At 41.6% G+C, this 144179-nt stretch overlaps 2 protein-coding genes across 3 annotated transcripts; one reads left to right on the top strand and one right to left on the bottom strand.

Annotated features, from left to right (window-relative positions):
- Positions 1-21913: 21913 nt before the first annotated feature.
- On the bottom strand, positions 21914-61978 carry LOC126236104 (pre-mRNA-splicing regulator WTAP). Of its 2 annotated transcripts, XM_049945172.1 has the most exons (6): positions 61796-61978; positions 61466-61659; positions 46443-46567; positions 35645-35823; positions 33149-33303; positions 21914-23102 (listed from the first exon to the last, which is right to left on the bottom strand). In XM_049945172.1, the coding sequence occupies exons 2-6, from the start codon at positions 61647-61649 to the stop codon at positions 22120-22122; spliced, it is 1626 nt and encodes a 541-aa protein (XP_049801129.1). In that variant the 5' UTR covers positions 61650-61659; positions 61796-61978; the 3' UTR covers positions 21914-22119. The 2 variants fall into 2 exon arrangements, with proteins under 2 accessions (XP_049801129.1, XP_049801130.1); XM_049945173.1 differs by lacking the exons at positions 61466-61659; positions 61796-61978 and adding an exon at positions 47921-49279.
- Positions 61979-62215: 237 nt separating this feature from the next.
- Positions 62216-119296, top strand: LOC126236105 (superoxide dismutase [Mn], mitochondrial). The gene is made up of 5 exons (XM_049945174.1): positions 62216-62414; positions 105486-105676; positions 105756-105869; positions 118381-118560; positions 118876-119296. The coding sequence occupies exons 1-5, from the start codon at positions 62377-62379 to the stop codon at positions 119022-119024; spliced, it is 672 nt and encodes a 223-aa protein (XP_049801131.1). The 5' UTR covers positions 62216-62376; the 3' UTR covers positions 119025-119296.
- The last annotated feature ends 24883 nt before the right edge of the window (positions 119297-144179 follow it).

Below are 144179 nucleotides of genomic sequence, written 5' to 3' on the forward strand. Positions count from 1 at the left end.
AAGACAGGGTTGTAGCCTCTCCCCGATGTTATTCAATCTGTATATTGAGCAAGCAGTAAAGGAAACAAAGGAAAGCAGCACCCATAGCTTATACAATTTCATATATGCTGTCATTCCCATTCATTTGAAAGGCTTGTGAAACATAGATCACTAGACTGCCTTTATTTGAGTAAACAACCACTGGTGCTATAAACGTACTTCATACGAGAAAAAAAGAAAATAAATAAATAGGTAAGGGGAAACATTGTTGACGCCATAATTCTATTGAACTGAAGAGAGTTGTGCTAACGAAAAAATCCCACACCACAATACTAAATTGCTGTTGGCACAATGTTAATGTTGTTTTAAAGTTGCACCACTGTTTTTCTTTTGGTTTGTGTTAACTACCGCTTTTTGGATGCCTTCCCCCCACTCCCCTCTTTCTTCTTTTTAAACCCCGTGTGCATTATTATCACCAATATTAAGGTTCCTTTCATGCATCAGACAAAATACACTACAAGAGTGGAATGTACCACCATCACTCTGCTTGTCATATCCTCCAAAATTTGATTGCAATGAATTTCACATGAGCATCTGCAACTGCTTGGAGTATGATTGAATATTGTCCCAAATGTTTCTGGACATTTTAGACAAATATGTTTCTATCAACAGCATCGACTGCATTTCAGAACTTCCATACATTATAGAAATCATTTGTAGTCTTTAGAAATTCCTAATCAGGAGGAAGTCTCTTGTGGAGGGATTGGAGCAGTGACTGTAAATTCTAATTTGAATGTCAGAGCCATGTCTCGATAATTTCTCCAGTTGTTAGGAGTCTGAAAGAATGTACTATTAATTTTAAATGATAATATTGAGTAGTGGTAATAATCTAAGTTTGTTATCATAACCTTCAATATTAATAATTAATTTTGTTTGAGTAAATATCTACAAATATGGCAAAAATTTTGTAGAAATAAAAAATAAATAAATAAATAAAACGACAGAGGTACAAGTGTCAGAGAACAACAGATAAGAGAGAGCATCATGTATTTACAAGAATGGTGGCAGCTCTATTAAGCTAAAAGTGGCCATCTTTCAACAGCCTTAACTTTTTGACAGTCAGTTCACACAACAAGGGAATGAAGACAACACAATTACATGGAACTTGTTGAGGCAATACTAGTTTGTATACAATATTTTTTGGAAGATTTAATCTTTTTCAGCAAATCCTTTTTCCCCCTTTTATATAGTTATAAAGCTGCATGCAAGTCAGGCTGTAGTTAAATTGGCACTGTAAGATTGATTCCACGGTCATTGGCATCAGTCGAATTCTTTCATCAGTCTACTGGGCTGACATCAGAGAAAATACTCTTCCCACAATGGCATTTGGTGTGGGAATAGAAAACAAATACTCACAGTTTTAGTAGCTGGTATTTGAATCCAGGATTTTCAGCTTCCTTAAGAAAGTAAATCCACCTTTCTTCCACAGAGTGTTTAGACTTCCATTCTTCTGAGTCATGCTTTGTCTCTAAAAAGCTGTTCAGATACAAATACTCCCAAGTACAATAGTTGCTTGAAATCTTCACACCATTGTTAGTCAGGTAGATAATAGTGTTTTCAGTCATCTCCCAATCTGGAGTTTCAAATAGCATTATCCAAACAAATATTTAATACTTATTAAAAGAAACAGCCTATTTCTCTAAGTAATCAAATCCTATGGTATGGATATCAATTCTCTCTTCCTCAGATTGAAAAATTAAATCAATTATTTCTTGGTTAGATTGCTCATTCTTTAATTTGTTCATATTAATTTTGATTGCATGCCAATAAAATTGGGAGTCTCCCTCTCATTCAGATACCTTTGAGTGTCAATTAATACAGCTCTTATTTCAGGTACTGAGATTTTATTCTTCTCCTCCATTTTTTTATATTTGTTTCCAAACACAGCCAAGTTTGACTGTAGAAACATGAAGTAACAATATTAGGAAAATGATAGTTGCTACTCAGCATATAGCAAAAATGCTGAGTCACAGATGGCACAACAAAAAAGCTGTTGGACTTTTTGTCTGTAATATTGTTACATTCCATCCTGGTTTTTCCGTTGTTTGAAACATTAAGTAAATTTCACTGATTTCACTACTGAAAAAAATCTGAAATTATTTAAGGTGGACTTTCTTTAACATCAAAAATTTGTTTTAATGGAATTCAAAACTTAAGAATTCTCTCTACTGCAAGCATTAATGACAACCATCTTGTTTTCGAGTGAGATAGGAGACTCTGATGATTTACATCAATGTATAAGCAGAACTCTTTCATATTCTCTGTCCTTACTGTATGTATTGAAAAATAATTAAATATTTTCAAGACGATTGTTACTATGTTGACAGGTAAGACGCCAACAGTATAGCTGATATACTATTGTGGAGAATATAGGTAGCGCATCTAGTTCCTTCTATATTTTTTCCTAGTTCTTTTTAATTTTGTGAAACACATTCAGCTGGCTGCGTCAAAGAAGTCCTCTGATGTTGGTATTGTCTCCACAAAAAGCGTTTAATATATCTAATGGAATTTGAAGTTTTCTTAAAGTGTCTATACAAAACTTTGCAGTTGTCTCTGATGTTTCATTATTCAGTGAATCAAACTTCAACAGTCTCTGTTTCATTGTCGGTTTCAGTAAAGTATTGAACAAGTAAAGGAAACATTTTTTCAGCCTTACGGTTTGATGCAGCGGTGCCTATGTCATAAAATAAAACTCCTTGCAATTGTTTTATGCATTCAGGCATGGAGCATGGTGCCAGAATATTTTTAACAGTTGCTGTAGCTTTTATCCTGGCTGTAAACTGCTTTACAGTGACTTTGGAGTCAGGATACATTGTGGTATTCAGTTTTACACTACAGTCAGGACAACTGAAGGACTGACGATGCTTGAAGACTTTATAAGCCATTGTTAGTTCTGCATCAGCAATGAGCAATTCTCCCTGGGTATCTTTTTTAATAATGAATGTAGAAATAGGCTTTGATGTCAATGGTACCATGAAATGTGATGCCTCACATCTGCCTTAACTCCGTGAGTTACTGAGATGAAACAGCCACAAATCTCATAAAATGCTTCCGGATCCATATCTCCCTTCTTGACAAAAGACCACTCTTTTGTGTAATCTTCACCTTGCCATCCATAGGCATTTTTGTAAGCTGTAATAAGTTTATTAGATGGTAAACAGTTGACAATACCACTTTAGTCATTGAAGTACACATCACTATATACTTTATGCCCTGTGTACCCGCAGTAAACACTTCAAACATTACTAATTTGAATTCACTGTTCGTATTACATTTAGAAAGAATCGTCTTCTCAGATCGCTATTCAAAGGGTAACTACCCAATTCTTCAGTGTGGCACTACTTAAATAGTTCCACCCCCATACCACTGGAGAAGTCTAGTATTTTCTCAAATGAGGGCGCTAGATCAAGTCAGTGCTTACATCGTCAGTACAGGATACACAACATGCAATGCCATCTGTGAGATGCAACATAAACCTGTTGACATAAATAAAAATAGTTGAGACTGGATTTACAGGTTGCACTAACAGATGGCATTACTTCGACACTGGATCCAGGCTTGTAACAGTATTTTGCAAAATTGGGACAAAATAGGGTCTTATTGGGATACTGGGAAAAAGAGGGCCATAACAATGATGGTCCCAATATATCAGAATGGATGGCAACCCTAGGAACACTACTATGGATGATGTGGGTGGGATTTTATTGAGGATATATCTCATCTCAGAGCACGATGAAAGATAGCCAAAGTCCTCGTGAAGGATGTGGTTGAGCTTTTCAAGACCAAGGTGATTCTGAGTGATTAGAAGAGCGCTTCTGGTGGCTGGTTAACACGATTACTGATGTCAGAGGAGGAGATGACATGGAAGATGTATTCATGGATGAGCTGGGTAGGACATTGTCTGTCAACAAACAAATTTCCTCCAGCAGCAGAAACAGCAACAGGCAAGCATTTATTGCTATTCTTTGACTGAATTACAGCTGTACCAGTCTGTAGGCAATCTCTTACTATGAGTATTAGTTTTGTTTGACTTCCTAATTAGTAGCTCAAGTAGCTTAGTGTTCTGCATTACATCAAAATTGAAATGTTGTGCCTATTTGATTAAAAGTGTATTAAACATATCGAATCCTTGTCAAGGGTTATTTAACAGGGGAACTGTTTATTTGAAAGCAGGATCGTGGATTATGATAATATCACAGTGTAAATATTTTAAAATGGGGTGTGACCAGGAACCACATATACAATCAATTTCAGAGGTTTCTAGTGAAGGTGAACCATCTGTGTCAACACCACAGATAAGGGGGATGGGCCCACTCACTGAAATTCTTAAGCACTTGAAACTGTTAGCTAACAGACAGTCACAGATGCTGAAGGCTCAAGCTGAGATGTCGAACATGGTATCAAATATAGAATTGAGACAGTTGCATCTGTCAACTACAGTATCAAATATTGAGTCAAACAAACCCAAATCATCCCTAAAAGTTGAGAATGTGGTTACAGAACAAGACTTAGAAGAAGTGACTGCTCAGGTTTTGGATATAGCTAAAAAGCAGGAAGGATTTTAGAATGAGCTTGTGCAACTGCACCTTACTCAAGAAAATTTTTCTAGCGAAATTTCAAAGGTTACTCAAGAATTTCAAGACCTTAGGACCAGGCAGGATAATCAAATAAGTAATATTATTGGTAACATTTCTTCGGGAGTCACATTGCTCAGTAGGTTGAAAATGTATTGCAAGACATAGATGAGATCTGAAGGGTGACTGAAGGCTGATAAAGAATGCTTGCTGAGCTATCCCAGCTGATGAATTACTGCAGACCTCAGGCACTGACTGTGACCACAATAACACACGAGCATATGAAACATTTACCAAACAAAATCCTGAGTTAGCACAGGGTGTTCTCTCTCCAACAAGCTTACAACAGTTTCTGCCATTCTCATCAGATAAAAGAGCAATAATCCCCCATTGTTTTTATAAGAGGTTTCAGATGAGTACTGCCAAGAGTGTGGACCAGGCATCAAAAACTTAGTTATGTTGCAGGCTACTTCCAAGGCAATGCCTCTTTGTGTGCCACCGACATGATGGATACATGCAAAATGTACACAGTAATCAAGTGCGTATTTCTTGCAAATTATTAGCAATGAAGTGTATAGGAGGGATTAAAAAAGGTGGTGTTTAATCCTGAGCCATTCTCATACCAAAATGGTAACTTCAGGAAGTATTTTGAAAGTTATATGAACAGAGCACAATTTTGGGAAGAACCAATTATGCACAAAGATCTATTAAGGATATTGAAAGCCAGATTAACATAGGAAGTCAGGGAGAAGCTTATACATATGAATGAAGAAAGTGTAGAAGACTTTATGTCCACGCTTAATTTCATAGACTTAATCTAAGAAGATTTTAAGTCTAAAGATGCACAAAATAATGGAAATTCACCAGGTCCAAGCAGTTTGGATGAATGAGCATGTAACAAGAATCAAGTGCACAATTCATATGGAAATTAACAGCATCACTCATATAATAATAATGGTTACAACGAGAATAGACAAAATGGTTATAAAAATAATAAACAGAATAGCAATGGATTAAGCCTCCAACCAAATCAAGAGAGAAACATTCAATTGGAGGGAAGGTTTAACCCATTGTATGATAACAATGCAAACCAGAATTAACAACAGAAACATTCAATTGGAGGGAAGGTTTAACCCATTGTATGATAACAATGCAAACCAGAATTAACAACATTGGAAACGATCCAATAATTCAGAGCCACAACCCCAGAATAGTGACAAGAACTAGGGGGGGTCGACAACTGTGATTACTGAGGTAACAGACGAACATGCTCCACAGCAGGGGCCTAATCTCATTAAACTAATGCCGACCATTAGGTGCTCTGGAGGAACAGTCAGTGGTAATATGAGGAGCTTGAACAAAATGACAATTTCTTCCAGTACAACGATGGGTAAAGATTGTTGACATCTACATCTGCATAGTTACTCTGCAAATCATACTTAAGTGCCTGGCAGAGGGTTCATTGAACCAACTTCACAATTATCCTCTACTATTCCAATCTCAAACAGCACATGGGAAAAATGAACACCTATATCTTTCTGTGAGAGCTCTGATTTCCATAATTCTTTTAAGATCATCATTTCTCCCTATGTATTGTATCATATTGTACTGTACTGTATGGTAACTGGGGACCTAGAAACGATGGAGAGGCCCCGTCCTCACCGCAGTGGTCCACAACCCCACGACAACTACTGCACTCCATTTCGCCCCTCCACCGCCCCACATTGAACCACTCTTTCAGGGTTATTGGGTGGTTTGGTCCCCAGTGGACCCCCCCCCCCTCCCCCCCAGGGAACGTCTCACACCAGATGAGTGAAACCCCTATGTTTGTATGTCAAGAGTAATGGAGTATGCATACATGGAGAACTGGTTTGCGCAGCTGTCGCCGGCTTAGTGTAGCTGATGCGGAATAAGGGGAACCAGCCAGCATTCGCTGAGGCAGATGGAAAACCGCCTAAAAACCATCCACAGTGTGGCCGGCTCACCAGACCATGATGCAAGTCCACCGGGTGGATTTGTGTCGAGGACCAGGCGCTCCTTCCCAGTCCGGAAAGCCGTGCGTTAGACTGAATAGCTAACTGGAGAGGCTCTCTCTATGTAGGTTGGTGTCAACAAAATATTTTTGCATTCAGAGGAGAAAGTTATTGATTGAAATTTCATGAGAAGATTCCACTGCAACGATAAACATCTTTGGTTTAATTATGTCCATCCCAAATCCTATATCATGTCAGTGACACTCTCCCCCCTATTTCACAATAATAAAAAATGTGCTGCTCCTCTTTGAACTTGCTCTATTTACTCTGTTATTCCTAGCTGGTAAGGATCCCATACTGTGTGGCAGTACTCCAAAAGAGGAAGAGAAGCACAGTGTAGGCCATCTCTTTAGTAGATCTGTTACATTTCTAAATGTTCTGCCAATAAAATGCAATCTTTGGTTCATCTCCCCACAAAATACTCTATATCTTCTTCCCATTTTAAGTTGTTAATAATTGTAATTCCTAGGTATTTAGTTGAATTTATGGCCTTTATATTTCACTGATTTAAAAGTAATCAAAATTTAATGGAATCCTTGTAGCCCTCACATGGATGACCTCACACTTTCCATTATTTAGGACCAATTGCCAATTTTTGCACCATACAGATATCTTTTATAAATCATTTTGCAATTTATTTTGATCTTCTGATGACTTTACAAGATGATAAGCGAGAGCATCTTCTGCAAACAACCTAAGACAGCTGCTCAAATTGTCTCCTAAATTGACATTGGGGAACGCCACAAATTGCTTCTATTTTACTTTATGACTTTCTTTTAATTACTATGAACTGTGACTCTCTGACAGGAAATTATGAATCCAGTCACATAAATGGGACAATATTCCAAAAGCATGCAATTTGACTACAAGCCACTTGTGGGGTACAATGTCAAAAGCCTTCTGGAAATCTAGAAATACAGAACCAATTTGAAATCCCTTTCCAATATCACTCAACTCTTTGTGTGAGTAGAGAGATAGTTATGGTTCACAAGAAAATGTTTTCTAAATCCGTGTTGACTGTGTGTCAATAGCCTGTTCTCTTCAAGGTGATTCAGAATGATCGAACACAATATATATCCCAAAATTCTGCTGCATATCAATGTTAATGATATGGGCCTGTAATTAAGTGGATTACTCCTACTGCCTTTCTTGAATATTGGTGTGATCTGTGCAACTTTCTAGTCTTTATGTATGGGTCTTTCATTAAGGGAGTGGTTGTATGAGCATTGCCCAGAAAGTAATGCACCGCATTTTTTTCTTCAACACTTCTTTATTGAATATAATGAGAATTAACAACATGAAAGAACAGTGTTTTATCTAGATACCCTGTTTCTCCATGTAAACTCCATCCTGTTCTATGGCTTTCCTCCAGTGCAAAACAAGGGCATGTATGCCCTGTCGGAAACAATTCTTGTCCAGGTGGTGGAGAGCCAGTGCTTCACTGTGTGAATCACCTTATCATCATTCTCAAAATGTCTTCGAGTCATAATTCATCTGTCCTCGTGAATGACATCATCAGTTCACTGCAGTATGTCAGGTGTGACAGCTGTAGATGATCTCCCCGACCACTGAAATCGTGGAGCTCCACTGAACTGCCTTCTGATGACCTCACCCTCCATGCCCAGCAAATAACTTCTGTCGACAGCAAATAATCCTTAGACTGTGCACAAGCATTTGTGAATATTCCTCAGAGTTTCTCTCTCTGCAGTGAGAAATTCGATGATGGTATGTTGCTTGTAACATACATCACCTACAGACACCATTTTGAAACTGTACTGCAGTTACGCTATCTGTCAGAAGTAATGGAAACTTGGCATGCTCACTCAGGAGACTTCAAATAATACATACATAACATTTCACATTCGTAGCATTGTTTTCGGTTGTGAAAAAAATGAGCTACTGCATCAGCACACTATGAAAGGAACCTAACTGGTAATACAGTCTGGACTGGAAGACTTGCTTTTGTTAAATGATTTAGGTTGCTTTACTACTCCGAGGATGCAACAAGGTACATACAATGGCACTGATTCCTGTGGTTAAGGCTATGGTAGAAGAAATTGCCATCACTCTGATGGTTGATACCGGAGTGTCAGTAAATGTGAGGCCAGAAAGTTTCTTTAGTAAACTATTGGAAATGAAGACTTTGCCAACACTTTCAGTTAGCAACTGCCAGGTAGTTGGTGCAGTGGGCACTTGCTCCCAGGTAGTAAAATTACAGATGATGTTGACTGTCAGATGGGGAAATGTAGCTTTTAATTGTACATTCCTAATAATAAGCAACCTCATCGTCAGTTATATATTGGAACTGAACGAGATTCATGGAAGGGACTGCAAATTAGACTTCTCAGTGGAAAAATTAAATAAGTAGATGACATACAAATAGACCTCTTATGCACGGAAGGAAAATGTGAGTGATACTGCCAAGAGGCATCGATCCTGTTAATTATGTAAAACAGTACCAACTAAATCCAAAGGAAAAGGAAACAGCAGCTGACAGAATCCGAAGGAAAAGGAACCAGTGGATAGGGACTATGCCATACATGGAAGCAGAAACAAGCTGTGGACAATGAGCCAAACAGAATGATACAGTGAGGCATAACTGAGCCTCTGAACAGCCCATACTGCAGTCCGCTCCTTGTGGTACCAAAACCTGATGGGAAGGTTCAACTAGTCCACGATGTTTATCAGTACTATAATAGTTCCATTTAGGATGTAATGAGAAAACCCTGATGAACTCACCCGTACATATCTAGCATAGATATATACATTTCCTACTGGCAAGTGAACCTGGGACAGTATTCACAAAAATACACCACCTTCTTATCTGCCAGATGCACTTATCAATTTAAAGTTATGCCTTTTGGACTTAAGGTGAGTTCAGGCATTTTTATTTCAGCACTAGAATATGTTCTTGGCCCAACACTATGAAGTTCTTTGACACTGTTTGTTGATGATCTTTTAATTGCCCCATCAATATGAGTAGAACATCTGTCACTTACAAGCAGGGTGCTAGATATATTTTAAGAAACTGGAGTCATGCTACTCTGCAGAAATCTCATTTTGGGCTTGAAAGGATTAAATTTCTTGGACATACAATTGACTCAAAAGGATTTTTTACTTGATGCAGAAAAGATACGAGTAATCAAGAATTTTCCCTTGCTTAGGGCCAAGAAGCAACTAAAAGGAGTCTTAGAACTTGAGTCATTTTTCTGCAGATTTGTGCTGAATCAGTCTCTCAACTCAGAAATGCTGTTGAGTTTACTTCTTAAAAATGTAGCATGGCTGTGGAAAAAAAAATGTGAGTTGGATTTCAATGATATTAAGAGATACTTTATCACCCAGACACATTTCTTGAATCTGGACTCTTAACAAATGCATCATCAATCAGACTGGGCCATGAATTTTTCAGACAAGGGTAATCAATGGTACTCCCACATTCAATCTGACTGCACTTGCCAGTAGGACCTTAACGCCATGCAAAAGATCATACACCAGGACTGAGTCATAGGCACTGGCTGGAGTATGGGATTTCCATAAATTTAGTTACTATTTATACGGATTCCAGACTGTTGTATACTGTTACCATCAAGCATTAATGATTCTTCAGACATGTAAACTCCTGTACAAATGACTAGCTCAACAGGCACTGTCACTTCAGAAGCGCAATTTTAAAATCAAATACTTCACCAGCCAGGAGAATGTTATTGCTGATGCTCCATCTAGTTTGCCAGAGGGTTTTAATCAAGAAACAAGTTCAGAAGATTGAACAGAGAAGTTCCCTATTTTGCTTATGCAAGGTCAGACCAATAGAAAATGATGTCTTATGTTATTCAGAAATATGTCTGCGCTACAATAGCAAGACTGGTCGACAGTAACTAGAACCTGGACCAGAACTGAGATCCTAAACTTCACCATTAGTAAGAGTGTTCTGTTCCATAGAAAAGCAGAGAATTGGTGTGTGTGCATTCCAGCAGATTATGAACAAAAACTCAGCCAGTGCACGTATTTTTCATAGGGACATTTGCGATATTTAATACTACCGATAAGAGCATGCTGGTATTTCCCCAGCAATAGGAGAAAAGTGCAAAATGAAATCACGACTTGTCAGATATGTCAAAAGAACAAACCAACCAATCATGGTAGCAAAGGACCATGACATTCTGTCATTTTGGACAAGCCTTTATTGCTTGTGTCAATGCTTATGGCCCTGTACTGAGAGCACGAGGCAGTTGCAAATATATTAACCATTTTTTAATGTATTCACCAAGTATGTAAAACTATATCCATTGAAATCTGCAACTTGTTCACCTATTCTGAAGAATCTATTTAACGACTTTGTTCTGTGCATTGGGAAACCACAAGCAGTGATATCTAGCAATGCAACCAAATTTACATCCTTCTTGTGGAGGAATGCATTACCACATTATAGGATTTGTTGAATCCTTATGTCCTGATACCATCCCAAAAGTAATCCTGTCTGGAGAATCTTCTGGGAACTCAACAGATTTATGAGGACTTACTGCCAAGCAAAACAAATGAAATGGATTGATTATATAGCAAAGTTTGAGGAGAACATCAATAATCTGCTGCATACTACAACACACTTTATGCCTGTGGAACTAATGTATAAGGCAAAAGAACAAAACAAGTGGATAAATAAGATCCCAAAAGTTCCTATCAAGGAGAGTGCCTGGGAAGAGAGAGTACGGACTGTACTTGTAAACCCCACAGAAAGAACTGTCACAGAAAACAATTGTAGGTAATAAAAGACTGAGAGTACAAACCTTTAATTGTGGAGTAACTGCATCCCAGATCCTCAGTGCTGTCTAAAAATAGTAACTGGCAGCTTCTGTGGGTAGGGCCTTGACAAAGGATAGGGTCCCCGTCTTCATTCCCTCACAACCTCAACACCTTCTCTCCCAGCCCTTAACCATGCCCTCCTCAACCCAGCATGACAATATCCAGGACTTTGATCATGTCCTCTCTGATGCCTCCATCCACACTACAACTATCAATAGTACCTGCAGTTTGACAGCTGTCATCTCCTCCACACCAAAAAATACTTCCTACACATCCTGGCCACCCAAGGACTGTATATCTGCAGTGACAAATTCCTTGCTCAGTATGCTGAGGGTCTCACCAAGGCCTTCGCAGACAGATACTATCCCCCAGACCTTGTCTGCAAACAGAACTTCAGTGCCTTTTCTCTTCACACCTCCAATCCTTCCACCACCCCATAGAAAAGCAACAAAGGAGTGCTCCCTTTGTCAGCCAGCACCAACCCAGACTGAAACAACTGAGCCACATACTTCATGAGGACTTTTACAACTTATCATCAAACCCTGAAAAGAAGAACACCCTACCCAAGATCCTTCCCACCCCTCTAAAGTGGTGTTTCATTGTCCATCCAACCTTCACAGCATCCCTGCCCATCCCTTTACCACTTCCAATCCCAGCCCCTTGCCATAGGCATTATACCCCTGTGAAAGACCCAGGTTCAAGATCTGCCCAATCCACCCATCCAGCATTTCCTATAACAGCCTTGTCACAGACTTACCCTACGCCACCTGCTAAAACGATATAGAAGACAGGTTGTTTTCTGATGATGCTGTGGTGTATGGGAAGGTGCTTGAAGTTGAGTAACTGTACGAGGATACAAAATGAATAGACAATATTTATAGTTGGTATGACGAACGGCAACTAACTCTAAAACTAGAAAAATGTAATTTAATTTGGATGAGTAGAAAAACAAACCCATAATATACAGACACAGCATTAATAGTGTAGTAGTGTCTTGCTTGACAAAGCCACATCATGAAAATTCCTGGGTGTAAAGTTGCAAAGTGATATGAAGTGGAATAAGCATGTCAGGCTTTTGGCAGGGGAGGCGAATTGTCGACTTCAGTTTATTGGGAGAATTTTAGGAAAGTGTGTTTCATCTGTAATGGAGGTTGCATATAGGATGTTAGTGCCACCTATTCTTGAGTACTGCCCGACTGTTTGGGACCAGCACCAAGGCAGATTAACGGAAGACATCAAAGCATTTCAGAGGTGGGCTGCTACATTTGTTACCAGTAGGTTTGAAGAACATGCAAGGGTTATGGAGATGCTTTGGGAGCTAAAATGGGAATCCATGGAGGAAAGGTGATGTTATTTTGAAGGAACACTATTGGGGAAATTTAGAGAAGGGCATTTGAAGATGACTGTGGAGTGACCCAACTGTTGCCAACACGCATTTTGCGTAAAGACAACAAAGTTATGTTACAAGAAATTAAGGGTGATTCGGAGCCATATGGACAGTCATCTTTCCCTTGCTCTACCTGTGGTAGGACAGGACAGGAAATGACTAGTAATGGTACAGGGTACTTTCCACTATGCATATTATGGTGATTTGTGATGTATGTATGTAGACATAGATGCACATGTTCTAATGTTCCTTTCACTGATAAATCTTATGTTTTATTGATTACCTATTGATAATAAGTTCATAAATGTCCAAGATTGTCATTAGGTGTTATTGAGCAATTTTATGAATACCATCTTAAGTAACTTTCATATTACATAGTGTTAAGTTTCATTTCTTTTCCTAAGTGATGATGTTCACAGGAGAACTTCTGTGAAATTTGGAAGGTAGGAGACAAGGTAATGGCAGAAATAAAGCTATCAGGGCCGGTCGTAGCCTGGGTAGCTAAGACAGTAGAGCATTTGCCAGCGAAAGGCAAAAGACCCCAAGTTTGAGTCTCAGTCCAGCTTGCATATAGTTTTAATCTGCCTGGAATTTCATATCAGCACACATTCATCTGCAGAGTGAAAATTTCATTCTGAAAAGATGTTCAACTTTATTAAGCAGAGAAAGAGATTCACTTGTGCATTTAAGTACGTTTTCTTAAGAATATCAAAGAAATTCAACAATATGATAAAGATCTGATGCTATTGCAAAGGCAAGAAATTTCATCTCCATTCTTGAGAGGTGTAAAAGAGTATGTACATGCCTGTAGGATGGTAAAAACTAGTGCAGGTGGCATTTACAGATAGTTGGAGAGTAGTATTAGGTACCTTGTGCTGTAGATTTATTCACTGAAGGAGCCCTGTGCTCTATGTTTTGAAGTACAAACACCATTATCCTAATTATTTCGTGTTGCTAAACTGAATTTTTCTGATTTGGAAGGTGTGATCTTTTATTTAATTATTATGTAAGATGTGAAATGTGACTAATGAATAGTAAGAATGATTGAGTAAATAACAGCACCCAAAGCACTTCAAGCATCTGAACAATAAAACTGAAACTGATTAAAGGTTGTTACACAAAAATCTGAAGGAGTCCAGTACCTGTGGATGATCTACAGCTGTAACAACTATAAAGTGTTTTGTTGCTGATAAGTTAAAATGGGAATGTCATACAGCTTAACTGTTGTGTGACAAATATTTTGTGTGTGATTGGAATCATTCTGAGTACAATCAGTGACTATGGGACAGTTCATCTCCATTTAACTGATTCATGTCTAATGTCTCTGATGGTTGATAAGAGTAAAGGGCATATCTTCAGATGAAACAGTAGGAATCCTGAGGTAAATTACAACTTCCGAATTAGAGTTCAGACTGGAAACAAAGAATTTCTCAATGTGGACTAATTCCTTCTTTCTCTCATGAACCTAACCATTAATTATTGCTGATAAATGTTTTTGACTGATCCACATAACAAGTGCACCTTGTCCCCCTTGAATATCTAATTGCTTTCCTTACACACCACATGGTTATATAGCTGTGAAGGGAATCTCTATAATACTCCATCCGAAAGTGGAGATCAAGAAATCTGGTATTGTCGCAGAATTGTCTGAGCCTCTGGTTTACACATTCCACTCTACTCCAAAACAGAGGGCCATGATTTAACCTAAGTATGATGCTACAAATAGTGATCTTAGCCAGCACCGTGTGTGCGATACTAGTTGCCCTCACTAAATCGGACATCTGGCTAGAGGAACCAAGTACTACCTCAGACTACACATGGCAGGAGTAATTTGTCACTACATATCCCACTATTTGCAGCTGGTTGCACCCACTGTGCTCAACAGCCACCAGTAAAGCCTCCTCCACCTCTGACATCCAGCCTCTGCACCTTCCAGACTCGGCAGGAAAATCGGCTGGCCCAACATGACAGGCGTCTTGTGCTAGCTCAGAAGTGTTTTCGACAGTGAGTAGCACCTCATACATGTCGCTAAAGTGTAAGGAGCCAGCTCTGCAGCCTACTCCCTGTTTTGTCTTCCACCTAATGAAGCATAAACCCATCATGGTCTGCCACTCACTCTTGAGTGAAGACAGACCATTCAGATGTTGTGTATCAGAAGTTGCAGCGACAACAAGGTCACCAGGGATTCCAATGGCACCAAAGGTGTTGCAGATCTCATCACTGGCATCCTGATGTCACTGCAGACTTTAGTGGCAGCCAGAAGCCTGTTGACTGGGGCCAACACAGCTTGCAGCAGTTTACACACAGCAGCCCATTCCCCTTCAGTTTGCTCATAATAAGCACAGTTCATACCCAAATCGTACTGTGTAAAAGAATTAATATGATAAAAAAAAATAAAAATAAATATAAATAAATAAATAAATAAATAAATAAATAAATAAAGGCAGCAGTCAGGAGTAACTGAGAAAGTACAAACAGATCTCCTACTAACGAGAAAATTACTAGACTTGCTACCGAGATTGGAATACACATAAACAGGACCACAAGATATCACTGATAAAGGAGCAATTTCAATTTTGCACAAATGATGCTTTATAAATCTGTGTTGATCTGTCTATGTATGGTTTTCTCCCACAAGGAAATGTAATATACACTCCTGGAAATGGAAAAAAGAACACTGACACCAGTGTCAGACCCACCATACTTGCTCCGGACACTGCGAGAGGGCTGTACAAGCAATGATCACACGCACAGCACAGCGGACACACCAGGAACCGCGGTGTTACATCGTGCAGCCCGCCTCCAGTGGTGTCGCGACAGGCGTGAATGGAGGGACGAATGGAGACGTGTCGTCTTCAGCGATGAGAGTCGCTTCTGCCTTGGTGCCAATGATGGTCGTATGCATGTTTGGCGCCGTGCAGGTGAGCGCCACAATCAGGACTGCATACGACCGAGGCACACAGGGCCAACACCCGGCATCACGGTGTGGGGAGCGATCTCTTACACTGGCCGTACACCACTGGTGATCGTCGAGGGGACACTGAATAGTGCACGGTACATCCAAACCGTCATCGAACCCATCGTTCTACCATTCCTAGACCAGCAAGGGAACTTGCTGTTCCAACAGGACAATGCACATCCGCATGTATCCCGTGCCACCCAACGTGCTCTAGAAGGTGTAAGTCAACTACCCTGGCCAGCAAGATCTCCGGATCTGTCCCCCATTGAGCATGTTTGGGACTGGATGAAGCGTCGTCTCACGCGGTCTGCACGTCCAGCACGAACGCTGGTCCAACTGAGGCGCCAGGTGGAAATGGCATGGCAAGCCGTTCCACAGGACTACATCCAGCATCTCTACGATCGTCTCCATGGGAGAATAGCAGCCTGCATTGCTGCGAAAGGTGGATATACACTGTACTAGTGCCGACATTGTGCATGCTCTGTTGCCTGTGTCTATGTGCCTGTGGTTCTGTCAGTGTGATCATGTGATGTATCTGACCCCAGGAATGTGTCAATAGTTTCCCCTTCCTGGGACAATGAATTCACAGTGTTCTTATTTCAATTTCCAGGAGTGTACTTGAACTCGGAATATGTTTAGGAATTCTGCAGCAAACTGATATCAAGGAAACTAGTTCGTAATTTTGCAGGTCCATTCTTTTACATTTGTTAATCTCACACTAGAGTTGTTTGTGAACATATTTCAAATAAATTAAAATTTTCACAAAGACTGAAATTTGAACCTGGCAGATGCACTAACCACAGTCCACCCTGCCAATGCATTTAACATAGCTGCATGGATTACCCTCCCTAATACAAACTGTAATTCACACCTCAGCCCATCGTCATGTTCCCCATCTTAATTCATATCAGTATTGCAGAGACTCTCCAACAATGGAATAGCACCTTAGCACTGAATGAAATGGGGAGAATCACACCGGTACCTTAGATAAAGTTGAGACTTATTAAGTCACTGGAACATCCAATGGCAATAGATACTTTGTTAAATCTCACTAAGGAACAAGAGTGGCAGGACGTTTATAGTGCCGATAATATAGATGTCAAATATAATGATTTCCTTAACACATTTTTCATGCTCTTTTACAGTTAATTTCCATTTGAACATTCTAAACATGGTAGTAGCAGTAAAAGGCAGCCTGTGTGGCTGACGATTGGGATGAGGATATCATGAAAACAACATGGGAATTACATCAACATGTTAGAAGTAGTCACAATCAGCTACAGTATCCCATTACAAATAGTATTGTAGGGTGCTTAAGAATGTTATTAGGAAGGCAAAGAGTACATAGTACACAACTAGAACAGCTAATTCACAGGATAAAATTACAGCCATGTGGTCAGTTGTGAAGGAAGTGTGGTCAGCAGCACAAGGTTGATAATATAGTCAGTTCATAGTAAAAATATTTCTGTTAGTATTTAACATCATTTTCTGAGCATTGCTGGTGAATTAAATAAAATATTAGTTTCTACAGGGAATCATATAACTCCCTTGGAAATTCAAACAATGGAAAATCCAGGATGGAATGTAACAATATTGTGAGAAGGAAAGTTGCTACTAATCACATAGAGGAGACGCTCAGTCACAGATAGGCACAATAAAAGACTCTCACAATTATAGCTTTTAGCCATTAAGGGCTTCGTCAACAAGAGACAGACCTACGCATGTGCGTGAGCGCGCACGCGCCTGCACCCACACCCACACGATTGATATGTGGTTTCAGTTGCCTGGACTGCAGTCGTGTGTGTGTGTGTGAGAGAGAGAGAGAGAGAGAGAGAGAGAGAGAGAGAGAGAGAGAGAGAGAGAGCGCGCGTTCAAGCGGTCGTGCGTGAGCGTATGTCTGTCTATTGTTGACAAAGGCCTTAATGGCCGAAAGCTATAATTGTGAGTGTCTTTTTGTTGTCTCTATCTGCAACTCAGCATCTCTCGGCAATTGCCTTTCCGAGATTGATGTCCGAAATACTCCTCTGTGGTACCGACAATGGGGAGATTGAGTCAATAATCAAATCACTGAAGTCTAAGGACTCTCATGGATGTGATTGGAGTGCCTAGCAGGATATTAAAGTACTGTGCTGCACATGTTAGCACTGTACTTAGCCATATTTGTAATTTCTCCTTTAAGAACGATCAGTTTCCTGAATGATTAAAGTACTCAGTAGTAAACCCACTAAAGTTTTCGAATGCTAGTCATCTTTTTTTAATTAACTGAGGTGTGTGTGTGTGTGTGTGTGTGTGTGTGTGTGTGTGTGTGTGTGTCAAAAAATATTGCTCCAGAAGTTGGACCATTATGGAATATGGAGAGTAACTTACAATTGGTTCACCTCTTACTTTAACAACAGACATCAAAAGAGCATTATTCAGTGTTGTGGGGTCTGAGTGAGGCACGGTCAAATGGGGGTTGCCCAGGAATCAGTGCTGGGGCCATTCCTGTTGAGAATATTTCTGTTTGCTGATGACACAAGCTTGGTAGTAAGGGATGTCTGCAACATCGGCTCTGTTTCAAAAAGTGCGGTTCATGACTTAAGTTCATGGCTTGTAGAAAATAAATTAATGCTTAATCACAGTAAGACTCAGTTTTTACAGTTTCTAATACATAATTCAACATAACCCGACATTGTAATCTCAGCAAATGGGCAGATGGCTCTGAGCACTATGGGACTTAACAGCTGTGGTCATCAGTCCCCTAGAACTTAGAACTACTTAAACCTAACTGACCTAAGGACATCACACACATCCATGCCCAAGGCAGGATTCGAACCTGCGACCGTAGCAGTCGCACGGTTCCGGACTGCGCGAAATGGGCAGATGATTAGCGAAGCTGAACAGTTCAAATTTCTAGGTGTTCAGGTAGACAGTAAACTGTCATGGAAAGCCCACGTTCAGGATCTTGTTCAAAGACTTAATGCTGCCATTTTTACTATTCAAACAGGATCTGAAGTAAGCGATAGTTTGACACGAAAAGTAATCTACTTTGCTTATTTTCCATTCGCTTTTGTAGTATGGTATTATATTTTGTGGCAACTTCCCATTCTCAAAGGATATATTTGGCTCACAAATGGGCAATAAGTGGTTTAAGCTCGCAAACCTCTTGTCGAAACCTGTTCACTAGTCTGGGTATTCTATTCTGACATTGGCCTTCAATATATACGTAATCTGTCATTTTTGTTAACAATAACAGCTCATTCCCAAGAATTAGCACCTTTCACTCAGTTAAACTAAGCATAAATCCAATCTGCATTTGGGTTGCACTTCCTTGACTCTTGTGCAGAAAGGTGTGAAGTATACTGCTGCATCCATTTTTAATAAGCTACCACAAGAATTCAAAAATTTAGCAGTAATCCACATGCTTTCAAATTGAAACTGAAGAGTTTCCTCATGGGTCGCTCCTTCTATTCTGTCGACGAGTTCCTTGAAAAATTAAGCTGATTCCTATGTTACATTGTTGACTGTCTTTTTTTGGGGGTTAATAAACATTTCATGTACTGACATGTACCATGACCTTGGAGATTTGCTCCTCAATTTGGTCCTATGGAACTAGATGTGTAAAATAAAATAAAATAAAACATATAATTCATCATTAAATTACATTAATACTTGTTCCATATATCATGAACATATCTTAAAATTCATCTATTGAGTAGGAGGAGTTGTCATTCAGAAATTCTTTTAATTTGTTTTTAAATGTTGGTTGGCTATCTGTCAGACTTTTAATGCTATTTGGCGAATGACTAAAGATTTTTGTGGCAGCAAAATTCACCCCTTCCGAGCCAAAGTTAGATTTAACCCACAACAGTGAAGATCATCATTTCTTCTAGTGTTGTAGCAATGCACTTTGCTGTTATTTTTGAACTGGGCTGGCTTATCAGTAACAAATTTCAAACTTGTATTGTGAAAGTACTGTGAATATCCAGAGTTCCTTAAATAAATTTCTTATAGGTGATCTTGGGTGGGCTCCAGCTATTATTCTGATTACATGCTTTTGTGCAATGAATACTTTTTCTCTTAGTGATGAATTACCCAAAATTTGATGCCATATAAAAGCAGTGAATGAAAGCAGGCACAGTAGGGTAATTTACTGATACGTTTATCACCAAAATTTGCAATAACCTTAATAGCATAAGTAGCTGAACCTAACCTTTTCTTGCACTTCAATTTCTCATCAGTGCACACACTCAGATATTTTGAATATTCTACCTTAGCAACAGCTGTTCAGTTTATATTTATCAATGGTGTCATGCCATTTACTGTATATACTGTGTTTTCTCAAAATTTAGTGAGAGTCCATTTGTAGAGAACCACTTAATAATTTTCTGGAAGACATTATTTATAATTTCCTTGACTAATTCTTGCTTGTTGGGCATGAATACTACACTTGTATCATCAGCAAAAAGAACTAGCTTTGCATCTTCATCATATAGAGTGGTAAGTCATTAATATATATTAAGATCATAAAGCGACCCCAAGACTGAACCCAGTGGGACATCATTTTTGGTACCTCCCCAATTAGAGACTCTGCTGCTTTTTGCAGGTTGACTGTACTGTTAATTTCAAACTTCTGCATTCTTCCAGTTAAATATGAATTAAACCATTTTTGCACTGTCCCCACTCATACCACAATATTTCAGCTTATCTGATTAATTTCAGACAGATGACACTCATCCATTATGGACCACGCAATACAGTCAACTAGATCTGCAAACAGATCATGTTAAAGATCAACTGAATAGTTATTATTTCAAGCTATTATACAGATCAATTTTCACTACCATCTTCAATTAAAATGCATATACTGCAGTTTAGTTTCAAACTTTGAGGTAGAGCACAGTCATGATCATATAAGTCAGAACAGTTTTGTGTGTGCGCATGGGGAAAAAAGTTTTGCATCACCCTAGTTCCCAGAACTCCTGAAGATAGATGTTGACTGTGGATATTGTATCACAGACAGTCCGACTGTTCAGAGGTGTCATTAAATCTGCCCAAAGATGTAAACAACCATGCAACAGCAGTGTCTATTAGTCAGAGGGGGTCCAACAGCTGATCAGTTCCTGTCATTCAACCAGGAAGGAGTTACGCGGCTCGTGTTGTCCGTAGTTCAACTATGCTTACATGGTCAATACTGCGTTTTGATCACATCTGCATTGTTACTTTGGGCCAGGAAGGGCTCTCAACAAGAGAAGTGCCTCCCTTGCACGGATATATCCAGTCCTCCAATTCAAGACAGCAGGGAGAGCGGGGGACACAACTTCTCTTCATTGAATATTATTCCACAAACGTCCAGTGTGAGAGATCGTATCGAGAAAAAAGGCTGTTCATGAGAAGAGATCCGACCAGGAGTACACAAATGATTTTCACAGTATGCGCTCACAGCATTGAGATCACTTTTAGTGTAATTTCATACAAGGAGAGGTTACGATTGGACGATTTTTCATGGAGAAGGGGGACTGTGGATACATAGGGCCCTGAAGTGTAATATGATGCTTTTTAGGGGATATTTACATTTGCTCTAGGGTGTTGTCACAGATTTCCTCTAATAAATTGCCCCATGACTGTATTTCCATCCTGTATTCACATCTTATGTGACAGAACTCTACAGTCATGCTCTCACTGAAAGACGATTTTGGTCTGTACCAGAATTTCCAATGTTTGTAAATCCACTGTACTTGTGAGAAGGGTGTACGGAGATATTTGAGCTGCTTTTCACTTGGTGCATACATGTGCACTGTAGAATAAGTAATGCAATTTCTCTTAGGAGGAGATTACTGAGAAGGGATGCAACAATACAGTGAAAATTCACATAACATATTAAAACACTATTTATAAAGCCCTGTGCAAGAAATGAAAAGACTGCCTGCGTAATATCTTTGAATGATAAAATAATTGTTGAAGACTTTGTGTGACCAAATACGGTGGGCAGAAAATGTAACTAGACACAAATTAATGGTGTTCTACCAACAGAAAGATTCTAAAATAGGATTAAATTCACTATATGTGTGTGAAAGTTTGTGACATTATGACCTTCATATGTTACAGTTTTAACACTGAAGGTAAAACTGGCTGTTCAATATTCATAAAACATTTTATTTTACATCTGCATGTAACTTTACACATATTGTATACAAAATTATAGCTGACAACTTTCTACCACAATAAATCTGGATGTTCAAAACATATTATAAAATTTGTGAGACTGCACTTAAATAAACTGGGAATAAAACATATCACGTTATGCTGATAAATACTACGCATGTGATTATGCAAAATAATTATGCATTACTTCCCACTAGTCCTACTACCTGAAACACCACTCTCTCCATTTGTCAGGCCTGCATCATCATCCTCCTCATTATAATGAAGGGAAATTTCTGAATCACGACGTACTTTTTTTATCAATGGTACATTGTCACTATCATTACTGCTGTCATCATTTGAACATGTTCTTTTCCTGGATGATGGGGAGTCTCTGCCATCCCTCGACTGCTCTTTTATGACATCACTACGCTCTGCAGTCCTATCTGCACTAATGGGCACACTCCTGTCTCTCTCATTCACACTGTTACCCACTTTGTTGGTTTCAGCTCCAGCATCAGAACTCTGGGGATCCAAATCATCATCAGCGATGTCTTCAGATTCAATCTTAAGTATTAATTCACTTGAGTCACTAGAAGAATCATCTTGCTCAACGATAACTTTTTGCCAGTTCCTCTCACTATTCTGAGACGTCCTAGGGGGCATGCTGGAATGTACGTTCGTTGAATCGTTCGATTCCTCATACTGACTATGAGGTCTACGCTGAGGGGACAGACGGGTATCTTCTGGGGACCTAGCATCACAAGACACACTGTCTTCCTCAGGAGGTGGCTGCTGTGGTGGATGAGACCCATCTCGGCCTGCCGGACGGTCTGCTGCATTTTCAGTACCTGGTGACTGGGATGAGGATGTGTCCCTGGTTAGTGGCCTATCTGACCCTTGAGTCCGCTCATCCCAACCTCTAGAGTCATCCTCCCCTTTCTCCCTTATCCCATTATGACACAAAGGCAAAGGCGTCCGTGGCCTCGATTCCCTTCCCACCTCACTTGTCCGTAAACCAGTATTATGCTCTGTTGTTGTCACTCCACCAGATTTCAAAGCAGAATTCTCTTGCTGTAGGGCAGCATTTGATTCCTTTGCTTTACGCAGTTCCTGTTGTAAGAAATATATTGTACCCTGCATTCCTTCCACGTCTTCATCCAAATCTTGAAGAAATTCATCTAGTTCTGGAAAAATGCAAAAAAGAGAATATTAGGAACAAAAAAATTGGGAAGAATGTGGAAGTGGGTAAATTGGATGGAGAAAAAATAAACAATAAAACATCAACTGGCATGAACACTAATTAAGCTGTATGTTTGGTGGTACAGTAGAAATTAAGCTAGTTTGAAACACTAAAATGAACACAACTGAAGGGATAGCCCTGCATATCTCACAAATCCACAATGTTTCTGTTGCAGATAAAACATTCATCTGACTCAGTTCAGCTAATATACTCCACACATCATAGTGCTCTTTCAAAAGAATCAGCGCACTTACAAAAGTGAACTGTGAAAAACTAGTCATTATACACACACACTTCCCTTTGTACTGTTCTTTGCCAAAAATCATTATCTCACTATTAAGAAAACCATTCCTAATATTACATAATACTTCCACACACAATCACATTATCAAGGTAAAAATATTAATTAAGTCACTATGGCCTTTTATATAAATAAATAATAATATACAATAAACCATCCAAGACAGTTAAAAGATAACTGAAACAGATTACATTTATCAAAGCAACTAAAACACACAGTTCAATAATGGTTACAAGATCTAATACAGTATGTATCCGAGAGTAAGATGACCCTGGATGTAACACGACCCTCAAATGCATCTACACTAAGCTTATGCCTTTATTCATTGCTAAATTTTGATAATACAAAGAGAAATAAAATAATAAGAAATGGTTTACATTATCTTCACTGCCTTTTTTTGTTTGCTGGCATCTGTCGTATCATTATTTTTAATCATAATTGACGTCATCCCAACACGACAACTGTGAAACATATATCTTCATTGTCACAAATATTTGGCCATTTATTCCAAATATGTTGCTATTTCTGAGGTTATGGTTATGGTTGGACCTGAGGAAACAACACGTTTTTTCTGAACACACAGCAGATTCGCTTCTATACTCATTTGAGAATGTTACTCTGTCCCTTGTTCCCAAAAATACCATCTGCTGTCTCATTAGCTGCGTATAACCAGTAGCTGACATACCCCCCATTGTTCTTATCATACCTAATGGCGAGTACTTCATAAAATACACAAGCGCGCCACTGCACCCAATCTAGACTTTTAGCATCTCCTGTAGAAATGTATGCTATTGTTGACTATTTGTCGAATTTTACAGTCAATTTGATTCCAAGTATAAAGGGATTCAGACAAACGAAAGTTTAAATGTGGTAGATGTTCATAAAAAGCCAAAGTGAACAAAATAGATTCCCATGGTTGGCAGCATGACGAAATTTGCTGCCCGTTCATCACTCCACTCCCCCTGCTCATTACAGTTCTCAGCCAAGCTGGTGTGACTGTTCCCCTTCCAACCATTCCATAGTACAATGCTTGAGCAATGGTGAAACGTGCAGGTTGTACACAACAATAGCAACTAGTACATAAACAAAAGATCACAATCATGATTCAGTCCAATTTAACTTCGGTCAGCCTGGGATCTAGTGACATCTGTTGGTACTACCTCCACAACATGACTTTCCACTGTAATTTATTCTTTCGATAACAACTGTAGCCAGTTCAATGTGATTTATTTCATTTGTTAGCAGTCAATTCTGGATTAATTTTCTTTCATGTTTCATCTGAATGTCACCATCTTGTTCTAAAGATGGTTAAAAGCTGGTGACATTTTTCCCATTTCTACTATGTGAACAATGGCAGAATTTGTCACTTGCAACCCACATGCAAAATCATTACAATTTCTCATACCCAAATAAAATACTGACTTGGGTTCAGAATCAAGTAATGGTTTTTGGAGAACAAGATTTTCCCCTTTGAATGTTACCTTTACTTAAAATCCAGCAATATATATATATATATATATATATATATATATATATATATGGTATCCACACATGTACGAGGACCTTTATTGTAAACCTGCTCAAAGTGGCTAGTTCATAGTTTCATGTGTATCCTTGGCCCTACCACTGCAAGTCAAGTGTCACGCGATTGTCTGAGCGAGGTCGATACTGTATCAAAGGCTTCTGCATATCGAAAAATCTCAAGCCTATCGAACAAAAACATTGTTTGCTAAGCTCTACCCTTGAGAATTCTTCAAAATAAATTTGTATGAAACCTCAGTAGCCAAAACTTCAGTTGTAAATATAAGATGCCCCTATATGAATCTATTACACAATAAAAAAAATTGATCTCAGCAGCAATAATTTAATCTGAAAATGTCAAATTTGGGAAAAAACCTCATCTTATAAACAGGCAAAAACAATATACCAAAAAAAGAATCAAATTTTGAAAATATAATGTAACTGTACTGACAAAAAAAAGAACACTTGCATATAAATTTAAGGAATATTTGTGTGTGTGTGTGTGTGTGTGTGTGTGTGAATGCTCGCCTGCTGCCACTTTGTGAGTAAATTCTTTATCTATTCAGTTACATTATATTTTAATAATGGTTAGCAGGACTATTTCAGTAATTTGAAGTACCGGCTAATTTAAAAACGATTGCAATCAAAAATGAATAACAAAATACATCTTTTGTTCTGAGTCACATTTGTACATCTTAATCCTATCTTTGTCCAGGATGATATCAACATTTTTATCTCATGATATACAAAATCTTCACTATGAAGGGACGCAGACTCAGTTTTAACAGGCAAATGAGAAGATGTGTTAGATTTGCACGTGAACACATTGTGGTGTCACTGACACCAAGAATACATTATCTGATAAATGCATTTTCATTTAGCGTCATACATGTCGCTACTAAATGCTGATGAATATACAGGGTGAAGAAAAATTCGTGCACTCCGACTTCTTCGCACAATTTCTCACATCCTACCAATACAAAAATGTCTTCCTCAAATTTTGTCCTGCATATATTTCGAGCAGTAAATGGATGTTAAAGATTGGCACTCTAGCAACACTGTAATCACAGGTACGTCAGGATATAGCAGCACTGCTGTGCAATTGGTTTCGTGGCTAGTGTTTTGGATTAGCATGCAGGAGGTCAAGGGTTCGATTCTGAGTTGAGGCGTATTTGTTTTCATTTGGTAAATGTAGTCTGCATGGTACAGTATCTGGCATCTTAATCATCGTACAGTGATTACAGCATGTCTTTTACAAAATATTTGCAGTTGCATACTATTAACACAGAAATGGAAATACAATTGTTTTCATTGGCAGCTTTTAAAGAAACCTTTAGTATGTTGTAGACACAAATTGTTTCACACCCGAGCATCTACTAGATTCCAAACTTGTTGTGTGTGTACCCTCCCCCAATGGTCCCACTGATTAATACCAACTATTAGTCTTGCCATATTCAGACCCATTACATTTCACTGGAGCCTTATGTCACCAAGAGGGCTAGCAATGTGCTTTGCACATAATTTTGATGGGACCATTTGGGGGAAGGTACAAAGGAAACAGGTTTGGAATCTAGTAGATGCAGTGGTGCGAAACAATTCGCGTCCATGACATTCAAAAGGCATCTTTAAAAGCTGATAAATTAACACAACTGTACTTTCATTTCTGTGTATGTAGTATGTAACTGTGAATGTTTTGTAGAAGACCCACTGGTCATCACTGTATGACGACTAAGGCACCAAATACTGTACCACGCAGACTATTTTTAGCAAATAAAAACAAATAAGAATCAACCCCGAACTGAACCTTCGACCTCCTCCACACTAACCCACTGCACAGCACTGCTCTGTATGCTGACAAAAGTAGTTACTATACATGCAATTACAGTGTTGCCAAATTGCCAGCCGTTAATGTCCATTTACTGGCCAAAATATGCACATGATGAAATTTGGTGAGAGACATTTTTGTTTCGTCAGTATGTGAAGAATTGCACTGCGAAGTCCAAGTGCGTGCATTTTTCTTCACTCTATATACCAACATATTCATTGATATTTTTCTGATCTTGACTCATGGTCAAGAACTCCTCCGCATCTTGCAACAGCTAAACTCACTTTTCTCACTCCAAATTCACCTGGAGCTTACTGAAACCCGAAGCCACCTTCCTCGATATTGACTTCTAGCTTACTGAAGCCCACACCATGCCAATAAGCAACAATACTTGCTCTTTTGACAGCAACCATCCTTCCACATTACATGCTCCCTGCCTTATAGCCTAGACATCCATGGTGAATTACTCTGCTCCGCCACTGAATATCTGAACAACTACATTAATCATCTCAACCAGGCTTTCCTTTCATACAACAAGTGCACAAACCACCTCTTGCCCTAAAACTTGTAAAAAGTCTTAGAAGCAGCCACCTTGTCACTCAGTACCATCAAGACATCAATAATCTACTTCGACAAGTCTATGATTTTCTGAAATCAAGCTCTGACATTAGATTCTCTCTCCTTGATATATTTCCCACATCACCCACTGTCGCCTTCTGTCACCCCATCTGACATTCCCAGATCTTTATTCCTACCCCAGGAACTAAAATGTGGGACAAGACAATCAACTTTTCACGAAGTTCAAGAGAAATGAATCACCAGTCAACTACAAGAGACAAAGATGTGAAAATAGGATAAAAAATGAAAGACAGCTGATGATAACTTTACAAGAAAATTACCACATAATCAAAACAAAGATAGAAAAGAAACAACTACTAAAAGATCAAGCGAATATGACGAAGTACTCAATGCAAACACCAACACAATACATAACTGATAAACATCCTACTAAATGATCACAAAAATAACATCTCTCTCTTAAGCATATAATTAAAAAGGAATGTGCATATCTCTCTCTCTCTCTCTCTCTCTCTCTCTCTCTCTCTCACACACACACACACACACACACACACACACCAGAATCAGGAAAGTTGGCACCACTTACAAAAGCAAATGACACTATAGACATCAAAAATCTATTGAAATGTTGTTATAAAAACCATGGTGACTACACAAAAAAGTGGAGGCTTTCAATTAGTTTCCTACATGAAGAGAAATTGCATAGTTTTTAAATAATGAATTATGACATTTTTACTGCTTCTGTATTAACTTTTAAGCATTTCACTCTGGTTTTAAAATTAGTACTATTTATAATGTCAATACTAATAAAGGGAAGAAAGTAAGGAAGATTAGGGTTTAACATCCCACTGATGATGAGGTCATCAGAGACAAAGCACAAGCTGAGGCTGTGGCAGGATGACAAAGCAAATCATTTGCTTCTTTCTCAAATGAAAACATTTTTGTATCTGCCTTGAACAATTTATGAAAATGACAGAAAAACTTAATGGATGACTGGATTGGGATTTAAGCTGCTGTGCTTCTAAATGTTATTCCATTGTCTTACCACAGTGCCACACATTTCAGTTGCATAGAGGAGTACCAGTACCACCTAGTAGCTTGGAACACCAGTATCTGGATGATCAACAATACTAGCATAACAAAAGGAATTTGTGACCTACAACACTAGAAGTTAGAAATGGGGAAAAAAAATGAAATAAGGGCTCTTGCCTGGCTGTGTCGAAGTGAAGGCTATTTCTGTTTAACAACTGTTAAACATGCAACTGTAACATGCAAAACACACCACTGTATTATCAACGGACACAAACTACATCGCAATTCAATGACAAAAAGTTGCAAATGAGTTGCTAATTTTATTGGTTAGTGTAAATTGTTCTAAGAACTGACAAAATTTTGGAAGAACTTCAGAATACTTTCAAGTGCACTACATTAGCGACAAATAAGAGTAATGAAACAAAGACATGCTAATTAGAATCCAATAGGGAAAACCAAGCGCAAGAGGCCTGCTGTCTGATGAAATGCTGTGCAGCTATACTGTATATCACAGAGCAAACACCCCCCCCCCCCCACACACACACACTGGAAAACATGAAACTGGAAAACATTGGTATCATACATTTCTTGGACATACCTAATGACAGACACTACACATGCCTGTAATTCAAGCGAGCAATTTAAACCCCAGTGAATGTAAAATTAGCATTCTGAATTTTTGGAGAAACGAAATTAAGACTATTTTAGCCAAGGTAATGTTGAAATGTGAAACTAGTCACATCACAATCATCCCAAAGGAAGCAGTATGTGAATTGTTGAAATCAGTACTACTTCAGACAAAGAATGAATAATCTGATAAGCCAATATGATAAATTAAAGAAAACTTGGCCTTTCTAAGAAACATCTGGCAAAAAAGTCACACTCTCACCAAACACAGAGAAAAAACTACCATCATGCCTATCTTAAGAAACTATTTTTTAAACCAAATAAACAAATAATTTTTTCCTAATGAGCTTCGAATACACAATGTACCATTCAATGATCAGAAAAGTCTCATTATGTCTGAATATTGCATCCAGCCTTTATGTAACATAAAACTTGAGTTTATCAGAAAACCTACATCCTGATGCAGAAAACAGCCTAGGAGAGGTAGGTAGGTAAGTAAACTCATGCTCATAAATTAAGGATAATGCTGATACATGGTGAAACAACACTCTGGTTGGCATTTGCAGGTTTAAATCACCTCGGGATATGACCATGTGGTGCATTTGACCTGACATCATCGCACGGTGGTAGTGGCAGCAGTCCACATACGCAGAGGTGTCTAGGTGAACGTCAGAGTACGGTGCAGTGAGTAAGTGTGCAGGCATTTTCAGACGTGCTAATGGTGACTGTGTGTTGAAAATGGCTCAAAGAACACACATTGATGACGTTATGAAGGGTAGAATACTGGGGCGACTGGAGGCTGGTCAAACACAGCAGATTGTAGCATGGGCCCTCCGTGTGCCACAAAGTGTGATTCCAGCAGACAGGAAACGTGTCCAGGCGCTACAGTACATCTACATCTACATTCATACTCCGCAAGCCACCCAACGGTGTGTGGCGGAGGGCACTTTACGTGCCACTGTCATTACCTCCCTTTCCTGTTCCAGTCGCGTATGGTTCGCGGGAAGAACGACTGTCTGAAAGCCTCTGTGCGCGCTCTAATCTCTCTAATTTTACATTCGTGATCTCCTCGGGAGGTATAAGTAGGGGGAAGCAATATACTCGATACCTCATCCAGAAACGCACCCTCTCGAAACCTGACGAGCAAGCTACACCGCGATGCAGAGCGCCTCTCTTGCAGAGTCTGCCACTTGAGTTTATTAAACATCTCCGTAACGCTATCACGCTTACCAAATAACCCTGTGACGAAATGCGCCGCTCTTCTTTGGATCTTCTCTATCTCCTCCGTCAACCCGATCTGGTACGGATCCCACACTGATGAGCAATACTCAAGTATAGGTCGAACGAGTGTTTTGTAAGCCACCTCCTTTGTTGATGGACTACATTTTCTAAGCACTCTCCCAATGAATCTCAACCTGGTACCCGCCTTACCAACAATTAATTTTATATGATCATTCCACTTCAAATCGTTCCGCACGCATACTCCCAGATATTTTACAGAAGTAACTGCTACCAGTGTTTGTTCCGCTATCATATAATCATACAATAAAGGATCCAGTGTACAACACCACAAGAAGACCGATATCTCACCATCAGTCCCCTCAGACAGCCACGGAGTACTGCAGGTAGCCTTGCTTGGGACCTTACCGCCGTCACTGGAACAGCTGTCTCCAAACACACAGTAAAATGGACAAGTTCAGGTATAGTCTTAACAGTGATTCTTGCCGGGTTTTCATCTGACATGAACCAGGAACCAGATACCAATACCTTAACGTTCTTAGATTTTTCTCATTTGTCTTAATGAGAGATAAAATAACATAGTGTATGTATATTGTTTAGAAGAGCAGGTATATTGTTATCATTACATGAAACTGTCAGCAGTTGAAAAATAATAATATTCCTATGCATCTTTAAATGTGTAGCGGTAAAGGTAAAGGTATCAGTTGCCGCCCCTCCAGCAAAATCTCTCTCAACTGATACCTTTACATTTACATACCTTTACCTTTACCGCTACACATTTAAAGTTGCATAGGAATATTATTATTTATCAACTGCTGACAGTTTCAGGCAATGATAACAATATACCTGCTCTTCTAAACAATATACATACACTACGCTATTTTATCTCTCATTAAGACAAATGAGAAAAATCTAAGGCTTGATCATAAACTATGATCTGATACAGAGCACATGGTGTTTGTTGTCAACATATGCTGTCACAATCACTTTCACAATTACAGACACATTCTTCTTGTGTCTTCATTTTGATCTCATGGTTTTGTCAGTAAACCATTTACACTTGGAAATGGAAGATCAAGATCACATCAACAATGACTTTATTAGGTATGGAACAGCATCTTGGTTTAAAGAGAAATGGAACAGGAATCAATGTGGTCTTGCAAATTAACCATACCAGCACGTGCCTGCTAAATTTAAGAAACAATGGAAAACCTAAATCTGGATAGATGCATGGAATTTGTACGGCAGTCTAGCATCTTTAAAAAATAAGACATCTCAATTAGTACATAGTGTATTGCAACAATAAACATTTTTTTATTCTAAATCAAGAGGAACTTACCCACAGATAATGTAGAAGAGAAGTTTTAACTATCTATGTGGGTGCATATGGAGGACAGATGTATTTCCAAGGATGTGTTTGCTGCTAGTAAATACTTAGGGGAAGAGTGCTGTTCTCAGTTATACCGGGTGATCAAAAAGTCAGCATAAATTTGAAAATTGATTAACTCATGGAATAATGCAGATAGAGAGGTAAAAATTGACACACATGCTTGGAATGACATGGGGTTTTATTAGAACCAAAAAGATACAAACGTTCAAAAAACGTCTGACAAATGGCGCTTCATCTGATCAGAATAGCAATAATTAAGCATAACAAAGTAAGACAAAGCAAAGATGATGATCTTTACAGGAAATGCTCAATATGTCCACCAACATTTCTCAACAATAGCTGTAGTCGAGGAATAATGTTGTGAACAGCACTGTAAAGCATGTCCGGAGTTATGGTGAGTGGCGTCGGATGTTGTCTTTCAGCATCCCTAGAGATGTCAGTCGATCACGATACACTTGCGACTTCAGGTAACCCCAAAGCCAATAATGGCACGGACTGAGGTCTGGGGACCTCGGAGGCCAAGCACGACGAAAGTGGCGGCTGAGCACACGATCATCGCCAAACGACGTGCGCAAGAGATCTTTCGTGCGTCTAGCAATACTTTTTTTTTTGTTCTAATAAAACCCCATGTCATTCCAAGCATGTGTGTCAATTTTTACCTCTCTATCTACATTATTCAGTGGCTTATTAAGTTTTCAAATTTATACTGACTTTCTGATCACCCGGTATATTTGAATCCCAAATCTACTGAAATTCATATGCTCAACATTCTTCTGAATGTAAAAAAAAAAATCACTAATTCTCAGCACAATTCTAGTTGTGTAAAAAACTTCAGCATATTGACTCATTTCTCCAGAAATATTAAGTCCTGCAAGGTATGCAGGAGAACTTCTAACAAGTTTGAAAGTTAGGAGAGATACTAGTGGAAGTAAAGCTGTGAAGGTGGGTTGAGTTGCACTTTGATAGCTCTGTTGGACGGTATTTGTCCATGAAAGGCAGAGATCCCACACATTCAAGTCCTGGAGCAGCACACAGTTTCAATATGTCAGGAAGTTGCAACATGTTGATGTCTGAGATATAGAAAGAAAGCAGGCTTTTGTCGACCCTTAGTTTTAAATTTTTTGACGCTGAAAGGGGTGCTTCAAAACCAGAAACTGTTTTCCTCTGTGTGTGTGTGTGTGTGTGTGTGTGTGTGTGTGTGTGTGTGGGCGCGCGCGCACATGCGCACATTGTGGAATGGGTGTATTTTGTGTTTTAAACTTCTCTGTTCGCAAGAAGTATATGGGTGTCAAACAACACTTTAACAGGGTGTAGTAATGAATTTTCATATCAAATGTAAGTAATGTCTAAATGAGTGGCTTTTCTTTATTGAAAGAACTTATACTAATTACACATACCACCACCACCACAAACTATATTAATGTTATAAGAAACATTCTGCTGTCAATTTCATTTCAGGAAATTAAAAATACTTACCAGACTGGGATTTTTTCACTTCTTCACTAAAGCTTTTTTGCAGTGCTAAATCTCCCTCAAGTTTTGCAAGTCTGCCACTAGAAATCATACGTCCCAGTTCTTCATTCTCTTGATAAAGAAGCCTGCATTTGGCCATTAGCCTTTTACCAGTATTGCTAGAACCAATAATATAAATAATTAACTCAAAAAACTGGTTCAAAAGTATGGTATACATTGTTATAGACTAAATTTTAAAACTTTCCCTTATGCACTCTGGTCATTAGTACATGTTTGATCACACATACAGATAGTTCACAAACAAGATATGAGATATAGGTATTAAACAATGTCATATATGAGTCCAAGACAGTTGTAATAAGTTTCAAAGGAAAGCGGATGGATTTGCTGGACTGGACAGTCCAAAATGGTGACTTGAACCCCCATCAAACAGCTTCAAAACAAATTAAAGCACAAACGGGTTGTCACATCAATTTCACTGAGAATCTAGCAACTATTTATAAAGTTTCAGGGTGAATGGAAATAAATTCCTCCACAACTTCCCTTGAAATTTGAACCATCTAACACCAGCAAAAGAAGAACCTGCCTGGAATACACAGGGCAAAGTGAAATGAATGAATGTAAAATGTTCTGCAGACTGTGTATGTTGTGATCTATTCATTATCGTAAGTATCTCCTGTTGTCAATAATTCTATGGGGACTCTAACATGTAGTGAATTAAATACATTTTATGACTACAGGAATCTACACAGAAGTGCCATAAAACTGGCACAGGCAAGAACTTTCAAATACAGAGAGATGTGAACAGGCAGAATACGGTGATGTAGTTGGCAACACCTATGTAGGACAATAAGTGTCTGGCACAGTTGTTAGACTGGTTACTGCTTCTACAACGGCAAGTTACCAAGATTTAAGTGAGTCTGAACTTGGTGTTATAGTTGGCACATGGGCTATGGGAGATAGCATCTTCGAGGTAGTCATGAAGGGGGATTTATACAGTATAACCATTTCACAAGTGCACCGTGAATATCGGGAATCTGGCGAAACATCAAATCTCCGACATCGCAGTGGCTGGAAAAAGATCCTGCAAGAATGGGACCAATGACGACTAAAGACAATTGTTTAATGTGACAGAAGTGCAACCCTTCCACAAATTGCAATGCTGAGACACCAACAAGTGTCAGCATGCAAACCATTCAACGAAACATCATCGATATGGGCTTTTGGAACCGAAGGGCCATTCGGTATCCTGATGACTACACAACACAAAGCTTTACGCTTCACCGGGGCCTGTCAACACTAACATTGGACTGTTGATGACTGAAAACATGTTGCCTGGTCAGATGAGTCATTTCAAATCGAATCGAGCGGATGGACGTGTATGGGTATGGAGGAGGAGGACATTAGTGTTTAACGTCCCATCGACAACGAGGTCATTAGAGACGGAGCGCAAGCTCGGGTGAGGGAAGGATGGGGAAGGAAATCGGCCGTGCCCTTTCAAAGGAACCATCCCGGCATTTGCCTGAAGCGATTTAGGGAAATCACGGAAAACCTAAATCAGGATGGCCGGAGACGGGATTGAACCACCGTCCCCCCGAATGCGAGTCCAGTGTGCTAACCACTGCGCCATCTCGCTCGGTATATGGGTATGGAGACAACCTCATGAATCCAGGGACCCGTCATGTCAGCAGGGTACTGTTCAAGCTGGTGCAGGCTCTGTAATTATCTGGGGCATGTGCAGTTGGAGTGATATGGCACCTCTGATATGTCTAGATATGACTGACAGGTGACACACATGTAAGCATCCTGTATGATCATATGCATCCATTCATGTCAATTGTGCATTCCGATCGACTAGGGCAATTTCAGCAGGACAATGCTACACCCCACACTTCCAGAACTGCTACAGAGTGGCTCCTGGAACACTCTTCTGAGTTTAAACTTTTCCATTAGGCACCAAACTCCCCAGACGTGAACATTATTGAGCACATTTGGGATGCCTTGCAATGTGCTGTTTAGAAGAGATCTCCACCCCTTGTAATCTTATGGATTGATGGACAACCCTGCAGGACTCATGGTATCAATTCCCTCTAGCACTACTTCAGACATTAGTCTAGTACATGCCACATCATGCACTTCCGCATGCCCACAGGGGTCCTACACAATATTAGGCAGGTGTACCAGTTTCTTTGGCTCTTTAATGTAAATTACATGTGGGATGATTATGGAGCAAGAAGTCAATGTATTTTAAATTATTTGAGCTCAGTGATTTTCTGTCATTTACTAATCAAGCTGAGAGACGTTTATAAATGATGATGGCAACTATCTTTAATATTCTGAAAAAAATTCAACAATTTCATTTTGTTCAAGATATTGGATATTTTATTAATATTTATATGTAGCAGAAAATGTAATTATATTGAACATATCTGGAAAGTAATACACTACAAAGGTCTAATAAAGAGTTTTTGTATAGAGTATGTCTGTAACAAAGCTGACCTGTCTGGTGTGAACTTCCAAGCACTGAGCTCATTCTGTGTCTCTTCCAAGCGTGCCCTTGTGGACAGCAGTTCCTGGCGCAGCCGCTGAAGTAGCAGATTCACTGAAGGATCAAGAAGTGCAGTGCGCAGAGCTGTTGCTCCTGGAGCTTGGGCAGCTTTCAGCTCCGCAATCTGATTCTGGAAGATGATTATTATTATTTAAACTGATGGTATAATTATCATGCACTTGTAAAAATGAGAATGCTCATTGATTTGTATAGTTTTTTCTTGCTAAGCATGAATACACTAAACAATTTCTGAGACATACTCAAAGTTTTTACTAATTAAAAAGCAAAGCAGACAGGTCTTCAAGAACCTTACAGTTGCTTATGCGATTTTCTTGAACATATTGTTTTAAGCAAAATCAAGTGGACTGGCTTGTACTTATTATAGATGATACTTCAATATCATTAAAAAATATTTAGACATTTTAAATCAGCTGTCTGAAATAAAAAAAGGTATGCAGTGTTATATCATCAGAATGGAACCTCAGTTCCATTCCTTAGTGGCAATAAGATTAGTTACAATTTCTAAGTTTTGTCAAAATCCTAAAGAAATCAATTATTTCACAAGTTATGATTACAACCATTAATAAAATAAAAATTTGTGACTTTGTTTACAATCTCTACAGCTTAAATTTATGGTTTACTTCAGTATGAGGAATTCTACAGATTCTTTACATATATAAGTATCAACTAATGAGCCATTTGTGTGCACATCCACTCCAGTTACATAGCTAGCAGAAATTTACACAATGTCAAATGTTGACAACTTTACTTATTCTGTTATACTCGATTAATTAGGTCTCATGGTGTAGCAACAGGATGCTCTCCTGGCTGCAAATTCAATCGTAAAATCACAGTGTTACATGTGAGTACGGCAATATGGCCAATTGCATGGCATCAGAATAGAGGAGGGTAGTTGTTTTGATGCGCAGCCTGAGTGGCTGGACCCTGCAGATACAGTCAACATAGGAATTGGGAGAATGTATCTTAAGATATGATTGATTCAGTACCATTGGAAACTGACTGAGTATTAACTTCTGGTTGAACCCGAACAGAAGTCTACACAAAAGAGTCAGTGATCCTTGTTAAGACAAATGGGATTCTAACTAGTGTAGCAGGACAAAACTGCCTATTTCAGCATCATTTTTGGGAGTTTGTTACCAAACTACCAGGTATTGTGGAACAGTGGACTCTGAGTACTTTTTTTTTTTGGGGAGGAGAGGGGAGTAATACAAAGTCTGACTTTATCCAAGGACCAATAAATGGTTTGAGGTTAGGTGATTGCAATCTTGTGATCAAATTATTGAAACCCACTACTGGACATGGGCTGCAACGTAAGCAGGTAAACTACAGGTGGTATGGACCCCATCACGGATGTGCGCCATTTCAGAATAAAGTACCACTATGGATTCATAAGGTAATTGGGACAAAATTGGTAGTGACACCATCTGGATGCCCAATACAGAGATGACTTAAAGAAATTACTGAGATAGTATTTTGAGGTCTTTGAGAAGAGACCAGGCTTCTGCAATAATTTTTTGTGGCTAAAATCATGTTGTATGTATGTTTGGTTGGTTGGTTTGGGGAAGGAGACCAGACAGCGAGGTCATCGGTCTCATCGGATTAGGAAAGGATGGGAAAGGAAGTCGGCCGTGCCCTTTGAAAGGAACCATCCCGGCATTTGCCTGGAGCGATTTAGGGAAATCACGGAAAACCTAAATCAGGATGGCCGGACGCGGGATTGAACCGTCGTCCTCCCGAATGCGAGTCCAGTGTCTAACCACTGCGCCACCTCGCTCGGTGTATGTATGTTTGTGTATGTATTCATACTGCTTTTATTTAGTTACGTTTAGACTGTGTTTCTAAGTGTTTTTTTTTTTCCATATTCACTATTGTGATATTTATTTTGGTGCAAGTTTCACCTCATACATTACATTAGTTTTTAATACAATATTACAGAAATTGTACTAGAACCTGCAGCCACAGAAGTTGTTACCTGAATGTTAACACATTACCTCTCATCCTATCCCAATTTCTAGATAGTGTTTCCCACATACTCCTTTCCTGGAGCTGTTTAAAAGCTATTAGGTGCTCTAGGAAGAGTGATGCTTATGTGCTTATACCGCTTATGACGCTCTTTAATGGCCTCAGTGATTCCCAGCGACCAACCAAGGTACTCACTTTCGTCGTGGGCACCCTAAAGAACAAGGGATCCTGTTTTCCACCGCAGAAACGATCGTCCTAGTGACCTGCTCAACTACCACACTGATGGTACAGTGTGGGGGAGATTCAACATTCAACAGTGACAGCAGAGGTGAAAGCATCCCAGTCTGCCTTGCTTAAAGCTCATCTTGGTAGACGACAGAGGGAATGGCCCTTGAGGAGTGACAGGAAGATGGGAAAGTGGTCACTACCACACAAGTCGTCTTGGGCTCTCCAGTGGACAGATAGGAGAAATCCTGGGCTGTAGAGGGATAAATCAATGGCCGACTAAGTGCCATGAGCTACACTGAAATAGGTGGGGGCCCCAGCATTTAAGAGGCAGAGGTCAAGTTGAGACAGGAAAGTTTCGACGTCTCTACCTCTGCCAGTAAGCAAGGTGCCACCCCACAAGGGGTTATGGGCATTAAAATCTCCCAATGTAGGAAAGGTTCAGGGAGTTGATGAACCAGTGCAGCCAATGCGTTCAGGGGTACTGCACCATCTGGAGGAAGTTATACATTGCAGACACTTATTTCCTGCATTGCCCTTACCGTGACAGCCACAGCTTCAAGAGGGGTTTGAAGGGGCACAGGTTCACTGCATACGGAGTTCAGGACATAGGCACAAACTCCACCTGACACTGTTATAGTCGCTACAGTTCTTGTAATATCCCCTACAGCTGTGGAGGGCAGGGTTCCGCATTGTCGGAAACCAGGTTTCCTGGAGGGCAATGCAGAAAGAAGGTGTAAAGTTTAACAGTTGCCATGGCTCAGCCAGTTGGTGGAAAAAACTGCAGCAATTCCACTAGAGGATGACGTTATCGTGAGGCTGGAAAGGCATGAAGCATGCAAGGCAGCAGGTTATGCCTCAGGGTCACCTGCTGCCACCGACTGAGTATTTGTATCCATTTCTACTGTGGACGAGGCATCAGTGAGATCCAGGTCCTCAGGGAATGCTAAGATCTCCACCTCATCCTCAGGTGCAGAACTGGTAGGGAGTGGTATGTTGGGGCCACCGAAGGGTCCTTTTTCTTAGCAGACTTCTTTGTTTGTTTGCCCTCTCACTTTAGGGGATTGCTTAAGGCGTAGCGCCGTATACCGATCCTGCCTTGGAGGCGGTTAAGTGGGAGATGTGTCTCAGAGCTGGATAGTGACAGATGGTGATGCGAGACTGGACGCGCATGTAGTTTATGTATCAGCCGATAGAGGGCGGTATTGGATAGGGTATGCATAAACAAAACTTCAGAATATTAGATAATTACATCAGTAAAAAGTGCAGTTGTTAGGTTTACTATTTTGCGATTGGTTATTGATGAAAAGCACGGACTGGCACGTGAGAATGTTGTTTTGATATTGGCTGCTGAATAAACTGACCAATGGTAAAGCAATATTCTTCACGCACCTTTCTCTGCTGGTAGAGAAGACTTAGAGTATTCTAGAGAGGAGTCGGAGCCTAGCCATGAAACAGTTCGGACGTGTGTAGTAGTAGTAGTAGTAGTAGTAGTAGTAGTAGTAGTAGTAGTTCCGATGGAAATGATAAGTTGCCAGATCTAGCAGTGTTTCATGCATTAAAAGTGTTGTAAAGTGAGAGCGTAATTATTCCAATGGGTTGTAGGAATTTCGGAATTTTTAAGTGAATTTTGTGACGAGAAAAAACAAATTCCGTGTGGCGTATTGAGCAGGTCGGTGGCTAAAAACTGACTGCATTATGTACCAACAGACTTAATATTTGTCGAGCATTCTCAATCACAAACAATCCGTATTTTTGTAGCTATTACGTTTTCGGGAAATGCAACACCATAAATTTGCTAATGTGAGTGAAAGGGATTGTGAGTGACTGTGTTAAGACTAGCAAGGGCTTGGCAGTGATACTTGTTCACCTAAGTTTCAGAATATATTAATTAAGGACAAAATTTCCAACCTTTCATTTCATGTGAAAACTTTCTACCGAAACAATAGGTTAGCGACTTTAATTGCAGCCTGGTTCATGTCGAAGTACAGTAGGTTTCGCTCGGCTTCCCTACTGATGATCTGCTGAGACAATGTTCACAGGTAGGTGCAGATTCATCATAAAGGGACAGAGGGAACCGTGCTGCCGCACGTGGTGCATCGGCTGGGAAACACTAAAGCCGTAGTATTTTTAATCTGCAGTCGAGAGAAAGATTTTGATGGACCGAACAGTGAATGTTAGCAAAAGAATTTAGTGAACCGGTACTACCAGAAGTTTGAACGGAACCCGTTTTGAGTTGCTGGAGCTGCAAGAAAGAAGATGATCCGCAACGGCTGCAGTAGTGACAGGAGCGCAGTGGAGCAGCAGATGGCATCTTAGCGGTGGCGGCGAGCAGTACAACGGGGCAGTGTGGCCAGCCTACACACGAGTGGGGGCCCGGAAACTGTTACGGCAGCCGCAGGGGATCGTACTCACTGTTTCAACACGCCGAGGCTGCAGCATTCGGCAAAAGATCAGTCAACTTTGTTACATCTGGTGTGTGTGTGTGTGTGTGTGTGTGTGTGTGTGTGTGTGTGTGTGTGTGTGTGTGCTGAAAGACTGAGAAACACGACAAGTGATAAAGATTTTGTGAATACGGTGAACAGGGTGTATACGTGGCCGAGGAAAAAAATTCCCAGATTTCCTGGTTAAAAATACACTTTCTCCCGGATGAAAATACACTTTTATGTGTTAAGTAACAGTATACCTTTCCTCTGAACTGTAAAACTTATTAATCCTTTCAATGGTTGTGGTTTTATACACCCACATAGAATTTCCCAGTACTTTGGAAAACGAAACTCAGGGGAAAAAACACGTTTTGGAAAGATGTCTGATGTGCAGCAACATGTACATTGCATATTTTCGTATTACGAAAGTATAAATACGAATTCCATCAAACACCGCATGTTACTTTCCGAAGGATTGAAATCGAGATAGCGATGCGCTTTTGTAAGCCAGTCATAGCTCATGTCAAGCCATCTCGCCAGCCGATGACAGCGGATATTCAGAGCATAGGACACGTGATGTAGTCAGCCAATAGCGACATCACTGTTAAGCAGTGCGAACACACAAATAGGAAAACATAATGGTTTAAATTAATATACATAGCGTTGCTACAAGAAAAGAAAAGCTTTCACATATAATGTTGGATTAATAAGCTGCAAGAGAAGCTAAGCTTTAACACATAAAGTTGATCTTTTTTGCGTGTGTTATACTTTAAGATACATCACACAAATATGCCAGTAAAATTTTTAACAACGACATAAATGTCCGATCTTCTGGGCTCGAAAATATTCTAAATGGTCATCCTCAAAGATTTGATTTTTGAATGAGAGTCAGAAATTGACTTTACTTGAAAATAACGCTTTTCAAACAATAATTCAGAAAATATTCACGCGACCTGTTAGAAATAGATTTGTTTCAGCAGTTGCACCAGATGACAGGCGTCGCTGCGCTTGTGCAACTACGATGACGCAGGAAACCCGTACGTTCATGTGGAATCTTACATTATGTCATAAAAGAAACAAGTTATTAGCGGCTACTCCAAGAGTATGGGAATTTTGTGAACGATATTAAAAGGTAATTCGGCTTACATATTAAAAGGTAATTTGGCTTAAAGTGCCCATTCCTATGTCCATATTCAGATGTAAATTTTCTTGGAGTACCAGTACTGTATTATCTCATGTTTGGTTCTTTATTATGGCATAATGCCATACGTGCTAGAAGATGAAAACGTGAACTTGAAATGCAGCGAACAGTTGAAACTAGCCAATAGTGTGGAATTAAACACTTCGTTTCAAATAAATTGACCGCCTCAGCAGAAAAGATTAATAAAAGTCAAATTTCTTTAAAGACACTTCTTTGTTCTGCAAGGCGATTAATGGTTGACTGTCAGAAAGGTGGAAACATATTTTAGCCTTCCGTAATTATGTGAATGAATTTTAATTCACCTGATAGCTGCCGGCCACAGAAATCTGTTTTGTTTTCATTTGACGTGAGAGCAATAAACGAAGAGGAAACAACAAAATCAATAAACGTAAACACGGGTTACGTGGAGACTACCCCCTCCCCACTACAACTCAGGCTGCTGTGTGTATCACGTCCGGATCTACGATATTTCCGAACCGGGACAATATTAGATAGTGGCGCTCCCCCTCCCTCGAGCGTTTGAGGCAGGGCGCGGAAAATTTAAAAAATCTTCATTTTGTAGCGCACATCTTTCTGAAGAGTCTGATACATGAAACATATATGTTTGAGGGAACTTAAGGCATGTCATTTGGTCTTAAGTGTGCCAAAGTGCAGTGCCACGCCTCTTCACACAGCATTCTTCCATCACACGTCTCTGTATTTCGCTCTGTGGAATTCAAACGTGTAATATTTTGTAATGGAAGCCATCAAACTATATTCAGGCCAGTGCAAATTAAAATGTCCTGTGGTGCCTCTCCTGCCCCAGTCGGCCGGTTTGACATCTACATCTACTTCCATACTCCGCAAGCGACCTGACGGTGTGTGGCAGAGGGTACTTTGAGTATATCGGTTCTCCCTTCTATTCCAGTCTCGTATTGTTCGTGGAAAGAAAGATTGTCGGTATGCCTCTGTGTGGGCTCTAATCTCTCTGATTTTATTCTCATGGACTCATCGCGAGATATACATAGAAGGGAGCAATATACTGCTCGACTCCTCGGTGAAGGTATGTTCTCGAAACTTCAACAAAAGCCCGTACTGAGCTACTGAGCGTCTCTCTTGCAGAGTCTTCAACTGGAGTTTATCTATCATCTCCGTAATGCTTTCGCGATTACTAAATGATCCTGTACTGAAGCGCTCTGCTCTCTGTTGGATCTTCTCTATCTCTTCTGTCAACCCTATCTGGTATGGATCCCACACTGGTGAGCAGTATTCAAGCAGTGAGCGAACAAATATACTGTAACCTACTTCCTTTGTTTTCGGACTGCATTTCCTTAGGATTCTTCCAATGAATCTCAGTCTGGCATCTGCTTTACCGACGATTAATTTTATATGGTCATTCCATTTGAAATCACTCCCAATGCCTACTCCCAGATAATTTATGGAATTAACTGCTTCCACTTGCTGACCTGCTATATTGTAGCTAAATATGGCTCTGAGCACTATGGGATTTAACAGCTGAGGTCATCAGTCCCCTAGACTTATAACTACTTAAATAACTAACCTAAGGACATCTCACACATCCATGCCCGAGGCAGGATTTGAACCTGCGACCGTAGCGGTCGCGCGGTTCCAGACTAAGGCGCCTAGAACCGCTCGGCCACACCGGCTAGCCTGTCGTTAAATAATAAAGGATCTTTCTTTCTATGTATTCGCAGCACATTCACTTGTCTACATTGAGATTCACTTGTCTACATTGAGATTCAATTGTCATTCCCTGCACCATGCGACAATTCGTTGCAGATCCTCCTGCCCTCTTAAAATAATAAACTCGCAATTAATACTGGATGGGATTATTTGTAACTGGAAGAACAAGAATTCTTTAGAAAATTTGCACTCTTTATTGCCTATTAGCTAATAACTTGCTGTTTTGTGTGACATAAAATTAAATATAGGATACATAAAACCAGTAAAGACAGGAGACAAGCAAGACAGTACCCATTTCTTCAATTCTTAAGTCCTAGCATTTTTCTCTCTCTAATCTTGCTACAACTTTACATGGCGTGCTTTCCTTTCTTGGAAAGAATCTATTACCTCATCAAAGTTCGTCAACGTTTTGCTACAGGAAAAAATGAAATAACATTGTTTAATACTAGAAAAGCTGTTAATACAAATATTACCCAAGACTGGTGTGGCTTCTTGAACTGATTACGTGTATTTTGTCACTGTCTGCTAGATAAAACGAAATAGGCCTGCCTAATATTCCAGCAATTGTTACACACACCAAATAAACGAGACTGTTTTGGCACAAATGGTCATTCACGAAGTACCAATATTAAATGCCTATTAGGCCTACTACAAGCAAAAAGTTATGTTAGGAAATAGTTTCACATTTCATTCATACTCTGTAGCTTCTGAAGCATGAGATCGAAAAGTAGTAGTACGGAATTTTTATATAAATTTGGAATCGTCATATTCTTCCGTAACTTGGGGGAGTCCCTGTTTCTTCTCCTTCCTCATTCTAACAAACAATCTTGTCATCACTAATTCTGTAACTATTCCTGCCAGTGTCAAAATTTATTCTCTGGTTAACTTTACAAACCTTGCCACAACCACCGGTTTAGTTATCCCGCATTTATTTTCCAGTTAGGCGTTATTACGTGTTCGTACAACGCGTTTTCCACGCTACCTCCAGAATAGAACTTTAGCGGCTGCTAGCCGGAGACTGTATAACTGGCCCTTAGTAGTGTAGCGGTCTGGCCAAAAATTTTCTGTCAAAATTTCATTTTCTTGGATCACTGAGAACACAATATGTAATCTTTGTTGCCTGTGATTCCTGTTGGTAGTTTATTTCCACTCTGGTTGTCTGAAACTATGAAATTCTCTAGTAATTATAACAACGCTGATCATTTGCAAACCCAGTCAACCACATAAACAGCGATTATCATTCACCCTTACGTTTGAACGAAATTGCATTGCAATGTCAAAGAAGTCGACAGTGTGTATTGCACGTAGACCCGTCCCCTTTTGTTTGCAGGAAAGTTTATTTCTAGATGCGATGGGGATTCCCCTGGCACAGACATCACATACACTATGCACGCATTCAATAATCAACTTACGATTCATTCATAAATAAACATAGAATTTGATAAAAAATGTTCAAAAACCAACAGAGATGTGTTCAAAATCATATGCGTAATCGATAGACCAACGTGCGCTGGATGCTAGGTGCTTTGTGAAACAAGGTCTTTTTACTCAATACTATGATAATATGAATTTGCACCCCCCACCAAAACTTCCGCCTGGGGTAAATACCCCGGTTTGCCCCTGGCCCCTAGTTCTGTGCCTGTTGGGCATACGTGAATCTGGCAGCTTAGGCGCACCAGTAAAATTTTTTCGGATAGCATCTGGCTGCTTGCTGCTATTGCTTATACAGCTAACTGCCACACTTCTGTAGCCTGAAGCGGGAGAAGGTACTACTCATACACGACTCGACTGCATATGCGCATAAGCTCGCTCGCAACCGCTCAAACGAATCTAATGTAAACAGTTGTGACATCACGTTCGTCGGAGGCAATCTGTTGTTATGAAACATTGCACAGTCTTCCTAAAGCCTTTGACACATTTTGCTGTTGGCAGACGCTTGTATGAGCACTGTGTTTTGTTCTTGTATATGGTGCATTTCCTTTGCAACTTAAGTTTTACTTTTTTTTCTCTCGTTTGTGTTTTATTGCTGCAGTATTATTCTGCAGTAGCGAGAGACAGTAATATTCTTTGTTAGAGTATTCGTTCTTACCAGTTAAAGTTACATTTGACACCAAATTTGGTATAGTTCTAGTGGAACAATGATGCCAAAAATGGAACTTGGAAGTATGCAGGAAATGTTTGCAGCTTTAATGGGCTCTATACAAGGAAAAACTAATTTGGCTGAAAAAATTAATAGTAAACTTGAAAAACTTAACAGTGGTTTTACTGAAAAAATTAGTAAACTTAATGGTGGGTTTAAAGAAAAACTTGAAAAGCAGACTGCTGTTTTAAAAGAAATGTGGGAAAATGAATTGAAGTCATTAGAAAATAAAGTAGATGACAAAATTTCTCGAGTTGAGAATAACTGCAAAAGATCTGTCAGCATTGTAAAAGGTGAATTAACAGATGCTTTGAAAAGAGTTGCTGTTAGAAACAAACAAAGAGTAGATGAAATTAAGAATGTATACAAAAGGTACAGGTTAAAATTAGCAGCTGTAGAACCTGTATGTGAAATTGTTCACAAAGTGTTAGCCAGTAAAATCAGTTCTGAATCTGCCAAATGTATGAATGAAGTAAAAACTGTGTCTGAATGAGTGGATGAGTCTGATAAAAATGTTCTTCAGCTAACTAACCAAGTAGAAGATGTGGAAAGTAGGTTGGATGAGCACGATAGTAGACTATGCCAAGTTGAAAATAACCTCAAACATGGAATTAACAGTAGTGGGTGTAGTTTTGTGGTAGAATCATCTGAAATTTCATATGTCACTATCAGACAGGGAAGGAAGTCAGCCATGTCCTTTTCAAAGGCACCATCCTGGCATTTGCCTGAAGCAATATAGTGAAACCAGGGAAAACCTAAATCAGGATGGCTGGACGTGGGTTTAAACCGCCATTCTTGTGAATGCGAGTCCAGTCTACTATCCACTGCATCACCTTGATTGGTCCACAACTGGGATTGCATCCAGTTGTCACTGAAAGATACTTATGACTTTGATGTACCATGCTTCCTCTACATAAATTATGAAGATACATACTTCTTAAATAGGATGACTCGGCAGTTAACAAAGTTGCAAAATATAGTACTAGAACAATGTACACAATATAATTTACCAATAGCTGCCAGTTGTATTTAACACATAGTTTGGAAGAAACCATCAGTATAGTACAACCTGTTATTTTCAAATAACTTACAGCATATTCCTGCATTTCCTGTTCCTTGGTGGCAAGTCGCCGCACCAAAACTTTCTCCCTGTGCGAGGATTCAATATGTTGCTGTCTTATACGATCCTCCGATTCTCGCAGATTATTCAATTCAGCTGAAACCAAAAATTGGAAATTCTTATTCAGTCATGAGAAATACATCACACTACATTATAGCTTATCTTACAATAACTGAACATTTTTTTTATTTTCTCTCTTCCTCTCCAACCACAAAACAGATTCTGACAACAACTTTACTGAGCATTATCCAATGAATGTTTTTCTGTCTTTGTGCTTTTGCTGCTATATCTTTCCTTTTTATATTGTAAAATACACTTTGTAGTGAACAGAAAATAACAATGCTATTACTCTTTGCAATGTAAAGGCACATTCAGTACAGTCATAAATAAGTATTAAATAAATTTCATAACTTGAATGCGTTTAAAGATGAAATGCATTTCATGGTTCCTACATTCCTTGTCATTTATTCATGGATTTAGCACTTGCTTCCTACTTTGTAATACCTTCATACCTTCCTACATCCTACACATCATATTACCTAAATGAGGAACCCATATTTTTCAACTCTTGTTCCTATAATTAACAAGAGAACCAGACTTTCTAAAATATTGGGAATAATAGTTCATGTGGTTATGTCTCACTGCTAAATGCACTGCCAGTTTAAAATTGACTCTAAGGCATCTTTAAAATCTGGACGGTAATTTCAACTTATAATTTATCTGAAACAGACACAAACAGAACTTTTCTGACTTAACTGTATGATTCTGCTGGATACAAAACATGAAACCACAAAAGTAGCTGAAGTAAAGGATTACAAAAGTAGCTTCTAGCTGAACACAATATGTTTACAAGGGTATTTCAATCAGAAGGACGAAGTGCATACGTGTGAAGTACAGGTCACAAAACTCCTCAAGACACTGGCTACTAACACCAGTCTGCATGAGACTAGATAGAATGAAGACAAATTTACAAATAAAAACTTACAATGACATTTATTAGAAACTGTTCTAATTTTTTTCCTTAAAGGATTTGACTTACATATATAGTGCCATAGTAACAACTAAGATATATTATTCATATTTTTTAATATAGAGCTAGGTTCTTTTGCAAATAAATAATTTAGGAATGACATATAGAACCACTAACATAATGGCAGTAAAGCTAGGCATAAACTTTAAAACTTTTTTTGTTTTATATCAGCAAGCACAGGTAAAGGAACTAATACAACACGAATATTTTTAATCAGATAGTCAACGCTGTTTCCTGCCCTACATGAACTTTGGATAAATATGCTGAAATTACAATAAAAATAGTTTTTATAGCCTTAAAAAAAAAGGGGGGGGGGGGTTCTCCTATAACACTCAAAATGTTCTGCAGCTCCACTGAAATGCTCAATAACCTATTGCACTACTTGAATAGCCAATCTTTACATTAGAGTTGCAACTTACTTCATTTATGTGTATGGTAATGTTTCACTTCCCAGCCACACAACTGCCTTCGTGGAACAGCATGCACCATGTGTGCACCAATACACATAAATGTACAATAAGACTGAAGTATGACGGCTTCCAGCTCACAGAGGATGAAATTTTCTAAGCAGGCACAGCAATCTCGAAGCCTTCATGATGTTTCAGCTTTGCACATGCACCCATATCTTGCACTGTACACCATCTATGTAGGTATCACTTAAACGCCACTTGAAAACCATATTCAATACACTTTCACCTCTGAATTTTACCCCCAACAGTAGAACAAACAAGCACCACACTTTTGTCACAACACAAACCAATGCAGCATAACAGCAAGAGACAATGTGTTCTTCCATTTCTTGTATTTCGTACACATAAAAGTTTTGCAAAACACAATAGATCAATGTAATGTAAAATTTAAAAGTATATACATATTAAACAAATGTTCAGATATATTAAATGAGTAAATATGCTTCAGCCTTTTCCTTTCTTCACTACTTATTGTATTAAATGTTCTTTGTCTGACACACAATGAACATGTCAAAAATGGAAGGTTTGTGAATAATTTTGCAAATAATACATTGAAATCCATTTCCCTGTTCTCTTCAGCACAAAATGCAATTGTCACTCTATATATCTTGATTATAATGATCATACATGCAACAAAAGGTGGAAAGTAAAGCGAATACTTATTTAGTTATCAACAGTACAATGTATTGTTTGCAAAGTGCTGCAATCAACCGACTGGTTAACCATAATTTTAAAAAAGCACGTGTTCTCAGGAGAGCAAAAGTTGCTACTTCCAGGGAGAAAATGTGTATGAAATCCCAGCATCATAAAAATAAGTAAAAATTAAGGAAATCTTATTTCTGATGCATGTACTCAGAAACATTTTATCAGATCACCTGAGGATAGCAGTGTCAGAATCTCAGTGGTTCCTTTTCATACACTGCACACAGTTTGTTCAGAAGAAATATTGAAATGGAAAAAACATGATTCTAGGAATTGGAGAAATATGCAAATTCTTCTTTACCATTGTAATTTCTATTAAGAATAGGTATGCAAAAGAAATCTCATACTCGAAGATGAGGTACAACAAGGATACTGTGATTTGGCGTATGTAAACTCCTCGAGTGCCGTTTTTCCTTGTTTTCAAGTCATGCATTGCTGACAATAGGAAGACTGAATTAAAGGAGCACTTTCCCCAAATGAGTATCAGCCCTGGTTAGGAACACAGGTTACAAAATAAAAATTTCCACAAATGTTGAACATGGAAACTGAAAACTATTGTAAATATACTGACGATGTGCTGCAAGCAGTTGAGTTACAATTGTCAAAATATATTTATAATTTCATTCAACATTAACAAGTACCAATTTCAATACTATGAAAGAAGCAAAAGGATGCTGCAGTTTCAATTATGTGCATTATTAAACATTAGTGCAAGTGAAGCTGTCTTGCTTTCTTTCAAATATACCAATGAACACAATTAGAACTTGGACCGCTATAAAACAGCGTAAGAGGGGAAATGCCAGCTTGAAACTTTCAATTGGGGTGTGAACATGTACACCTTTTGTCGACATCACTCTTTAGGAGACTTTAAAATTTAATTACAAAGTAATCTATGTTCTTCAAAAATAACATGGTGCACTAACAGCATTGTTTCCCCAGAGAAAGCACATGTCTATTAAGTTTTAACTATATATGTCAGAACGTGTAAAGAGGAACCTGTGTCATTGTCAAAGGCTGGTTTGAAGTCTACAATCTTTTAACACATTATATCATCAAACAGAATGTAGCATTGCACTATCACCAAAATAAAAAATAATAATGTTGTTATTAACTATAATAGGCGGACAATCTTCATAATGCATAGTTAGTAAGCTCTAAGTAGACATAATACCTTTTTCAATCAATTTGGTACAAGTGATGACAAAGGAAAATGAAACTGAGGAACTTTTTAAATATGTAGGGTTACTGGTCTACAAGTGAACTAACTGATAATGCTGGTAATGTTATGTGCTTGCTTCAATATTTTGTTTTGAGAGAAGTTGGAGATACTGAGAAGGAAAGGTACAGAAAATATCTGTGGTCTTCCAGCAATGATTAATGTGGATATACTGAAACACCTAAGCCAGTTGCAGGCTTCACTTTACACACACATTATCTCGACTCATTTATCTGCCTTAGACACCGAGCAATTTAACTGATGTCAACAACAACTGCCTTACAGAAATGACTAGGAGTAGGAGATTAGTGTTTAATGTCCTGTCAACAATGAGGTCATTGGAGATGGAACAAAAGCTCGGATTAGGGAAGGCTGGGGAAGGAAATAGGCAATGCTCTCTATCAAAGCAGCTATCCTGGCAGTTGCCTGAAGTGATTTAGGGAAATCACACAAAACCTAATTCAGGATGGCCAGACGCAGGTTTGAATAGCCATCCTCCCACATCGAGTCCAGTGTGCTAACCACTGTGCCACCCCATTCAACAGAAATGACTAGAAAACATCAAAATACTTTGTGCTAGAACTGTATTGTTATTTTGTCAATTGTGAATTATATCAAGGAAAAAAGTCTGGTAAGTGAGTGGTACGGGATAGTTGGAAAACAGCTGATAAGACTGGTATTAGAACTGTTTCTGTAAAATATAATTTTATGATAAGGTTTGTTTATGCTTCGAGATTTTATGATTTATGATATTCATGAGCATTTAAATGGTAATCTGAAGACAAGAAATGCATTTACATACATTATTAACATTAATTTGACCACCCTCAGACTGTTACATCGCTGCAATTCACAACAGAATGGATACACCCAACTTATGAACTGCTTCCAGAATTCCACACCGATTTGTTAAACTGTGCACAATTTACCTGCATCAAATCATGTTGCAAAATGTATGAACCAAACTTATTCCCAAAAACTGACCACACATGTTTAGTGATGTGTTAATCACATACACTATTTAAATTCATAGTGCAAACGTAAGCCCCACAGAAAGCCATAAAACTGGGGCTCATAGAAGCAAACAGCCACCATCACAAAAATATTATCAACAGCTTCTTTGGACATCTGTCATACACAAAAGTAGTCTACTAATAGAAACAAAGTGATAGATGAACAACTGAACCAGCCTAATGCCATCCAAACATTAACAATTCACATTGCTCAACACCATACCTCATTCTAAAGCAGGACTGAAGGTGATCAAAGTTTGGTAATTGCTATCTGTACACAAGAACTGGGTGGTTATAATTAAAGAGCAGCTACTCATGAAGGTCCAGTGTGGACTGTAATTATCATATGGCAGCGAAACTTTGTAGATATGCTAATGCGTTAATGTGGAATCGATTTATGCTGTAAAAAAAATTAGTTACAATTTGGCCACCAGGTGCAAATTTGGCACTGTACAGCATCTCGTCAACACCACTGGTGGTCATATTGAACAAACTGTATAGGTGGTGGTTAAAACAAAAATTAACATTATACCTTTCTACTTGTTTGACCTTTTCTGCCCATATCCCATTCCTAAACCATTACATATGAAAATATTTCTATACGTCTTTCTTGCATTCACAATGCCAGACTTGCACCTAGTGACCAAAATTAGAACTAACTTTTTTCCAGCATAAATCTGTTCCCCATTAACGATTTATACCAAGTTTCACTACCATACGATAATTGCAGCCCACACTGGACCTCTATGAGTAGCTGCACTTAGTCTGTGTACCTACCTACTACAACTAATCAAGCTAAAAAAATGTATCCATAAAGACAGAAAAATAATACAGAACCTGTTGTGCAGCAGATAACTTCACAGCAATACCACAGTGCAACCCTACAACACGAACAATCAGTTTTTCAGTTTTACTATATCAAAAACTTGGGGGAGTTTCCCTGGACAAATATTTCTGTTATGTAGATAACCACTTGCAGTGGAATCAAAAATTTTGTCTTTAGTTCTGGTGCCATATATATGAAGAGCTATGTGTGTGATGAAAGCTGTATAAAAGCTTGCCTACAACAGATGATATGGAACCTTCAACCATCCAAGCACATACAATTTTGTCAATGTGCATAAGCATTCAGAAACTGATGGCAAAGAAGCTCATGAGGGATCAGTTACAGAATCACAAGTAATTAGATCATGGATGGTCTGCAGACCCACAGAAATGTGTCTTTAATGACGTTCTTTTGGTATGGCAACAAAAAAAGTTTACTTGTGATAGACCAGCGAACATACACACTACATCAATCCCAAAGGCTTCACCTAAAATCGAACATTTGTTCTATTAATACCATTAACTACCCAAAAATCTAAAAATTATACCATGGTTACATTCCACAAACCCAAACAGTTAGTAAGAAGCACTACCTATAAATAATTAAAGTTAAAAATGGAACTGACATCAAGTTTTTGACAGCATGTAGCCAGCGAAGCCTCTGCATCAACAGAAGCCTTCGATACTGCTTTGTCAACACTCATTCAAGTCACCATTCAACCTAACATATACCTTGGGCTATGCTACAGAACAGTATGTCACCACAACAAAGATTTCGTATTAGCATACACTGGCATCGCCAACTCAAAAAAAAATGAGCTTAAACTTCAACATGAGAAAATCTTAAAATTCTTTTAATCCAATGCACACGTTGAACTATAATACAGATCAATCCATTACAACAACCCACATTCCAAAAATAATGTAGATGCAAAATGTTGTCAGAGTTCTGTTTTCTTTCTGTTTGTGCTTGTGTGACATTGCACGATACATTATTACACCCCAGCAATAAAAGACACAGGGTACCCTCAGGTGCAACTGACACCATTCATCAATGTAACATACAATAAATAAATTTAACAAGATGATTTGCTTATTATACGTGATCCAGAAGTTTATAAACAAATATGATGTTTCCATTTACTACTATTCTTACTCTTTGTGCTGCCTGTTCCAAAGTAAAAATCTTTGTGCAATGCTATACCACGGGAGAGGGGGGGGGGGGGGGGGGGGAGGTCATGTTCAGGCAGAATGCAGACTACTAGTATAAAAACATGTGGCCTTAGTAAGAATTTAATGAAATGGGATTTATGATTTGTTAGCTGAGAATGAGGATATTTTCACAGTATATCAGGGTACTTCACAAAAATATAATGAACATATACCATTTGAAAAATTATTTCCTGTAAGCAAGCTACACAATGATAGGGAGGTAAACAAAGAACCTGTACAATTAAAAAAAAAAATACCTTTCTCAGTTATTAATATCTATTACTGCAGATATTGGCACACACACACCCACCCATAACACTGCCATGCTAACAAATCCTTATTGGTTGTGATAGGTTTGCAATACAACTCCATATGGTGTACTCATTAGGAGCTCAAGTCCTATGTAAATCATCTACATCTACACCTTGGAAGCAAAAGATAGTGGGACCAAATACTGCTTGGACCATGAAATATTCCAATCTGCCTTCAACCTAGTCCTCACCTTTCAATGACGTGAAGATTTACCAAGAACATGACATGGTTCTGAACTATCAGTCCCTTATCCCAGTATGAGTATGGAGTAGAGTAGGAAGCACACGAATTACCAAAGTGGCACCCAATTGAAAGGCTTGCACCAGGTTGTTTAACCACACTGAATCATCATCATCATCATCATCATCATCTACACTCTACAAGCTACCTTTCTGTGTGTGCAAAAGATTCTTCTGGCACCACTATCAACCATGAATAAAGAAGAATGACTGGTGATAAGTTTTTGTACAATTTCTAATTTCTCTGATTGTTACACCATGAATACTTGGCGAGCTGTGGGAAGATGTAATATGTTGCCTGGCTTCTGGGAATTTTAACAGTAAATCTGTCTGTGAGAAAAGAAAATTATCTCAAGCACTGCCTGCCATTAGGGTTTAGAGAATACCATCCATGATGCTATCAAGCTTACTACACAAATCAGCGACGAAATGTGTCACTCTTCTTTGGATCTTCGCTACTAACTCTGCCTAGTAAAAGGGTCCAAAATTGATAAGCAAAACTGAGAAATAAGTCAAAGAAGGTTATTATAAACCACACTTGTCAAAGGTTAATAACATTACATTAAGATTCTTTAAACAAACCTCAGTCAGGCAATGGCTTTTCCTATAACTGGTTTCATGTGGTCATTCCACTTTGGATCACTCAGGACAGTTACTCTCAGATATTTTACTATTGCTACTGTTTCCAGTGATTTATCACCAATAATGTAACAAAATAATAATCCACATTTCTGTGTATTTATGTGCAATATGTAATAATTACACTGATCAGCCACAACATTATGACCACTGACCTACTATCGATATAAACCCATGCAAGTGATAGCAGCATCACCTGGTGATGAACCACTGTTAGTCAGACACACACCTGGTGCATGTAGTGTTAGTGCTTCTGTGTGTAGAATGGGGAAGATGTGTGATCTGACCGAGTTTGACCGAGGGCAGATTGTGATGGCCTGGAGGTTTGGCACAAGCATTTCTGGAACGGTAGGATTTGTTGGATGTTCGAGGAGTGCTGTGGTTAATGTCTTTAATACATGACAAAACCGAGGCAAAAGCAGGTCCAGACATCATGGTGTTGGACAGCCCCCCATCATGACAGCTGTCGCACGTCATAGGCTGGGCAGAATGGTAAAACAGGACAGGCAGTGAACTGTGGTGGAACTAACATCAGACTATAATGTTGGGTGGAGTACAAGTGTGTCTGAACACACAGTGCACCGTACACTCCTAATGATGGGACTCCATAGCTGACAACCCACACTTGTGCCAATGTTAACACATATTGACAACTATGCTGAAATGCGCACATGACCATCGCCACTGGATGTTGGCACAGTGGCAAAGCGCTGCATGACCTGATGAATCACAATACCTTCTTCATCACGCTAACGGGAGGGGTCGAATCCATTGTCTTCCAGAGGAACAGCTCCTCGACACCTGTACTGAGGGATGAAGAAAGCCAATACCAGCTCCATTATGCTCTGGAGAACATCACGTGTGGATCCAGTGGAGTTTGTGTAGGGCAACATGAAAGCTGAAGAGTATTGCACACTGGTTGCAGACCACGTACAACCCTTCATGACAATAGTGTTTCCTGACAGCAGTGGCATTTTTCAACAACATAATGCACAATGTTACAAGGCCAAGCATGTGATGGAATGGTTGGAGAAAAATAGTGGCGAGTTCCAATTGATGTGCTGGCCCCCTAAATTGCCAGATCTGAAGGCAATTGAACACATATGGGATGGGATTAAATGTGGCGTCTGAGCTCATTGCCCCCCCCCCCCCCCCATTCAGAATTTATGGAAATTTGGCAACTTGTGTGTGCAGGCATGCTGCCAAATCCCTCCAGTGGCCTACCAAGGTCTCATTGCTTCCATACCATGATGTGTTACCACTGTTGTAAATGCCAAAGGTGGACATACCGGCTATTTGGTAGGTGGTCATAATGTTCTGCCTGATCAGTGTATTCATGTTGAGAGCCAACTTTCTGTCCCTCTGCCAAGCTTTGATCTTCCGCAGGTCTTTCATTACCTAAGTGCAATTTTCTGGCATCTCAGTTTTCTCACCAACAACAACATTATGCACTTCAGAGTGTGTGTGTGTGTGTGTGTGTGTGTGTGTGTGTGTGTGTGTGTGTAGGGCATTTATTGTTGTTTCTCGTAGTAGGGTAGGTGTGGTGAGGGTAATTAGTTCCTACAGGGGCTAAGTATGTTCATTATGATGGCATAAGGCAAACATGGCAAGTATTAGATAAAGAGGCAACAGTGACAGTTTCTGGAACACACAAATTCTACTAGGAGTAGTCACAAGAAGAAATAGTGGCAAAGTGTACTGCACACAGCAGCACTGCCAGTTATCAGGGTAGGCAACAGCTGTACCTTGTGATATGTGAGAAAGATTAGTGATCCTGCAGAGTATTCTCTGTCTCTCTCTCTGCACAGAACACATCACATAGTTGTCTTCTTACATGTACACCTCTATGACAATGTGAAAAGCAGGACAAATCAGTTGCACTGCCTTAGACACTAATTCCCCACCATGAAGGAAAAAGTCAAGTAGGTGAAGCGTTTGCTCTGGTCTAAGGAGAAATCAATCAAAACAGCTGTAGGAAGCATCCTTACATTGGCCTGAAGTTGGTTAGGCAAGCTGAATATCAACACTGAAGTGCCATAGAAACTGGAATAGACATACGTATTCAAATACAAAGATATGTAAAATGGCAGAATATGATGCTGCAACTGGCAACACCTATATAAGACAGCAAGTGTCAGGTGCAGTAGTTAAATTGGTTACTGCTGCCACAATGCCAGATTACCAAGATATAAGTGAGTTTCAACATGGTGTTGTAGTTGCCACACGAGCAACGGGATACAGCAAATTACTGAGATAGCGATGAAGCAGGAATCTTCCCATACGACCATTTCACGCTTGTACTGTGAATATCAGGAATCCAGTAAAACATCAAATCTCTAACAGCACTGCGGCTGGAAAAAGATCCTGCATGAACGCGACCAACGAAGACTGAAGAGAATTGTTCAACGTAACAGAAGTGCAACCCTTCCCCAAATTGCTACAGATTTCAATCCTGGGCCACCAACCATTCAATGAAACATCATTCATATGGGCTTTTGGAGCCGAAGGCCCACTCATGTACCCTTGATGACTGCACAACACAAAGCTTTATCTCTTGCCTGGGCCCGTCAACACCGGCACTGGACTGTTGATGACTGGAAAAATGTTGCCTTGGTCAGACGAATCTCATTTCAAATTGTATCAAGTGGATAGATGTGTACGGATATGGAAACCACCTCATGAATCCATGGACCCTGCGTATCAGCAAGGGACTGTTCAAACTGATGGAGGCTCTGTAATGGTGGGGGTGTGTGCAGTTGGAGTGATATGGGACTCCTGGTGTGTTTAGATATGACCCTTGACAGGTGACAAGCACGTAAGCATCCTGTCTGGTCACTTGCATGCATTCATGTCCTTTGTGCATTCCAACAGACTTGGGCAAATCCAGCAGGACAATGCAACATTCCACACTTCAAGAATTGCTAAGTGTGGCTCCATGAACACTCTAGTGAGTTTAAACACTTCTGCTGGCCACCAAACTCCCCAGACATGAACATTACTGATCATAACTGGGATGCCTGGCAACATGCTGTTCAGAAGAGATCTCCGCCCCCTCGTATTCTTATGGATTTATGGACAGCCCTGCAGGATTCATGGTGTCAACTCTCCCCAGCACTACTTCAGACATTAGTCGAGTCCATGCTATGTTGTGTTGTGACACTTCTGTGTGCTCGCAGAGGCCGGACACGATATTAGGCAGTTGTGTCAGTTTCTTTGGCTCTTCAGCATAAATTATCCTAGCAAATAGACAGGAAACCTAACCCAATTCTTCCTAAAAATGAAGCAAGGTTAAATCTACATTGACATCTACATCATCTGCATCTATCTATACTCTGAAAGCCACCACACAGCGTGTGGTAGAGGGTAACCTACACGATTTCTAATCATTTCCTTTCCTGTTCCACTCGCAAATGGAGAGAGGGAAAAATGATGTCTACATGCCTCTGTATGAGCCCAATTTCTCGTATCACCTTCGTGGTCCTTATGTGCATTGTATGATGGCAGCAGTAGAATTATTTGGCAGTCAGCTTCAAATGCTGGTTTTCTTTTTTTTTTTTCAGTAGTGTTTTTCGAAAAAAATGTCGCCTTCTCTTGATAGATCCCCATTTGGGTTTCTGAAGCATATCCATAACACTTACGTGTTGTTTGAACCTACCAATAACAAATCTAGCAGCCCGCTCTGAATTGCTTTGATGTCTTCTTTCAATCAGACCTGGTACAGATCCCAAACACTCAAGCAGTACTAAAGAATAGGTCACACCAGTATCCTATATGCAGTCTCCTTTATGGTTGACCCACTCTTGCCTAAAATTCTCCCAATAACCTGAAACCAACCATTCACCTTCCCTACCACTGTTCTCATACACTCGTTCCATTTCACATCACTTTGCAAGTTTACAATCAGATTCTTTAACAACTTGTCTGTGTCAAGCATGGTACTAGTAATACTATATCTGAACATTATAGGTTTGTCCTTCCTACTCATCCGCATTAATGTACATTTTTTCCACATTTAGGGCTAGTTGCCATTCATCACACCAACTAGAAATGTTGTCTAAGTTGTCTTGTATGTTCCTACAGTCACTCAACATCAAAAGCTTATTGTACACCACAGCATCAGCAGCAGAAAACTGCAGATTGCTGCCCACTCTGCTTGCAAATCATTTATGTATATTGAGTACAGTGATCCTATCACACTCCACTGGTGCACTCCAGACGATAAATGGTTCAAATGGCTCTGAGCACTATGGGACTTAACATCGGTGGTCATGTCCCCTAGAACTTAGAACTACTTAAACCTAACTAACCTAAGGACATCACACACATCCATGCCCGAGGCAGGATTTGAACCTGCGACCGTAGCGGTCACGCGGTTCCAGACTGAAGCGCCCAGAACCGCACGGCCACCCCGGCAGGTCTCTCCGGAAGATACCCTTGTCTCTGATGAACACTGGCCTCAAGGACAACATACTGGGTTCAATTGCTGAAGAAGCCAGTCACGGATCTGCGAACTCATTCCGTATGCTTGTACCTTTGTTAACAGCCTGTAATGGTGCACTGGGTCAAATGCTTTCTGGAACTGATGGTTTTACCACAACTCACAACCAAACTGTCACCTTCCAACCTAACCTAGACCTTGGGCTACAGATCAATCTGTCAATACAACCCGGTTCTTTTTGCCTTCTTCACACTCATTGGCTTTGCCAACAAACAATAAAACGGCGAGTACATGCACCAAAATGTAAAGTCACAGAAGCTATTAAAATTACTTCACTGGTCAGAGTTAACTTGTACCAAATATTTCTCTTCATCTCCAACAGTGTTTGCAATCACTGCCCCAGGCTTAGACACATTTCTCCTCAGCTAAAAAAATCTTACCATTTGTGGATCAAGATGACAATTCACATATGTACAAACAGGATTATATGAAGCCTCTGACAATGCTTCACAAATTCTCACCCAAACTGTCACCTTTCAATCGAACTTAGATCTTGGGTACACTGCAGATAATCATATCACTGCAACTAAGATCCTGTCCACAAACTCACAACCTATTTGTCATCTTTGAATGTAATCTATACTTCAGGCTATGCTGTAGATGAGTCTCTTACAACTTACATTCCAAAAAAGAGACTCAAAACAATATTGTCAGTTTTCTGTTCTCCTTCTGTCAGCGCACATATGACATCACATGCCCACAACAACAGTGTCATGGGATAAAGATGACATCTGGTATCAGTAGCTTTAGTTGATCCAATAAACATATTGTTTACTATTAGCAGCTACATCAACCAATATTAAATAGAGTCAGATCCAAGGTCTTGAAAGTAAGTGAATTGGAACTGAAGGATTTTAGGTCTGTACACACAATTACATATCTACCCTAGAGTACAATGCAATGCATTTCGCTCTACCAAGAAGAGATCTGCCTTTGATTTGAAACTGCAGCTTTTACCTTAGGACAAATTAATGAAGCCCACAAGCATCTTGCAACTGTAACTCTGTCATCCCTGTACATACTCTCTCAAATTATTATTTGTTGATATTGCCTCAATGAAAAGGGAACCATACGACAAATTCAGTTACAATTAAGAACACTAATGTTTTGCATTACAATAACATGTCTTACAAAACTGTACAATAATGAATACAGTAAACTACATTTTCTGTTTTCAATCAGTTTTAAGTAGAATGGAAATGCGAGAGTGATGATCAACAGATTTAAAAGGTTCCTTTCTTATGGTACAGGAATTTGGTACAGTACTTTAAAGATGTTCACTGTAATGCGCTACCTATGCTACAATCTGCAAACTAAATATGAGAGCAATCACAGCAGAGAAATGGTACAACCCCACTAATCTCAGTTACACACAGGATTTTGTAAATCAGCCAAGGTCCTCTGTACTTGTTCTTTTCCAGTAGTGTTCATGTTGTGATCAGGGAACATCTACAGACAAGTGTTCGACACATAGTGGAACACTGAGTGATACTTAATTTGGGGTATGCCAGGAGGCATGCTTGGACAGTCTAATGGTCAACAACTGTTCACAAATTTCAGGAAACCAAAGTTCAATTTGGGGCCGTGACACAAATCTTAAATTGTGATTTTAACCGATTACAAAATTCACCTAACAAAGGAGTTTCTCACTGAACTAGTTCAGTTTTGTTATAGTAGATTAAGCTAAAAAATTACACCTGCTTGCATGACTTTTTCTATATCCCTGAGATCACTCTCCATGGGATCCATGGAAAATAACTAATGTAAAGTAATTTACAAATTATAGGAACTGCTATCACCACTCTTTTTAAAATTAAGTTGCGAAATTAATTACAGTGATGGCTGTCAACATATTATTCCACCAGCATTACAGTTTAAAACATCTATTGGTGATGGGTATACTTCGAATTTATATATTTGTCATGATCAATTAATATCAAAAGAACATGTCACTGGTTTTAACTACTAGGCCTATGTTCCTTAGGCAAATAACTGTTATTTTCAACAATGAACAGAAAGTTTATTTAACACCAAATCAGAATAGACGGAAACCTTTCTAATAATTTAGGATAACTTACATGTACTAGTTCATGATGAATGACAATGTACGAAGCTGTACCCTCCGTGTAAAGTTAATACTGTAATTTAATTATTTTCAAAATATCCCAGTTCTCACATATCTGAGCCTAAAACTAATTTGGTACCAGTACTGCCATCATCCTAATTGTTTCTAAACAGCTGTTACTGTATCAGAAACATAATTGTCTATACAACTTTAAGACAAGCAGGAAAAATACAGTTTCTTTAGCTGAATATGTCAAATTAATGTGGTAGGAAAATGTCACTCAAAATACACATACAGTGGATGACAGTTCAGCTGTCAAACTGCTCCTTGTTTTGTTTCCGAAATTCTGAGTTCCACATTAAACTTCAATGGATCAGTGACCATGAAAGTTCATCATATAATACTAATTAAGTGAACACACCACTGTGAACCCATTACAATCAATATATTTCTACATTGATCACTGTCATATGCAGTCCAACTGAAATCCAATAAATACAGCTACAAAGAAATATAACTTTACACTGACAGCTCAAATTGTGAAGGAAACTTTACATCCTGCACAGGATGACGAACTTTTCTTTTAAAGCAATTACCTTCACAATAAATGCCAAATCTTACATTCAAAATATTTAGTAGTAACACATAGGGTGAATACGGCAGTCCATCTGCCACATGATTAATAACGTCAGTTCACTCAAATCACAACAAAAGCTAATTCCCGACAAACTTCAAGTAAAAAAAAAAAATTCAGTTTCAGACTATGCATCTACCTTCCTGGTTTGCTACTTGAGATTCAAGTACATCGACGTACGAGTCCAGTTCTCTCCAATTTCTTACGAGTTCTTCCCGTGTTATTGATTCCAACTGCTGATCACTTAATTTTATTCTTCGACTGTGGCGCCCATGAACTCCAGACGCTGGAGAGGTTAGAATAACGCCTCCTTCGTCTGCCATTATGGATAACCTGCGTGAAATGGCGAAATTAGTTCATGAGCACTAAATAATTTGTTGGGTAGAAAAGCATTCTTTGTTACGTTCATGATATATTTGCCGTGGCATTAGCAAATAATGAAATATAGGGTCTGTATTTGAACACCCACACTCTCAACACAGCAGAATCACTTTTATGCTGCTAAACTGCAGATTTTATCCATCACTGGTGCATCACGTCAGCTCTTCGATAACTTTATTCGTAGTTACAATATACACGATACACACAATCAAACACACCAATCATTAAACTATATCCATTTTCTTCCCTCTTTTCCAGTCCAAAGTAAAAAACATACTACATTTGGATAGTCAGAGATCAAACAATATTGAAAACATAGGCAAAGATAAAAAACGGAAGAAATCTTGAGGAATATTTGAGCTGAGTCATTCATATGTTCTTTCCAATACATTAGCTCAGCCAATATTAACTTATAATACGTAATAATAAATATTTTGGGAAATCTGCTGTAGTCGATAGTAAATCCTTGGCTGTCCCTAGTGTATATCTTTACCGTTGCACTCTTTCGTAATCGGTCAAGCGACTGTCGAACTTAAGTCTGAGTGGTGAGTGCGGAGGGATAGAGTGGGGGAAGGTGTAAAATCGAAGGTGGTAGGATTTTATTGTTGGGATTGAAGGAAGCTTTTGCTTTTGTACTACAGTGATACTGATTTCGCTTGAATATTAGAAATGTTGGCATGTCGGCGGTCTGCCTTAACATTCCTAAGGTAAGACGTACTGGAAACTGCAGAATTGCGTAATACAGCGGTCAATTTTTTTCTGTGGGTGCCAGTGTTTGATGTGTCGAAAATATAATCACTATTAAATCAATAGTTCCACAACACTTGGAATGATGAGTCCCTGATTTTTTTTTTAATCTGTTGCAACATTGCTGTTAAATGCATCGTCGTAGGGAAATATCCATGAAGAACGTAGGCCTATATATCGAGACGTTACATCTGCTGATTGCTTTCGTGCCGGTGGCAATGCCGAGCGGGTCCGTATTTCACTCAATAGAGAAATGGCAATCTGTGCGTCATGTCAAACATTTTGTTTCTGCGAGACAGAATTTCATTAAACCTGAACGCCTACAATGACTGCTGAAAATTGTAATAAGTCCGAGATTCTTAGTTCACGGTTGGCCAAAAGGCGAGATCCCAACTTGAGCAAGAAAACTATTGATTAAAGACCTTCTACATTTAATTTGATGTTTAATGTTTCGTAGTTTGCTGGAGCCTCTGCAAACTATTTGATTCCTTGCACTAAAAGCTTCTGTATTACCTAATATAACCATTTGATAGTCTGGGACAAAGAATTTATCATTTCTGACTTAAGATAAGAGCAGCTTGTGCTTCTCTCAAGAACTGAGAACGTGGCCATTTGGACAATTACATGGAATTATGTGTTTGATGGGCTGTATTGCAATAAATATTCAGGGGAGGTATGAGAAATCTTAGGTGATCACTCTACTACAGTGTGTGTAAAACAAATTGAAGCATCAAATTGTAATGGTCCCATCTTCTGGCAACACGCAAACACTGCCTGTCTTTTTGCACATGATTAGTAAATACCCCCAACAGAAGCTAGCAGAGCCTGTTAGTTGCACTGTTTGTTCGATTAGTATATCATATTTTTGTACTTGGAGAAAAGTGTTGTTAAAACACACAAACTGGTTAGGTAAATTCAAGGCGAAGGTTCAAAATATATTTTGTGATGTTTATCAGTTCAGCCTCCACCCGTTTCCAACCCTTCTTCCGGAAGAAAAACGTATCTGGGACCCATTATGACTTACGGAGTTCACAGTTATATTATTTTGAACATTGTGAAACTCTGGACTGAATATGGCTGAGGAAGATTAGATGTTTAATAGCAGAATAATTTGGTTCATCAACCTCTGGTCAGACACTACTTTAACACTCTTAACGGCCACACTGCCTGTGTGAAATCAATCTCTCTCTCTCTCTCTCTCTCTCTCTCTCTCTCTCTCTCTCTCTCTCTCTCTCTCTCTTTACGGAAATGTCATTATGGGTCTCTGTCAATGAAGCTTAGAAGTGGTAATCTCCTCTGTGTAGTCATTTAACTCCTAGGTGCTCTGCATGAAGCCCAAAACATTTGTCAACACTGAATCAGTGTGCTGAAGAGTATATCATGCACTCTGTAGCCTATCAATCTCCTTGGTGCCAGCTGGAGCTTCCTCTCTCCCTCCCCTTCCCCTCTTTCCCCCCTCTTTAAATACAGCACAGAAAATTGCCATACACAGTGTCTGAAGGGAAGGTTTAGATACCGTAAAGCGGAATGCTTCATATTTTCTGTACCGTATGGTGAACTAAAGTGTTAAAAACAATGCAGCAACCAAGCATTACTAATTCTTTTGCTACACCATTGAAATGTGTATATCTGAAGCAAACACTCATTGGGGGCAGTTCAGGTAAATGTACCTGCATGCACTCTATAATGGTTCCTATGTCTTCAACAACTCCCAGACAAATAAATGCAATACTGAGACAATCACGTAGCATATAACACAAAAATGTCCCATTCAAAAGAGGCATTTCATTTAAGGAGAAAACCTGCAAGAAAATACTGGTATAGGTGTTAAGTGGCTGGATAAAGAAAATTATTGGCTAAGATCAATCTGTCACCACAGTCAGGTTTTTTGCTTTCACATTAGTTCACTTCACTAATTAATAAGCAAACTGTGAACATGTGTACCAAAATGTGATTTCACAGCAACCATTAACATTGTCGCTGATCAACTCCAGTGACTCATATCAAATATTTCTCTTGACCTGTGTGGCTGTAGTGTATCTTTTGGATACTATCACAGCCGGCCGCGGTGGTCTCGCGGTTCTAGGCGCGCAGTCCAGAACCGTGCGACTGCTACGGTCGCAGGTTCGAATCCTGCCTCGGGCATGGATGTGTGTGATGTCCTTAGGTTAGTTAGGTTTAAGTAGTTCTAAGTTCTAGGGGACTTATGACCACAGCAGTTGAGTCCCATAGTGCTCAGAGCCATTTTTGGATACTATCACACTTTGCTATGGTGTAGACAAAGTTTCAGAAATAGATATTTGTGAGTAAGAGCTGAGAAGTCGTCTTACCACTCCCAGCAGTAGACATTGCATCCAACCACGGCAAAGACAAAGGACAAAAGGAAGATTTTGGATGCGGTTTATCAGAGTGACAATTTTTTCTGGGGTTATGTTACAAGCATCCAATCTAATTTTTGTACTAAGGTTGATGTTTTATCCCTTTCCCAACCAATACTAATTCTTCAGGACACAATAGACGTATAATTTTGATTCATTCTGCAGTCATTTGTATATAAACCAGCTGTAAACCCTCATACAGAGTGGTTAAATATCCAGTGTGAATAAAGTCCCAAGATCCATTGCCAGTTGAGTGAAACACACATCTACTAAGATATGGTTACCTGACATTGTCAGCAGGAGAGCAATGTTTTATTAAGAAAAATATAATCTTCTTGTTAAAATAGATTTCTCACCCAGATCACATAATTACATGCAAGGACTACTGGTTTCAGCAAACTTTGCCATCTTCAGTTCGTCACCAGACATTGTGCCACTACATAGTGCACCGTCATCTAGTCATGAACATTGGAACAGAAGCATCAGTGTAGTGTCATACGTCAAGTAATACAAACGTAAATGTGTTGAACACAAAATATATCTGGTACACTTTAGCAAGTGATACAAAAGTTACTAATAAAATACATTTGGTACAGAAGATATTACTTGCTTTGTCCAAATCATCAGCTGTTAGCACGGAGGGAGCAAGTAACCTCTTGTGTGTCCCAAATGTATTTTGTTAGTGACTTTTGTGTTTACCACAGTTATGTTTTTATACCGGTACATGACACTACACTGGTGCGTCTGTTCTGGCAAGTTTAGTGCCTATATGTTCATGACTAGATGAGTGCACTACATAGTGGCACAATGTTTGATGCATGTTGATGAACTGAAGATAGCAATTAAAATTTACTGAAACTAGAAGTCCATACATGTAGTTGCTGTGATCCGGGCAACTAAAACTTCTCTATTTATATGGCGTGCACATACACCTCATATTGGCGTTGGAGTAGTCTCCAGCCTAACTGCTAGAAAAGCTGAAGGCAATTTTGTAGGTACTGGGTTATGACCCATACTCAAAACAATAATTTTACATTAATACTTTTGTTGTTGTATAATAGGAAGAAGTACTGTAATTTTAATGTGTTAACACATACTTTATCAAAGAAATTCATGAGACAATTGTGCGAGTTGAAAAGTTATATTATTTTCACTTCCAGTTTCAACAATTCAATATGCAACCTTCAAGTCCCATATGCACTTCTCAAAAATGATCAGTATTGACATATGTTTCTAGATGTCATGAATTCTCAAGTGCTTCTTTCAAAGACTTGACTGCAGATGGCATATTAAATTGCCAAAACTGGTAGCGAAAATAAAATAAAATAACTTCTTAAAAATGGCTGTTTGGCTAATTTCTTTGTTAAACAATTGACCGGCTGCTGTCATATGTTTACAATGGATCAACAGAGACTAGACTATTTGCAGAGAGATTGAACCAGATGTCACTCTTGACTGTGCAACCACTTCCATAATTGTGTCATAAGGATGTTTCCTCCTGATGAATGTACTGTATTTGATACTGAATTCTGTTGGATGATGACCCATTTCTGAATATAGGAGATGAGGTAGTTGATAGTGGCAAAAGAGGCTTGTAAGAAGCAGACTTGGGCTTATGTACTGTCCATCAGCATTTAGTTACCTTGCTGTGTACTGTTATTTGTCAATCGGATAATACATTTCCTTGAGAGGGATAATAAGTAATGAGTAACATTCATTCAGCCATCAAGAAGACGGAGTCCTTCTGATGCAGCTTCGTGTTTACTTATCACTGATGTTTGTCTTTCTTATCAGGATGGAGTGTTTGAGTATGTATGATGCACCTCTCTCTCTCTCTCTCTCTCTCTCTCTCTCTCTCTCTCTCTCTCAATTTAACAGAGCTGCTACTCTGGGTCGACCAAAGTGTTCAGTACGAGGTGTCGGCTTTGACCCTTGACATAATGACACTGTGGCATGTGGCATCATATAGGAGCCTTGTACTTGAAAATTGGTGTTGAGAAGAGGGTCTTCTGTAGATGGTGATTGCTTGAGGTGATAGTATCTTAAGGTAAATGTCAGGGATGTTGTGTGAACTGGTGTTTGTGAAAGATGATTGGGTGTATCATTTTTGTGATTGATCTAACAATAAATTATTGAGACATTTTTTGACAGTGGATATGACTGATATGACATGCAGAAATATGGTGTATTGGTGCAATATGCTAAATGTCAAAAACATGGAAAACCTAAGGAAGTCGTTAAAATTACTCATCATAGTTGTAATGGTTTTAGGTAACGGTGTCAGGAGCACAATATGTGAAGAAGGACACAGGGCAGAGTGGTTGTAATTTAATCTGACCCAAAAAAAAAAGACCTGTACTTCTCTCTCTCTCTCTCTCTCTCTCTCTCTCTCTCTCTCTCTCTCTCTCTCTCTTTTAAAAAACTAAAAAAAAAAGAAAGGAAAAAAAAGTCAGAAAGCTCAGTAAATCAACTATATGTAATTATGAAAATTTAATTTATGTACAATATGTTACTTAGTTAGTCTTACACAAATTAAAAAAGAGCTATCATGTTAAGTTTTCTTGCAATATAATAAACACAGTTAAAGAACACTTATGCTCCCCCCCCCCCCCAAAAAAAAAAAAAAAAAAAAAAAAACACCACCTTGAACTCCATGTAAACTGGTAAAGTACAGTTAACACAACTTTTTGGAAGCATGTGCAAATTTATATAGATCTTCACTAATTTCGTTGGTCTTTTCTCTCCAAAATTATTTGGGGGATTCCAGTGTCATGGATAGGATAGTTATGTTTTTCAGCAGTCAACAGTGTAAATAACAAAAAGTAAAAACAGAAATAAAGTAAAGATTGATTGATTGATTGATTGATTGATTGATCATACGAATCGTTGTCTTACCTTGCCTTTAAAACTTTGTCACAGGTGAGGCAGCAACTAGACACAGCATTGGATGCCCATCAACACTTTACAAAAACTCTTTATAAAACATTGAATTCACACTATTAAAATAATTCTCAATGTGATGAAATATCAATAAATGTAGTATTATTAATATTTACTTACAAAAATTGCAATTGAAGACCATCTCGTGAGGGGGCAAGGAATTGTCAGGGGTGGAACTTGTGAGGTAGAATCTGTTCTTACTAATTAAAATTATATTAATTTGTAGATTAATCAGAAGATGTATTTAGGTGTCACTTCCTATTTAAGTAGTCTTGTAGGAAACTTTTGCTATCTGTAAACATGATAAGTTTCAGTACAGTATTACTATAAAGTCCAGAGTGCTTACATATTTTAATTAAAAAAACTTTGCAGATTACTACTCTTCCACTTTGCAAATTGTATAAATTTCCTGAAAATTCGTAATATAAGGAACTCCACAGATGTTTGATGCATAGATTTGGGAAAACAGCAAGAAGTTGTTCAAACCTGATGTGGGATACATCCACCTCATCAAATTTAAACACCTTCACTGAGTCCCCTTGATACCTCATACATACAATCTGTATTTATAACAATGGAAAATCCAGGATGGGATGTGACAGTGTTATGAAAAGGATTGTTGATTATCAGCATATAACTGTGATGCTGAGTCATCTGGCTGCTGAGGCCAGACTGTGAGTAGCAGTGTATTATGGTAGAAGCAACTTGGTGGTGGGAGTTAGGCAGGAGGGTGGGGAGGGGGAGGGAAATGGGTGCATTGGTGGAATAGACGGCTGTGTAACGCTGGAATGGGAACAGGGAAAGGGTTAGACGGGTAAGGACGATGACTAACAAAAGTTGAGGCCAGGAGGATTATGGGAACTTAAGATATACTGCAGGGAGACTTCTCACCTGCACACTTCAGAAAAGCGGGTGTTAGTGGGAAGGATACAGGTGACATAGGCTGTGAAGCATTCATTGAAATGAGGAATGTTGTGTTCTGTGGCACGCTCAGCAACGGAGTGCTCCAGCTTTTTCTTGGCCACAGTTTGTTGGCGGCCATTGATGCAGACAGACAGCTTGTTGGTTGTCATTGCCCAAGTAGAATACTTCTTTACAGTTTAGCTTGTAGATCACATGACTAGTTTCACAGGGATGGGATAGATGATGTTTGTGACCGGACTGGAGTAGGTGGTGCTGGGAGGGTGTATGGGACAGGTCTTGTATCTAGGTCTACTATTGGGATATGAGCTATAAGACAAGCAGTTGGGAGCAAGGGTTGTGTAGGGATGGATGAGGATATTGTGTAGGTTCAGCGGGTTGCGGAAACCCACCATAGGAAGGGGTGGGAAGGATCGTGGGTAGGATATTCCTCATTTCAGGCCACAATGAGTTAATCAAACCCTGGTGTTGAATGTTATTCAGCTGTTTCAGTCCTGGGTGGTATTGAGTCATGAGGGGAATGCTCCTCTGTGACCTGATGATGGGACTTTGAGAGCTGGTCGGTGACTGGTGAGATAAGGCATGGGAGATTTGTTTTTGAACAAGGTTACAGGGGGGAGTAATTACGGTTTGTGAAAGCCTCAGAGTGAGTCCCTTGGTACATTTCGAGAGGGACCACACATCCTACAGATGCGACGGCCACAGGTGGCTAGGCTGAATGGAAGGGACTTCTTGGTATGGAATAGTGGAGGCATTGCTGGTGGTTGGTAGGTTTGATATAGATGGAGATACTGATGTGGCCATCTTTGAGGTGGAAGTCAATATCAAAGGTGGCTTGCTGGGTTGAATAGCATTAGGTGAAGCAAATGGTTAAGAAAGTGTTGAGGTTCAAGAGGAATGTGGATAAGGTGTCCCCACCCTTGATCCACATCATAGAGATGTCATCAGTGAATCTGAACTAGGTGAAGGGTTTGGGATTCTGGGTGTTTAGGAAGGGTTCCTCGAGATTGCCCACAAATAGATTGGCATAGGATGGTGCCATGTGAGTGCATGTAGCCGCACCCTCGATTGGTTCATAGGTGATGGCTTCAGAGAAGAAGTAATTGTGGGTGAGGATGTAGTGGGTCATGACAATTAGGAAGGAGATCGTAGGTTTGGAATCCATCGGACTTTGGGAAAGGTAATGTTAAATAGTGGTAAGACTAGGGACATTGGTGATGTTAATGTAGAGGAGGTGCTATCACTAGTGATGAGCAGGGCACCATATGGTAAGGAAAAGGAACTGTGGAGAGTCTGTGGAGAAAATACACTCCTGGAAATGGAAAAAAGAACACATTGACACCGGTGTGTCAGACCCACCATACTTGCTCCGGACACTGCGAGAGGGCTGTACAAGCAATGATCACACGCACGGCACAGCGGACACACCAGGAACCGCGGTGTTGGCCGTCGAATGGCGCTAGCTGCGCAGCATTTGTGCACCGCCGCCGTCAGTGTCAGCCAGTTTGCCGTGGCATACGGAGCTCCATCGCAGTCTTTAACACTGGTAGCATGCCGCGACAGCGTGGACGTGAACCGTATGTGCAGTTGACGGACTTTGAGCGAGGGCGTATAGTGGGCATGCGGAAGGCCGGGTGGACGTACCGCCGAATTGCTCAACACGTGGGGCATGAGGTCTCCACAGTACATCGATGTTGTCGCCAGTGGTCGGCGGAAGGTGCACGTGCCCGTCGACCTGGGACCGGACCGCAGCGACGCACGGATGCACGCCAAGACCGTAGGATCCTACGCAGTGCCATAGGGGACTGCACCGCCACTTCCCAGCAAATTAGGGACACTGTTGCTCCTGGGGTATCGGCAAGGACCATTCGCAACCATCTCCATGAAGCTGGGCTACGGTCCCGCACACCGTTAGGCCGTCTTCCGCTCACGCCCCAACATCGTGCAGCCCGCCTCCAGTGGTGTCGCGACAGGCGTGAATGGAGGGACGAATGGAGATGTGTCGTCTTCAGCGATGAGAGTCGCTTCTGCCTTGGTGCCAATGATGGTCGTATGCGTGTTTGGCACCGTGCAGGTGAGCGCCACAATCAGGACTGCATACGACCGAGGCACACAGGGCCAACACCCGGCATCATGGTGTGGGGAGCGATCTCCTACACTGGCCGTACATCACTGGTGATCGTCGAGGGGACACTGAATAGTGCACGGTACATCCAAACCGTCATCGAACCCATCGTTCTACCATTCCTAGGCCGGCAAGGGAACTTGCTGTTCCAACAGGACAATGCACGTCCGCATGTATCCCATGCCACCCAACGTGCTCTAGAAGGTGTATGTCAACTACCCTGGCCAGCAAGATCTCCGGATCTGTCCCCCATTGAGCATGTTTGGGACTGGATGAAGCGTCGTCTCACGCGGTCTGCACGTCCAGCACGAACGCTGGTCCAACTGAGGCGCCAGGTGGAAATGGCATGGCAAGCCGTTCCACAGGACTACATCCAGCATCTCTACGATCGTCTCCATGGGAGAATAGCAGCCTGCATTGCTGCGAAAGGTGGATATACACTGTACTAGTGCCGACATTGTGCATGCTCTGTTGCCTGTGTCTATGTGCCTGTGGTTCTCTCAGTGTGATCATGTGATGTATCTGACCCCAGGAATGTGTCAATAAAGTTTCCCCTTCCTGGGACAATGAATTCACGGTGTTCTTATTTCAATTTCCAGGAGTGTAGTTGGTATCATTTATATAGGAGAGTAGGTTGCAGGAAATATGCTGAAGGTGTTGGTCTACAAGAGCAGAGATTCTTTCAATGGGGACACAGTAACTGGACACAATGGGGCATCCTGGGTGGTTGTGTTTATGGACTTTAGGAAGTATGTAGGAGGGTGGGGAGTGGTAGGGGTAAGGAGAGAGATGGACTCTGGGGAGAAGTTCTGGGATGGGCCTAAGGTATTGAGGATAGACGAGATCATACTGGATTTCTGGAATTGGGACACTGAGGTAGGGTTTGTAAGTGGATGTAGATGAGCACTGATGGCATTGTTGCTGTCCTTCAGCTGGAAACGTATATCCAGCAGCTGGTCTGTGTGGTAGCATAAAGTTCACTACTGTTTCGTTTAACTCATAACTGGTGTCTTTAATCTGTGCAATCCACCAGTCGCAGTCATACACCCCCCCCCCCCCCCCACACACACACACACACACGCCACAAACATCCCCCTTCTCAGGTTGTGAATCTGAATATTATCCTTATGTTTCTGAGATTTTGGCCAAACGAACAAAATTTCTTCTCTCTTGCTCTTTAAAGTGCGTGCAGTATGAGTTCGCCCATCTGAATTCCTTTCACGAGAGTAGTTTGTTTGGACCATTCTTCTTTTTTCTGCTCATGGAATTGTTTGATTTCCTCTTTGGACAAAAGAATGAGGGCAGTGGATGTGTAAGATTTCACGACTCTCATAAAATTCTCAGCATTCTGAATCGCAGCTGTATTTGGTCTGGAAAGATTGTTTTGTAGCATGATGCTTCAATAGGCCGCCTACACCATCACAAGGCCCCATCCTATGACCAGTAGCACTGTATACCCAGTCAGTTGGCTCAACCGACTTATTCAATTCAGACAGTTGGTAACGATTTTTAAAATGATTAGGAACACCATCAGATATAATGATCTTCTCTGCCCCTGTTTGCAGTTGAAGAATTGCGCATTGCTAGCAAAGCATGTGCTGAGTCATGTCCTGTCTCATCACTTATACCTGCAACACTTGTGGCCTTGGTTTGATACTATGTCACTCCTGTAAAAATTGACACCGGGTCATTACTCCAATGATACCCTTGTACATCTTGTGGGAGAATTACAGGCTAGTTCTCAGCAAAATCACAGTGAAGCTCTAAACATAATTCTTGAGCCTGTACATACCCTTTCACTTCTGTAATGTGTCATTGTTGCAATTTCTTCAGATGCCGGTGTGTTACTGCTTTTACTGACCACTTACCAAGTTCATCAATGAAACTGTCAAAGCCAACAGTTTTCTTAATTAGTTTATTTTCCTCCCATGTCACACATGTAATTTCTGCAGTTATCTGCCACTTCTTCCCTTTCCAGGGCAGTCACCACATTTTTGAAACAAACTAGTCTCACCCTTTATGTCACAGACTACTAGTGACTTCACACTCCCATCGAAGGCGTCATTTGTTACATGCTCCAGTAAGTTCTTCAGACTTTATCACACAAAGTTCAAAATTCATGCCGTACACACATAAACAGACATCTCTAGGTGGGTGTTGAACTACCCACTTAGGTCTTAGTGCATAAAATTTTGATCTTCCAACATGTGAAGTTGTATAGTTGCGCTTATAAATTGCAAAAGTTTCTTTAATACTGCAAGTCATGTACTTCTTCACTTTCACAACTTTTTGACCTTCAACTGTTACAGTTATAGTGTCTTTTTTGTTGGCACTCTGGCAAGAACAGTCCCATTTATCTTCCAGATAAAATTACTGCTGCTTCTACTGGATGACCGTAATAGGGATCTGGTCTTCCAAATACTCCTTTTACAGGCCTCACATTTCTTGATTTGTCTACCATGTACTGTGATACTGATGGAATGTGGTTCAAAATTGTTTTCTTTGAAAATGTATGTGGATTAATAGTTAAAACGTGCACCTTTTCACTTTAGGATGCACATTATTCAACAGTAGAATTGATATTTGTGAAAAATACCTGGCAAAAGGTGCAGGAGTGCTTTGGTTCATTTTCTTCTGATAATGGAATTTCTACTTTGAAGAGTGTGGTCAGTTTTGCTGTAATGTATTCATCCATAGCTTTAGTAATTTATCTGATTTTTCTTGAGCCATAAAGCTTATGACTCGATTTCACTGACCACGGTTTCTTAACAGGACTAAAACGTGCCTCTGTAGTTGAATGATTCAGGATATTTAATTCATCCTATATTGATGCAAAATCTGCACCATGGGAGGCTTCACCTTGTTCAGATACTATCATTGTTGTTATTCTGTCAAAACATTTAGAACAAAAAAAGTGGTCGTTGGAAACATCTTCACTTTGGAACAGAGTCTTCAAATGAGAACACTTGTTCCCAACCTGAACAGTGTCTGTTTGTTTGTCTTATATATATCACTCTTTTACGGATATGCAAATAGTCAGCACACTTCACTCTCCTGTGGCCCCAGTCAGAAGACATTTCAAACAGTCCTTTTCACTAAACACACTGCAACTGTGTCAGCTGGCAAATTCCTCAGAACTCGCTGGATGGTCTCAGATTTCTTAGAAGCCTCCACAGTAAACAAATTAGTACTGAACAACTACAATACAGAAACCTGCAATGAACAACCATGAAAAATAAACTGACAAGAAACTACACAAGTGTAAGAAATAACTGCAACAATGAAAGTGAAAAGAAATAACTGCAACAAAGGCAATAGAAATAAACATTGTAACAAAGAAATTAGTAATGAACAACTTCATTGAAGACATATATTACCCTTGAAAGTTAAAAAAAAGAGATTTTTAAAATAAAACCTGTCAAACTTAAAAGTGAAAGCTCTCCTTTATTGGGAATATAGTACTACATGGTACTAATTGACAGAAAAAAATCTAACTTTTCTGGATTGTCATTTCTGAAACCAAAAGTTTTCTGTAAATTAAAAAAAAAATTCAAAAGGTGACAGTAAAAGAAGTTTGACAGGTATGTCCAAACTGAGGATACCATTGTAATCATAAAGCAATTATCTTTCAAATAAAAAGACAACTCTGACAAAATATCAAGAATTGTTACAGAGCTAAAACATTTTAGAAAAATTTCTGAAATTCACATCTCAAAAATGGTGTTCTGAGTGTCATCTTTGGAGGTCGGTATCTCGGGACAGGAATAGTTTTGGAGAAAACAAAAAAATACTTGTTTCTCACTTACTCCTGAATTTTAACATATGCTAAATTCAGTAACATCTGAGACTATGAAGGTAACCCCACCCCCTGCCTAGAGTAATACGGATTATGCCAGTACTGTTCTTGCTACATCTCCCTTCATGAAGGACATGGCCAAGCAGCCATGTGACCTCAGATTCTGCATCGTGATTGTAAAATCACCCAATGTCATGGCAGCATCCTCGTCTCCTCCTCCAGCTGTGAAACTTGCCACCAAACTTTCACGTCATGGGGTGAAGTCACTAGCTACACAACAGGCAGGCCAGAAAGGACAGAAGAAATACTTCCATGAAGACTTCCTACATCACTCCAGCCAACCAACAACTGAGCCTTCTGCCAACCGGAAAGACTTTAAGAAGTCAAACAAAGGCAAATGGTCTTCTCCTTCACTGACTTGGATATCCTGTTTGATGGTGTCACCATGTGATACCCTCGCCCAGCTGACCTCCATGTCGCCGGTGCGCACCACCAACCATCATTTTACTGCCCTGAACCCCAGAGACTGACAGAAGGAGAATTCAGACATCTCTGTAGATCTCATGGAGCTGGATCCTCCAGCCTCTGCCCCCTGTACCAATCATAGGCTGGCACTCGGCAGCCACCGAGGTGACACCCCTTTATTTTTTCCCATTCCCTTTTTTCGTCATGACTCTCCTCCAATGGAACGTTCAGGCCTTTGATCCAACAAAGAGGTCTTACAGCTGCCCTTGGAATCACAGCGTCCACTTATTCTCTGCCTCCAGGGAGCAAAATTGTGTCCTCACAACCGGTTTGAGCTCTTGCATTTCTTCCTGGCTGTTTTGAGGCCCCCCCCCCCCCTCGCCCGCCCCCTTCAATGGATAGTATTCTGTCCCATGGGGGAGTCATGCTGCTCATCCAGGCTAATGTTCATAGTCAACCCATCTCCCTGACTACCCAGCTTCAAACTGTTGCAGTCTGCATTTTCTTTCCTCACTTGACCTTTTCCCTTCATATCGTTCACAACCTTTTGTCATTTGGAGTCAATGGGGCAAACTTCCTCCAGCTTATTGGCAACTCCCTTGTCACATTCTGCTGCTGAGGGACTTTAATGCGTTCACCTAAACTTCATCCCCTTAACGCGGCAGCACATACGTTCCTTTCAGACTCCATGCACACCTATTCTTGTTTGGATCTCTCATTCTGCACTTCCCAGCTTGCCCATTGTTTCAAGTGGTCTGTTCTCTCAGACACATACTTGAGTGACCATTTCCCATGTGGTGTCCATTTTCTGACTCCTATCCCACCTACGTGCACCCCCAAGTGACAGCTTACTAAGGCCAACTGGGAGCTTTACCCCTCCCTGGGGACCAACAAACATTTCCCCAGTTGTGATGATCAGGTAGAATAACTTACAAATGTTATCCTTAGCACCACAAAACATTCCGTTTGTCGCATTTCTTCTTTACTGTGCCATATCCTGGCCTCTTGGTGGACTGAGACGTGCCGCTACACAATTCACCCGTGGAGACATGCTCTCCACATTTTTAACTGTCATCCTGCAATGGCAAACTGCATTCGTGAGAAACAGTTGTGTGCACAGTGTCATCGCATTCTTTAGTATAGCAGAAAAGCTAGCTGGATTTCCTTTACTAATGATTATAAAGCTGATAGCGCTAATCACTTTGACCTCTGTCGGTCAGTAGATGATAAGGGCGATGAAAGCGACGTTGTACGTCCTTTCGAGCATGTATATTAAGCCCGTTACGTTATTTGACCTTTCACGTCAACAACCATTAGAACACATAGGTAGTTTGTCTGTTCCATGCTATAAGCCTCATGATTCAGTACCTCAAGTACCTGATTTTAAGAAACTAGTTGCTTTCTTCAAAATGACCTCTGTTGGTCATTAGATATTAAGGGGCGATGAAGGCAACATTGTGCATTCTTTCACGCAATTACATTAAGCCTGTCATACTAATTTGACCCTCTTCTGGTCAGTAGTGCTTTGAATTTCAGACAGTAACTTTAGACGCTTATCCAAGCGTAGTCATCAAATACTATCACCAACCCTAAGTAATTGAAAAATGGGTTATTCATCCCCCATATTTTTAGCCTGCTTCTAGCTAATGGTATTTTGTCTGTCCTGCGTGCATGCATTTTGACCATCCGTGGAATTTGCTATCCCACATATATAGTTTGAGCCTATCCATGGTCTATTGTTCTGTAAAATTGTCCTCGAGCTAGGACATTATACGTACACACGCATTAACTTCCTGCGCCTTTGACCCGGTCATCGGATCACTTTCGTAACACATTTTATGCCAATCACATGGAAGAGGATGATTTCTCAATTTGCGTATGCGCGTTGCTTTCTGACATTCTCACAGCCCAGCTGCCGGCGCCACTTCAGTTTACCTGAGAGCCCGTGGGCCACCGAACATTGGCTGTGGTGAGCTAATTACATGGTATACACATACCGTTCATTTTACATTTTATGTGAGTCTTTTGCCCTTATGGGCATTCTGTATTAATGTTGGACCATGCCTCTTTAGGCAGTTTGTAATTTTAGTGTGTTCCGAAGAAGGCATGGATATCCGCGCCGAAACCTAGGTCAACATCCGGTTTCTATTTGCAATGTAGGCGGATTATTTATAATTATTATTTATGATTGCTGATGCGCTTCTCCTTTACTATTTCTTTTAACTGTTCTACTTCCTCTTCCATCTTGTGGGCCAACCTCTGATGGCTCTCTGGGACCAAGATCCATTCCCCAATTTCCATTCTGACAGTAGCAGATGATGTCATAGTAGACCCTATTGCTATCTCCAATATCTTGGCCCGCTATTTTGCAGAGATTTCAAGCTCCAACCAATGTTACCTTGCTCAATCAGAAATGAGAGGAGGTGGCTCGGGCGATACCCTTCTCTTCTCAGAACCATGAGTGCTGCAGTGCCACCTTTACTATGAGGGAGTTAGATCATGCTATCACTTAACACTGAACTTCTGCCCCAGGGCCAGATGATGTTCACATTCAGATGTTGCAGAACCTTTCTCTAGCAGGCAAGCACTTTCTGCTTTATACGTACAACCGCATCTGGGCAGAGGGCACATTTCCCAGACACTGGCGTGAAGCCACTGTCATATCCATACCTAAACCAGGTAAGGACACACACTTTCCTTCTAGTTATCACGCCATCTCTCTCACCAGTTGTGTTTGCAAGGTGATGAAACATCTGATTCATCCCTGGCTCCCCCCTGCGGGTTCGGGGGCTAGAATAGGCCCGCGGTATTCCTGCCTGTCGTAAGAGGCGACTAAAAGGAGTCTCAAATGTTTCGGCCTTATGTGATGGTCCCCTCTCGGGTTTGACCTCCATCTTTCTAAATTATTCCGAAGAGCGAGCCAATTGGGGAAGGGCGCCTTACATGGTGCACTGTATCCGTCGTGCATTGAGACCTTTAGCCGGCTTTTTCGTCGTTGCAATGGTGTCCCGCTCGTTTTCCATCTCTTGGGCGAGGATACGTCCCTGGGTGCGATTACCACGCTGCACTCTGCAGTGTTGCTTTTAACTGGGACGACCACCTTGGACATTTTTGCACCTAAGATCCAGCACGGTAGCCAGTCCGTTGTGGTGGGGCCGCCATGTACCCTGTTGGTTGTAGCCCCCTGACAACACAGGGATCGCTCTACTGATGCCTGCGACGTTAACTCCCCACGTATGCTAAGGAGTAGATGGCCGTCTCCCTGGGGCATCAGGACTCCCGGCAATGGACATCCTGCCAGGTGGCTATTGCTGCGGCTGGGTGGCGCACGTGGGGAGGGCCCTTGGTCGGAGTAGGTGGCATCAGGGCGGATGGCCCGCAATGAAGCGTGGTACATCATCTCTCGCTGGCGGCCAGCCGCCAGCAGTCTCTAAGCGTTCTCGGGCTCAATTTAATGCTCAAAAGTACGATCCGAAAACGTTCCCCTCTCTGGCCACGCCGTGGGAGGAGCGTAAGTCTCAGGATGGAGGTAATAGTTATTCGCCCCGATTCTTAGTTTGCACGAGAGCTGATGGGGAGTCTTTTCTATCCACAAAGCCTCAGTTCTTCGTCGAGCATTTAGAGGACAAGTTTGGGGAGGTGGAGGGCTTGTCCAAAATGCGCTCTGGGTCAGTACTGATACGAACGGCATCCTCCGCCCAGTCACGCAGGTTACTTGCTTGTGACAAGTTGGGGGATGTTCACGTTACCATTACACCACATAAGAGCTTAAATATGGTCCAGGGAGTTATTGTCCATAGGGACCTACTTTTGCAGTCTGACGACGAGCTGCGCGCCAACTTAGAGCGTAGAGGTGTTCATTTCGTCCGGCCCGTTCATCGGGGTCCGAAGGACAATCAGGTTGCTACCGGTGCCTTCATCTTGGCCTTCGAGGGTGATACATTACCGGAGAAGGTCAAGGTGATGGTCTACCGTTGTGATGTCAAGCCCTATATCCCTCCCCCGATGCGGTGCTTTAAGTGCTGGAAGTTCGGGCATATGTCTTCCCGCTGCACTTCCAGCCTCACATGTCGAGATTGCGGACACACATCACATCCCAATACTCCATGTGCCCTGCCTCCCATCTGTGTCAACTGCGGAGAGCATCTTTCCCCTTGCTCGCCTGACTGCAAAGTCTTTCAGAAAGAGCGCAAAATCATGGAATATAAGACCCTGGACCGGCTGACCTATACTGAGGCTAAAAGGAAATACGACAGACTCCATCCTGTGAGAATGACATCTTCTTACGCAGCTGCTACAACAGCTGTGCTAGCCCCATCAGTTTTGAGACTTCCAGCCAGCTCGATAAGCAGTACAACTCCTGCCCCCTTGCCCGTGGGGGGGCTCTACCCAACCGGTTGCTCCTGCACCACCTACCTCAGGAGCAACCTCCTCCCACCCATCGGGGACGTCCATCCCCGCTTCTCAGCCGGAGAAGCGTCTAACTTCTTCGGCTACTCTCGCCCGTAAGAGTTCCCTTGGGACCCTCCCTTCCCAGGGTTCCACCAGCGGGAAGGATGACGGCCGACAGTGGCATAAGTCCTCACCAGCGGCCGGGCGTAGGGCTTCACGATCCTCCTCCATCCCCGAGACTGAATCGGTGAAGCCTTCCCAGCCGGTGAAACCCAAGGTTCAGCGAGACAAGTCCAAGAGAAAGACCTCTAAGGCCAAAGAACTTGCGGTGGCACCAACCCCACCGCACCCTTCGCGCTCTGCGTCTGAGGATGAGGTCGAGATTCTAGCGTCCGCTGAGGACCTTGATCTCGCTGGTCCCTCAGACGCCATGGATGCCACTCGTAAGGGTACTGAATCGGTGGCAGTGTGTGAACAAGCGGCGTAAATTGCCTTCCCAGTCCTTTCACGCCTTTCTCAGCCATAGACAATATCATCCTCCAGTGGAACTGCAGCGGTTTCTTCCACCATCTAGCTGAGCTCCGACAACTTATCAGCCTTCACCCTTTCTTCTGCATTGCTCTTCAGGAAACTTGGTTTCCAGCAATGCGAACCCCCGCCCTCCGTGGCTATCGGGGTTATTATAAGAACCGAGCAGCTTATGAAAGGGTGTCTGGTGGAAACCGCCTCTATGTCCTTCACACTCTGCACAGCGAGTCTGTCCCTCTCCAAACACCTTTAGAGGCTGTCGCTGTTCGGGTGTGGACGCCACAGGCTGTTACCGTCTGCAGTCTTTACCTTCTACCGGATGGTGATGTCTTGCAGCATGTCCTGGCTGCACTGATAGCCCAATTGCCGCCACCTTTCTTGCTATTGGGCGACTTCAACGCCCATAACCCTCTGTGGGGTGGGTCAGTGGCAACAGGTCGAGGCGCCACCGTTGAGCATTTATTGTCGCAGATCGATCTCTCGATTTTAAATGATGGTGCCTTCACACACTTCAGTGTGGCGCATGGCACATACTCCGCCATTGACCTTTCAATCTGTAACCCTAGCCTCTTACCATCTGTCCAATGGAGTGTGCATGACGACCTGTGTGGTAGTAACCACTTTCCGATCTTTCTGTCACTACCACAGCGTCACTCTTCTGGGCGCCCTAGCAGATGGGCTATGAATAAGGCTGATTGGGACTTGTTCTCCTGCACTACCGCTCTTGAGCCTCTCTCTAATGATGACATTGATGCGGTGGTTCAATCGGTCACCACCGGCATCGTTACTGCCGCCGAATCTGCCATTCCCCGTTCCTCTGGGTCCCCTCAGCGGCGGACTGTGCCTTGGTGGTCGCCTGAGATCGCTGAAGCGATTAAAGATCGCCGGCGGGTGCTCCAGCATCACAAGCGACATCCCTCCATAGCCCACCTTATCGCGTTCAAACGGCTGCGTGCGCGGGCCCACCTCCTTATCCGCCAAGGCAAGAAGGAGTGCTGGGAGTGGTATGTGTCCACCATTGGCCTCCATGTCACTCCATCGCAGGTCTGGGCCAAGATTCGATGCGTCTACGGCTATCAGACCCCTGTCAGCGTCCCTGCGCTCTCACTGAATGGAGCAGTTTGTACTGACTCCGACGTCATTGCCACCCGCTTAGCAGAGCATTTTGCTCTGAGTTCCGCTTCTGCGCGCTACCCCCAGGCCTTCCGCTCCATCAAAGAGCGGATGGAACGTCGGAGCCTTTCTTTTCACACCCACACTTCTGAATCCTACAATGCTCCATTCAGTGAGTGGGAATTTCACAGTGCCCTTGCCGCTTGCCCTGATACCGCTCCCGGGCCAGATCGCATCCACTGTCAGATGCTGAAACACCTTTCAGTGGACTGCAAGCGACGCCTCCTCGACCTTTACAACCGTCTCTGGGTCGAGGGTGAGTTTCCGTCACAATGGCGGGAAAGCATTGTCATCCCCATTTTGAAACCGGGCAAGAGCCCTTTGGAGGTGGACAGCTACCGCCCCATTAGCCTCACCAACGTTCTTTGCAAGCTTCTCGAACGGATGGTGAGCCGGCGCTTGAATTGGGTACTGGAGTCTCAGGGCCTTCTTGCTCCGTCTCAGGGTGGGTTCCGTAAAGGCCACTCCGCCACCGATAACCTGGTGAGCCTGGAGTCGGCCATCCGTACTGCCTTTGCCCGCCGTCAGCACCTGGTCGCTGTCTTTTTCAACATGCGGAAGGCGTACGATACGACATGGCGTCATCACATCCTTTCTACGCTTCATGGATGGGGTCTTCAGGGCCCTCTGCCGATCTTTATCCGCAATTTCCTGTCGTATTGTACCTTCCGCGTGCAAGTCGCAGCCTCATATAGTTCCTCCCACGTCCAGGAGAACGGCGTGCCAGAGGGTTCTGTTTTAAGTGTCTGCCTGTTTTTAATAGCCATTAACGGGCTCGCTGCGGCCGTGGTAAGTTCTGTCTCCGCTTCCCTGTATGCTGACGACTTCTGCCTTTACTACAGCTCTATTGGCATTGCAGCTGCTGAACGTCAGCTACAGGGTGCAATCCGCAAGGCGCAGTCCTGGGCTGTAGCTCATGGGTTGCAGGTTTCGGCAACCAAGACCTGCGTTATGCATTTCTGCCGGCGACGTACTGTCCACCCAGAGCCGCAGCTTTCTCTTAACGGCGAACTTCTTTCAGTGGTGGAATCACACAGGTTTTTGGGGGTGGTTTTCGATGCCCGGTTGACTTGGCTGCCTCATATCTGGCAGCTCAAACAGGCGTGTTGGCGGCATCTCAATGCTCTGCGATGTTTGAGCCACACCCGCTGGGGCGCCGACCGATCTACCCTGTTCCGGCTCTACCAGGCTTTAATCCAGTCTCATCTGGATTATGGGAGCCTGGCTTATGGCTCAGCTTCCCCATCTGCGTTGCGGGTGCTGGACCCAATCCTCCATAGCGGGATACGCCTTGCCACTGGTGCTTTCCGCACCAGCCCTGTGGACAGCATACTAGTGGAGGCAGGTGTCCCTGCGCTGCGGTTACGACGCCAACAATTACTGGCTGCTTATGCTGCCCATGTTTTTAGCTTGCCCGGGCATCCAAATTACCATGTCCTGTTCCCTCAGTCAGTCGTCCATCTGCCAGACCGTCGGCCCCGGTCGGGTTGTCCGATCGCCATACGCATCAAGGAGCTTCTCTCCGGGCTTGGGTTTTTCTCTGTTCTACCTCCTTTCCAGGCACCTCTGCGTACACCCCCGTGGTGTGTTCCTCGCCCTTGCCTTCAGCTCGACTTCGCACAGGGCTCGAAGGACTCAGTCCTTCCAGAGGCCTTCCGCCGCCGCTTTTATTCCATCCTGGCCACGTATCAGGGCTCTGGAATTGTTTACACTGACGGTTCGATGGTTGTTGGTCGTGTCGGGTATGCGCTAACTCTAAGGGACCATTCCGAACAACGTTCCTTGCCGGATGGCTGCAGCGTTTACACTGCTGAGCTGGTTGCCATCTTTCGTGCCCTAGAGTATCTGCTCCTGCTCAGGTGAGTCCTTAGTTATCTGTAGCGATTCCCTGAGCGGTTTACGAGCTCTCGACCAGTGTTTCCCTTGTTCTCGTCTGGTGATGGCTATCCATGAGTCCCTGCATACTCTTGCGCGTTGCGGCCGCTCTGTGGTCTTCGTGTGGACCCCAGGCCATGTTGGGATACCTGGCAATGAGAATGTTGACCGCCTGGCGAAAGAGGCCACTAGTAAATCATCTCTGGAGATTGGCCTCACGGAGACTGATTTGCGGGCAGTCTTACGCCGCGAAGTTCTTTCGGTTTGGGACGCTGAATGGCGCAATCTGCCCACGCCCAACAAACTCTGTCCAATCAAGGCGACGACGACTGTGTGGCTGTCGTCCATGCGGGTCTCCCGCAAGGAGTCTGTTGTCCTCTGCCGGCTACACATTGGGCACACTCAGCTGACGCACGGCCACTTATTGCTTCGTGAGGACCCCCCTCTCTGTCGCTGCGGCTCGGTATTGACAGTGGTCCACATTTTGTTGGACTGTCCACTTTTATCTGTGCTCAGGCAGACGTTTGCGCTGCCTGACACGCTCTCTGCCCTTTTAATAGATGACTCTGCCATGGTGGACGTAGTTTTGCGTTTTATTCGAGCAGGGGGTTTTTATCGTTTAATCTGAGTGTTTCTGTTTTTTAGTGTTAATTCTGGCCTTTGGCCTCCGGTTTTAAACTGATTTTTTAATGTGTTTCAAGTGGTTGGCTTTTCCTTTTTTGTTTCTATGGTCGGCCAACCACCGTCACACTCTGTGTGATTTTAGTTCGTTTTGTCTGGTCTTTGTCTCAGTTTCTCTTGTTCTGTGTCGTCTGTGCTCTCTTCTGTTAATTGTTTTTATTCTCTGTGATTGCTTTTAGTACTTGGAAAAAGGGACCGATGACCGTAACAGTCTGGTCCCTTTAATCCCACAAACCAACCAACCATCCCTGGCTGGTATGGTGGCTTGAGTCTCGCAATTTACTAACCACTTCACAGTGTGGTTTTCTAGCCTGCTGTTCTGCAGTTGGCCATCTCGTCACTTTGTCCACCCATATCATGAATGCTTTTCTGCAGAAGTACCAGACTGTGACTGTGTTTTTCAATTTGGAGAAAGCCTACAACACCTGCTGGTGGACTGGTATCCTCCATACACTCTACATGTGGGGCCTAAGAGGCCGCATGCCCAGTTTCCTTCAGGAATTTTGAGATGACAGAGTTTTCATGGTATGTGTGGGTTTTGCCTTGTTGGACACCTGTATACAGGAAAACGGCGTGCCTCAGGGTTCTGTCCTGAACATCATCCTCTTTACTATTGCTGTCAACCCTGTTATGGCCTGTGTCCCACTGGGCATCTCCAGCTCCCTTTTCATTGATGATTTTGCGACCTCTTGCAGTTCTCCATGGACTTGTCTCCTTGAGCAGCAGCTTCAGCGAGATCTCGATTGTCTTTACTCGTGGGTCAATGACAATGGATTTTGCTTTTCCAATGACAAAACCGTTTGTATCAATTTCTGGTGGTGCAATTGGTTTCTTCCACCATCTTCACATCTTGGTCCGGTTGCTCTTTGTTCATTGACACTATGAAATTCCTGGAACTCATGCTTAATAGGAAACTCCCTTGGACCTCCCACGTGTGTTACCTGGCAGCCCGCTGCATGCAGTTCCTCAGTGTCCTACGTGCACTCAACAGTACTTCTTGCATAGTGTATTGGACCACCCACCTCTGTTTGTACTGGTCCCTTGTCCATTTGAAACTTGACTGTGGGTGCTTATGCAGGAGCTGCCGAACTACTGCTGTCATAATGCCGTGACTTTCTCGTCAGCAGGTAGGCATGCCGTTTGACTGCCATGCATGGCCACCCATCCTATGTCTTCTTCTTCTTCTTCTTCTTCTTCTTCTTCTTCTTCTTCTTCTTCTTCTTCGATGATTACTTTGATCGCCAGTATGGGGTGCGTCCCTCTTCTGTGTTACTTCCTGGAGTCCGCTTTCGGCACCTGCTACGGTGGCTTAACTTCACACTACGTGCAACTTTCCCAGTTGGTGTGAACCCTTCACCACCTTGGATTTGTGAAGCTGCCCATGTTAACCTTGGCCTTCATTCTCTTCCGAAGGACACTAATCCAGCCTCAGTCTATCGCCATCAGTTTCACGACCTTCGCATGGAACTTCACAATGGTACCTATGTATACACTGATGACTCCCGGACTGACGTGACGTCGAGTGCCTTCCTCATTGGCACACATGTCTTTCGATATCAGCTTCCGGCCCACTGCTTCGTATTTACAGTTGTGCCCTTCGCCCTGTATCAAGTCTTGGAGTACAGCCGGTAACAGAGCCTTTTCAATTGTGTCCTCTGCTCAGACTCACTCAACACCCTTCAAAGTCTTTGTGCCCTAAAGCAAAACTAAACCAAAAACTTGTCCATTCAAAACTAGACTACAGGGTGTATACGACCCGGGACAACCCGGGAATTTTTTCATCTGGGAGAAAACAGGGAAAAACCCGGGAATTTTTCGGAATTCCGGGAATGTTTCATTGTTTTAGCTTTCAGTTAAATTTTTGTAATTTTGACTGCAGAATAGATTCTCTAGCAAAGAATGTTATTATATCCTGCTACTGGAGAACGATACTGCAACAATAAAATATAAATGAGAGGGGAAAAAAATAAAACTTTAGTGGCAAAGGAAATGTGCAATTTACAAAAACAATAAACCGTGCACGCACAAGCGTCCGCAAATAGCAAAAATATGTCAAATGCCGTAGGGTGCAGACTGTAATTCCTCGTAACAATAAACTGCTTGCTATGAGCATGACGTCACAATTGTTCACATTAGGTTCGTTTGACCAATTGCCAGCGGTCTGTTGCGCATGCACATTTGACTCGCGTATTAAGCAGTACCTTCTCCCGCTACTTGAAGTTTGGCTGTTAGCTGTATCGGTAGTAGCAGCAAGCAGCCAGATGCAAACGAGAAAAATTTTTCTCGTGTGCCCTATAGCTGCCAGATTCACGCTTGCACAGAGTTGTCTGAATTGTAGTGGGGAGGAGGTTAACCTCCACGTTAGCCGTGTTAACGTTAAGTGATTTCGCTGCTTCTCTTCGTGTACAGCTCCCATGTCAAATGAAAACAAAACAGATTTCTGTGGCCGTGAGCTATCAACGTTAGCCGTGTTAACGTTAAGTGATTTCGCTGCTTCTCTTCGTGTACAGCTCCCATGTCAAATGAAAACAAAACAGATTTCTGTGGCCGTGAGCTATCAAGCGAATTAAAATACATTCACATAATTACGGAGGGCAAAAATATATTATTAATTTCAGTTTTCTGATTTTATTTTGTTTCCAAGTTAGTAGCAGTCAAGCATTTGCAGAACAGTGAAGTTATTTTTGCAAGTTTGCTAAAGAAATTTGGCTTTATTAATCTTTCCGCCGAGGCAATCATTTTATTTGAAATGAAGTGTTTCATTCTACAGTATTGGCTAGTTCCAACTGTTCGCTGAATTTCAAGTGCAATTTCAAGTGCACGTTATCATCTTCTGCCATATATGGCATTATGCCGTAATAAAGAACCAAAAATGAGATCGTAGAGTACTGGTACTCCAAGAAGATTTACATCCCAAAAACCACACTGAAAAACGTAATATCGGATGGGACCTACTTCATTGTGAATCTGGAAAAAGCCAATTTGCACTTCAAGCCGGATTATGCATTTTAGTATGGTTTACGAAATTCCGATGCTCTTTGGAGTATCCTCTGATGCACTGTTTCTTTTATGGTGTAATGTAAGTTCTCTTAGTGCTTTATACACCCGAACATATGGGCTTCCTACACCACTGCAGTTGCACGAGCACAATAATGCCTGTTTTCTGGCAACTGGTAAATCGAACCTATTTCTAACAGTCTCTGGATAGTATTACGAACGGTAGTTAGAAAAGTGTTACTTTCAAAGTAAATTTCTTTTTACGCAAGATGAATTGTGTTACGTGTGAGAAAGTGGGATGGATATCTAAATCACAGAGCGTTCAAAACTGAACAGTTTGAGGACCAGCCACTTACAATAATTTGGAGCCGAGACATTTATGTCATAATTTTAAATTTTTCTAGCACATTTGTGTGATGTGTCTTAAAGTATAACACACGCAAAAAAAGATCAATATTACATGTGAAAGCTTAGGTTCTGTTGTAGCATGTTAATCTTGTTGTTGTTGTTGTTGTGGTCTTCAGTCCTGAGACTGGTTTGATGCAGCTCTCCATGCTACTCTATCCTGTGCAAGCTTCTTCATCTCCCAGTACCTACTGCAACCTACATCCTTCTGAATCTGCTTAGTGTATTCATCTCTTGGTCTCCCTCTACGATTTTTACCCTCCATGCTGCCCTCCAATGCTAAATTTGTGATCCCTTGATGCCTCAAAACATGTCCTACCAACCGATCCCTTCTTCTAGTCAAGTTGTCCCACAAACTTCTCTTCTCCCCAATCCTATTCAATACCTCCTCATTAGTTACGTGATCTACCCACCTTATCTTCAGCATTCTTCTGTAGCACCACATTTCGAAAGCTTCTATTCTTTTCTTGTCCAAACTAGTTATCGTCCATGTTTCACTTCCATACATGGCTACACTCCATACAAATACTTTCAGAAACGACTTCCTGACACTTAAATATATACTCGACGTTAACAAATTTCTCTTCTTCAGAAACGATTTCCTTGCCATTGCCAGTCTACATTTTATATCCTCTCTACTTCGACCATCATCAGTTATTTTGCTCCCCAAATAGCAAAACTCCTTTACTACTTTAAGTGTCTCATTTCCTAATCTAATTCCCTCAGCATCACCTGATTTAATTTGACTACATTCCATTATCCTTGTTTTGCTTTTGTTGATGTCCATCTTATATCCTCCTTTCAAGACACTGTCCATTCCGTTCAACTGCTCTTCCAAGTCCTTTGCTGTCTGACAGAATTACAATGTCATCGGCGAACCTCAAAGTTTTTACTTCTTCTCCATGAATTTTAATACCTACTCCGAATTTTTCTTTTGTTTCCTTTACTGCTTGCTCAATATACAGATTGAATAACATCGGGGAGAGGCTACAACCCTGTCTCACTCCTTTCCCAACCACTGCTTCCCTTTCATGCCCCTCGACTCTTATAACTGCCATCTGGTTTCTGTACAAATTGTAAATAGCCTTTCGCTCCCTGTATTTGACCCCTGCCACCTTCATAATTTGAAAGAGAGTATTCCACTCAACATTGTCAAAAGCCTTCTCTAAGTCTACAAATGCTAGAAACGTAGGTTTGCCTTTTCTTAATCTTTCTTCTAAGATAAGTCGTAAGGTTAGTATTGCCTCACGTGTTCCAACCTTTCTACGGAATCCAAACTGATCTTCCCCGAGGTCCGCTTCTACCAGTTTTTCCATTCGTCTGTAAAGAATTCGCGTTAGTATTTTGCAGCTGTGACTTATTAAACTGATAATTCGGTAATTTTCACATCTGTCAACACCTGCTTTCTTTGGTATTGGAATTATTATATTCTTCTTGAAGTCTGTGGGTATTTCGCCTGTCTCATACATCTTGCTCACCAGATGGTAGAGTTTTGTCATGACTGGCTCTCCCAAGGCCATCAGTAGATCTAATGGAATGTTGTCTACTCCCGGGGCCTTGTTTCGACTCAGGTCTTTCAGTGCTCTGTCAAACTCTTCACGCAGTATCTTATCTCCCATTTCGTCTTCATCTACATCCTCTTCCATTTCCATAATATTGTCCTCAAGCACATCGCCCTTGTATAAACCCTCTATATACTCCTTCCATCTTTCTGCCATCCCTTCTTTGCTTAGAACTGGGTTGCCATCTGAGTTCTTGATATTCATACAAGTGGTTCTCTTCTCTCCAAAGGTCTCTTTAATTGTCCTGTAGGCAGTATCTATCTTACCCCTAGTGAGACAAGCCTCTACATCCTTACGTTTGTCCTCTAGCCACCCCTGCTGAGCCATTTTGCACTTCCTGTCGATCTCATTTTTGAGACGTTTGTATTCCTTTTTGCCTACTTCATTTACTGCATTTTTATATTTTCTTCTTTCATCAATTAAATTCAATATTTTTTCTGTTACCCAAGGATTTCTATTAGCCCTTGTCTTTTTACCTACTTGATCGTCTGCTGCCTTCACTACTTCATCCCTCAGAGCTACCCATTCTTCTTCTTCTTCTGTATTTCTTTCGCCCATTCCTGTCAATTGTTCCCTTATGCTCTCCCTGAAACTCTCTACAACCTCTGGTTCTTTCAGTTTATCCAGGTCCCATCTCCTTAAATTCCCACATTTTTGCAGTTTCTTCAGTTTCAATCTGCAGTTCATAACCAATAGATTGTGGTCAGAATCCACATCTGCCCCTGGAAATGTCTTACAATTTAAAACCTGGTTCCTAAATCTCTGTCTTACCATTATATAATCTATCTGATACCTCTTAGTATCTCCAGGATTCTTCCAGGTATACAACCTTCTTTTATGATTCTTGAACCAAGTGTTAGCTATGATTAAGTCATGCTCTGTGCAGAATTCTATAAGGCGGCTTCCTCTTTCATTTCTTCCCCCCAGTCCATATTCACCTACTACGTTTCCTTCTCTCCCTTTCCCTACTGACGAATTCCAGTCACCCATGACTATTAAATTTTCGTCTCCCTTCACTACCTGAATAATTTCTTTTATCTCGTCATACATTTCATCTATTTCTTCATCATCTGCAGAGCTAGTTGGCATATAAACTTGTACTACTGTTGTAGGCTTGGGCTTTGTGTCTATCTTGGCCACAATAATGCGTCCACTATGCTGTTTGTAGTAGCTAACCCACACTCCTATTTTTTTATTCATTATTAAACCTACTCCTGCATTACCCGTATTTGATTTTGTATTTATAACCCTGTAATCACCTGACCAAAAGTCTTGTTCCTCCTGCCACCGAACTTCACTAATTCCCACTATATCTAACTTTAACCTATCCATTTCCCTTTTTAAATTTTCTAACCTACCTGCCCGATTAAGGGATCTGACATTCCACGCTCCGATCCGTAGAACACCAGTTTTCTTTCTCCTGATAACGACGTCCTCTTGAGTAGTCCCCGCCCGGAGATCCGAATGGGGGACTATTTTACCTCCAGAATATTTTACCCAAGAGGACGCCATTATCATTTAATCATACAGTAAAGCTGCATTTCCTCGGGAAAAATTACGGCTGTAGTTTCCCCTTGCTTTCAGCCGTTCGCAGTACCAGCACAGCAAGGCCGTTTTGGTTAATGTTACAAGGCCAGATCAGTCAATCATCCAGACTGTTGCCCCTGCAACTACTGAAAAGGCTGCTGCCCCTCTTCAGGAACCACATGTTTGTCTGGCCTCTCAACAGATACCCCTCCGTTGTGGTTGCACCTATGGTACGGCCATCTGTATCGCTGAGGCACGCAAGCCTCCCCACCAACGGCAAGGTCCATGGTTCAATCTTAGAGACTAACATTATATGTGAAAGCTTAGCTTTTCTTGTAGATATACGGTACTGTGTACATTAATGTAAACCGTTAACTTTTCCTTTTGCGTGTTCGTGCCATGTAACCAGTGATCTTGCTATTGGCTGACTATAACACGTGTCATATGCTCTGAATAGCTGCTGTCATCGGCTGACGAGATCTCGTGGCTTGAGATATGACTCGCTTACAAAAGAACATCGCAACCTCGGTTTCAACGCTCCGGAAACTAACGCCCTGTGTTTGGTGCAATTCGCATTTATACTTTCGTAATACGAAAATATGCAACGTATATTTTGCTGCAAATCAAAGGTCTTTCCAAAACTTCTCTCCTTTTTTTTTTTTTTTTTTATTAAAAGTCTCTCCAAAACTTCTTTGCCCCATCTTTTCTTTTTTTTCCGGGAAGTTCTATGCGATTGTATAAAATGTTAACCATTCAAAGGATTGATAAGTTTTACAGTTCCGAGGGAAAATCTACTGAAAACCTACTGTCACTTAGAACAGAAAAAGTGTATTTTCGCCCGGGAAAAAGCATATTTTTTAAACGGGATATCTGGGAGAAATCCGGGAATAATCCGGGAATTTTTTTTCCTTGTCCCCGTATACACCCTGTGTTTCGTTTATGCCTTTGGATGTCCGTCCCTCTTACGCTGTCTGAATACTATCCATCACCATGGCATTCATTTGGACACTGGTGCCTTTACACTAGTTTGATTGAGAGTCTATATTCAGAAGGTGCCGAACTACTATTGTCATCCCGCCGTGACGGCCACCCGTCGTATGCCTCCTCTGACGAATCCTTTGGTCGCCAGTATGGTGCGTGTCCCTCTTGTCTGTTACCTCCAGGAGTTCACTTTTGGCTCTTGCTCCAGCAGTTTAACTTCACACTACCTGCCTCCTGATGGGTGTGAACCCTTCACCACCTTGGCTTCTTAAGGTGGCCCAAGCTCACCTTGGCCTTCTTAGCTTTCTAAGGCTGCTACTCCAGCCTCACTCAATCACCATTAAGTTCCACGACCTTCACGTGGAACCTCACGATAGTACCTTTGTGTACTTCTATAGCTCTTGGAATGACCATGGTGTCGGGTGTGCGTTTGTCGTATCTACCAATTATTTTCAGTATTGGCTTCCAGTATGTTGCTCAGTGTTTGCAGCAGAGCTCTTTGCCTTGTATCACGTCACGCACTACATCCAGCGACACAGGCTTTTCAATTGCATCATCTGCTCTGACACTCTGTGTGCCTTTCAGACCTCTGTGTGCTGTACACCATCCATCCCTTAGTGCAATGAGTCCAGGAAAGCTGTCACTTGCGCAATCTTGATGGAGCCACTGTGATGTGTACGTGGGTTCCTGGTTATGTTCATCTGTTGGGAAACAAGGCCGCTGACACTGCTGCCAAGGCTGCAGTCCTCGTACCTCAGCCCACTAGTTCTTCCATTCCCTCCGATGACCTTCATGTTGCCATCTGTCAGCAGGTGGTGTCACTTTAGCATCACCACTAGTCCTCCCATCATGGCAACAAGCTCTGGGGAATTGCGCCTCTCCCAGCAGCTTGGACGATATCATCTCAGCCCTCTCCCTGTGAGGAGATAATTTTAGCTAGGTTGCATATTGGGCTCAGTCTTTTTAGCCATCGCCATTTGTTAAGTGGTGCTCCACCACGACTTTGTGCTCATTCTCTCAACCTTTGGCAGTTTGCCATTTCCTGATGCAATGCCCATTTTTGAACCACTTATATACTCATTTATGTTTGCTGTCTAAGTTATCGGCTGTATTAATGCGCGATGTTTGGGCTGTGGACAGCATTTTGCATTTTATCCATCGTAGCAATATGGTGAAGGACATTTAATCTTTAGTTCAGGACACTTGTTTCTCTTGGCGTATTTTATGGACCTTTCTCCTAATATCTGTTTTTAGTTGTCTTTCCTTCCATCGATTGGGTGTAATGCATACTCATTTTTAACTCCCTTTTTGTCTTTGTGTTTATGGTTGTGACATGGGCGCGTATTTCACAAGTTGTATTTGCATCCTAAAACAAAAAACAAAACACACACACTTGCACACTCAAACACAACTCTTACCTTCTGCATGCTTCCTAAATTCCATAAACCCAACCACTTGGGACATCCCATCACGACTGGTTACTGTGCCACAATATCTGCTCTCATAGGCCAACTCCTTCAGCCTGTTTCCCACAACCTACCCTCCTATATAAAAGATACCAACCATTTCCTCCACAGACACTCCTCAGTTCCTTTTTCTTTACCATATGGTGCTATGCTTATCACTATTGACGCCACCTCCATTTACGTTAACATCTCTAATACCATGGCCTTACCACTGTATAACAATACATTTCCCAGTGCCCGAAATATTCCAAACCTTCAACCACCTTCCTAGTCGCCAGGACACTGTATCTTCACCCACACTTACTTTTCCTTTTAAGGCATCACCTACAAACAAATCTGGGTTACAGCTGCATGGCAGCATCCTATGCCAACCTATTCATGGGCCATATAGAGGAATCCTTCCTAGACGCCCAGAATCCCAAACCCTCCCTGCGGGTCTAGGGGTTAGAATAGGCCCGAGGTATTCCTACCAGTCGTAAGAGGCGACTAAAAGAAGTCCCTCCCCCTCAAGGGGGTAGTTAGCGCCTGCGTCCGGAGACGGACGGTTCCACGATCTATATTTGCGGTCATTTTGGTTTTTCACTTCTTCCTCGTTTCTTCCTTCCTTTGGTTGGTTCCTTTCTTTGTTCTTCTCCATCTCACTGTCTTCCTTACTCTTTCCCCTGCCTTCTTCTCCTTGCCTTCTTCTCCTTGCCTTCTCTGGTCTCCACCTCGGCGTTTGAGACAACCTCGGCTGCTCGCAAGCTATTTGCTAGTAGGAAGCCCACGCTGCTCCCAGCGGGGAAATACAGTACTGTCCTCGCCTCTCCTCGGACTACCATGGAGGTGGCGACGCAGACATGCGATCTGACCTTCAGTACCAGGGTTGTCCGTTCGGCCAGTGCTAAGATCGCGCGGTCGACGTCTCCTTTTCCTCCCGTCACCCCTCAGACACAAGCACCTTCATCAGCTTCTGCCAAGACGAAGACCCAGAAGTCAGATGCATGGGCCTTCAAGAAGGAACCGTCCCGTGCAGACTTCCTCCGTACCTCGAACTCCCAGCCGTTGACCAGTACTTCCACTAAACGTCCTTCCAAGAAGGCTCATAGGAAGCACAGTTCTCCTTCTCCGCCACGGCGCATTTCTTCTCCTGCGCCATCCAGCGGTTGCCGCCCCAGGTCGTCATCCGTTTCGCCTGGCCGCACCGCAGGTAGCCGAACATCTGGCCACTCACCGGCAGAGGAAGCTGCTCCTCCCGGCCATCTTAACAAGATGGCCGATGAACCTATAGAACCAATGGACGATGACTGTCCGCCTACTGATAGCGGCGGCAGTGCTCGCTCGAAGCCAGGCCCTCAGCGGCCTTCGAGGTGACCCCTTCTTTCATCTTCCGTTTTTTCTCACGATGGCACTTATTCACTGGAATATTCGCAGCATACGCTCCAACCGAGAGGACTTAAAGTTGCTGCTCCGCTTGCACCGTCCGCTCGTCATAGCCCTCCGGGAAACGAAGCTACGCCCATGCGATCAAATTGCCTTGGCACACTACACCTCTGTGCGTTTTGACCTACCCCCTGTGGTAGGTATTCCGGCTCATGGAGGGGTTATGTTGCTGGTCCGGGATGATATTTACTACGATCCCATCACATTGCACACTGGCCTGCAGGCAGTTGCCATCTGAATTACTCTCCCCACTTTTACATTTTACATTTGTACCATTTACACTCCATTGTCGTCTGCCGTTACCAGGGCAGACATGATGCAAATTATTGCTCAGCTCCCTGCACCATTTTTGTTAACTGGAGACTTCAATGCCCACCATCCCCTTTGGGGCTCTCCAGCATCCTGCCCGAGGGGCTCCCTGTTAGCAGACCTTTTCAACCAGCTCAATCTTGTCTGCCTCATTACTGGCGCCCCCTACTTTTCTTTCGGACACATCTCGCACCTATTCCCATTTAGACCTCTCTATATGCACGCCGGTTTGAGTGGTATGCACTTTCTGATACTTATTCGAGCGACCACTTCCCGTGTGTTATCCATCTCCTGCATCATACCCCCTAGTTGGAACATCTCCAAAGCAGACTGGGGGCTTTTCTCTTACAGGGCGACCTTTCAGGATCAAACCTTCACAAGCTGCGATAGTCAAGTCGCACACCTCACGGAAGTCATTCTCACTGCTGCTGAATATTCCATCCCTCACACTACTTCTTCTCCACGTCGCGTACCAGTCCCCTGGTGGACCGCAGCATGTAGAGACGCTTTACGTGCTCGTAGACGTGCTTTACGCACCTTTAAACGCCACCCTATGGTGGCGAATTGTATCAGTTATAAACGATTACGTGCACAGTGTCGTCTTATTATTAAAGAAAGCAAGAAAGCCAGCAGGGCTGCTTTCACAAGCACCTTTAACAGTTTTACTCCTTCTTCTGTTGTCTGGGGTAGCCTGCGCCGGCTATCTGGCACTAAGGTCCACTCACCAGTTTCTGGCTTGACGGCCGCGAATGACGTCCTTGTGGCCCCTGAGGATGTCTCCAACGCCTTTGGCCGCTTTTTCGCAGAGGTTTCGAGCTCCGCTCGTTACCACCCTGCCTTCCTCCCCCGAAAACAGGCAGAGGAGGCTAGGCCACCTAACTTCCGCTCATCGAATCGTGAAAGTTATAATGCCCCATTCACCATGCGGGAACTCTAAAATGCACTTGCCCAGTCACGGTCCTCCACTCCAGGGCCTGATTCTATTCATTCAGATGCTGAAGAACCTTTCTCCTGCGGGTAAAGGTTTCCTTCTTCGTATTTATAATCACATCTGGATTGAGGGACATGTTCCCGCATGCTGGCGCGAGTCTATTGTTGTACCGATTCCTAAGCCAGGGAAGGACAAGCACTTGCCTTCCAGTTATCGACCCATCTTGCTTACCAGCTTTGTCTGTAAGGTGATGGAGCGAATGGTTAACTCTCGTTTGGTTTGGCTGCTCGAATCTCGGCGCCTACTTACCAATGTACAATGTGGATTTCGTAGGCGCCGCTCTGCTGTTGACCATCTGGTTACCTTGTCGACCTTCATTATGAATAACTTCTTGCGGAAGCGACCGACCGCGGCTGTGTTCTTTGATTTGGAGAAGGCTTACGACACCTGTTGGAGGGCGGGCATTCTCCGCACCATGCATACATGGGGCCTTCGCGGTCGCCTCCCTCTTTTTATTCGTTCCTTTTTAATGGATCGACAGTTCAGGGTACGTGTGGGTTCTGTCCTGTCAGGCACCTTTCGCCAGGAGAATGGGGTGCTACAGGGCTCAGTTTTGAGCGTCGCTCTCTTCACCATAGCGATCAATCCAATAATGGATTACCTCCCAGCTGATGTATCAGGCTCCCTTTTCGTGGTCGATTTTACCATCTATTGCAGCGCGCAGCGTACATGTTTCCTGGAGCACTGTCTCCAGCGTTCTCTTGACCGTCTTTACTCCTGGAGTGTCGCCAATGGCTTCCGTTTTTCTGCCGAGAAGACTGTCTGTATTAACTTCTGGTGCTACAAAGAGTTTCTCCCACCGTCCTTACGACTCGGTCCCGTTGCTCTCCCATTCGTGGAGACAGCAAAATTTTTAGGACTTACATTTGACAGGAAACTTAGCTGGTCTCCACATGTGTCGTATTTGGCTGCCTGTTGTACCCGTTCTCTAAATTTCCTCCGTGTTCTCAGTGGTATGTCGTGGGGAGCGGATCGAACTGTCCTACTTCGCCTATATCGGTCGATTGTCCGCTCCAAGCTGGATTATGGGAGCTTCGTATACTCCTCTACACGGCCGTCCATCTTACGCCGCCTCAACTCCATACAACATCGGGGTTTACGTCTTGCGATCGGAGCGTTTTATACTAGTCCCGTCGAGAGTCTTCATGCTGAAGCCGGTGAATTGCCACTCACCTACCGGCGCGATATACTGCTTTGTCGGTATGCCTGTCGGCTACTGTCAGTGCCCGACCACCCGTCTTATCGTTCCTTTTTTTAAGACTCTCTCGACCGTCAATACGGGTTGTATGTCTCTGCCTTGCTACCCCCTGGAGTTCGCTTTCGTCGCCTCCTTCAACACCTTGATTTTTCACTCCCTGCAACCTTTCGAGTGGGCGAGAGCCACACGCCACCTTGGCTCCAGGCTCAGGTTTGCGTTCACCTTGACCTCAGCTCGCTCCCAAAGGAGGTTACCCCCGGTTTGGTATACCACTCCTGTTTTGTCGAACTTCGTTCGAAGTTCATTAATATGACCTTCATTTATACAGATGGCTCTAAGATCAATGACGGGGTCAGGTGTTCTTTTATTGTCGGGGCACAAAGTTTCAAATACCAGCTCCATGGCCATTGTTCGGTCTTCACAGCTGAGCTCTTTGCCCTCTACCAGGCTGTTCTTTACATCTGCTGCCACCGACATTCTGCTTATGTCATCTGCTCCGATTCCCTGAGCGCCATCCAGAGCCTCAGTGATCCGTATCCGGTTCACCCTTTCGTGCACCGGATCCAACGCTCTCTTCAGCAGCTGGTGGACAACGGTTCTTCGGTTAGCTTTATGTGGGTTCCTGGCCATGTCGGTATCCCTGGGAACGAAGCTGCAGATGCCGCGGCCAAGGCTGCGGTCCTCCAGCCTCGGACAGCTTCCTGTTGTGTCCCTTCATCAGATTGTAGCAGGGTCATTTGTCGGCACATTTTATCACTGTGGCATGCCGATTGGGCTGCACTTACGGACAACAAGCTTCGGGCCTTGAAACCTCTTCCCGCAGCTTGGACATCCTCCTCACGCCCTTCTCAGCGGGAGGAGGTCGTTTTGGCCCGGTTACGAATTGGACACCGCCGGTTCAGCCATCACCATCTGCTGATGGCTGCGCCGGCGCCGTTCTGCCCATGTGGGCAATTGCTGACGGTCCGCCACATTTTAACGTCCTGTCCGGATTTTAATACACTGCGTCTTGATCTTGGCCTGCCATGTACTCTAGATGCCATTTTAGCGGATGACCCAGGAGCAGCTGCTCGCGTTCTTCATTTTATCACCTTGACAAACATGTCTAAGGACATTTGATTATGCTGTTTTTTTATTCTATGCCTGTCAATCTGTCTTTTATCGTGTTTTCCCTTTTAGTTGCTGTTTTTAAACTTGTGCCTCGTGGTGCATTCCTAATGTAGTCTGGGCGCTAATGACCATTGAAGTTGTGCGCCCTAAAACCAGGAAAAAAAAAATCCCAAACATCTCTCCTGTTTCAGATTTGTTGATGACATGCTCGTGATTTGAATTGAGGTTGAAGACAACCTATCCACATTTCTTCAGAACCTCAACACATTCTCCCCCATTTGCTACACCTGGCCCCACTCAACCTCAAAGATGGCCGCATCAATATCTCCATCGATATCAAACCTACTACCTACCATCAATACATCCACTTTGATAGCTGCCACCCATTACATACCAAGAAGTCTCGTCCATATAGCCTGGCTACCAGTGGCTGTTGCAACTGTAGTGACGAATGGTCCCTCTCGAGATATACCATGTGTCTCACTGAGGCTTTCACAACCCGTAATTACCACCCAGCCCCTCCCCCCCCCCCCCCCCACCAACCTTGTTCAAAAACAAATCCCATGCCTTATCTCTCCAGTCACCGACCAACTCTCAAAGTCCCACCATCAGGCCACAGAGGAGCATTCCCCTCATGACTCAATACCACCCAGGACTGGAACAGCTGAATAACATTCAACACCAGGGCTTGACTATCTCTCATTGTGCCCTGAAATGAGGAATACCTGACCCACGATCCTTCCCACCCCTCCTACAGTGGTATTCCACTGCCCACTGAACCTACACAATATCCTCGTCCATCCCTACGCAACCTCTGCTCCCAACTGCTTGCCTCATGACTCATGTCGGTGTAGAAGACCTAGAGGCAAGACCTGTCCCATACATCATCCCACCACCACCTACTTCAGTCCAGTTAGAAGGATCACCTATCCCATCAAAGGCAGGGCTACCTGTGAAACCAGTCATGTGATCTTCAAGCTAAGCTGCAACCATTCTGCTGTGTTCTACATGGGCATTAATATCAACAAACTGTCTGTCCGCATCAATGGCTACCGACAAACTGTGGCCAAGAAACAGCTGGAGCACCCTGTTGCTGAGCACGCTGCCCATCTCGATGTCTTCATTTCAGTGACTGCTTCACAGCCTGAGGCATCTGGATCCTTCCCACCCACCAGCTTTTCTGAACTGTGCAGGTGGGAATTCTCACTGCAATATATCCTATGTTCGTCTAACCCTCATTTCCTCCATCTTACCCCTTCCCTGTTACCATTCCAACACAACACAGCCCTCTGTTCCACCAACACACCCATTATCCTTTCACTTCTCTCCTTTTCTGTTACTCCCCCCCCCCCCCCCCCACTCTGCCGCCCATTTAACAACCCCACCCCCCTCCCACCCGAATTGCCTAGCTGCCCTACCCTTTATCCACCTTGTCCCTGGGTGCTCCCACAAGCAGCACTTTACTAACCCCCACCCTTACCCTGCTTTCCCTCCCCCTCCTTGCCCCAACCTCCTCCTTACCCCATCACCCAATTGCTCCTCCCATCATGTACTCCTGCCTGCAGTCTGACCTCAGCAGCCAGAGACTATGGTCATGTGTGTGTGAGTTGCATTTGTGTGATCATACACTGAGAGATCAATAGTATCTGGACACCCCCAAAACATACGTTTTTCCTATTAGGTGCAGTGTGCTGCCACCTACAGCCAGGTACTCCTTAACAGCGACCTCAATAGTCATTAGACATCGTGAGAGAGCAGAATGGGGCACTTCGCGGAACTCGTGGACTTCGAACGAGGTCAGGTGATTGGGTGTCACTTGTGTCATATGTGTGTAAGTGAGATTTACACACCCCTAAACATCCCTAGGTTTAGTCTCCGATGTGATAGTAAAGTGGAAACGTGAAGGGACACATACAGCACAAAAGCGTATAGGTCGACCTCGTCTGTTGACTGACAGAGACCGCGGACAGTTGAAGAGGGTTGTAATGTGTAATAGGCAGACATCTGTCCAGACAATCTCACAGGAATTCCAAACTGCATCAGGATCCACTGCAAGTATTATAACAGTTGGGTGGGAGGTGAGAAAACTTGGATTTCATGGTCGAGTGGCTGTTCATAAGCCACACATCATGCTGGTAAATGCCAAATGACGCCTCGCTTGGTGTAAGGAGTGTAAACATTGGGCGATTGAACTGTGGAAGAACATTGTGTGGCGTGACAAATCACGGTACACAATCTGGCGATCCGATGGCAGGGTGCGAGTATGGAGAACGCCCGGTAAACGTCATCTGCCAGTGTGTGTAGTGCCAATAGTAAAATTCGGAGGCGGTGGTGTTATCGTGTGGGCGTGTTTTTCATGGAGGGGGATTGCACCCCTTGTTGTTTTGCATGGCACTATCACAGCAGAGGCCTACACTGATGTTTTAAGCGCTTTCTAGCTTCCCACTGTTGAAGAGCTGTTTGGGGATGGCGATTGCCTCTTTCAACATGATTGGGCACCTGATTGAGATGCACGGCCTGTAGTGGAGTGGTTACTTGATAATAACATGCCTGTAATAGACTGGCCTGCACACAGTCCTGACCCGAATCCTATAGAACAACTTTGGGATGTTTTGGAATGCCGACTTCGTACCAGGCCTCACCGACTGACATCAATACCTCTCCTCAGTGCAGCACTCCATGAAGAATTGGCTGCCGTTCCCCAAGAAACCTTCCAGCACCTGATTGAACATATGCCTGCATTAGTGGAAACTGTCATCAAGCCTAAGGGTGGGCCAACACCGTATTGAATTCCAGCATTACCAATGGAGGGTGCCGCCACGAACTTGTAAGTCATTTTCAGCCAGGTGTCCAGATACTTTTGATCACATAGTGTATGTGTGTGGTGCCTATTTCTTATGAAGGCTTTGTTGGTCAAAAGCTTACTTTCTGACAGTCTTATTGTTGTACCTTCCTGCAACTCAATATGTTTGCTATATGCTGAGTGGCGGTTACTCTTTTCATTGTATTGTCAGATTATCTGTATTTCTCAGTTTTCTCCAAGAAAAGTCCTCTGTGCAGTTGCACAGTTGTATTTGGCTGATATCTTGCATTTTGAAACGCCAACAAAAAGTTCTTGGCATGATCTTGTAGACATGGGATTCTGACCTGTAACATGTCCAAGATAATTTGTCTACAAGTCTTCAAATTATAGTTGTTCATCCCTCATCTCAGAATTTGTATAGATGAGAGAGTATAACTCCAGGTGTAATTTGAAAAACTTGATTTCAATACGTGGATATTTGTACTTAAAAAAAGAATTTTCCTTTACTGTCAAATTCATGTAATGTGTCTGCAAGCTATTTTGCCAGCTGCTGGGCATTTATAATAGACTTGATATCCTTCATACAAGGTAACAAAATCACTTGTGAAAAAGTTTTGTATTCTGAGCAGATTAATACCTGTAAGTTTACAAGGTGTTTTCTTGTCTCCTAAGAAAATCCACTTGCTACCTTCTAGGCAGGCTTTCCCATACAAGCTGATTTTTTTGAGTGGCTGAAAGGAAGCACCTTCTGTACCCGAGAAACTACATGGCGGGGGCTGAAGACATATGACCATACCTGAGAAGCTCAGATCACCAACTCATCTTCACTCACTGTGGATTTTAACTTAAGCCTGTACTTCCTTTTCATTTCAGCTTCGTTCTTACAATGTTCGATTAAAACTTTTCGAAAGAAGATGCCTTAGTCTTCATGTTTTCCCATCTTTTTCTATTATGGTCTCTTTCTTTATTTTTATGGATAAGCTGTCTTTGCTGGCATCTTTCTGAACTTTTCTCAAAGTTCTCTCTGTTTTGTGCTGACATTGTTTTTCCCGTTTTCTGAATAAATAAGAAGTCATTATTGGTTAAACCATTAATTCGCTTGTTACACCAAGCAATGTAACTTAAAAATACCAAGTGTTAAATGGTTTAGATTTCAGTAATAATACAAAAAAAGTGTCCCAGATGGGATATACTTACTTTCAACACTCATATGTGGTTATTTGCACATTAAACACTGCTTTACTGGTCACTAGATGTATTTATTGGGTTTTCTCATTCCCAAGCTAAAATCAAGAGAATTAAAATAAGTCTGAGGCTCAGTTTCACATGGAATCAGCCATTTATTGAATTTGGCCAAACATGTCTGTAGGTGGAGAAGCATTTCTCAGTAGATGCAGTGCCGGTAGGGAAAGAAATGAGGCACTAATAAGGTAGTTGTAAGAATGGGTTAGTGTTTTTAGTAACTTTATCACAAGAATTTGAACTTAACTGTTTGTCAAAACAAAAAAAAGTACAACCCATAAAAACCCAATTTTATACACCGGTTTGGGTTTTTAAAAAATACCCATGTTTTTATCAGCTCTGATTCAAGAGTAAACTGTTTTCTAAATAAATTTGACTGTCAGGTTACAATGTTGTTTGCACAACTTAATGCGTTTTTGCTTGCTTGTCTGAGGGAAAGTGGTGTTATTTAGTCGTATTTATTTTTTGTTATTTGGTTTGTATATTGACTGGAGCTGCCCCACCCCCTTTCTCCATCTTCCTCACTAGCCTAGATATTTTGTTTTTATAATAAATGTTTTGATACATGTTTGGTGGGAACTGATTATTTCATTTCAGCTTTATGGTTAATTGATGTTGATGATACCAAATATATCTTCACATTGGCATGTTACAGGTTTATTTGTATGTATGGTTGGTTGGTAGGATGGAGTTTAGTTTAACTATATTGTTTGATTGAAGGTAACATTACCAATTGTATTTTTTAAAGGAAAGTGCTGTAACTACCAGTCTCGTGTGTGCACCACTTTTTACTTTGCACGTGAAGTTTATGCTTGATTCAGCCTCTAGAGGCCACCTGACCCGCTAACATAATAGCAGTTGCGTGTGCAATGTGCCAGGTGCACCTCCTGTTGGAACTGTTGGCTGTATAGGCCATTAGTTAGTTGTATATTGCTAATTGTATTGTACCTTGTCTTCCCTGTGTGTGAACTGTTTGAGCGATAAATTGGCATTCTTGGGTTAGAACAGAAAGATTTATCATATGAGATTAATGGATTCTTTTTTAACTTTGATATTTGTTCCTTGTTTCAGTGGAGTTGGGGGGGGGGGTTGTCATATTGGTGTTTAAATTATTATGAATATATTTTTTATGATTGAATTGCTGTTGTCTAGTGTTTATTACAGTTGCATGAGACTTCCAATTTTCAGTTTTCTGAATGATTTGTTGTGGCTTGTTATGAATTCCTCTCCTGTGCCATCCTCTTCATCTCAGAGTAGGACTTGGATGCAGTGTACTCTGTTATTTGTTGGATGTATTCTCCTACAATCTTTACCCTTTACAGCTACCACTAGTACCATGGAAGTTTGCCCCTGATGTTGTAACATCTCCTGTCATTCTGCACCATGTTCTTCAGTGTTTTACTCATGTTTCTCTCACTGCTGATTTTGTGGAAAACCTCATTTATCATTCCACCTAATTTTCAGCATCTTTCTATAGCATCCACCACATCCCAAATGCAGAACTTCTTTATTTTCCTGTAGTCCATGATTCATTTCCATATAATGCTGCATTCCAAGCACACATCCTCAGAAATTTCTTCCTCAAATGAAGGCTGTTGTTTGATTCTACTAGGCGTCTTTTGTCCAGTAATGCCTTCTTTGCGTGACTAGTCAATTTCTTGTGTTGTCCTTGCTTTGCCTGTCATGTTACTTTGCTTCCAAGCTATCAAAATTCCTTCACTTTGCAAACTTCTTGGTCCCCAATTTCGATAGTAAGTTACTCACTAATCTTGTTTCTGCTATTCCTCATTATTTCATCTTTCTTCATAACACACACAGTCCACAGTGGATGCTCTGTGACTATTCATTCCATTCAACAGATCCTGTAATTCTTCCTCACTTTAGCAATTTCATCAGCAAGTCTTGACATTGATATCCTTTCCACCTGAATTTTAATCTCAATCCTGGACCTTTTTTGTATTTCTACCATTTCTTCTTCAGTGTAGAGAACGAACAGTAGGTGAGACAGACTGTATCCAGTCTTGCTCTGTTTTTAATGTGAGCATTTTGTTCTTGGTATTCCATCCTTGTTATCCTTCTTGGTTCTTATACATATTGTGTATTACCAGTCTTTCCCTATAGCTTACCCCAGTTTTTCTGAGAATTTTGCACATCTTGCTCTATTTTAGGTTGTCAATTCCTTTTTCTAGTTCGAGAAATCATATGAAAATTTCTTTGAGGTCTCTCAAGTCTTGCTTCCATTATCAAGCACAATGACAGAACTGCCACTCTGGTGGTCATTGTATCCTCCCTAAAGCCAAATAGACCATCATCTAACTGATCCTAATTTTCTTTTACTTTGTGCTGTACATTATTCTTGCTAGCAATTTGGATGCATGAGCTGTTAACCTGGTAGCTCTATCGTTCTCGCAGTTATCTCTCCTCGCTGTCTTTTGGGTGGCATGAATAATTTTACATTCTGACTCACAGATTCTTCACATCAACTTCAGTAGTCATTTGGTTGCTACTTCCCCCAGTGACTCTAGAAATTCCAAAAAATATTCTGTGCCTTCTTCCTTATTTGATCACAGCTCTGTTAAACTAATACTATAATATTGGATCCTTCTGTATCAGCCCCCATTAAATCTTCTATCACATCATCAGTCAAGACCTTCCACTCAGAGACCTCCTGTGTACACTTTTCATTTAGTTGATCACTCCTCTGTTTAACAGTGGAATTAATCTTACATTACAGATGATAAAAGCCTTTGCTTTTAACATCACTGATATTTTTTTTTCCTGTTGTGTGCAGTCTTTTCACCTTGGCTTCCCTACTTTTCCTGTTTATTTCATTTGTAATTGACAAATATTGTTTCATTTCTGTCCTGGATGAAGATGAATATGCAATACTAGTAGTTGCCTTTGACCAGTGACATAAGAAATGTGCAACAAATGTTGTGAACAATATGGCAGCTGCAACATGGTATAATTACCAATTCCCTCCCCATCTCTCCACCTTTCTCCCCAAAGGTGCTAAGCTTACAGACCAATCTGTCACCACACCAGGTTTTCTGCTTTCACATTCGTTGGCTTTGACAGCTAACAACCGAACTGTGAAAATACACACTAAAAGGTGATGTCACAGCGCCCATTAACATTATGTCACAGGTCAAAGCCACAGACTAGTATCGAATATTCCTCTTGCTCTCCTTTCTTTCCATAATCATTTTTGTATTTCCATCTTTCTTCAATTAGTTGAAGTTTTTCTTCTATTACCTCTCTTGTGCCTATATATACCATCTGTCCAGTGATTTCTTGGTTGTCATTTTGGGTTTGCAGGAGTTGCTTGTGTCTGTCATTTTGCTGATGCCGTGGGTCAGAGCCAATACCCAGTAGCGAATGTTTCGGTATTTCAGTCACTCTAGCCAGGACTTAAATTTACATTGTTAGCTAATAACAGGAATTTTTATTTATAAATGTAATTAATGTGTTTGAGTTTTGCTTAATTTTTGTAATTAACATTTCTTGGCTTAAATATGCTGAGTTTGTTAGAGTAAGCAACAACTGGGAAACTAATGAAGGGTTGAGGTGAGATTTCAAGATGTTAGCTCATTGTCATCACAGGAGGACAGTAAAGGTAGCAATGCCTTTAGTAGTTGGAAAGTAGTTCCTAATATTACATGTGACAAATGCCTAAAACAAACTTGATGAAGACATTTGTATTTCTGGTGTAACAGAAATGTAACTGGACTCTTTATTTTTCAGATACAATGCAAATGTGATGTCTGCTGAGAAACGTGAAAAGCATACTTTACCAGATTTGCCATATGATTACAATGCATTGGAGCCAGTCATCAGTGCAGAAATCATGAAACTTCATCATTCCAAACACCATGCAACATACGTAAATAATTTAAATGTTGCAGAAGAGAAACTTCAGGAAGCGAAGGCAAAAAGTTTGTTGACTTACTGCAGAAGTGAAGTAATATTCCAAAATAAATAAATGTAGAATCAAACTTAGTTTGTTGGTTTCAGATGATATTAGTACAATAATAAGCTTAGCCCCAGCACTGAAATTTAATGGTGGTGGCCACATCAATCACACAATATTTTGGCAAAATCTGTCTCCATGTGGTGGCAGTGCAGAAGGTGAGTTCATTACACACTTTATTATAGTATTACCCCTGCTATGAGTACCTGCATCTTGTGTGTGATAGCATTTCTGCCTTGTGACTAACATATGCAGTGTGTTATGTAACTAAATCACACTTCAGTATTTCATGATAAGTGGACAGTATAGAATAAATTTTTCTGCCCGTGCTGTGTGGTAAGTCACTGTACTATGGTGTAATTGGGTTCAAATCTGCATCTGTCCATTCAGCCATTGGTTTCTGTAGTTTTCTTAAAGTACTTCAGCATGTGCTGGAATGATTTCTTTTGAAAGGTCGTGGTCAATTTCTTTCCAATTCTTGTTTGACTGAGCAAGGGCTGTTATACCTATACTTACCCAATTTCCTTTTTGTTGTTTTTGCCACTGTAGAGTTTCAGAAAATATATATGATGAGAGGATACACTTGTGGGCTATTGTAATAAATACTTTTAATTTCTTAAGATTATTTGAAGATAAGTGATCTTACTTACTTTCATTCAGTCGTACGAGCATCTTATGGTGTGAGATGACTCTGTGCTGATAGTAAGTGGATCTTTTACAGAAGCCAGAAGCTATCCTGAAGAGATTCCTTGCAGTTACCTGTTAGTCAGTGTTTTTAAGGTTTAAAGTGATATAAAATGTGCCAGAGGAACTTATTAGAAGTAGGTATTAGATTAGAAGTGATGGGGACTTTGGTGTCTCCATTGTATCTGCCAGAAGAATCACTACTTGTATGTTGGTTATGTTCAGCTTGAAGTGACATGCAGGAGCTACATTTATTGATAAATACAGCTTTTTCTCTTATTAAATTTCAAAATGAAAGAACTGAAGATGTTTTTCATTGAGAACACTTGTGTACAGTGCACACTGTCTCCAAGTGGTACCCCACCTGTTGTGGTTTACAAGTGCTGATGAATGAAATAGTGATACCATAGATGAGTGACTGTACGGAGACAGCTGAAGTGTGTTGGGATGATTATACTGAATGGCTGTGGAATTTAGATTGAAATATTCATTGTTATAAGATAAAGCAATTGAGAACTAAGGACTGCTTTACTGAAGATTGAGGCTGTGTGCAGAAGAATTGCATGTTAATGCAATGTAGTTTTAGAATGAATTGGTATGCTGTTAGCTTGTATTAAGTAGTATTATATTAAAACTGGAGGTGAAGATGCAATTTTCCTGAATTATTTTAGCAAGTGATGTCAGTCTCATGGTCTGTGCTAAAATCGGAAACAAGGTATAATATGTTAATTGTGGGATTTCTGAAAAAAACTATAAGCTGAAATACATTAACTAAAAGGGTAAAATAGGGTTGTTGTATCATAAACCTGAAAAGTTACATAAAAGTCCTATTTACCTGATGTCATTATTTTGGGGTATGCAAAAATGGTGGCCTCGAATTGGCAATTGGTAGCACTAGCTTGCCTGTTACATGCACAGGAATCTGGGAAACAGTTTACAAAAAGGTAGTAGCTGGCAACACTGTATTGAGGAAGAGCAGCAGGGCTGGTGACGGTCACGGTTGTGCTCATCTACTGCTCATTGGTTGGTGATGCTTCAGTTTCATGTAGCCAGTGTGATAATTCGTTGACATTACCAAAGAGAGGTGAGAACAGAGGCACTATATTTCTAGCACCATTGTTATAATGTGAACCGATTTAAGTGATTTAGTTCTGCATGGTGACATCGTCTGTATGTCTTTTGGATTAATTGCAGAGACATGAAAATGTATCAGATGTGGTGAAATGACTCTTAAAAAGCCAGTTTTGTGTGGATGGAATCATCTGAAAGTGCAGCAGAAGCTACCACCTTGAGTAAATGTATCAGTGTTTTTTAATTCAGTCATAGGAGAAGGTACATGGATCAATGTTGTTAATAATAATGACATGTTTGATACATTAATAAACATTGATCCACCGACCTTCCTCCATGATTTGACTAAAAAACATTGATCCACTTACTTAGTGTGCTCACGCATATAAATTGCATAGCGACACAGAGCAGAGAAATGTTTCACTGCTTTTTTGAATGTATCGTGAGTTGCAAAGCTGTCTTTGGTTTGCTGATACTATCACAGTTTAAATATCTGTGACGCAAACATGGAGCAATGAAATTTATAATTCTTGTTTCCAGCAATATTTCACTCTTTCTTCCAAATGTATTACTTCAAAGCATGCCTGCTACTTGCTGTTCTCTCATTGGCTGCATAACACAAACAACTGACACATCTTCTTTTGTTTCCATCATACATAACGGGCAAGTGCGAACTATCAAATGTGTCAGGAATGGAGTAGCACTTACAGCCATCTAACAAGGCATAAGAACACTGTTTGTAAAAGGCTCTTAACTGACAGAGAGCAGAGACAGTTGTCACAACTTGTCAATAACAATGGTTTCAAACATGACTGGAAATGGACATTTGGAGGTTGATACCTTGTAACAGGCTCTTCCTCACAATGGCACATCTTCAGTTGGCTAAACAACACACACATTGAGCAGCAGCTGAATTGAGGCATGTAGTGTGGCATTTGAGTTACAGTTTTGTCACTTTCGAAATCATGCAAGATATCAAGAGCACCAGCAGCCCAAAGATTTGTTTGACCTGCAGAGAGTGGAGGGTGTAGTTCAGACTTATTGACCCACACATTCAGGTTACTTTGAATGTGAACCAGGATGTTTCTCAACATTTTGGTGACCAAGTACTGGCCTTTCTTCTACATCTTCATGATGAGTATGCTGTTAACACTCCCATCTTCCAAGAGGACAACAGCTTTGTTCACAGGCTTCTGCTGTTACATTCTCAGTTTGACAAACACTGGGGCATCCCATTGCACAATGTCCGGCACATCAAATAACTTGATCTGAATCCAACAGAAAATGTGTAACTACGAGTAAAATCTTGCAATTGTCATCCTCACAATTAAGTTCATATCATTCATTGTGAGCTGAAGCTACAAGAAATATGTCTAAGATGTCTATCCAAATGTTTAAAAGCTGGAATTCCATGTATGTGCATGGAAAGATCTGTTGCACTGATACGAGATGAGGTGGGTTATTAGCATTTTTTAGTATATAGTTGAAAGAGGTAAAAGTCAAATACAGAGAGAGGTTCAGAGCACAGCATGTTTCCAAACTGTAAACTGCTAATACAAAGATTTTGAAGCAGTCAGAATGACTCTACTGGGAATGCAAAGAACCTGTCTGAAGAGCATCACATAGCCAGATAAGAACCATGACTATTGAGGCGTTTATATTTATCTAGAAGAATGTCTATGGGACCAATATTCATTGTTTTCTGATTATCAGTATTTTTTAAAATCAAGATTATCACTTTTCTGGAGCAAGCATTAGTTATTGCAATCAACTGAGATCTGCTTTGCATAAAATAATGTCCTTTGTGATATCCTCAGAATATAACTGCTAGTTACCTGCAGTGTCTAAAGTTTCATTGTACTATTTAGGTTTTCAAGCTTTTGTGGCCATTGTCAAAAACAGTGAAGTCTTCTCAGTTGTTATACTGTTTTCTTCTTCTAAAAATAGTAAAAATAATATACATACTTATTGGGATGGTCATAACTTCCCTTCAGGAGGTGCAACTCAAAACACACAAAAATGGATATTAACAAACTTTCCTAGCTTTTTGAGACAAGAGTTCCTTCTTCGTAGAGGAAAGAGGAACTAATTGTGTTGTGGTAGATTCACGCAATGCCTCGTTTTTTCATGTGGTAGTGCAGACACTATTGATACTGGGTTTGTCTAAGCAAGATACTGATATATGTAATGCAATTATAAGGCTGGCGATAATGTTTTATTACATAGAAACTGATTAGTCATGATCAATTTGCACTACTAAACTTGTGTTTATGAACTAAACATACGTGGTCTGCCACTTTGTGTTTTCAAGGTGCAACGACTGTGCCATTAAATTTTGGATATGTGGTTTCACATCTGTATCTGTGGCAGTGGTGCCCAAGTTGCACAACTGAAGTATCAAGTTTGCATTGTGATCTCTGCCACTTAATTATTAGCTGTGTGGTTAATAGTTTTAGTTTCCTTTTTCTTTTTATCTGTTTGTAACATTTGCGATCGGTAATAAAGAATTCTGTACGTTCTGGAACTATGTGCTGTAATTTATGTTCAGCAGACAGCGTAAATAGTAAGCAGCCAAATTACGAATGAGATAATGAGCAAAGATGGCTAGCACCTCTAAATTGTTGCTGAGGAAATTAGCAGGCTACAGAATGTAGTAAAAGCTTTGGAACTTGTCATTCAGATAAATACAAGCATGAAACCTGTATAGGACAACAAAGACAGTGTGAATTCAATGAGACACATGTATTGCAACACAGCGGATACTTTTGACAGAGTGCAGGATGATGATAACCAAGATTAGTATCTGCAGGCTCAGGTAATACGTATAACTTCATGACCAGCTGTAATGGTGACTGCTATAGCAGAGACAAGGTTACAGTATGAATTCATCAGTTTCAGCATTTATCCCCTGCAGCACTTGCAACTGTGGCTGCTATCGCTCACACCTTCTCAATAACACACATAGTTTGTGGTGATGGAAAACATATTCTGATAACAGAAGTTGACCAGTGACCACAAGCAGTTCCCCTTGGTGAAAAGCAACGTAAACAACTTAAACCAGCAAACCTCAACATTAACATTGTAGTGCATCCACTGGCACACTGGCAGGTACCTTACAGCAAGCTGAAAGAACAATTCATCTCCTGCTGCACAAAATCTATTGAGCTCAGAGTCAGGCAGGTGCTATATCAGGAAAAGCAAGATGAAAGAGCATTCGGGAGGACGACGGTTCAATCCCGCATCCGGCCATCCTGATTTAGGTTTTCCGTGATTTCCCTAAATCACTCCAGGCAAATGCCGGGATGGTTCCTCTGAAAGGGCACGGCCGACTTCCTTCCCTAATCCGATGAGACCGATGACCACGCTGTCTGGTCTCCTTCCCCAAAACAACCAACCAAGATGAAAGAACACAGTTGGTGCTGTGGCGACACCTGCTTAACTTGTTACACAGCTATGCAGTTTCAGACAGTTACTTGTTACATGTTTGGCTGTAACTACTTCTGGCTCCAAAGCAGATTGCATCGGCAGTATATGAAGAGAGATCATCCAGAAAATTACTGCAGGCTGCAAATAGAGCTTGTTGCTCTCTCTCAAGTCAACTTCAGTTACATTGTCAGATGTGTCAAATGGAATCAACTGCAGTCAAACTCAACTGAAACTAAAACACTGAACTGTGTTCAATATCACTACTATTCCCATGAAATGTTTCAGATAAGATCAGGGTCTTAAGAACCACAGTGGAGGCACTGATAAGGCATTTATTCATGCATCAGCAATGACAATTCTCAAATTACAGAAATAGAGGTCAGTTCCAACAAGCAATGTTGACCCTACGCCCCCAGGTGGCTGACTTCTAATTGGCAGGTTTGTGCTTGGCTACCTTGAGGCCCCAGCCTTTGCAGCATCTTTTCCCTTCCATGCTGCATGTCTATCTACTTGCTGTTCTTTTTCCCCTTCCTGGGGAACATGTCTGGGATGTTTTTGGAAATGTATCCTGTCGGCATTTGAGGTTCCTCTTTTCATTCTTCCTCCCAGTGCACTCCTGAAGGCCGGCCCATGTGTCTGACGCTTAAGAGGTGACTGCATAACGCGTACTTCTCGCATGTTCCCCCTGGCACAGGCCAGGTCTAGAGAGGGGTGACTTCCTGAGTTCCTACCTTCCCAAATTGCTGATTGGTCCCTCTGTCAGTTGTTCGGGCGATGTGACGTGAGGTGTGAACAATCACGTAAGGTGGGTGCACCCCCTTCTGAAGGGGGCCCCCAGTTGGAAGGAGTATGCCATCGGAGACACTGGCAATCGTGGAGAATTTTCTCACAATGAGCCAATCATCTTCACAGTCAGTGACTACAAAATGTAAACGAAATAGGGCTATCGATTCAAAGACCCTCTGACCTGCACCACAGGTCCTTGTGGATTCATGTACTTAAGATGGTCAGCCTTTTGCTGTGGTAAAACCGTTTATTATTCAATTGCTGGCCCTGTAAAAGCCTGCTCTTATGTACGCAATGGCACTTTTCCTTTGGAGACCACTTCTGATTCTCAAGCACAACAACTGCTTGCAGCTTCACACCTCCATGGCTGTCCTGTTTGTGCCAAGGCCCATTGAATGCTCAATTCTTCCCATGATGTTACACTAGACTTCTTGATGCTCTGACCATGGCAGAAATCCAAACATACTTCTCTGATCAGGATGTCATTGCAGTACATCGGGTGATGAAAAAAGTAGATGCCTCCTTAGTGCCCACACTCACACTCTCCCTCACACATTTGGTAGGGTGGTTCTTCCATCAAATTTCAAAGCAGGTTATGAAGTTATCGCAGTCAGACAGTATATTCTGAACCCGATGTGCTGCTACCAGTGTCATCCTTACAACTGCACTCTAGATTCTTTTCAACAACCAGCCAAATGTGTAAAGTGGTGGGATGAGGGATGCCCATGTGGGCGATTGTTCATCTCCTTTTCCCTGCTGCACCAACTGCAATGTTGACTTTGCTGCCTCCTCCCACGATTGTCCCAAGTATCTTGATCAGCTGGCTGTCCGGGAAATCAGAGTGAAGGAAAAAGTGCCTTACCTGGTCGCTCACAAGTTGTTGGCTAGTTTGAAACCAAATTCTACCATCTGGCACCTACATTACTGTTCTTACTACATCTCACTCCACGGAGGACATGGCCACGCAGACATGTGACCTTAAATTTAGCATTGCAGTTGAGAAAACTCCCTGCATCATGGCAGCATCCATCCCCGTCTCCTCCTCCAGCTGTGCATCTCGCCACCAATTTTTTGCCTCATGGAGCAAAGTCACCAGCTACACAACTGGCAGGGCAGAAAGGACAGAAGGAATACTCGCGTGAATACTTCGTACATTCCTCCAGCCAAACGATATCTGAGTCTTCCTCTGCCAGTCAGAAAGGCTCTAAGAAGTCAAACAAAGGCTGATGGTCTTCTCCTTCGCTGACTCGAAGATAATCTTCAACAGTGTCGTCACTAGATATCCTCATCTGGCCGACCTCCGTGTCGCCGGTGTGCACCACTAACCATTTTTCTGCCCTGGGCTCCACAGACCAACTGAAGAATGCTGGACACTTGTGTAGACCTCACGGAGCAAGATCCTCCTGCCTCTGTGCCCCGTAGCAGCGAGTCTTTGAAGGCTGGTACTCGGCAGCCACCGAGGTGATACCCCTTCATTTTTTCCTCATCATGACTCTCCTCCAATAGAATGTTTGCTGTCTTTGATCCAACAAAGAGGATTTATGTCTGCTCTTACAATTGCAGCATCTACCTCTTGCCTTCAGGAAACAAAATTGCACCCTCAGGACTGCTTTGAGCTCTCGCATTTCTTCCCAGTCCGTTTTACCTTCTCCCCGAGAATGCCAATCCATCTCATGGGGGAGTCATGCTGCTCAAATCGGATGACGTTCATAGTCGACCCATCTCCCTGATTTATCTGCTTTCAAGCTGTTTCAGTATGCCATTTCCTTCCTCACTTCACCTTTTCCCTTTGTACCATTTACATCCTTCCATCATTCTATGTCACTAGGTTTCCTCAGAAACTGTCAGAGAGGTGTCCTCTTGACTAACCTTCTCAATCAACTTAACCTCCTCTGCCTTACACAGGAGCACCCACGTTCCTTTCAGACTCCACGTACACCTATTCCTGTTTGGTCGTATTGGGCCTATCCTTCGCACTGCCCAGCTTGCCCATCATCTCAAGTGGTCTGTTTTCTGACAGGTACTCTAGCAACCATTTCCCATGTGCTGCCCATTTACTAACCCCTATCCCACGTACGTGCACACCCATGTGTGGCAGCTTACTAAGGCCGATGGAGGCTTAGTCCTCCCTGGGGACCTTTGATGAACAACATTACCTCAGTTGTGATGACCAGATAGAATATCTTACAAACATTATCCTTTCCACTAGAAAACATTCCATTCTTTGCACTTCCTCTTTCCCACACCGTGTTCCGGTCCGTTGGAGGACTGAGGTGTGCTGTGACGCAATTTGTGCGTGAACACATACTCTCCACATTTTTAACCGTCATCCTATGATGGCAAACTGCATTCATTGCAGACATTTGCGGGCAGTGTCCTTGCATTCTTCGCTACAATGAAAAAGCTAGCTGGATTTCAATTGCTAATTCTTTTAACAGTTCCACTCCCTCTTCCGTCATGTGGGCCAACCTCCGACAGCTCTCTGGGACCAAGGTCTGTTTCCCAATTTGTGGCTTGACAGTAGCAGACGTCATTGTGGACCCTACTAATACCTCCAACACCTTGGGCGGCCATTTTGCAGAGATTTTGAGCTCCTCCCACTATCACCCTGCCTTCCTCTGTTGGAAACAAGTGGAGGAAGTTCTGGTGATAGCCTTCCCTTCTCAGTGTCACGAGTGCTACAGTGCTGCCTTTACTGTGAAGGAGCTCAATCATGTTCTCAATTTATCCCGATCCTCTGACCCAGGGCCAGACGACGTTCACATTCAGATGTTGCAGCACCTTTCTCTTGTGGACAAGCGCTGTCTGCTTTATATGTACAACGTCATCTGGGCAGGGGGCATATTTCCCAGATGTTGACGTGAAGCCACTGTCATACCCATATGTAAGCCTGGTAAGGACCAACATGTTCCTTCCAGCTACCACCCCATTTCTGTCATCAGCTGTATTTGCAAGAAGATGGAACATATGATTCTTGACCAGCTGGCATGGTGGCTTGAGTATAGCTATTTACTAACCACTGCACAGTGTGGATTTCGAATGCGCTGTTGTGCAGTTTAGCATCTCATCACTTTGTCCACCCATACCGTGAATGGTTTTCTGCGGAAATCCCATATTGTGGCCATGTTTTTTGATTTGGAGAAACCGTACAACACCTGCTGAAGGACTGGTATCCTCCATACCCTCTACACATGAGGCTTCCCGGGCCACAAGCCTCGTTTCCTTCAGGAATTTTTGAAAGATAGAGTTTTTAAGGTACGTGTGGGTTTTGCCTTGTCAGACACCTATATCCAGGAAAACAGTGTGCATTAGTGTTAAGTCCTGAGTGACGTCCTCTTTATCGCCTTTAACTCTATAATGGCCTATCTCCCGCCGGGCATCTCTGGCTCCCTTTTTGTTGACAAATTTGTCATCTGTTGTAGTTCTCCACGGGCTTGTCTCAGTGAGCGGCATCTTCAGTGGTGTCTCGATTGTCTTTACTCATTGCGTTGAGAATGACTTGTTTTTCCACTAACAAAACTGTATGGATTTCTTGCAGTGCAATTGGTTTCCTCCAACATCTTTACATCTTGGGCCTGTTGCTCTTCTGTTCATTGAAACTTAGAAATTCCTGCTGTTCATGCTCGATAGGAAACTTCCTTGATCCTCCCACGTGTGTTACCTCGCAGACTGCTTTATGCGGTCCTTCAGTGTCCCGTGTGTCCTCAGTGGTACTACCTGGGGAGCAGACTGAACCACCCTCCTCCGTTTTTAGTCCCTTGTCCATTTGAAACTACATTATGGGTGTTTCGTTTGTGAATCTGCCCGACCGTCCGTCTGACGCCTTCTTAATATTATCCGCCATCGTAGCATCTGTTTGGCCAATGGTGCCTTATACACTAGCGCGACTTTCTCGTCAGCAGATAGGCATGCCATTTGACTGCCATGCATGGCTGCCCATCTTTTGCATCCTTCTTCGATGACTCCTTTGATCACCAGTATGGGGTGCGTCCCCCTTCTCTGTTACTTCCTGGAGTTCGCTTTTGGCTCTTGCTCCCGCTACGTGCAACTTGGTGGGTATGAACTCTTCACCACCTTGGCTTCGTCAGTCCGTGTTCACCATGGCCTTCATTTGCTTCTGAAGGACACTACTCCAGCCTTGCTCTATCGCCTTCAGTTTCACGACCTTCGTGAAGAACTTTGCGATAGTATCTCTGTGTACACTGATGGTCCTCGGACTGACTGACTGGTGTTGGGTGTGACTTAATCATTGGTGCTGATGTTTTTCAGTGTTGGCGTCTGGAACACTGCTCGATATTTAAAGCCAGCATAGCTCTTCATCCTGTATCAGGCCATGCAGTACATCCAGTGACACAGGCTTTTCAATTGCGTCATCTGCTCAGATTTTTAGTGCCCTTGAAAGCCTCTGTGTGCTGTACACTGTCCATCCCTTAGGGTAGTGGGTCCAAGAATGCTGTCACTTGCTAGGTCTTGATGGAGCCACTGTCATGTTTATTTGGGTTCCTGCTCGCTTGGTCTGACAGGAAACAAGGCTGCTGACACTGCTGCCAAGGCTGCAGTCTTCGTATCTCAGCCCATTAGTTCTTACATTCCCTCCAATGATCTCTGTGTTGCCGTCTGTCTGCAGGTGGCATCACTTTGGCATCACCACTGGTCCTTCCTTCATGGTAACAAGTTCCGGATTATTAAGCGTCTCCCAACGGCTTGGGCAACCTCCTCTTGACTCTCTTGCTGCGAGGAGATCATTTTAACTAGGTTGCATATTGGACACTGTCTTTTTAGCCATCACCACTTTTTAAGTGGTGCTCCCCCATCAATTTGTGTACATTGCGCTCAACTTTTGACAGTCCGCCATTTCCTCATGAAATGCCCTTTTTTTAATTGCTTATGTTCTTGTTTGTTTTGTTGACTGAGTTATCAGCCGTTTTAGCAAACAATGCGCAGGATGTGGACCACATTTTACTTTTTATCCATCTTAGCAGTATCATGAAGGCCATTTAATTTTAAGTTCTAGACCTCCGTTTCTCTATGGCATATTTTATAGACCTTTCTCAACATCTCTGTTTTTGGCTGTCTTCTCTTCTGTCAATGGGATTGATGTGTATTTGTTTTTAACTCCTCTCTTTGTCTTCATGTTCTGCAGTTTTGATATGGACATTTATGACCCTAGTCGTTTTTGCACCTTAAACATAACAACAACAAACAATGTTGAAATACGAAACATGAGACCTGCGGGAAGACTTGCGTGAAGTGTGCTGATATCATAAGTGTTTTGGCCAAGATGCCACTAAATGCACATCAGCATGTGTGTACCTAAAGGACAAAGGTGTCTGCAGCAACAGTGCCGTGTCTACATGCCATTGACAACACCCACCCCTGCATGCATATTCTACCATGTTGAAAAGTGTATGCATCAGACAAACATAGCAGTAAGGGGTTCTCTGTAGACACTGGCTCCAACATCGGCAGACTCCCTGTCAGTCATGCATCTCAGAACAAATAATATGTTCAACCATGGTTGAGTGCAGTTAATAATTCATTAATCAGCACCTCTGGACAAAAGGCGTGCGCTATCGCTGTGGTTTCTCCAGTCAGTTCATGTGATCTTTTGTTACTGCTAATATCTCGGAACCTATATTAGGCACAGACTTCTGAACACATTTTGTGCTAGCATTTGACATAAGAACCATGCCTGAAAGGCACAAAGGTGGTTCATGGAGACTAGGTGGGGAGTACTGGGCATCAAAAGAAAGAACAATCCTGGACAGGTACCTCGTACCCAACAAAGACTTAAAGTCTGCTGATAATGACATTCTGAAAATGGTGGTGGTTACACCATTCAGTTTATTCAGATTTTTATTTATGAAGTATAGTGGGGGGGGAGTATAGCACTTCAAACTCTAGCGTACTTTTTGTTGTCACTGGATGTCATCATGATCACGCAAACTCAACAAAACACCAATTAATACAAATGCATCTTGCAAATAGGGTGATAACAGTTGGCTGTTGTCAGGCAAATAACACACTAGATCCCTTTTAAGTATGAAACATTATGTGCTTTGACTCACAGGTCTCACGTTCAAAAAAATACACACACACCAAGAGCATGTGTTTGTTGTACTTTTGATAGTTTCAAGTACATTTGAAAAATTAAACAGCATTTGAATGAATGAGAGATACAGCTTCTATCACAGTTCCTTTTTCCTAGCTGAATAAACGATATGGAGGCTAGGGTGCCTGTTACCTGTTCGTGTGTTTCTGTCGGCCATATTGGATATTGGCTCCTGAAAGCAAGTAATGGTCAACTCATCAGACTCTGTGAATTTAACTATTTTGTAAATGCCATTCTTCTTGGAGTCAATGCTTGAATCCTCATGCTGAGTATTCTTCACGAATTATTCGGCTGACTCATTCATTTGTGTGTGAAAGCTGCTTTATTTTTGTAGAGAAAATATGTAAACCTTATCTTGGTAGTTTTTCCAGTAGGTAGATATATTTTTCTCTGTGTGTTGTGAGATAGCTGCATGTGGTATAACATTCTGACTGCTGTCTTCATCCTATCACATTTTCTTTCCACCATCTCGGTTTTTCAGCTCATATGACAGGTATGGGTATATACTGAGGCATGCAACAAGTGTCATAATTATTCTAATATTGTAATAGTAGTAAATAATTGTAACATTTTGTCTTTCATGCTTAAAGGTGAGCTGTTAGAAGCAATAAAAAGAGACTTTGGATCACTGGAAAACATGAAGGCAAAGTTATCTGCTGCTGCTGTTGGAGTACAGGGTTCAGGTTGGGGTTGGCTGGGCTACAATAAAGAAACACAGAGATTGCAGCTGGCTGCATGTGCCAACCAAGACCCTCTACAAGCTACTACCGGTAGGTCTTGGCTAATAAGTTTTGTTAAAGTAGAATGTGGTAATTTATTCTGAGTTAGTGGTGTTCAACTTATTTCAGAGGTATTAGGAGATAGCCTTAACAAAGTTTCAGAAGTTTCACATTCTCAGTGTGTTTTTAAGTGGCATTTGTTAACTTGTGAAAATATTAATTTTTATATATACTGCTGTAGATTGTAATGAGCAGATGAACTAGTTGAGTAATTAATAGTGAAAATATCATTCAGTGCAGTGAGAAAGCACTTTTGAAATATTGTTTGTACATGGTTCTAATTGCTGTTTACTGATTTCTTCTCAGGTCTGATACCTCTGTTTGGTATTGATGTTTGGGAACATGCATATTATTTGCAATACAAGAATGTTAGAGCAGATTATGTAAAGGCTATTTTTGATGTAGTCAACTGGAAGGATGTATCTGAAAGGTACGCAAAGGCGAAGTGTAGCTAAGACTGTCTATTGGCATGTAAGAATTGCCATAGTATTATTCTGTATGTTTCTCATCATCAACTGAACTGATGTTGCTATATGCATTTTGTTATTTTTGTCTTACCTATATACACAGTCATCAATAAAATGTGAACACATTTGATTTTTGTATTGAGAGAGTAGTGTATGTTGGTAACGTTATGTAAGATGATACACACATGCCTAAGGCTCTGTACAGTGTAAAATAAAATTTACATTTAAACAAAAATAAATTTTCATGGGCTATTTAAAAATTTGTTGTTCAATGTTTTTCTTTTTTTATCATTACTTTCCTTACGTGGTATCGTACCAATTCATCCAAAGGTGTATTGCAAGTCTCACTAAGAAAGATTTATATTCAGTCTGCTGAAAGTCCTCTCTCAATTGAAGCAATCCTTTAAATCAAACTTCCAGCTTCCATTCTGCATATGTAGGGAGAAGGGCACCTACAGGCAGAGGTGAGAAAACAGCTTCTGAGCAGGCAGCCAGACAGTAGCCTATAGGATTTTAGATCTAGGCTGAGTGCCAGCAGATGACTGGGCCGACTGCACATGTATGGGCAGTCAACACTTTGCACAGTACAATACTGGCTTTGGAGTTAACCAACTCTGAATAAATTAATACAATTATAAAGTGACATGTTTAACAGAAAAATTCAACCTAAGTAAAAATACTAGCATTTTATTGTATTTGTGAAACATGACATTTCTTTTTACTTGCAAGTTACAATTCACAAAATATTTCACATCCCACACCTTTCTGCAGTTATATACTTTATCGAAAATGTTGTTGGGGAAATTCTTCTTTGTGAATGTTGTCATACCATTGTAACAAATTCATGTAGCCATGATACCTGTGTTTGAGCACAGTGCAATTTTGTAAACCAATCGTTTCTAACTGCATTTCCAAAGCCACAGCATCTGGTGCATTTCAGTGCATCTTGTAGGCTACGCAGGTCAAAAATGTGCCTTTCAGGATTGACAAAACTGCACATTGTTTTGCGTTGTTTTTTTGACAAACAACAAACCATGCCTGGTGGTAAGGAAATGCATTCAACAAAATTGAAGTTCTCTATAACAAGCTCCTTTTCAAATAGATGATTTTTTCCATGAATGTATTAATTTTTTGCATACGTTAATAATCAGTACAACCTTCCCTTTAAGTCTCATTACATCAGAGAACCTCCCCATGAGTCATGGACCTTGCCGTTGGCGGGGAGGCTTGCATGTCTCAGTGATATAGATAGCCGTACCATACGTGCAACCGGAGGGGTATCTGCTGAGAGGCCAGACAAATGTATGGCTACTGAACTGGGGCAGCAGTCTTTTGAGTAGATGCAGGGACAACAGTCTGGATGACTGACTGAACTGGCCTTGTAACATCAACCAAAACTGCCTTATTGTGCTGTTACTGTGAATGTCTGAAAGAAAGGGAAACTACAGTTGCAATTTTTCACGAGGGCATGCCGCTCTACTGCATAGTTAAATGATGATGACATCCTTGTCAGTAAAATATTCCAGAGATAAAATAGTCCCCCATTCGGATCTCCGCCTGGGGACTACTCAGGAGGACATCGTTATCAGGAGAAACAAAACTGGTGTAATACGGATCGGAGTGTGGATCCCTTAATTGGGGGTTAGAAAATTTAAAAAGGGAAATGGATAGGTTAAAGCTAGATACAATGGGAATTTGTGAAGTTCGGTGGTAGGAAGTACAGGATTTCTGATCAGGTGAATACTAAGCTAAGAATACAAAATCAAATAGTGGTAATGCAGGAGAGGGTCTAATAAAAATAAATAAATAAACAGGAACATGGATATGCTACTATGAACAACATAATGAACACATTATTGTATCCAAGATAGACACGAAGCCCATACCCACCACAGTAGTAAAAGTTTATATGCCAACTAGCTTCGCAGGTGAGGAGAAGATTGAGGAAATGTATGAAGAAGTAAAAGAAATTATTCAAATAGTTAAGAGAGATGAAAATTTAATAGTCATGGGGGACTGGAATTCGATAGCAGGAAAAGGAAGAGAAGGAAAAGTAGAAGATGAATATGGACTGAGGCAAAGGAATAAAAAAGGAAGCCGCCTGGTAGAATTTTGCACACAGCATAATTTAATAATAGCTAACAAAAAAAAAATGGCTCTGAGCACTATGGGACTTAACAGCTATGGTCATCAGTCCCCTAGAACTTAGAACTACTTAAACCTAACTAACCTAAGGACAGCACACAACACCCAGCCATCACGAGGCAGAGAAAATTCCTGACCCCGCCGGGAATCGAACCTGGGCGTGGGAAGCGAGAACGCTACCGCACGACCACGAGATGCGGGCAAAGCTAACACTTGGTTTAAGAATTATGAAAGAAGGTTGTATACATGGAAGAGACCTGAAGACACCAGAAGGTTTCAGCTTAATTATATTATGGTAAGACAGAAGTTTTGGAATCAGGTTTTAAATTGTAAGACATTTCCAGGTGCAGATGTGGAGTCTGGCCACAATTTATTGGTAACATCAGCAAGCAGTTCCTCGCACATTTCAGCGTGGGTCTATTTCTGATCTTCAGTCAACAAGCATACGAATTCTGCGCTGACAATGCTTCTCCAGCTTTCCAGTCAAAATTTGATGGCTCAATGCTATGCTGATGCCCACCTCCTCAGCAATTTCCTGAACAATTACATGACAATTTCTGCGAATCACAGCACAAATGCTATCCACATGGCCATCATCTGTTGATTTGGAAGGACATCCAGACTTGGAATCATCACAGACCGATATTCTGCTCTGTGGAAAACTTTTAAACTACTCGTAGCACTACATGCAATTCATACAATCCTCGCCGTATGCTTGGATAAGAATTAGAGATGCCTCTGTGAAAGTTTTGCCAAGTTTGTAGGAGAATTACACACACACACACACACACACACACACACACACTCTCTCTCTCTCTCTCTCTCTCTCTCTCTCTCTCTCTCTCTCCCCCCCCCCCTCCCTCCCCCCCCCCCTCTCCCCAACAAGCGGGGTGTACATATGCCTACTTCAGCAGCTGTGGTTTGCTTGCTAATTGCATCTAAACTGGCTGCTAGGTGCACTCAGTAGCTGCAACAACACGCTCTCTCTGCTAGTTGGCACACTATTTCTTTTTGAACACACCTCACACCTCGTATATCACTAGGGGTGAAATGGATGGTGCCTACAGAAAAATTAGAGATAGCGTTGGAGAAAAGAGAACCATTAGTATGAATATCAAGAGCTCAGATAGAAATCCAGTCCTAAGTGAAGAAGGGAAAGCAGAAAGGTGGAAGGAGTATATAGAGTGTCTATACGAGGGAGATGCACTTCAGGGCAATATCATGGAAATGGAAGAGGACGTAGATGAAGATGGAGACGGGAGATATAGTACTGCGTGAAGAATTTGACAAAGCACTGAAAGACTTAAGTCAGAACAAGGACCTGGGAACAGACAACATTCTGTTAAAGCTACTGATAGCCTTGCGAGAGTGAGCCATGACAAAACCCTTCCATCTGGTGAGCAAGATGCACAAAACAGATGAAATATTCTCAGATTTCAAGAAGTATATAACAATTCCAAAGAAAGCAAGTCCTGACATGTCTGAAAATTACCAAACTATCAGTTTAATAAGTCATGGCTGCAAAATACTAACACGAATACTTTACAGAAAAATGGAAAGACTGATAGAAGCCGACTTCGGGGACGATCAGTTTGGAATTCCAGAGAAAGGTAGGAACACGTGAGGCAACACTGACCCTATGACTTCTCATGGAAGACATGTTAAGGGGAGGCAAACATACATTTATAACAGTCATAGACTTAGAGAATGCTTTTGGCAGTGTTGACTGGACTACTCTCTTTCAAATTCTAAGGGTGGCAGGAGTAAAATGCAGGGAGAGAAATGCTATTTACAATATGTACAGAAAGCTGATGGCACTTGTAAGAGTTGAGGGGCATCAAAGGGAAGCAGCAGTTGGGAAGGGAGTGAGACAGGGTTGTAGTGTATCCCCATTGTTATTCAATCTGTATATTGAGCAAGCAGTAAAAGAATCCAAAGAAAAATTTGAAGTAGGAATTAAAGTCCAGGAAGAAGAAATAAAAACTTTGAGGTTTGCTGATGACATTGTAATTCTGCCAGAGACAGCAAAGGACTTGGAAGATCACTTGAACGGAATGGACAGTGTCTGGAAAAGAAGATATAAGATGAACATAAAAAAGCAAACCAAGGATAATGGAATGTAGTCGAATTATAGCAGGTGATGCTGAGGGAATTCGATTAGGAAATGAGACACTTAAAGTAGTAGATGATTTTTGTTACTTGGAAAGCAAAATATCTGATGATTGTTTTCGTAGAGAGGATATAAAATGCAGTCTGGCAATGGCAAGAAAAGTGTTTCTAAATAAGGGAAATTTGTTAATGTCGAGTATAGTTTTAAGTGTCAGGAAGTACTTTCTGAAAGTATTTGTATGGAGTGTAGCCATGTATGGAAGTGAAACATGGATGATGAACAGTTTAGACCAGAAGAGGATAGAAGCTTTCAAAATGTGGTGTTACAGAAGAATGCTGAAAATTAGATGAGTAGATCATGTAACTAATGAGGAGGAACTGAATAGAACTGGGGAAAAGAGAAATTTATGGTACCACCTGACTAAAAGAAGGGATCAGTTGGTAGGACACATTCTGAGGTGTCAAGGGACCACCAATTTAGTACTGGAGGGAAGTGTGGGGGTAAAAATCATAGGAGACCAAGATGTGAATACAGTAAGCAGATTAAGAAGGATGTGGGTTGCAGTAGTTTCTTTGAGATGAAGAGGCTTTCGCAGGATAGAGTAGCATGGAGAGCTCCATCAAACCAGTCTTTGGACTGAAGACCACAACAACAACATGTCAGAGGGAGGGGGGGGGGGGGGAGGGGGAGAGAGAGAGAGAGAGAGAGAGAGAGAGAGAGAGGCAGCCTTTTAGAAAATATGGGTAATCATGTAAAAATGGAAAGTAATTTTGTGAAAGCTGCGCAAATTGTACAGAACATGCTTTGGCAATCAGATTACTCTAGCTGAGTTTTTGGCATTAGTTCCCTTTCTAGTGCCAAACTCCTAACTTTTTTCTGTATGTCTCCCTTGGCCAACTGTTGGTGGGTTCTGACACAGATGATATTAAGGTGTGATGCCTAAGTTGTTTCATTTTCCTGCCATTTATCACCCTTACTTTACTTTACCTGGACCTGTAGAGTTTTAGTGAAGTTCTCTTCAAGTCTTACTTCTTCAGTGTGTACAAACCATTCAGGACGTACAGTGCAGTAAAATGCCATTTACCATCTGTACATGTAACTTGGACGCGAGTTTTCAAATGAAAATATTGCGGGTAAGTACATGTACATGTAACTTGGACGCGAGTTTTCAAATGAAAATATTGCGGGTAAGTAGTGACCTGGTCATGATCTCACACTATTAGGCAGCAGTGTATGTCATGGACTCTCGTGAGGCAAAAAATTTGAGAACAAAATATAACAGTAGTGACATATGCATCATTAAAAATCACAAGACTCTGGAGGGACCTCGAAAGGGTGAGAAAGAATCTATAAGCCACAATATGGTATACCCCTGGATCTGTGAAACAGACTAGGATGAGAACATGCTGAAACCAATCAGGTCACATCATCCTGCATAACAATGAGGTGTACACATACACAGTGTTAATAAATAAGAACATAAAGAACCTTTTGCAAAATTGGTCTGCATATGTCTTCAGTCGTGTGTTATAATCAGCCTGAACATAGTTTAATATCCAGGTTATCCACGTGTGTGCTTCCTCCAGCAGCTGAGGAGAGGGGGAAATTGAACAGCTATATGAAGACATTACCAAAGCGAAAACATCAGAAAGACACATTTTATAACAATCATAATAGATGGCCAAAAATGGAATAGCAAAAAGATAGATACCCCAAAGGCTCAGTCAGCAAGCAGGTTGCCAACCATAGTTGCCTGTGGTCAAATAAAATGCAGATATGTCTCTGATCAAGATATCTGGATGGTGCTTGTTGGAGAGAGTCAGCTGCTGTGCAGCAACATGAATAGTAGTTCCAATGATGAAAAACAGTTGCTTTTAATTGGACTCTTCATAAGAGAATGAAGAAGGTTGGTAAAACATATTAATAATAGACTAGCAGACCATGGAGAATTTTTCTGTATTTGCAAGGAAATGTGCACTTGTAAAGACAGATTGTTCAGTTATTTTCGTAATTTCACCAATAATTTGAAATGTGACATAAGCTCATCAGACAGAAAATCTTGACTAATTCCTCATCAGCTGTACATCATTAACCATCTAGTCAAAAGATGGGAAGAGAGAATAAGACATTTCATTATTTTATTTAATAATCCTCCAGAATAGCTTTTTGTTATTGCTGTGTTCAAGCCTAGTCTCTCCAAAGGATGAGTTATGACATACAATTGTTGTCTTTGTGAGTGCAATTGAACTATATATTAAACAATATATTATACAAGGATGCATTTATTTGTAAGTAAATTAACCCTTTGTGACTATGTGTCTCGTGGGCCTCTACCACCACAGCACAGCGCGTCCCCAGGTTGCGAATAGGGGATACAGCCGTCAGATATGAAGGGTAGCTGCGAATACAAAAAATAAGCAGTCGCGGACAGCTGGTGGGGAGCAGGCGATGGTGTGATGAACCATTCCTGTTTCTTCTAATCTTACTATCAAATCTATTCATCAAGAATCAGCCACGTTAATGGGCATGGGGCCCTTTGAAGTAAAATATTCCGGAGGTAAACTAGGTTCCCATTCGGATCTCCAGATGGAACCTACTTCGAAGAGATTCAGGCCGAAAGGAACTTTCAGGTAGGGAACATGGAACATTAAAAGTTTGAACAGGCCAGGAATGTTCCAGACATTATTAGACGAAATAGATAGATACGATGTAGACATTACAGCTATTCAAGAAACTCCGTGGCAGAGGGAGGGTAGCATAAAGAGGGGTAACTATATATTTTTCTATGGAGGTGCAGAAGCTCACAGTTTCGGAACAGGTTTCACACTACAGAGAAAAGTGCTTCACGCAATCATAGATATAAGGTTCATTAGTGACCGACTATCAGTTATAGTGTTGTCCGGCAGGTGGAATAGACTAGTAGTAATTAATGTATATGCACCAACTGAGGACACTGAAAGGGTTGTTAAAGATGGCTTGTATGAAGAACTAGATCAACAGTGGGATGAGTTCTCCTCGCACGACACAAAATTAGTCATAGGTGATTTTAATGCGAAGATAGGGAAGGAGGAAGCATTCCGGCCTACAATTGGCAAAAAAAGTTTGCATAACATTTCAAATGATAATGGCACAAGGGTGGTTAATTCTGCTGCTTCAAAAAACATGATTGTTGAGAGCACATATTTCAAAAGGAAGGACATTCATAAAGCAACTTGAGTCTCTCCAGATGGACACACCCGAAACCAAATTGATCATGTTCTTGTAGATCGGAGATGGCACACTAGTATAGAAAATGTTAGGACTTTCATGGGAGCAGACTGCGATTCTGATCATTTTCTTGTAGCTGCCAAAGTTCACCAATGGCTATCTACAGCAACATCAAGGTGTCACAATGCAGAACTTGTTAGGTTCGACACTGACAAGCTAAATGATGAAAACCTTAGAAGAAGGTACATGATAGAAATTTCAAATAGGTTTGATGCTCTCAGGACACACGAAGATCAAGACGAGGATGTAAATAAACAGTGGATCACTGTGAGGAATAATATCAAAGAGGCAGCGAAGGTCACAATAGGTACAACTAAGAAGAACAGGAGGAAACTGTGTGGGATAGAATGGGAGACAGAAAATGAGAGGAGTTCTTGAACATGAGAAGGGAAGTTGGTCGTAGGCTATGAGCAAAGAAGAGGGATTATCTGAACAATCAAATTAAAAAATGGAAACAAAACAGTAAAACAAAAAACATTAGGGAACTTTACCTAGACATAAATGGGTATACGAAGGGGTTCAAGGCTAGGACAAATGCGCTTCGAGGGGACGCCGGGGAATTACTGACAGACCCCTGTGCTATATTAAGTACATGGAGGGCGTATTTTGAGCACCTATTAAATGTACACCAGGAAGCAAGAAATGAGCAGGCATACAAAATACATACAGCAGAACTCCAGATACCTGAGCCAACGTTAAAGGAAGTAAGAGATGCAATCAACAAATTGGAAAACCATAAAGCATCAGGATCAGATTGCATAACTGCAGAATTAGTTAAAAATGGGGGACAGAAATTAGTGGAAGTAGTTCACAAAGTGATAACTAAAGTATGGAACTGAGAGATGATACCTGAAGAGTGGCAGGAGTCGATTCTGATCCCAATTTTTAAGAAGGGCGATAAAATGGATTGTAGTAATTATAGAGGGATATAGCTCTTACCAGTATGTTCCAAAATTTTCTCGAATATTCTGCTAAGCAGGCTTACACTATATGCAGATAAAACTGTGGGGGATTACCAAGCTGGTTTTCGGAGGAACAGATCAACTATAGACCAAATATTCACCCTGCGTCAAATTTTGGAAAAGAAATGGGAATACAATAAACCAGTTCATAATCTTTTCATAGATTTTACAAAAGCATATGATTCAATATTGTAATTAAAATTGTACAGAATTCTTTTGGAACTTGGAATACCAAAGAAGTATGTTAGACTTATAGAAGTGTGTTTGAAAAACACAAAAGGTAGAATACGCGTGGGGAAATTGGAGTCAGAAGAATTTGTAATAAAGAACGGACTTAAGCAGGGAGATGCCCTGTCTCCGCTACTTTTTAATTTAATCCTAGAATATATTGTACGAATGGCAGCAGATAATTCAGAGGATGTGGAGTTAAATCAAAATATTAAGATATTAGGGTGTGCAGATGATCTAAACATCATTAGCGATAGGAAAGAATCTGTAACAGCAAATGCGAATGCGTTAATAGAGGCTAGTGAAGATGTAGGTCTAAGGATAAGTGAAGACAAAACTAAATACCTGGTTACTACTAGAATGCCAACATCAGTAGATCAGGAAATGTTAAGAGTTGGAGACATGCAGTTTGAAAAAGTGAACACATTTAAGTACCTAGGCGTGGACATCACTTCGAGAAATGAGATTGAATCCAAACTGAAGAAGAGATTATGGGCGGGAAATGTGTGCTACTTCTCACTGAATAGATCACTTTCATCATGTATATTGTCTAGAAATTTAAAGATTAGAATATACAAAACTATTATTCTACCAGTTATGCTGTATGGGTGTGAGACTTGGTCTCTCACTGTGCAAAATGAAAAGCCGTTTCGAGTATTTGAAAACAAAATTTTGAGGAAAATTTTCAGAGCAAAAAGGGATTACATTAGCGGAGAGTGGCGAAAACTGCATAACGAAGAGGTTCATGAACTCTATTCAAGCCCTGACATAATCATTATTATTAAATAACATAGGATGCGATGGGCGGGTCACGTAGCTCGAATGGATGAGGGCAGGGCAGCGCGCAGAGTACTGGCAGGGCACCTAGAGGGAAAATGTCCTGTGGGGAGACCGAGGTGTAGATGGGAGGACAATGTGAAGGCTGATTTGAGGAGCCTAGGTATTGAAGGTGAATGGAAGGAAACAGCCCAAGACAGGGACAGATGGCAAAAATATGTTGCTGCGTTAATGGACTCATGAGTCCGGTATGACCTGTGAGTGTGAGACGATGTGGTTTCATTTGAAGCCACCCATGATATTTTGATTTTGTGGCAAGAGCACAGTGGCTACATTCTTAACCACACTTCTGGACGTAGATGGTGCTGCCATCTAGCGATGAAAATTTGAAGTACGTCAATATCTCTCACGTGGTTGCAGTTAGCGATTCAAGTATAAGTGCCACTTTTGTTTGTGGTGTGCTGGTTCTCTTTTTCTTGATTGGTGATTGAATTTGTCTTTGAAATGTAAGTTTCACACATGGAACAAATTCATAATACTTTCTTATATAAGTACATGCTATATGTATTGCAACAATAATGAAAATCATGTACTTTTTCCGTATTTACTCTGGTGGTTTTGTTTGAAACCACTGCGGCTGCAGGGCTAGTATTAGAAGCTTATCTTTTTTTTTTTTTTTTTTTTTTTAAATTTCATTTTCGCAAAATATTTTCGTGCATATTAAAGGATGAGGAAGTTCTGGAGTGTCTTTTAGAAGAAATTCCTTCGGATGTGGACTCTGAGATTGACAGTAGCAGTGATAATGAAAGTGATTTTTGGCTGAAGACAGTGATTTTGATTCACAAGTGTCAAGACCAGTGATATCTAATGTTGTTTCTGAAAGTGAAAGTGATAATAGTTCTGAAAATTACAGTGATTACAGTTTCAGTTCTGAAGATAACATGCCACTAATAAGGTCTGTGAATTTTACATGGGTAAGAGATGACAGTACGATACATTCTGTCGATTTTTTAGAGGAAGTTGGTGTCAAAGGAAAACTGAAACCTGAAGGTGAAGGTATGCTGCCAGTTGATTTCTTTTTATATCTATTTGGGGACAATATGCTGGAACACATAGTATTCCAGACTAATCTTTATGCAACTCTGAAAGGTAAGAATTACAGACCTCTTGAAAAAGATGAACTCAAGGTGTTTTTGGCTATAAATATTCTAATGGGTATCAAACAACCTTGCACATATCTTGATTGCTGGTCATCACACAACGAACTCAGAGATCAGTACATTTCTTCACTTACGTCATTTGAAAAGAATCAGCTGGATTTTATCTCATATACAATGCCCTTATGCCACAAAAAGGGAATAAACGTTACAACAAATTGTATAAAACTCGACCAACAATAAATCAATTAGTGACAAGGTTCAAAGAATGTTATGCTCCAACCAAGGATCAATCTGTTGACGAATGCATGGTGAAATTCAAAGGGTGAATATCATTCATACTGTACATGCCTCAAAAGCCCATCAAGAGGGGGTACAAAATATGGGTCAGAACTGACAAAATGGGATATATCTGCGATTTTGAGGTATATACTGGGAAATCAGATGGTGCAATGGAGAAATGTTTGGGAGAGAGGATTGTAAGAAATTTGTGTAAAGGCTTAGAAGGCAAAGGATATCACATATATTTTGACAATTTTTTTACTAGTGTTCCACTTTTGCATGGCATTGTAGCCTGTGGTACCATTAGAGCCCACAGAAAAGGACTTCCTCCTCTGAAACTGGACAAAGAGTTGCGAAGAGGAGAAAGTGACTGGTCAGTTCGTTCTGATGGGATTGCATGCATGAAATGGAAAGGTAACGTGTTGTCACGTTACTGTCAACAATTCACTCACCTGTAACTTTGAAAGAAGTTGGTAGGAAAGAAAATGATGGCACAATTACAAAAATACCTTGGGCACAGATAGTGAAATCTTATAATTTGATCATGGGATGTGTAGATAAAGGGGACATGATGAATAGTTTCTATGTAATTGACAGAAAATCTATACGCTGGTGGCTCAGACTATTTTGGTATATGATTGATATTTCTATTGGAAATGCATTTATATTATTTTGACTATCCAAGCAGAATGAAAAGAAAAAGCTAAAGGAATTTCGGCGGTGCTTTGTAGCTGGTCTTGTAGGATCCAGTGTTTTCAAAGACAGTCCTGGTCGCCCAAGCACATCATCTGAACCATGTGTCAAAAAGTGTAAAACTGTTGTTCCAGTGGAAAAATGCACAACAGAATCAAAACATCTGCTAGTACATGGTTATCAGCAGAAAGCAACTGTTTTGTACCCTATCACGGAAAGTAATGTAGTTCATGGTGGTGGTCTCATTTGAAGCCACCACATTTAGTGTGGAGTGGTTTCATTTGAAACCACCCTGTACCTGCTGAAATACGGCATAATTTTTTTTCACATTTTTCCATAATATTGTATGAGTTATATCCTAATAAAACAAAAGAAAGTTTAAAAAATGATTTTATTTATTTTGCATCTTAAAGGGTTAATATCTGTTTGATTCAGTCTTGCACCTATTTCCTTTCATGTTGCACACTTTTCTATGCTTTTTATATTTGGTGTGATGTGTATCAGAAAAAATGTTTTTCACATTCGGGTCAATTAGTCTTTCAGTTTCTTCTGACATTTCTCACATTTGCCTGCTATGCTCTCTGTGGAATATCACAAACTGCCAGCTATTTGCCATGGACAAGAGCAGTCTAGTGTGAGCACCCATCTTATGTTTGATGCTGTAGTGTGGAACAGAGAGACCATGGCGGACTGCAGCCACTACATATTTTTGACAAAACCTTGAAAACATTGTATAGACTTTATCTTAACAGAAAGGAACATTATAAAGATGTTTACTGAACAAGTTTAACACAGGTAGTGATCAGACTAATTCAGCCAGTTTTCACCTTCAACCTTAACTGAGTGGGCTAGGGATTAGCAAAGAAGGAAATTTCATTTCTGACCTAATGTGAGTGACATATGCATCAGAAATCATTCCAAAAAGCTCTTTTTGGAAGCTTGACTGAATGGAAAATCAGACATTATTAGAATTTGATGAACTGTCTGAAAGAATAACTGTATATTCAGGAGATGGCAAAGCTGACCTTTTCTCAGAAACAAAACTACAACAGTTGGCTTCCCATTGGCACCCTCCTACTCACTGAAGAGACAATTGAGAGAGAAATACAGCTAAGTATAAAACTATCAAAGATACAAATGGGAATGAAATAAAGAAGAATGAGAGATAAATTTAACCACCATCAAATCATACAAACTATAGAAGATTATTTAATTCTTTTACTCTTTACTTCATTGAGTTCAAGAGATCCAATCAAGGAGGAGAATTTCCTGGGATATCTAAAGAATCAGGGTATATGGTAACAAAAGAAAATAAATCATTGAAACATAATTTGTGAAATGTGTTAGACATTAAGGAACAAATATATTGGGAAATGTATGTAGGATTTCCAAATACCTTGAAAAGGCTTCTGCAGATGTAAGATTATGTAATTTACCATTTCTTCTGAACAGTAACTTTATTTACTTTACGTGGACTGCTCCAGAAACAAATCAAAGCACAAATTTTGCAATTCAGAATGGAAACCAGAAGATTTAAAGTAATAAGTTGAGAACAAGGAAGTACAAGTCTGTCACAGTCAAGCAAGATATTACTTTCACTGTGATTCTACTGCGCATTGTATATTTCAGCTATTGATGTACCATATGAACACCACCACCACCACCACACTCTCCGAAAGGTAGATAATACTTTGTTCAATATGGAAAACAAGAGGGCTCCAGGTGAGCATCAGTTTACAAGTGAAATGCTAGAATTAGGAGGAAAAGATGTGGCAGAAGCTATAACAATATTCATAAATAAATGTGTTAAATCTGAGAGCAAACCAAATAGCGGGAAAATGCTATAGTAGTAGAAGAGGATAGAGAAAATCTTAATTTATCACCCAGTAAGTCTTCTAACACATCTTTACAATCCTCTGGCTGAAGCTATAACCACCTGACTCACTGAGCAACTGCAATTCTACCAACCATTTGAACAAGCGAACTTTCACCAATTTTTTTCAATAATTTACCCCATTTAGACCATTTGACTTCCCCTCGAAAAAGAACATTCAACACAGCAGCAATATAAATGTAGCATTCATTAATGTAGCATTCAATCAAAACACATTTGATTGGAGGGATATGTTGACAATCATGATAACTCTTGAGATTGCCAATATCAGTCAGAAGTATAGATTATTCTTGGATCACATTTACATAGAAATGATAATAACTATCAGAATAGGTAAATATCTCAAAATTGACAGTACTTCAGTAGATAACAGAGTTTTCCAGGGGATGTACAATAACTTCAAAGTTGGTTAGCCCAGCTGTGGAAGATGTATTCAGAAGCATGACTTGGGTAATAAGAGAGATTAATATTGATGAGCAGTACATGAAACACCTATAATTTTTTGAAATTCGTGTGCTTATAAGGCCTGACAGAACTAAAAACAGTGATTCAAGATCTGAAAGTTGCTACTGTGACAATGAGTTTGCAGATGAAATAGGAAAAACTACAGTTCTAAGTCGACACCTACACAGTTAAAATTGACCATGAAGCTCTTTCTGAATACATTTATAGTGGCATTAAAATTTAGTTATGGAAAGCCAACCAAACTGCAGAAATTCTATGAAGAACGAGTCTGAGTGATTCAGAAAGCTTCAGTCAATCCTGATAAACAGGGATGTTCAGAGAAACCCAAAAACTAAAAGTCGATGTGTGTAAATAATTCAGGAGTAAAGTAGACCACACCCCAAATAGCAGAAGCAGCGAGTGTGCCCCTATAGCATGTCAGCTGGACCCACCTGTGCTCTACCAGTAATTGGCCATCTAGAAACATTGGCTCCTACTAACAAGAGAACTCATTAATTCCGGTGTGCACAAAGAGCAATGCAGAGGTGGATGCTGGTCATTGTCTTTCTTCCTTCAGTGAGTTGGAGGGTGCTGGAGGAAAGCCTGCTCATTTTGTTTTGGAGATGAGATTGTCTTTACAGTCTCCTTACTCTTCAAATTCATTCTCTCTCTCTCTCTTTCTCTATCTATCTATCTCTTTCCCGCTCTCATCCTCACCCTCACCCTCCCCCCCCCCCCCCCAGATAGTTCGTTAAAAACAAAAGCAGCACAGGAAGGTGTTAGAAGAGATGACTTCGTGAATATGACCCGGACATAACTAACTGAAGTGGAAAAGTGTGGAAGAGGCCTTCATTCAGCTGTGGATAGATAATGCCTAAATAAAGAAGGTATTATTGTAGCTGAGATAACTGTTCACTAACCATTGAGTATTATTGTAGGGTGATTTCCTTAAATCACTCCAGGCAAATGCCGGGATGGTTCCTCTGAAAGGGCACGGCCGACTTCCTGCCCCATCCTTCCCTAATCCGATGAGACCGATGACCACGCTGTCTGCTCTCCTTCCCCAAAAACCAACCAACCAACTATTGTAGGTATTGATGTCAGTACATCATAAAAACTAAAAGCCAGATTCTATGCAATATTTGCTTACAGAAAAAAAAAAAACAAAGACTATACTAAAACTCAAAACAATGGTTTTTAAACTGAGGTCAGAAGAAAGAAAAACTTCAGAATAAAAGTTTCCCCAAACAGATTATCATGCTGTCTTTCCAAAGATTGCATTTAAAATTACTGAGTGGCAAAGATTTTTCTGAGAGTGGAGGTATGGAAACTAGTCAAAAATTAAAACAACCTACAAGGTATCAAGTGGCAATAAAAGGTAGCTGCAAAGAAACTAAATACACCTAGAAATGCTGAAGTGGAAAAGTGTGGGGATCACCGCTTACACGTCAGTCATGCAGCGAGCCAACTTTACTGCCATACCTATGCACTACTTTGATACAAGGAGCTATGGTGAGGGGAATTAATAGAGTATGTCTGACAATTAGCATATTTATTTATAGTAAATCAGTACATGACCAATTGACAATAAGTTCTGTTCGTAATGTCTGTGCCCTGTTTGTCATGGTAAATGGTACATGCACAACTAATTCAACTCGAACACTAATCCTCATGGGTACACACTCCTCAGTGATACAAGTGTGTTGCGGGATTGTGTGACTATGGGAAAACATGGGCACATCTTCAAAACCAACAGCTTTGTGCTCAACCCATGAGGTGCCATATCTTTTGTGGGCACAAGAAAGACAAAATGAAATGGACATCATCAAATTAACTTTCATAAGTCTCAGTGGGGAGCTCGCATTAAGCTCACCCTATGTTGCCTGCAGCCAGAATATTCTGACTCAAGAACATCCGTCTGCACAGTACTGTCCGTCAGCTCACATTGCTTTGTTTGCCTCACTCCCTTGCATGCCACACTGTTGTCAGTGTATGGTCTAACAGTAAATCTATGCACCAGTAATTGCTGGTTGCCACTGGCTTTAGGCTTGTTGTAACTGTATTTCTGCCATTCACACATCTCTGTGATACAGCTGGCACACAGATATACCCTTGGTGATCAGAGAAAGCGCAGGCAGTCAGGCTGGCGCTATCATATGTTTACGATCAGCCTATGGCTAGCATATATTTAGGATTTGTGCACTTTGTGGTGATTCAGTGGTGATTGGGCAGCAGCCTGTGACATCAGTATGCAGGATAGCTGAGTGCACTGTGGGCGTGTCCTCGCACAGCTAGCTGACAAGCAGCACTGATTGCAAAATGTCAATAGCAGTATGAGGCTGTGAGGCCTCCGAGAACACCAATACAAAAACAGTGTCTGGCTGACAGTTAAGTATTCAAGAACTACACTGTTCGCAACACAAAACAACACGAATGTTCAGGTTTTTATGAGCTGCACTGTTCAGAGTTCATTGACGCACTCTGTGGCAAAGTATGACACAGGCCTTGATACCTGATAAAGCTGTTGTATCTATACTGTATGAAGTGTCTATACTCACATGAGTACAGTCTCATTCCAATTGAAACACAGATGCTAGAAGTGCGATGGTCAAGCGTGGTTCACAGAGGACGATGTCCAGAGATCAGTGGAAAAGTGAACACAAAAATTGGCATGGAAGTTAATCCAGTGTCGTAGCCCTATACAGTGGAGGCACAGGGATGCAAATGTGAGTCCAGAAGCTGCAACAGACAAGAACCCAGTGAAGTGCGAGGTGATGTACGGAGCTCTACTGGAGACAATTTGCTGATAACACAGCACACTGGAGGCAGAGTCCCTAGGGAAGGCACAGTTGGAGCATCAGATTCTAGCTTGTTTGCTGGCTGGGGTGCATGTGGGCTGTGTTATATGGTGGGCCATTGTTATGATGCAGCTTGGGCATTTGAAGTGGACATGGCAGCCGGTGTGAGGGACATAGTGCCCCAACAGCTGTGGTGTGGTTGCCTAGGTGCTGGTCTGGGCAGCTGTACTGGCTGACTGGGTAAGGTGGGTGAGGATGAGGTGCTCGTGACTCCATAGTGACATGGCTGTTGATATACTTTCCGGGATGTGAGGTCGTGGTCCAAGAACTTTTCTGCTCCTTACGTTTCGTCCAGAACTGTGCTGGACTTCCTCAGAGGCGCTGCTCCGCTGAGTCTTGCCGACTGACTGGTCGGGTGTCTGAGAGCGACTTATATATTGTGAGAAAGGGGGGCGTGGTTCAGGTGACACGTGATGAGCAGTGATAATCCATAGCAAAGATAAGGTTGACTATCGATTACCACCTTGTCAAAGATAAAAATTGTTAGCAATTTTGTAGAGCCACTGATAATCCATAGCAAAGATAAGGTTGACTATCGATTACCACCTTGTCCAAGATAAAAATTGTTAGCAATTTTGTAGAGCCACTGTCCATATATCACTAAGTTTCATAGCCTCCTCTTTCCTATTAAAATTATTGTGATGTTTATAAATTTCGATAGCTTCTCTATATAGCCGTGGATAGTAATTTAACGTTGTAGATAAAACTTCGGTATCCGAAAACTTCACTTGGTGGTTGCCTGGTTCAAGAGCATGTTCTGCTACAGCTGACTTTTCTATTTTTCCAAGTCGACAAAGACTTTTATGCTCTTTCAGTCGCGTGTTTACGCTTCTTTTGGTAGTACCAATGTAAACTTTACCACAGGTACATGGAATTTTATACACACCACATGTCGACAGGGGAGGGCGTTTATCCTTCACAGATCGTAGTACTTGACTTATTTTCTTTGTTGGTTCAAAGATCGGTTTTATGTCATGTTTTCGTAAAATCTTACCAATCCAATCTGTTACTTTTTTAATAAAAGGGAGAACTACTGTATTTTTCTGTCATTGTGGTTCATTCTTATCTTTTGGGTTTCTGTTCCTTGGACGCAAAATTCTATTTATCTCTTTCCTTGAGTAGCCGCTTTTTTTCAAAAGCCTGCTTCAGATGTGTCTTCACTTACACGCATCAGCTACGCAAGGCGGGTGACCTTGAACGAGCTTCGCCTGGCTACCGCCAGAGCTGGAGGATCGCACTAGAGTTTTAACTAAGCGCGATCCACTGGAAACGTCTGCTTCTGGTGCCGCCATTGCGGTTTTTTAGCGCGCTACTTCCTGCCGCGCCCAGTCTTATCAGTAGGCACTTCCACTACTGAGGCAGCTGCACGCTCATTCCATTTGAGGCAGCCACACAGTACAGACAGCCATGCCGTTACGAAGGAGAAGATATACAAGAAGAAGTAGATTACCAGTATACAAGAACGTTGATACATTCAATCTTACACCTAAGAATACTGCACAACAACAGTTATTAGGAGGGCCTATTGTATTTGTAGGGTGCAAGATTAATTTTTCTTGTACTACTACAGAAGTTGTTGCTGGTAACTCCTGGTTAACTGTCGCTCTCAGACACCCGACCAGTCAGTCGGCAAGACTCAGCCGAGCAGCGCCTCTGAGGAAGTCCATCGCAGTTCTGGACAAAACGTAAGGAGCAGAAAAGTTCTTGGACCACGACCTCACATCCCGGAAAGTATATCAACAGCCATGTCACCCGGTCGTGAAAGCCTTCATTCTACAATCCATGGTGACAGTTTGTGGCATCCATGTGTCAGTGGCAGCTTTGGGTGTGGGCTTATCCTCAGCGGTGGCATAGGAAGCGTCATTCATTGACAGATCTTGAAGAGTGGCTGGAGTGATCAAGATGTAAACTGGCTTGACTTGGTCTATTGAGACTGAAGTCAGCCTGCTATTGTATTCGACACTGAGCACTCTTTCGCTGCGGGTGATCACATGGTACAGTCCCAAGTACAGTGGATAAAGTGATTGCTGTACCACTTCGGTGCTTCGATGTGCAACCTGGTGTATGTGCAGCCATGGAGATCAGCATGTACATACAGTTTGCCAGTGCCATCCCATGATGCTGAGGCATATGAGACAGTGGATCTTCCTCAATATATTACAAGGAATGGCATCCATAAATGAGGTCGGCAGGTGAAACATTGATCTTTTCCTTTGGTGTTACAGGGTGAAGAGTACTAGCAGCAGTGCTTCAGTCCAGGTGGTGTTGTGGCCAGTTATGGAAGTTTTCAGTGCGGTTCCGGACTCAAGCACCTAGAACTGCTTGGCCACAGTGGCCAGCTGGTGACATCATATCCTTGCCCCATTCTATGAGTGGGGTCTCTGGGGCCCACTCCCAATTTTTATCCAAAACTTCCTGTTGCTCCATACTTTCCATGTCCAAGTTGGTGCCTCCCATAGTTCCCCCCGTATTCAGGAGAGTGGCATTCCGCAGAGCTCCATATTGAGTGTCTCTCTTTTTGTAGTGGCTATTAATGGGTTAGCAGCAGCTGTAGGGCCGTCGGTCTCACATTCTCTGTATGCGGATGACTTCTGCATTCCATACTGCTCCTCCATCACTGGTGTTGCTGAGCGGCACCTACAGGGAGCCATTCACAAGGCACAGTGATGGGCTCTAGCGCACGGCTTCCAGTTTTCAGCCGCGAAGTTGTGTGTCACGCACTTCTGTCGGCATCGTATCATTCATCTGGAACCAGAACTTTACCTTAATGATGATCCACTCACTGTAGTGAAGACATATCGATTCTTAGGACTGGTTTTCGATGCCCAATTGACTTGGCTACCTCACCTTCATCAACTTAAAAGAAAGTGCTGGCAGCACCTCAATGCCCTCCGCTGCCTGAGCAACACCAATTGGGGTGCAGATCGCTCTACACTGTTGCAGCTCTACAGAGCCCTTGTTCAATCCCACCTTGACTAAGGGAATCTAGTTTATGGTCCAGCGGTGCCCTCTGCATTGCATTTACTCGATCCAGTGCACCTCTATGGCGTTCGCCTAGCAATGGGAGCTTTTAGAACAAGTCCAATGACCAGTGTCCTGTTGGAGGCTGGAGTCCCTCCATTGCAGATCCAATGTGCGCAACTGCTCACCAGTTATGTTGCACACATTCATAGTTCTCCTGAGCATCCAAATTACCATCTCCATTTCCCATCCACGGCAGTTCATCTCACACATCGGTGGCCCAGGTCAGGGCTAATGATTGTGGTTCGCATATGATCCCTTCTGTCTGAACTGGAGTCCTTTCCTTTACCACCCCTACTTGAGGCCCATTCATGTACACCTCCATTGTGTACACCTCGTCCGAAGCTTTCTCTGGACCTTTAACATGGCCCCACGACTTCATTAACCCCATCGCTCTCTCCTGTCACTTCCTCTCGATTCTTGATGTATTTCGGGGCTCTGAAGTTGTTTACACTGATGGCTTAATGGCTGATGGTAATGTTGGCTTTTCCTATGTCCACAGAGGCGATATTGAACAGCATTCCTTGCCCGGTGGCTGCAGTGTATTCACTGCAGAGCTTGTGGCCATATCTCGTGCACTTCAGTACATCTGTTCCTGTTCTGGTGAGTCGTTTTTTCTCTGTTCTGGCTCCCTGAGCAGCTTACAAGCTATTGACCAGTGCTACTCTCACCACCCTTGGGTAGTGAACATCCAGGAGTCCATCTACCCTGGAACAAACCAGTCGTTCAGTGGTGTTTGTGTGGACCCCAGGACACGTCGGAATCCCGGGCAACGAACTTGCCGACAGGCTGGCCAAACAGGCTACGCAGAAACCGCTTCTGGAGATGGGCATCTCTGAAACTGACCTGCGTTCTGTCTTAAGCTGCAAGGTTTTTCAGTTTTGGGAGACAGAGTGGCATAACAGTATGAAGAACAAACTGCATGTCATTTAGGAGACTGCGAATGTGTGGAAGGCTTCCCTGTGGGCTTCTGGCAGGGAATAAATTGTCCTTTGTCGGCTCCGTATTGGCCATATGTGGCTAACACATGGCTATCTCCTCTGTCACGAGGACCCACCTCAGTGTCACTGTGGCTCACAAATGACAGTTGCCCACCTCTTGCTGGACTGCTCATTTTTAGCCTCTCTGCGGCAGACTTTTAACTTTCCCAGCACCCTACCTTCGGTGTTGGAGGACAATGCTTCAACAGCAGCTTTAGTTCTATGTTTTATTTGTGAGGGTGGGTTTTATCATTTGATCTAAGTTTCAGCACATGTCCTTTGTCCCTCTGTGTCCTCCCACCCTAGTGCTTTTAGTGTGGAGGTTTTAATGTGTTGCAGAGTGGCTGGCTTCTCCCTTTTATTCTCACTGTCAGCCAGCCATGGTAATCTGCTTTCTTGTTTTAATCTCTTCTTCCTCTTTCTTCCATCTCTCTCTCATTTTCTTGTCCTCTTTCGTTCTTTGTAGTGTTTGTTGCCTTTCTGTCATTCTTGTTGTATTTGCCTCCTTTCGGTATTGTGCTCTATGTCTCATTTGTTTTTTTCTTTTCCTTGTATGATTGTTTTAACAGGAACAAGGAACCGATGACCAAGCAGTTTGGTCCCTTCCCCCCCTTTTAAACCAACGAATCAAAGCTAATCACAACAATTCTGTTACTGGCCACAAGTGTAATCTGCGACTAAATGTGGTTGCCAGCATGTGACGTAGCAGAGTGTTGTGACAACACTGAAAAGAATCATAGATGTGATCAACAGATCACTATAGTTGTTGCTGTGTTAATTGCCCTGTAAAGGAGTAGCTCTGTAAATAATTCTGTAATTCTGACACAGATGTGGCAAAGCACTGTGGTGATGAAAACAACCGTGAGGTTCAAGATAGATTTACCTATTTATTTTCTCTTCCTTTTTTGGCAGTTGTCAGATACCGACTAGATGTAAAAAGCTTTATCTTCTTAAATTATTCTTGTTGTTATCACTGTACAGAGTAATCCAAGAAATTGCTGCTCAAAGACATTTTGATCTGCGTACTTGTTCAGTCCAGTTTTAATATGCCTATAAATGTTAGAAAGAAAATTTGGGATTTCATCACTTCCCAAAATTGTAAAAAGAGATTGTCATACATCCAGTTTCCAAATTATTCCAGAATTAGAAGCTGATAACAAAATAACTGACAAATTTTGATCATGGATAGTCACTATGCAATTAAGTGAACATAAGTTGCATAATGATCACTTCTGATTAAGTCTCTGTAGCTCATCATTAGATGACATTTGTTACTATCAACTTCCTGTAATCATATACTGTATATCAATAGCATTCAAAACAGATTGAATATGCAGCTAAGTCAATGTCTCACATTAACTGTTAAGCACTTTAGACTTCATCTATTATGCACTATGTAGAAATTAATAATACCCAATCCTCTGTAAAGTTACATTATGATCATTTGATGTGACCCAGAAACTCATTTACAGAGCACATGACAGTCAGACAAGCTGGAAATAATCAGATGTTTTCAACATTTATGTAGACCAAAGCTGCTTGCAATGTTTCCTGATGTTGTTGAAGAGTGTGTAGTGAATGATTCACACTGCAAACCTAATGACTGAGGTGGCTAAATAAATGTTCAGTTACACTGTAAACCCTTTAGTTGAGATGGTTCCCAAGTGTTGAAATGTGTTAACATGTGGAGATTTTGAATATCAGAGAAATATCCTTGACATACTAATGGTGCGTTTGTATTTCCCAAAGTTTCTACCCGTTATTTTACTAAAAAAGAATCTCACCCTTAGCAAGGAAAAGAACCATTATGGATGAGTGAACATGTTCTATGAGGATGAATTTGCAACCAGTTCAGCTGAGAGCATCTTTCCCATGGTTCACTGATGTTATATACTGCCCCTACCATATTATGTTCTTTCAACAATTCCATCATATAAACCAAAAAAACCTGACTCAGAAAAGGAGACTACCATTTATCAATCAAAAACAGTCATGTTTTCATAATTTGGAGCCAATCAAAATATTTTTTGCCCATCTAAGATTGTAATCAGGGGTACCTCGACTTTTTGGAACCCTATATGTCACAGCGTTTGCTAAAATGTTGTGTTGAACCTGAGTGTGATTATCTCCTGTTTGATTTGAGTGCTGAAATCTTCAACTGTAGATTACAATTGTTCTCATCTGCTGATCAAATTTATGTTGCTATGGAAAGTAAATGTCAAGCTGCGATCCACAATTTTAAGGACAAATATTCACAATGTTATGCATCGCCTGACAAACAAATAGAAGGACCCAGAAGACCTGGTCAGATGTCAATGTTACTCTGCACTCATTGTACACCATTGGCAAGTATGTAAATGTTTAGAGTTGCAATTCTCTGTGACAGGTAGAATGACCACCAGGCTGCATTATTTTCATTCATGTTTATTGTTATCAGGCTGGGTATGATACATAAGGGCCCTGAGTAAACCCCACTCAGACCTGAAAATCTATTATCACAATGTCCAATCCTTGAGCAACAAAACTGATGACTTAACCATTTTGCTGACCAGTGAACTCAGTGATATCTCAGTAGTATGCCTAGCAGAGCACTGGCTCTGCACTGATGTACACTCCTGGAAATTGAAATAAGAACACCGTGAATTCATTGTCCCAGGAAGGGGAAACTTTATTGACACATTCCTGGGGTCAGATACATCACATGATCACACTGACAGAACCACAGGCACATAGACACAGGCAACAGAGCATGCACAATGTCGGCACTAGTACAGTGTATATCCACCTTTCGCAGCAATGCAGGCTGCTATTCTCCCATGGAGACGATCGTAGAGATGCTGGATGTAGTCCTGTGGAACGGCTTGCCATGCCATTTCCACCTGGCGCCTCAGTTGGACCAGCGTTCGTGCTGGACGTGCAGACCACGTGAGACGACGCTTCATCCAGTCCCAAACATGCTCAATGGGGGACAGATCCGGAGATCTTGCTGGCCAGGGTAGTTGACTTACACCTTCTAGAGCACGTTGGGTGGCACGGGATACATGCGGACGTGCATTGTCCTGTTGGAACAGCAAGTTCCCTTGCCGGTCTAGGAATGGTAGAACGATGGGTTCGATGAGGGTTTGGATGTACCATGCACTATTCAGTGTCCCCTCGACGATCACCAGTGGTGTACGGCCAGTGTAGGAGATCGCTCCCCACACCATGATGCCGGGTATTGGCCCTGTGTGCCTCGGTCGTATGCAGTCCTGATTGTGGCGCTCACCTGCACGGCGCCAAACATGCATACGACCATCATTGGCACCAAGGCAGAAGCGACTCTCATCGCTGAAGACGACACGTCTCCATTCGTCCCTCCATTCACGCCTGTCGCGACACCACTGGAGGCGGGCTGCACGATATTGGGGCGTGAGCGGAAGACGGCCTAACGGTGTGCGGGACCGTAGCCCAGCTTCATGGAGACGGTTACGAATGGTCCTCGCCGATACCCCAGGAGCAACAGTGTCCCTAATTTGCTGGGAAGTGGCGGTGCGGTCCCCTACGGCACTGCGTAGGATCCTACGGTCTTGGCGTGCATCCGTGCGTCGCTGCGGTCCGGTCCCAGGTCGACGGGCACGTGCACCTTCCGCCGACCACTGGCGACAACATCGATGTACTGTGGAGACCTCATGCCCCACGTGTTGAGCAATTCGGCGGTACGTCCACCCGGCCTCCCGCATGCCCACTATACGCCCTCGCTCAAAGTCCGTCAACTGCACATACGGTTCACGTCCACGCTGTCGCGGCATGCTACCAGTGTTAAAGACTGCGATGGAGCTCCGTATGCCACGGCAAACTGGCTGACACTGACGGCGGCGGTGCACAAATGCTGCGCAGCTAGCGCCATTCGACGGCCAACACCGCGGTTCCTGGTGTGTCCGCTGTGCCGTGCGTGTGATCATTGCTTGTACAGCCCTCTCGCAGTGTCCGGAGCAAGTATGGTGGGTCTGACACACCGGTGTCAATGTGTTCTTTTTTCCATTTCCAGGAGTGTAGTTAATTTAATCTCACTACCAAACTCCAAATTGTGAGAACACTTCTACAGATCATATGATGGACATGGTGGGGTTGCCATCTTCATCAAACAACACATTGAATATAGCCCACTTCCTACCCTAAAGGAAATAGGAACAGACAAGATCTTTGAATGTGTAGCCATAAAGCTTACAGATCTAAATCTAATTGTAGCTACAATTCACCGTCCCCCCCTCCAGTAGTATTAATGATTTTCTGATACAAATGGACTTGTTTCTATCCAAAATAAGTCAGTGGAAACAGGATGTGAT

This window comes from Schistocerca nitens, chromosome 2 (assembly GCF_023898315.1).
Source record: "Schistocerca nitens isolate TAMUIC-IGC-003100 chromosome 2, iqSchNite1.1, whole genome shotgun sequence".
Classification (NCBI taxonomy): domain Eukaryota; kingdom Metazoa; phylum Arthropoda; class Insecta; order Orthoptera; family Acrididae; genus Schistocerca; species Schistocerca nitens.

Bases quoted from the DNA above. Each gene is read 5' to 3' on its own strand.
- LOC126236105 (XM_049945174.1), top strand. From the start codon at position 62,377: ATGTTGGCATGTCGGCGGTCTGCCTTAACATTCCTAAG. The intron at 105,677-105,755 runs GTTTGTTGACTT...TGTTGGTTTCAG, and splicing joins TCAGGAAGCGAAGGCAAAAA to ATGATATTAGTACAATAATA. The intron at 118,561-118,875 runs GTAGGTCTTGGC...ATTTCTTCTCAG, and splicing joins CCCTCTACAAGCTACTACCG to GTCTGATACCTCTGTTTGGT.
- LOC126236104 (XM_049945172.1), bottom strand. From the start codon at position 61,649: ATGGCAGACGAAGGAGGCGTTATTCTAACCTCTCCAGCGTCTGGAGTT. The intron at 33,304-35,644 runs GTCAGCTTTGTT...TATTGGTTCTAG, and splicing joins TGGAAGTTCACACCAGACAG to CAATACTGGTAAAAGGCTAA. The intron at 23,103-33,148 runs GTAAGTATTTTT...GCATTTTTCCAG, and splicing joins AGTGAAAAAATCCCAGTCTG to AACTAGATGAATTTCTTCAA.